Raw genomic sequence first — 112,220 nt, forward strand, 5'->3', positions numbered from 1 at the left:
AAAAAAATTGTAAAATTGGACCTCACTCACTTAACAACCATCTTGCTTAGCAAAATTCTTGACTCAGTTGCCTAATTTCTCCTTTGCTGCCTAGGAGTTGGTACCATTTCAAAAGTAGAGAACAATTCACACTGTAGGAAGGTAAGGTAAAGGTAAAGGTTCCCCTCACACATATGTGCTAGTTCTTCCCGACTGTAGGGGGCAGTGCTCATCTCCATTTCAAAGCTGAAGAGCCAGCGCTGTCTGAAGACGTCTCCATGGTTATGTGGCTGGCATGACTAAACGCCAACGGCGCACGGAACGCTGTTACCTTCCCACCAAAGATGGTCCCCATTTTTCTACTTGCATTTTTTACGTGCTTTCAAACTGCTAAGTTGGCAGAAGCTGGGACAAGTTAACTGGGCTCACCCCTTTACACGGCACTAGGGATTTGAACCACTGAACTGCCGACCTTTCGATCAACAAACTCAGCGTCTTAGTCACTGAGCCACCGTGTCCCTCTTACCTTGCAAAACTCAGGCTTCATTTACACAATGAGCATGAGATCATGTAGTCAGCTATGTACAGTATCTTTGAAGTACAGGTGGGAGGCATTTTAATATTACTCATATGAATAATTAAAGATCAGCAATTCCAATTAACCATTGGAAACAGAAAAAATGGTCTTCTGAGCCCTCTTTCTCTTGCCTTCTGCTGCCTTAGTTTTATATCTAAGGAAGCATTTTAAAAAAATAGTTGTCCCAAATTTTGGAGAATGAAATTATGTTTTTAGCTCCCGAATCAGAATTACCACCTTGTTCTATTCCACGCATAATCCCACTCTTAAAACGAAACAAAAATATAAAAGTAAACTGAGCTTTTCTATATGTTCAATCTGAATAAGCCTTATCTGGCTAATTGTATGTTCATGATTATCATCTTTTTGGCATTCACAGGTGCTTCTGTCTGTTCCTCTTTGGTAGGAAAGGGGGACGATATACAGGTAGTTCTCAATGTAAAATTCATTTAGTGACTCTCTGAAATTACAACAGCACTGAAAAAAGTGAATTATTACCATTTTTCACATGACCGTTGTAGCATTGCCATGGTCACATGATCAAAATTTGGATGCTGGGCAATTGGTTCATATTTATGACAGTTGCAGCATCATGGGGTCATGTAATCATCTTTTTTTTTTTTAATTTGATTTATATGCCGCCCTTCTCCAGAGACTCAGGGCGGCTTACAATGCGTTAAGCAATAGCCTTCATACTTTTGTATATTTATACAAAGTCAGCTTATTGCCCCCACAAACTGGGTCCTCAATTTACCTACCTCAGAAAGGATGGAAGGTTGAGTCAACCTTGAGCCTGGCGGGATTCAATCTTACTTTAATTGCAGACAGCTGGTCTTAAATTACAGAGCTCTGTCTGTTGAGCTATCCAGGCTCCTTTTGCGACATTCTGTCAAGCAAAGTTAGTGGGGAAGCCAGATTCATTTAATGGAGATTTGTTACATCTCAGGAGGCTCCTTAATGACTCAAAACCAGCCAATTAACATTGACTGATCATTGACCTATCAATAGTACATCTATTCTTTTGGTGGAATAGCTAAATAACTTCCCTAAATTACACTGAAGATGTTACTTAGCCTGGCAACGAAACATTTGGAAACCAACCCACAAATCTCAGAGAACAAACCTCCACCCTCGCCCTCCACCCTTGCTACAGATATTCGTCACTATCGCAAATACAGGTAGTCCTCAACTTACGACCACAATTGAGCCCAAAATTTATGCTGCTCAGTGAAACATTTATTGAGTTTTGCCCGAGTTTACGATTTTTCTCACCACATTTGTTAAGTGAATCACCACAGTTGTTAAATTAGTAACACGGTTGCTAAGTGAATCTGGCTTCCCAACTGATTTTGCTTGTCAGAAGGTCGCAGAAGATGATCACATGATCCTGGACGCTGCAACCGTCATGTGACACAGTTGTTAAGCATCCGAATGTAAATCATGTGATCAGTGCAACGATTCTGTAAAAAATGGTCATGTCACTTTTCAGTGCCACTGTAACTTTGAACAGCCACTAAATGAACTTTGTAAGAAGTCGAGGACTACCTGTAAAAAGGTAGAGGTTCCCCTCGCATATATGCGCTACTCGCTCTAGGGGGCGGTGCTCATCTCCATTTCAAAGCCAAAGAGCCAGCCCTGTCTGAAGACGACTCCATGGTCATGTGGCCAGCATGACTAAACATCAAAGGAACACTGTTACCTTCCCACCAAAGGTGGTCCCTATTTTTCTACTTGCATTTTTTACGTGCTTTCAAACTGCTAGGTTGGCAGAAGCTGGGACAAGTAAAGGGAGCTCACCCCATTATGCGGCACTAGGATTTCGAACCACTGAACTGCCGACCTGTCGATCGACAAGCTCAGCGTCTTAGCCACTGAGCCACAGCGTCCTACCTCTACTACCTATAGCTAAAAACTATTTTACATCCAAGTTCAAAGAATCAAACACAACTGTTTATGGATCATTTTTATTTACAAAATAGAAATTTTAAAAAGCCTAATTCTGCCAAGAACAAACCACAGTAAACTGAGAAAGGAGGTGAAAATTATATATGTACCGCATTCCACCTGCATCCTCTTCCTCAAAGTATTTCCCCCTCTATACTTCTGTTTTAAACATCGAAGCTGAATATATAAATACCACAAAAGAAGCAAAAAGAAAGAAAGTTTCTCATCTGCCCTGCACAGGGTTGTAAGTGTGCAAGGCACAACACAAAACCATATCCAATTTTTGGGGTTCAAAGATAAGGTATCCTCTTCGTTTACACCTGCTGGGGCAGTAAAGAGGCACCATTCAAAAATCCACAGAAGTGTTAATGGCTATCTCAATGTATTCCCAGTGCTGATAAGACCTCTTCATTCCAGACCAGGTATATCCTGCTTCTGAACTAGCTAGTGGGGTCATGAGCTCCAAAGGTTTGCGGATTCAGTGCTGTGGAACTTGTCATTCAACATTCCTTACCCAGTGGTAAAGCTGGGACAATTAGGAGCCACCAGTGAACAATATCAGATGGATTTCAGGTTCCTCATGCCTTTTATCCAACAAGAGGAAAAGGCTGGTGATGGAACAGTTTAGTCCAAACATAAGGGAGAAATGCAGCTTAACCGAGCCGTTTTCAACATAGGTTAATTCAACCAAATCAAGACAAGATTGCAGTATAAAAGACTAAATACTAAAGTACATGCCAGGAGTAGCATAAAACATACAACTTTTAGGTTTGGTTATATCTTACATATGGTTGAGAATGCTTGAAGTCTGGCTGAATAGATCATACCTCAATGGTAGCAGAAATGATACAAAAACTCTTGGTCCAATCAGGTGCATCAACACCACTGTTAATTCACAGCCTGAACTGTTGACTAAATAATATGTTGTGAATTTCACTTTTTTAAAAAAGTAAATTTTTTAGCTTTAGGTCTAAAACAGCTGTATCAAAGGATTTGGGGGCATTGTTGAATGTATAATATGTATATGCTTTTAACAAATAATTTTTCCCAGGTTGTATTTGACAGGTCTTAGCAATATAAGTGGTTTATGGTTAAATAGTTCTCCTCATGCAAAAGTAGATCAGGGCTTGTCTGTTAAAATCTGTGCATTCCCAGACAATGCAATATAAAAACATAGAACTCTATCTTATTGTAGGGATTTACTGTAAAGCCAAAAGCCGATACGGCTATAATTTTTGGAGGCCATCTAAGAGCTGAACTATCTTTAGCTAAGTGAAAGTAAAAACCTGTTTCATAGTACTGTGTTTTCTTATTGGTTGCTCTGATTCTTGAAAGTTTCATCTCAAGACTGGATCTATTAGGACAAGAAAGTTAGATACTAAACTTGCTGAACATAACCGCAGTATATACATAACCTACAATATACTGTTTTAAAATCCTGGTTGAATCCCTGAATAAGACACAATGTTCTTCGATGCCGTTTCCCCCAAAAGTTTCTTTGCCTAGGAATAACGAGCAAGCTTGTCATAGTTGGGGCCAATGGTTCTACACAGAAACATCGATACCATCATGAGGAAGAGCTATGGGGAAAAAGAGAGATTTTAGTAAAAGAAACAGCAATCACACATCTATCATAAGAAAAGCTAAACTCCATGTTTGGGATAGTTTGTAAAGCAACTTAAAAATAAGATTAAATAAGATTCTTAATTTGATCCCATGGCTTTCAAAAGTATTGGACTTCAACCTCCAGTATTTCTGCTTAAGATTTCTGGCCACTGGGAATCCAGTGCATTGGGAAGGTGGGATACTGGGATAGCCCCTTCACGACTTGTGGACTTCAATTCCCAGAATTCTTGAGCCAGCCAGAAGCTGAAGTCCACAGGTTGTAAGAAAGCCATCATTGCCCACTCTGCGCCTAGACCTAAGCCCTGAAATTACAACTCATGAATATAGTAGCTATCTCTGAATCCTTATTGAACCCAACCAGGTGTCTTTCATGTGTGCTGAATTACAATCCCCATTATCCTTGAAGCCCTTATCTAGGTGCTCCCCAGATACATGGATCAGCAATGGTCAGGCTGACTGTGGAATTCTTGAAATATAATCCACCATAGGGAAAGTAAATACACAAGATGGAAAGAAGCTACAGAGATCAGAATGGCTCATAGAATGTATCTTTCTGAAAGGAAGAAAGATGACTATCAATGATTAAAAAAGGGTGAATCTGCCCTGTAGCATCTTACAGTTTTGTTTTGTTTTGTTTTGTTTTGTTCTCTGCTATATTTGCCCTCTCCTTATCGGTGCTCAAGCAGCCCCTGTAGTTCTTGGGGCCCTTGGCATGATACTGTATGCTTCATTTTGGCCCTGGGGGAGCCAGCAAAACTTTTTTTGCAACAGCACAAGATGCAAGCAAGACATTAACCTGCAAAGGAGGAATGAGGTGGGGAAAACAAAGCATTGTGGGCATTGACACATTTGTACTAAAGGAACATTCAGGCCTGACAATGCCCTGGAATGAATTACCTTGCCAAAACTCCAGGTAGATCTCTCTGTGCAGCAAGTGTGTGAAATAATTTAAGTGATTATAAAAATGGAAAGAGGTTTGCAATAGTGGTGAATATCTGTAGTTCAGGGATAGGATGAGGGTGAAGGTTCGTTCTCCGAGCTTATGGGAGAACAATCTTAATCTCTACCCACACCGACACCAAACAGTACCAGTTCAATTGGAGCAACACAAAAATCGGCCATGCTACCACCTGCCACGCTCGTGAGTCCATCGAAGCCTGACATTCCACAAGCAATTCCATCAACAGACACATGGACCTACAAAACCTTCAGAATCCAGACCAACCACACAGCCAACCAGAGACAGCACTGACCCTCAACTAACCCATGCAAGCCCCCCCACCTCCAGCACCTCCCAATGACCCTGACCTGATGTAACCTCACCATCACAAGACCCATCAAAAGTCTCTCACTGATGACTCAAACCTAACCCATACAAGACCCTCACTTGACACACCCACACCTGACCCATTACAAGACCTACGCACCACAGAAAGCCCTTGTAAACAGAAGAACACTGACAATGGCATCTCCTAAACTCTGCAGAAGATGTTACCTAGTCTGGTAATGAAACGTTCAGAAACCAACCCACAAGCTTGGAGTACGAACCTTCACCCTCATGGAAAGAGGTTTCAGAAATGAGGAAGAATTAAGGAGTAGCACAAACATAACCCAGGGGCTCATGCATCACTTTGGGAAGCAAATCAACACTTCACCTTTTCAGACATGCCCAGACCTATGCTAAGAATAGGGTGTGTAGGAGTTGAGAAACACGGCAGGCATATCCATATATCAGCATATCAAAAGCACACTGGAACAGCTAGGTGTTTGGGCTGCAACCACAGGCAGGGCTTACCCCAAAAGGCCCCAAAAGCTCTTCTTGGATTGCATTCAATGTGCAGACAGGAGGAATAATGAAAGAAGCAGAATCCATTACGGGGACTTTGAAAAAGAACTGTAAGCATCTCTGATTTCTAAATATAGATCTGCATCAGAAAGTAGATTTAATTTCATGGGCTTTCCAAATCTATGTGATTCTCATTGGGGAATACCAGAAAAACACTTTGTTCCTCTTCTACGTCTTCCTTTAAAATCCAGGCCCTTAGGATATATGCCAATTCATTAAAAACTTTACAGAACAGCACAAACAGCTGTGTTTACTTTTCTTTAAAAAAATGGAAGTAACACAATCATTTGTAATCTTCCAAAGCAAACTACTTTTAACCTACACACACACATACACACAAAATCTATTGTCTTCCAGCCAATTCAGCCAGAAAAACAACAGATTCCCAGAAATGTAATTGCCACATATGCTCATAGAGAAAGCTATTTGTTGCCTCCTCTACTTGTGTTGGACTACATTGGCTATCATCTTCAACAACCATTGTTTGTGCTGGTTTGGGATGATAGGAATTGTTATCTCTTGCATTGTTTGTGCGAGAGTTCAAGGCAGCACCACACAGGGTCTCCTTTTATGTTAACGAATAACCGTTCTCTAAGTTTGGCCCAACATTAGCCAATAAACTACACAGTTGGAATATCTACAGCACCTAAGACTTCTATACTGCTTCATGGTGCTTTACAGCCCTCTCTCAGCAATTTACAGAGTCAACATATTGCCCCCAACAATCTGGGTCCTCATTTTACCAACCTCGGAAGGATAGAAAGGTGACTCATCCTTGAGCCGGTCAGGATCGAACCCTGGCAGTCAGCAGAATTAGCCTGCAATACTACATTCTAACCAGTGCGTCACCACAGCTCCCAAGTCTTTCTGACCTAAATCATACTTCTAAAATTACTACACTATTCTGCATTATAATCCAGCAAATTTGAAGAACGCCAGATGGAAGAAACTGCCTAGGTCAGGGATGTCAAACTGGATTTCTTGGAGGGCCAGATCAGCACTGTAGTTCTCTTCTGTGGACCGGCTTAAGGGGGGGGGGGAGACGGGGCGGACGCCTCCTGCAGCACCCTAACAGCCAAAACATGGCATGGGGGAGGTGTGTGTGTGGAGTCTCCTCCACACCATGTTTTGGCTGCTAGAGGCACAGTGGGCCGATCCTTTGCTATTTTCAGGCCAGATCTGCGGGCCAAATTTAAACACCCCGCAGGCCGGATCCAGTCTTTAGGCCTTGAGTTTGACACCCCTGGCCTAGGTGAATTCACAAGGATTCATATGGGATCTCTCAGTGGCCCAAGTCTTGCTAGCATCTTCCTTGCAAATAGACAAGCATGGCACCATGGCATTTAGGGATGACAGCAACTTTTCTGGCCAATGCTTCCACCCAAGAAAAATCAGCATTCCCTGCACTGCACTCATGAATCACACAGGTCACAGGACATGCACAGAGAAGAAATAACACATCCTTCCCAACACAGGAAGACACAAATAACAAGGCATGGCAGAAAGCTGGAAACATCTATGCACTCCCTTTAGCCACCTGTTAGGGATCTCCTGGGAGCCACCACTATGCAGGTCCTTGTGTTCTAATGCAGTGACCAGCAACATGCACATCAGCTGCAGTAACTACAAGAAAGATCCAGGATGGAGAAATAAAGACCTCAATTTTTTATCACGTAATGCACTCACAATCAAGCACATATAAACATTTCTGTTGTCTACCAGCAATGCCTACTGCTCCAAATGAGTAGACTGGTAGGGACAACACTGGGCAATACATGATTTGAATAATAGCACTGACAGCAGAAATATAATGGCATTTTAGCCGGGCAGAAGCAAACTAGGTTTGGATCATTCCATCATCAAACAGCAAACTAGCTAAGGAGCTATGACCATTGGACACTTTTAAAAAATTAGATCTCAAAATCTAATTGTTTGCAATTGAAGATGGTTTTATGTTTGCTTGTTTAAAAATAAAAAAATCTTTTCAAAAAAAAATTAGATCTCAAAACACTCAAAACTGAATGCAGTATCAAATACTTAAAATATTTAGCTTAATATTCCGGAGGGCTGTATGGGAGTTTCTGTGTACAAGACCCAACTGTACTTCAGTGCTACATGCCTTGATATAATTGGGATTGATTGGAAAAAAGATTGTGATTATTACAAAATGTCTTTGGACAGTCCTGAAAATAAATGCCATGCAAGGTTGGTATAAACTTGAATGATTTTGTAATGATTTTGGGAGGTCTCCAAACCTATCAATATTTGCCCCTCCCTGTATTATTTCAGCACCATTGGTAGAAATGTAGCTATACCCAGTTGTCATTCAGGAGCGCTTACCTCTAGGAGAGCAATCCCAAGGCAGATCCCTACAATACTGATGATGTTGTTGTTCAGCCAGGTTTGGACACTGTCCTTGCAGCCCTAAAAATGGACAAAGGTAGATTAAAAAGGAGCATCAAATGGAATTCCAAGGACAATCCTTGTCACATCAATTATAAGGAACATCTCACTCGCTCCCACATTGCAGCCCATCAGATATAGCCAAAAACTCACTCCAAAAATAAGAAAAGAACCCTCCCCCTTTGTTTTCTGCACTCTGGCCCTACCCTTGCCTTTTCTAGTCCTTTCCTTTTAGAACCTGGTTTACTAATGCTCAGAAACATCCATGGCACCGTCCTTCTCCATATCAGGAAGTGTTGAGTCCCACAAATTACTTTTGCAATGTATGAATACCTATTTCCTTTCATCACTCCCACACCGACTGGCAGTTCATTTTACGGACTCAGCAGAAAGAGGCTGAAATTAATACCTCTATGGCTAAGGGCCTACATATTTAGAAGACCAACTTGCCCCAGTAGTTTGTGTCCATCCAAACAGATTGAGGGGAGATTCACTCCAAGCCCTTTCCCTTAAAGAGGTTGTTTACAAAGTCCAAGATGCAGAGTGCTCTCTGTTGCAGCCATTCTTCTTTGGAATAACCTAACCCCGAGATCTAATTAGCCCTATCCTGTTATGGGTTAGGGGAGCTGTAAGACTTGGCTTTCATTATAAGCTAGAACCCCCATTCTGGGTTGTGTCTAGATGCTTTGTTCTCAGTAGTCTTTTGTTTTTTAAAAAAATAACGTTATTATAATCACGTGCAACTGCCTCTCATTTTATTATACCATTTTTGTAAACAGAAATGCATGCTACTCAGAAATAAATACTTCCATCAAAAGGATATACCAATTGTGGCCCCCAAAATAGTATGTAATCCTCTTCTGTACAATTGCTTTTTGTAAATAGGTTAATGATTGGAAAAAGTAAGACAAGGCACAATGGCACAGTGATGTGGAAATCAATGCATGAAAAAAAGTGGATAGGACAAAAGAAAAAAATCTTTTTTTCCTTCTGAACGTTCCCATTTTATGCTACAATCAAATCAATCACCTGGCCCAATGATAGTGATTTGGCCTTGTATTGTCTAGGGGATGGCTCCTCATACACTACCTCTCAGGTCTCAAAATTTTTTCTAAGAGCCATAACCATTAGAGGAGAGCGCTGTGGTCCCTCTCAGCCGGGGCTTCCGGTGGCCGGCTGTTCGTGATGTTCTTTTCCCTATGTTTTTCTGTAGCTATGCTTGCATTTTGGTCTGTGACCGTAAATAAATTTATTATTATAAATCAATCACCTGCCTAGAAAGTGCCAAATTGGGCAAAAGCTGTTATGATGTTCCAGAAATTACTAAAAACCTGGATGTTCATCAGGGCCTTGGGAGAGGATGGTTGGAAGCATCTTTTAATTATTTAGTTTAGTTTTGTTCTTCTTGCTTGCCATGTTTTCTATGTTTATTTGTAAACAAGTCAGTTGACAAGGAGTTCGGCAATCTCAAAATTGGAATCAATCAATCAATATGAACTCCTCTTTTCTGGTCGAGGGCCCTAGAAGAACTATTACAATTTCCCTCAATTTGGCATCTCCTAAAATGGAATAAGTTGTTCCATATATGCTTTCCTTCCTATGTATTTCTTTTTTTATTTTACAAAAATCTGCCATACCCAATTGTCTCTTAAGTCAGTGGCCCCCAACTTTTTGGGCACCAGGGACCGCTTCCATGGAGAGAGTTTTTTCCATGGACCTGAGAGGTCGTGGTTTCGCATGGTACCTGAATCCCACAGATGGGGCTTCGCTTGTTTGCATGACCCAGTTTCCGGCATGCCATGACCCAGTGCTGGTCCATGGACCAGGGGTTGGGGACCAATGTCTTCTCTTTCCAGAAATTAAACTGGAGAACGAACATGACAAACTTAATATTTTGTGGACCAATTCTCCCTCTTCCCAATGAGCAGGAACTGGCAATCTTTTCAGACACTGTCATACAATCGCTTGTATGCCTCCCTGCCCACTTTTAAACAATTGCCTAAACATTTTGGATACAAATATCGGTGGGCATAGAGAATGCTGGCATTTGACTTTTTTCCCTTGCAGGATTTGGGTCAAGTTTTTAAAAACTGTTTTATGACAACAGAGATATACAACTATCATCAGAAGTACCCAAAGGAGCTGGACTGCACTGTGCACGCACCCCCAGAACAATGTGTGGGCTACTCACTCTATTGTTGATTGGCAACTGTGCCTCTGCTTGGCAAAACAAGGCTGGCTTGGCAGTTGTTCTGTTGCTGGCTGAGTGCAAAGCAGAAGTGTTACGACAGGAGCAGGGGTACTCTTTATCTGAGGCATTTTTGACTCTGCTGTTTTCCATCCAGTCTGCCCAGCCTGTCCAGCCGCAGCATTGGAACTAAGAACAAATGAAGGGATTGAAGACAGTGAGAAAGAGAAGATAGTTGGAGAGACAAAACTTTCCTGTCTGCATATTGGAATCGTCCATTTTAAGAAAGTCATTGCTTTTAATCCTGCAACAGAAAAAAACCACTAGAGGAAAAGATCCAGTACAAATTATCACAACTTCGCTGAAACTAAGCAGGTATGAGCATGATCCATGCCTAAATGGGACACTCCATAAAATCTCTTATCCAATGTTTCCCAACCTTGACAATTTGTGTGGAGTTCAATTCCCAGAACTCTTAAATGATAAGACACGCTCACTGGGGCATTCTGGGAGTTGAAGTCCACAGATCTTTAAGTTGCCAAGGTTGAGAACAACTGCTCTTATCTATGCCAATCTGAGCTCCAATATGGAGGAAAAGCAGGCTGTTTAGCAATAGCACCAGTGGTGGGTTGCCCCCGGTTTGGTCCGGTTCTTGCGAACCGGTAGCAAAACCAGGGGCAGACTCTGCTCATTCACCCAGATGTTGTCATAGACCATCTGCGCATGTGCGGAAGCTTCTGCGATCCCAGTAGTAAAGGTAAGTAGAACCCACCCCTGAATACCTCTTAGACTTATCTACCACTTCACAGTGCTTTACAGCCCTCTCTAAACAGTTTACAAAGTCAGCATATTGCCCCCAAAAGTCTGGGTCCTCATTTTACTGACCTCAGCAATATGTAAGCTGAGTCAACCTTGAACCAGAGGATTGAACTGCAATACTACATTTTAACCATTGTGCCACCACAGCACTGCATATATATGCAATGAATAATAGTAAATATGGCATCATAGCCATACCTGATGAACGAACTAAGTTCAGTTGTTAGGTCAACTCTATGGCTGTACTCATCCAACATGGCTTTAATCATGTCAATCAACCAGAATTTTTAGGATTCATATATCCTGACTTTCAAGCCATAAAACTAGGCCCAACCCATACACTAGGCCAAATCTGAACAAACCATCTTATGGCTTAGCACATTATATGAGCCTCTCTGTGAAATGCCAAATATTCCCCCAAAGAATCGCATCAATGGAACTAAAGGATGTAAAACTACCATTATTGCTAGAATGTCCTAACAAGAAGATAGTTTACCTGCTCCTGCACAAAATCCCAGCTGTCACCTTGATCTGAAAGGGATGAATTCGTTCCATAGCTTGCAATGATGGTTTTTACATGTCCAGCCACTGTTGAACTGATCTGCATGTGAGAGAAATAGCAATCTTAGGTAGGCTCTTTATATTATATAAAAAAACAAAGGTGCGTCTATCACTGACAGATCAGCACCCTGTTTTTCCTGGAGTCCTCCCAGGTGCAGAAGAGGAGACAATTCTTCATTCATAGATAGAGGTTAGTTCAAACCAGGGGTGAAATCCAGCAGGTTCTGACAGGTTCTGGAGAACCGGCAGCGGAAATTTTGAGTAGTTCGGAGAACTGGTAAATACCACCTCTGACTGGCCCAACAGTGAGGAGGGAATGGAGATTTTGCAATATCCTTCCCCCAGTAGTGGAGAGGGAAGGGGATTTTGCAGTATCCTTCCCCTGGAGTGGGGAGGGAATGGAGATTTTGCAGTATCCTTCCCCTGCCACACCCACCAAGCCACACCACGCCCACCAAGCCACACCCACAGAACCAGCAGTAAAAAAAATTGGATTTCACCACTGCTTCAAACACAATAAATCAAGTACCCACTTCTTTGAAAAACCCAATTAGGAATAAAAACTGGATTATATTTACAGGTGGTCTTCAACTTACTATCACATCGGAGCCCAAAATTTCTGTGGCTAAATGAGACATTTATTAAATGAGTTGTGTTCCATTTTACAACTTTTCTTGCCATAGCAGTTAAGTGAATCACTGCAGATGTTAAGTTAGCAACACCGTTGTTAAGTGAATGTAGTTTCCCCATTGACTTTGCTTGTTAGAAGGTCGCAAAAGGGGATCACAGGATCCCGGGACCCTATAACCACCAAAAATATGAGTCAATTGCCAAGTATCTAAATTTTCATCATAAAACCATGGGGGATACTGCAATGGTCATGTGAAAAACAGTCATAAGTCCCTTTGTTCAGTGCTGTTGTAACTTTGAATGGTCACTAAATGAACTGCAGGAAGTTGAGGACTACCTATATTTGGAGTAGAATGGGAGGTTCTGCCCAAACTCTTTGGACAAAAGAGTTCAAACCGAACAGGACGCAAGGTTTATTTTCTTTTCCCAGAGAATCCAGCAGTGGAGAGCAGTGATGACAGCAACTACAAAGCCAAATCTTTTCCACCTTCTCAACAGGCCCTACAGAGTTGCTGATCACCCGGCCCTTCCAGAAAGCGAGCTAGTTCTCTTACTCATTGCATCATGCAAGACTTTAACCCCAAGCCTTAATTATTTTTGTTAAGGCACCAAACCAATTATTAATGGCATCAACGTACAGTATGCATGCCTGTGAAAGGAGTTTAAAGAACCCAAAGCCTGCACAAAGGACGGGAGAGGGATACTGCTAACTTTGGCTAAACTACAGCATACAGCATGGCAAAAAAAAAAAAGTATTCATAATTTTTACAAACATCACACTTACTCCTGGACAAGATCTACATATCTTTTCTCTCATTCTTTTATATAGCCTGCCATACATCTTCTCTTATGTCCCCACCCCTCATCTGTGAGTCACAAGCATTAAGGATAGAGAAATGATGGGTCTAAATTGACTCTTCTATTTCACCAGCCATAATCATTTCTCCCCCACCCCAGGTTGTTGGGGGTTTTTTTTGGTGGGGGGAGTTCTGGGAAGAGGAAGAGAGAAAGAGAAAAATGAAAAATAAAAAGAGAAAGGATTTGGTCTAGATCATGGGTGTCAAACTCATGCCGTCATGTGATGTTTCGCAATTCCCCCCCCCCCCGCTTTGTGGAGCTGGGATGGGCGTGGCCTGTGCGTGACGCATCCAGCCCGCAGGCCACCAGTTTGACACCTCTGGTCTAGATGGTGCAAGATGGTGGAACACAATATTCTGTTTCACATCACATTGCAGGACTATATCATTTTCCCCCCCACAGAAATTAATGGAAAACAAGGATATGTAAGTAGGGAGCTAGACTAGAAATGCCTTTCTCTCCAGATGCTTTTTTACAAATCTCTTCTGCCCAGCAAACCTTGTTTGTTTGTTTGTTTGTTTGTTTGTTTGTTTGTTTGTTTAGTTGGGACTTAACATCTAGAGCAACAGTCCCCAACTTCTCTGGGTTTACAGACCGGTGATTGCGGGGGGGGCATGGGGGAAGAGGGGATGGTTCTGGACACGCACTCACCGCTTACACGACCCCATTTTGAATAGGCCGTAGCCTGGGGATTGGGGACCCCTGATCTAGAGGACATTAGATTCCCTTGCATATGTCGACCATTGTTTATGCCGAGAACCATTCAGAAATCAAGAGGCATACTCTTGGGGAAGGCTGTTACTCAATATGTAAACCAGATCAAAGACTAGCAATAAAATAAAAAAAGAAGGGAATGAGAAGTGGGGGGAAAGTTCTCCAGATAGAAAGAGGCATAGTTCAAACAGGATTATGGTGATCATCTTATGAGAAATCTTCTGATTTATTACACTGCTTACCGTGTTGCTGTGTGTTTGTATCAAGATTGCAATGGTGACTTGACCAAGAAACAGGAGCAGTAGGAAGGCAAAGTACTATTGATGGAGACAGAAAAAGCCAGCAAAATCAGTCAACATCACCATGGCATCATTCCTTCCTTCCTTCCTTCCTTCCTTCCTTCCTTCCTTCCTTCCTTCCTTCCTTCCTTCCTTCCTTCCCTCCTTCCTTCCTTCCTTAGCCATTCATTTCACGTGAACATTTCTTCAAGATTCTTACAAACAAGCATGCTAAATTTATTTTTAATCTGCATTCTTACCTATACTTGGTAAATATTATTAAAATACAGACACATGCTGTATGAGACCTCCAAGTAATCAATATTAAAAAAAGCTACCAGTCATCATTAAAAACTGAGAACCACTGCCATAAACATTGCAGACACCTGCAGCTAAATCATACAATACCAAATATATAACTACAAAGGGAAAATACGACAGAGCATAATTACCTTTCTGCATTTCCCACTACAAAAGTCTCTTGGGAAATTACCACATCATGCACTATACAGGTTCTCCTTCCTTTTTTCTGTTGCATTATTAAAAAGTACACAACCAGATTTCTACCTGTGTCTTGAGGGATCACCTGAGCCATTAATTAACTAGAATGCTGCACCATCATTTTATCAGTATAATATATCAGTGTAATATTAAAGATGAAATATCCACATATAGTGTTCATGAATTCTCTCTGTAATTGAATGGCATGTAAGTGTCATCATAATTATACCTACCCTCCAAATAAATTTATATCAGCTTTTTCAGTTGTTTTATACAATAATGATTCCAATAGAATAGAATTTTTGTAGCTCGGGGTTGAACGTGGGGTCCTGGTTGTTCTCTGATCTTGGTGGTTTTCTTGCAGACCTTTCATTACCAAACTAGGTAACATCATCAGTATTAGTCATTGATGAAGTTACTTCGTTTGGTAATGAAATATTTGTAAGAAAACAACCATGCTCAGAGAGCACCACGGACCCCATAGTAATTATTCTTCTCAATTTTTCAATTGCATGGAATTCTTTACTTTCATGTTGCTACATTGTCTTAGCCTGTAGATCCAATTTCCAGAGAAATCCCAGTTTTCAGAATTGTGCTTTAATCCAGGAGTTGCAACCTTTTCCCACTTAAACTCTGTCCCACACATCTGCATCATATGGTTAAAATATTCTTCTCAAATTGCCCACCCAATTTCTTAGAACTTAAATGTTTCATCCCAAAACATCAGGTTATTGTCTTCCTGAAAAGATCACCAAAATCTTTCAAAACCCGTTCCATTCGGTGAAGTGTTTATAATGCATTAAAAAAAATTTTTTTTAATTTAGGGGAAGAATCATTTTGGATACAGGAGCAACATGATGTTCCCACCTGACTGAACCCAATAAATGTTATTTCCCTTTCTCAGAGAGTAACAGAATCGAGGCCCACTGCTTCTATGTGGCTACTTACCAGTCCTAGCATACACTTGATTTCCTTGAGAGAGCCCAAGCATCCAAGAAATCCTAAAAACATTGTTAGGATGCCCGCACCAGAGAAAACATAAGACCATATCTTGAGAGCATAATATGAGGACCCTGCGAAGGAAGAAACAAACAGATCAGAACAATCAAGAACTGAAATAGTACAAATGATAGAAAAGAAATTCATAATAATAATAAGCAGCCTCTATTCCTCAACTGACAGAAATGTTTGGAAGAACCAAGCCTGATTCACTGGCCTATGTCCAAAGAAGTATAAGTCTTTTGAAAGAGAGCTACGGGTGACTTACAACCATTCATTTAGTAACCGTTCAACACCAAAATGGCACGGAAAATATGATTTATGACTGGTCCTTGCACTTAAAACTGCTGCAGTGTTGCCAGTGTCATGTGATTGGTGCTGGACAACTGGCATGTATTTACTACTGTTGCACCATCCTGCTACTTATGACAAGCAAAGTTAATGGGGAAACTGGCAGGGATGGTCAGAAATGGAGATCACACATCTCACTTAACAAACATGATAGTTAATGGAAAAAGATTTGGAAAAATTTGTTGGAACTTTGATGTTATATATGTTGACAACAGCAAGATTACTTTAGGCACAGAAATGGAAGGGCGCTTTGATCCTCACAATGGATGAATGGCTGCAAAAATCGATGGGAGTTAACAGAGATGGTTAAACTGACTGCTTTCATTAAAGAAAAAAACACAATTATTTTTGTTTCTAGATGGAAACCGCTTCTGGGTTTTGTGCTTGAGGTGGGAAAAAAATGAAAATTTGATTTTGGGTTTTACCAATTAGATAGATTTGTTGTTATAGAAATGGTTGGTTTATATTATTACCATATGTAAAAGTAAAAAGTTGAGGTTTGATGCTAGTAACTTATTTTACTGCACCAAAGGGAGTTAGAAGTCAACACCTTTTCTTTCTTCTTTCCCCTTTCCCCAAACTTTTCCCTTTCCTTCTCCCTCCCCTATTTTACTTCCTTTGTATTTTTGTATTTTGTATGATAAACTAATTTAAAAAAACCCCCCAAGGATGATAATTCGCTTAATGATGATGGCAAAAGAGGTCGTAAAGATGTGGTCACATGACTGCACCACTTAACAATGAGTTTTTCCAGCCCCAATTATGATCCTAAATTCTCTACAGTACTTAGAAAAGGAAGCCCCTCTCTAAGGGAGATGGGACAGTTAAGAAGCATGAAATATAAATAAGTAAATAAAGATGAAGGATTTGACAGTGCAATGTTATTTGGGAAGCAAAGGGTGTGGCCTTTATGAAGGCCTGTTTTCAGCTCCCCCTTAGTCCAAGGCTCTCATAGAGTCTGGAGGGTGGGGTACAATACTAAGTGGAAGAACAGATTTACTGGATGATATATTGTACAAAACCATGTTTTCTTTTGTTTAATTTTGGTTTAGCCCAGGGGTCTGCAACCTGTGGCTCTGGAGACGCATGTGGCTCTTTTATCTCTCTGCTGCGGCTCCCTGTCACTCAAAATATGCGTCACAACCGCCAACGTGTGACACTCGCCGGCACGTGATTTATTGAGCTTTTTGACCCATCTTTTTTTTTTCGGAGTTCAAAATGTTTTTGTTGCATGCAGAAATACAAATTTGTTTTCTCTGTAGCCATTCATTGATTTATTTCATAAATGCAACACATTATCGTTTTTTCATACATAGCATAAAGGTAAAAAACAATATATGGAGTGTTATCTTCATTTAAGATGTCAAAAGGGTTTTATGGCTCCCGGTGTTTTCTTTTCTGGGGGAAACAGGTCCAGATGGCTCTTTGAGTATTTAAGGTTGCCGAGCCCTGGTTTAACCTGATGCATGAATGTAGCCACTATAGTTTGTAAATCTAATAGTTAACTACTTAACTACTTAATAGTTTCTATTAAGTGACAACTAGGCTCTCGTGGTTTGCATAATTTTTAAAAATGGAAAAAGATGTCCTAAGAGCAAAAAAGTTTAGAAACATTAGTTTAGCACGTGGTTCAAATTCAATTATGTAAAGTCGGAATAAGCCCCTGCAACTTACCAAGTGTAAAAGCAAAATTATTTTGATCAAAAAGTATCCATAAGCCAAAGCTGAAGACCAGACTTCCAAGAATCTGAAGAAAGGGAAAAAAGATTTTTGATTTGTTTTGTTTTTTTAAAGTATACATCTATGTACAGTAGCCATTCTTTCCTCTTTTCCCACCTTGCATAAACACAGCTTCATGAACTATCTACAAATAATAATTCTATAGCTGGCTATCCAACTGGCCCCCAGCCATATACTCACAAAAAAGAAAAGGTTGAAGAGAAAGAGGAAGTATTTTGTAACACTGAGACATCCTTTGTGAGACATTATCTTCTTCCTGTTGGAAGGAAAAAAACATGGTGTTTTATTCTACTTCTGCCATTCCCCTTCCAGGCCCCAACTACATCAATATAGGTGATATCCAGACCATCTCCTGAGAGACTTTATTTTTTTAAAAAATGAAATATTCTAAAAATGAAAGCCTAGTCTTTACAGATAGTCCTTGACTTATGACCACAATTGAGCCCAAAATTTATGTTGCTAGGTGAAATAGTTGTTACATTAATTTTGCCCTATTTTACAATCTTTCTTGTCACAGTTAAGTGAATCACTGCAATTTGTTAAGTGAATTTGGCTTCCCCATTGTGTTTGCTTGTCAGTAGGTCACAAAAGGTGATCAGATAACCTCAGGACACTGCAACCGTCATAAATAGGAGTCAGTTGCCAAACAGCTGAATTTTGATCACATGACCATGAGGATGCTGCAAGAGTCATAGTGTGAAAAACAGTCATAAGTCACTTTTTTCAGTGCCATTGTAACTTTGAATGGTCACTAAATGAACTGTTGTAAGTAGGGGACTTCCTCAAAATTTGCAGAATGAGGTCACAGCAATGACCCACTTGGTTCCAGAAAACTAGAAACTATTCCAGGATTCCAGAAATTATTTGAAAAAGGTAGGAAAACATTATTCACTGACAAGGAAGTTTGTTGATAATAACAATGACAGCTGCCAGCTGTTTCCAAATGATTAACAGGCCCCACCCTTAAGTTAAATTTTGAAGTTTTTTTTAAGGAGATATTGCAGCTGTATCTCTGAATACAGCTTAAGGTGCAGCAATAACAGAACATGGCTGTACATGAATATTTTTCAAATTTGGCAACTTTAAGCTGTCTGGACTTTTAACTCCATCTTAAAATTGCCAGATTTAAGAAATACTGAGGTATATCAAATTGCTCCTGCATATGTTGTTTTTCCTTCTTCCAATCACCCCAGTATAGAAGGAGTGCTAGATGGTCAGGAGCATCCAGAGAGTTGGTCAATATCAGCCAAAAGGGTAACAGCAACAGATCAAAACCCACCCCCTTTTTATATATATTGTTCACGTGATAGATATAAAAAAGAGGAAAAGCGATTACTTTTTGACACAAAAACACATTCTGAGGATGACCCTGAAAATTCATCAGAACTGAAACATGAGGCATTGCTCAACATCTGAATAAAGTCATTTCACAGGTATTAAATTATATTTAGAGACATGTCACAGCAATCCCCAACCCGATATCTTCCAAGCTTGTTGAATTTCAACTCTCATAATTTTCCATTTTACAGGGACTCCTCGACTTATGACAATTGAGCCCAAAATTTATGTTGCTAAGTGAAAAATTTGTTAAGTGAGTTTTGCCCCATTTTATGACATTTCTTGTCACAGTTGTTAACTGAATCACTGCAGATGTTAAATTAGGTTGTTAAGTGAATCTGGCTTCCCCATTGATTTTGCTTGTCAAAAAGTTTGCAAAAGGGAATCATGTGACCCTGGAAAACTGCAACTGTCATAAATATGAACCAATTGCCAAGCATTTGAATTTTGATCATGTGACCATGGAGATGCTGCAACAATCATAAGTGTGAAAAATGGTCACAAGTCACATTTTTCAATGCCTTGTAATTTTGAATGGTCACTATAGGAACTGTTGTAAATCGAGGACTACTTGTATTAATTTATTAATAAAGTTTAATCCACTTTTTTTCAAGGCTGAAGATTTTACTTTCTTCTCCACTTTTTCCCTTCTGACATATTAGTATGGTATCCAAGTGATGAAAGCTAGCCTAGAAATGTTCTTGTAATTATACTGTACGGATCTTCCTGTGTTCATCAACAGGATTCTATACAATAAATAACAAAACCAAACTCTTTAATATGTTTGCACATGGATGTGCAAAAGCATAAGGAGGGGAAAATATCAGAAGATTGCAGAACTCCATGGTCTATTCAAATAACAAACCAAAAAAGAAACTAAGCATACTTTATTTTTAAAAAAATTGGGAGAAATAAATACAAACCAAATCAATGAGAACTGAGCATATTGAGAGTCCACAATATGGGGATGATGGGGAGGTAGGAAAAACTGGATGGGGGGTTGCTGAAGTAACATCAGGAGAATGCTATTACTCTCATGCCCAGAATTTAAGCTTTAGAAAACAGGTAGATAAAAACCACATGTAGACAAGATATGGTACTTCAGAAAATCAGGGGGACTTTCATTGTAATTTCCTCATAGATTATATTTTCCTACTACTGAAAAAGTTTCATAAGACATTTCAGAACGAAGCAGAAGAGGAAGTGCTATGTTTCAGAGTTAGTGTGTCACAGATTCTCCGAAAGATAGACTCACTTCCTGGGGTACTGATGTAAGTGATTCTAACCCCCTCCTTCACACAAACTGATGAGGTGCCATTTTAGCTTCCTTGCTGATACACATCTGTCGGATGAGCTAAGTAACAGACTTCATACATTTATTCTCATGCAAGTTGCGCATTTCACAGACTATCCCCATTTTAAGATAGCCAATTACACTATTAAATTGTTATTTCCCTTTTTCCGCACATTTCTCCCAAAAGATATGGAATAGATATATAGTATTCAGTTCTGCTGCAGATCCGCTTATGTCTTTGCATGTGTTCACCACAATTATTTCTGTGTACAGTACTTATACCCTTCATTTTCTAATGTAAAATTGAAGACAACCCATACTTAGATTCATGGACCTGTCTCTTTGAAAACATGAGGTGGTCTTTTGCCCCACTCGTTCACACCCTAATTCACATAAAACATTTCAGATGATGCTGTTCATTATGCATGTGGTGTCTCTGCAGTTGGTGCCACTTACATAACTCCACATAATTATATTAAGTAGCACCAGAGATTGTGTGTGCAAGCTTGCTGTCCTACATGCATGTTTAGAAGCAGCATTTGGACTTTCACACACTAGTTTTCACTTTCTTGCAAGCCAACTTACTCGGTACTATTCAAGGACATTTTTCTCTGGGCTGTCCAAATGCACAAGTACACTAACACAGCTAAGATGCCTTTTTTCCAGTTTTGTGTGGTCTCATATTCTCAATCAGTGGAGCACTTTCTTTCCTGTTCCCATCTTACTCATTCTAAAAACAATTCACACAACCACCTTTAAACCACTCAACAACGGCATTCATCTGCCCACCACTCACCTCCAGTTTCATGTAACCCTCTACAATAGCTTCTCCTCCATGATGCCCAAACATAATAGACTGTGTAATTTAACTAACTGAAAGGTCTTAGGCTTGGAAAGGCAGATTTATTTTATTTAGCTAGTATTAAACCAGCATGAATCTATATCCTGGTCTCAAAGATCTCACTAACTCTCCAGTCCTTAAGCTCAACACTCCAAGGACCCTCTTTCAGCCCTGGCCTACTAAACTCATCACCCACACATATACATTGCATTTCCATCCAAACTCAGACCATGGATATGCATTCCTCATAAGGTGATTCACTCCTTTGTAATCAATAGAGACATATGGAGGGTGGGGTGGGAAATCAGTACTTCCTAGACCAGTTCTCCAACAATCTTCCCCCCATGCCCTTCTCACCTAACCTAGATCATAACAGCTTTCTCCTTCCCTACAACCCTCTCGCTCATTTGAACCTACCTTATCAGCCAAACAGGCTTCGCCTCCCGCTTCTGCTACTACTTGTACTATCAGAGTACAAATCGTCTTTTTTTTCTCCTTTTTGTCTTCTGATGAGCTAGTTCCAAACTTCATCCATCCCTGCCTCCCTCCCCCCAGGGCGCCCCCTCCTTCTCTCGTTTTTCATTGGTTGCGAGTAAAAGCAGGTAGGCGTGGCTCAAACATGAATAATTAATAGACTCCAAAGTTCCATCCGCAGCTTTGTAGTTTCCAGACGGTTTTCTCCGCCCCCGGATTTTTTTTTCCTGTGTAATTGTGAAGGGTTTTCCATTCATTACGGAAACAAAGTTGTTGAATTGGGGGGGGGGGGCAGGGGCCTGGGATGGTTTCATGACGTTCATTTCCTGCGCCTTCCACACCTGTGTTTAAAAAACTCCAAAAGAATATAATACTGTACACGCCCGGCTCCTAATGAGTAGTATGCTTTTAGTAAAGCAATAGAAATAAGATACTCGAGGGGGAATACCAATGAATTCTGTAGAATTTTCTCTCTGAGTGAAACTGATGTAAATATATGCGTCATTGAGAACGTTCGTCTTGATTACACTTCTCCATGGAAACTGCCAGTTTTTTAGCAGGAATCAGAATTTTGCCAGTAGGTTTGATAATTACAGAACAGATAGTCCTTGAGTTATGAGGACTGAGCCCCAAATTTATGTTGCTAAGCGAGGCATTCGTTAAGTGAGTTTTGCCCCATTTTATGACCTTTCTTGTCAGAGTTGTTAAGTGAATCGCTGCAGTTGTTAAGTGAGTAATATGGTTCTTAAGTGATTCTGGCTTCCCCATTGACTTTGCTTGTCAGAAGGTCGCAAAAGGGAATCGCATGACCCTGGGACACTGCAACGGTCATAAATATGAGTCAGTTTCCAACTGTGATTTGATCACATGACCATGGGGACCCTGAAATGGTCATAAGTGTGAAAAATGGTCATAAGTCTGGATTAATCATAAGTCTGGATGGGGAGAAACAGGCTCAAGCTCAACCTGTCCGAGACTGATTGGCTGTGGCTCCTGGCATCCCAATATAGTCAGTTGGTGCCATCTCTGACTATTGGGGGCGAGTCGTTGGCCCCCACGGAGAGGGCTCGCAACTTAGGTGTCCTCCTGGATGCACAGCTGTCCTTAGAAGAACATGTGACGGCCGTGGCCAGGGGGGCTTTTTATCAGGTTTGCCTGATCCGCCAGTTGCGTCCTTTTCTGGATCAGGACTCCCTACGCACAGTCACTCATGCCCTCGTCACTTCCCGCCTGGACTATTTTTTTTTTTTAAAGTTTTATTAACATAAACAAACATAAAACACAAATACATGTAAACACTTATATATTAACAAAGAGTCAATCGACTAACTTCTAGAAAACCTTCGCATCGGTGATTAATGTCCATTTAACCAATTTTCCTTAATCATACTATTTACAAATTCACTTGCTTATACCTTAATATATTCATTGAAGTTCAGCAGTATCTTTCTACAAACATATTAACCATTTATTTATACAATCCTACGGCTCATCTCATGTATCTATTTCTACAATTCTTGAGTTATGTTCTCCTAATGTCCTATGTTGTTGGCCCTATCCTTCTTTCTAACCATGTGTACCATTTTTGCCAAACTAAATAAAAGTCAGTGTTCTCTTTATCTTGGAGCTCTTTTGTGAGCCTATCCATCTCTGCGCATTCATTTATTTTTGTTATTATTTTTTCTTCTGTTGGTATTATCTCGGATTTCCAATTCTGAGCGTACACTATACGTGCCGCTGTCAATATGTGGATGGTAAGATATTTTATCTCCTTGGTACACTGTGGTGTAGTCATTCCAAATAGAAAGAATTCTGGTTTCATTTCTACACTTTGCCTCGTTGTTTCTTCGATTATTCTCTTAATCTCTTGCCAGTAGCGTTGTGCTTTCCTGCAAGACCACCAGAGATGGTAATATGTCCCCATTTGTGTCTTGCACTTCCAACACATTGGTGATGTGTTTGGAAACATTTTAGCCAAACGTGCCGGAGGGAGGTGCCATCTATAAAATATCTTGTATAAATTTTCTTTGTATGGAATCGACAGTGCCGCCTGGACTATTGTAATGCTCTCTACATGGGGCTCTCCTTGAAGAGCACCCGGAGGCTCCAACTGGTCAGAATGCGGCCGCGCGGGTGATTATGGGAACGTCATGGCGTTCCCATATAACACCTCTCCTGCGCGAGCTGCACTGGCTTCCGGTGGTCCTCCGGGTGCGATTCAAGGTATTGGTTACCACCTTCAGAGCACTTCATGGCTTAGGACCTGGGTATTTACAAGACCACCTTTTGCTACCAATAGCCTCCCACCAGCCAATTCGCTCCCACAGAGGGGCTCCTCTGGGTGCCGTTGGCCAAACAATGTCGGCTGGCGACCCCCAGAGGGAGAGCCTTCTCTGTGGGGGCTCCTGCCCTCTGGAACGAATTGCCCCCCGAGATGTGGAGGATTCCCGACTTACGCACCTTCCGCCGGGCCCTCAAGACGCTTTTATTCCAACAAGCCGGGCTGGCCTAATTTTTAAATTTTTAATCGTTAACTTTTAAATGTCCAAAACGAGTAGTTTTATTTTAATTAGATATGGGCCAAATTATTTAATATTTCTTAAATTGTTTTTTAAATTTTATATCTGTGTGTTTTATTTTGGCTGTACACTGACCTGAGTCCTTCTGGGAGAAGGGCGGTATATAAATTAAATTAATAAATTAATTAATAATAAATAAGTCACTTTTTTTCACTCATGTAAATTTGAATGGTTACTAAAGGAGCTTTTGTAAATTGAGGACTGCCTGTTCTTATTTTCAGAGCTAGGAGGCCTGGGATTGGTGGTTGTTGTTATTTGGCTTCTAGGTATAAACAGTAATCTGGGATTAATTGCTTTCTATAGAATTCTGGGAATTAAGGTGCAGACATTTTTAAAATGGCTGAGGATGAGAAACAACAAATTACAAGTAGTCCCCGACTTAAAATAATTCATTTAGTGACCATTCAAAATTAGAACAGCACTGAAAAAAGGACTGACAACCATTTTTCATACTTATGATCATTGCAGCATCCCCATGGTTACACAATCAAAATTTGGGTGCTTAGTAACTGACACATATGGTTGCAGTGACCCCCAGTTTTTTTCTTTCTTTTTATGTACACAGAGCATATGCACCAAAGGCAAATTCCTTGTGTGTCCAATCACACTTGGCCAATAAAAAAGTCTAAGTAATGTGAACCCCTTTTGCGACCCTCTGACAAGCAAAATCACTGGGAAAACCAGATTCACTTAACAACTGTGTTACTAACTTAACAATTTCAGTGATTCACTTAACAACATGGCAAGAAACGAGCCTGGATAGCTCAACAGACAGAAGCACTGTAATTTAACATCAGCTGTCTGCAATTAAAATAAGATCGAATCTCGCCAGGCTCAAGGTTGACTCAGCCTTCCATCCTTTCTAAGGTAGGTAAATTGAGGACCCAGTTGTGGGGGCAATAAGCTGACTTTATATAAATATACAAAAGTATGAAGGCTATTGCTTAACGCACTGTAAGCCGCCCTGAGTCTCCGGAGAAGGGCGGCATATAAATCAAATTAAAAAAAAAAAAGAAAGAAAGATCATAAAATAGGGCAAAATTCACTTAACATCTATCTTGTTTAGCAATAGAAATTTTGGGCTGAATTGTGGTTATAAGTTAAGGACTACCTGTATATTATCTAGCATTGTCTGTTTTCTCTAAACTACAATCCCCCATTGCAGATCGACTTCAAACTTACTTGATTCTTTCATATTTACTACTTCCTGTAACATCTTACATGGAAGCATAACTTGCATAATACACAAATACTGGCAGGAAACACTACAATCAATATAGAATTCACTTTCTTCCATCTTGTTTCTCCTTGCTTATGGAGTTCCCCAAGGTACTAAATTCCAAATAAGTAAACCCCATTTTAATTTGATACGTTGCCGGAATGCAGCCATTTTTCCACCTCCCTGGGGCAAATTTCAAATCATAAAAAAGTTCATCAGGCAGGAAGGATGATGTTCTGAAAACAGTAAAACCACATATCACGTGCGAAGGAAATGGTCTGCAAGACATATAGAGGCAAGAATGCTTACTGTCTGAGTTTATGCAATGTTCTGTGTTAAAATGGGATGGGGGTTTTGTGACAGTTAATTTTACATATGCAGCTCTGTGCAACCATGATATAATTAAGGTTCTGTGCTGTAGAAACCCAGGAAACTGAATTAATTCAGTAAATATATACAGTCTCTTTCATGTTCAATTCCTGGCTAATTTAGTGGAATGCTAGGTAGTTCTCTTGGCCAAGGCAAAGGCCATTTGCCATCTTGTTTCAAGTTGATTTTCTGACTTTTCAGCCAAGCATATAACCCTAGAATTTAATTTAATTTATTTATTTAAAAACAATACCACCTATGGTGGTCTTGTCATAAGGTGAAACATTACTGGCAAAAAATTAAAACACAAATAGAAGAAATTATAAATCAACACATAGAAATAAGGCCAGAAACTTTCTTACTGGGAATAATTTCAGGTCATACGAAAAAGAAGTACGATATTTAATCATTCGCATAATTACAGCAGCACAAATAGTTTACGCCCAGAACTGGAAAAATAACAATAACAATACACCATCAGAAGACAATGTGATCAGAAAAATTATGGAGTGTGCAGAAATGGATAAGCTCACGAAGGAGATACAAGAAAAAGAGGAAACAGAGTATTACCTAGTCTGGGAGAGATGGTAGAAATAGTTGGAGGAAAAGGGAAAAAAGGACAAGGGAAGACTAAATACCGGTTGAATTAGGTGGAGAAATCTAGGAACAAACGGGAAGAAATAAAAATTATGGAAAGGAAATTGTGTACACGTTTATGTCAAATGTAAATAAAACAATTAGAATAATATAATGGTATATATATGATATATTAGAAATATATGTATAAAAGATATACTAAGATAAGAGAGAGAATGTATAAGGATGGATCACCAATGTGAAACTGTTGAAAAGAAGAAAGTGTTAATATCTCTTTTTGTTTTTTTAAAAAAAACTTTAATAAAAATTATTTTTAAAAAAACAACAGAAAACTGAGGGCTGAAAAAGACCCAGTGATCCATCGAGTCTGCCCTTTAAGGTTTATTTTTTTTCGTTTTAATGTATTTATTTCTTTTTAATGATTAAATTTGCATTTTATTTATTTATTGGTTTATTATTTTTATTTAATTATTTTTGCGTGTGTTTATTTTTAATTTTTGTCAGATAACAGACATGTGTTTATCCCAAGTATTGTATAATCCCAAACAGGTTTTTTATTTATTTATTTATTTGTATCCCACCTTTTTTTTTTTTTTTTACAAATATTTCAACTATATAACTCATATCTAACACACTTTTGTCCTATTTCTCCACAACAACAACCATTTTTTCTCCTGGTTTTATATGCAAGAACAAATCTGCATCTGATCTTGAGTAGCATTAGGATAATCAAAAGATAATTAATTGACTAATTGACAATTGACAGGGCTAATTGACAATTATGGTTAAATCATATTTTACGTTGTATAGTAAACTATGGCAAATTCATATTGTGAAGATACAGTCGTTAGTTTATGGCTCTACTAAGCAAGCAATGATCCATTTGCGTGTATTCAAAATTATTTAATTTATATCTATAATATAGAATATAGAATACAATATATATATAATATAACAATATATAATAATTTATAGTATAACTTTGTACCCTTAGAGAAACCAAAGCAGAGGTATGAAAACTAGATCTTGTTCTGTTTTTCATCTAATGTGACACTAAGAGCAGAGTGATTAAAAGTGAAAACAAACATAGACACGGAACTGAATAGATAAGTGTCTAATTGTAATTATAGGTAATCCTTGATTCATTACCACAATTGAGCCCAACATTTCTGTTGCTAAGCAAGAGAGTTATTAAGTGAGTTGTGCTCATTTTACGACCATTCTTAAGTAAATTAAATTAAGTCAGGGGAATCACCACAATGGTCACCAAAGGGATTTTGGGATATCGCAATCATCATAAATACATGCCAGTTGCCAAGCATCCAAACTTTGATCGCATGGCCACTGGAATGCTGCAATGGTCATCTAAGTGTGAAAAACAGTCATACATCATTTTTTTCAGTGCCATTATAACTTAGAATGGCCATTAAACGAATGGTTGTAACTTGAGGTCTACCTGTACCATGTTTGATTGCTTCTCTCTTGGCTGACAGAAGCATAATTTGCTACTGTACATAGAATTCTTTAGAATAGAATTCTGTATTGGCCAAGTGTGATTGGACACACAAGGAATTTGTCTTTGGTGCATATGCTCTCAATGTACATAAAAAAACAAGATACACTTGTCAAGAATCACAAAGCACAACACCCAGTGACAGTCATATGGTACAATAAGCAATCAAATCTAGGAAACTAGGAAACAATATCAATATAAATCGCAAGACTATAAGCAACAAACTGCAAGGCGATCAAACCAGTCAGTCCTAGAGGAGATCAACCCTGACTGCTCTTTAGAAGGCCAAATCCTGAAGATGAAACTCAAATACTTTGGCCATCTAATGAGAAGGAAGGACTCACTGGAGAAGAACCTAATGCTGGGAAACATTGAGGGCAAAAGAAGAAGGGGACAACAGAGAATGAGGTGGATGGATGGAGTCACTGAAGCAGTAGGTGTGAGCTTAAATGGACTCTGGGGGATTGTAGAGGACAGGAAGGCCTGGAGGAACGTTGTCCATGGGATCAGGATGTATATGACACAACTTCCCGACTAACAACAACAAAATAAGCAACAGCTTACGGTCATACAGTCACAAGAGGGAGAAGATGGGTGACAGGAACAATGAGAAGACCAATAGCAATAGTAATGCAGCCTTAGTAAATAGTTTGACAGTTTGAGGGAATTATTTGTTTAGCAGTGATGGTGTTTGGGAAAAAAACTGTTCTTGTGTCTAGTTGTTCTGGCGTGCAGTGCTCTACAGCGTCATTTTGAGGGTAGGAGTTAAAACAGTTTATGTCCAGGATGTGAGGGGTCTGTAAATATTTTCACAGCCCTCTTTTTCACTCGTGCAGTATACAGGTCCTCAGTGGAAGGCAGGTTAATAGTAATTGTTTTTTCTGCAGTTCTAATTATCCTTTGAAGTCTGTGTCTGTCTTGTTGGGTTGCAGAACCGAACCAGACAGTTATAGGGGGTGCAGATGACAGACTCAATAGTTCCTCTGTAGAACTGTATCAGCAGCTCCTTGGGCAGTTTGAGCTTCCTGAGTTGGCGCAGAAAGAACATTATTTGTTGTGCTTTTTTGATAACGTTTTTGATGTTAGGTGTCCATTTTAGGTCTTGAGATATGATAGAACCTAGAAACTTGAAGGTCTCTACTGTTGATACTGTGTTGTCTAGTATTGTAAGAGGTGGTAGTATGGGTTTCTCCTAAAGTCTACCACCATTTCTACGGTTTTGAATGTGTTCAGTTCGATTGTTCCGGTCACACCACAAGGCTAGTTGTTCAACCTCCCGTCTGTATGCGGATTCATCGTTGTCTCGAATGAGACCAATTACTGTTGTATCATCTGCAAACTTCAGTAGTTTAATAGATGGATCGTTTGAGATGCAGTCATTGGTATAAAGAGAGAAGTGGAGAAAGCACACATCCTTGGGGGGGCCCTGTGCTAATTGTACAGGTATCTGATGTGATTCTGCTTAGCTTCACTTGCTGCTTCCTGTCTGATAGGAAGCTTGTGATCCATTTACAAGTGTGTTCAGGTACCACTAGCTGATTTAGTTTAGTTAAAAGAATGTCCAGTATGATGGTACATACAGAATAAAGTAACAGGCAAAATGAGTGAGTGTTGTCACTGGATTCGGAATGGCAAGACTTGGGTTTTCAGTCCATCCTCAATCATTGGGGTGACTTTGGACTCAACATGGCCTACTCATAGGGCTGGATGCAGAATAGAGACCATATGTTGTACATAAAGTTGTCCCCTTAAATTGTTCCCCATGCTAAAAAAGGAATTTTAAAAACTGGAGTTTTCCACATTTCCACATTCCAGGGTCACAAATTCATGCCTCATCTGACCTCTAAGCAAGACAGAAAGAGGAAGTATAGCCTCCCACCTCGGTGAAAGATTGCTCAATCCTATCCTGAATCATAAGGGGATTTGTTTGGTTTACAATGCACTGTAACATTTACAACTTAAACATAAAATGTTTTACTGATTTTATTGTATTTATTGGTACACTCTGAACTTGGTAGGTTTACTGCAGACGTTTCATCACCAAACTAGGTAACATAATCAGTACATCTTCAGTGATTTTATTGTACTTTTTTTGGATTGTTGTGAGCTGCCCAGAATTGTTAAGAGTCAGGTGGCATACAAGTTTAATATTTTTTATTTGATTTATTAGTGTCAAATGGATGTTAGCATTAGTATCTTACAAATTAAAAAAGTTATTTTTTATCTTTGATTCTTATGTGCAACAGCTCAGGAACTGGGCCGCCTATTTTTTAAATAATGGCTTTCAGTTAGCTACAATTGGCTATATTCATTATGATATAGTTCATACTTTATATAATTTTTTTAATCATCAGGTTTTTGCAACACATTAACCTAACTACTGTGTCAGGTACAAGAAATCAAGAACCAAGGTTGTTCAAATGAGTACAGGTTTAATCTGAACTACTAACAGTCAAAGCAAATTGCCAGTAGATAAGAGTCAATGGAATCAAGGAAGGCTGGACATTAATCTCTTGTGGGATTGAAGGGTCTCCAAACTAATGACGCATTTAACCCCTCCCTGTGTCTTAGCCTGATCATTTCTTACATATTGTTAACCCAACTAACTCAGTTGGGTTGTGCATACCTAGCTAACTCAGTTAATTTTATAAATGTGATTCAATTACCAAGAAATTTGCCTCGTAAACCTAATTCTCCTTATAAGGAAATTTGGGAAAAAAATATTTTTTTTTCCGGCTTCCTAATGTTATACTAACAAAATGTATGAATGAAATAATTTTCCTTAATATAGTACCACGATATATACAATGACAGTTGGATTCCATTGTTAGTTTCATACTAGGAAGTGCTGATTTTTCACTTCCACTACTTTCAAAATAGTATATTTCTTTTCCTCTTTTTTTTCTGCTTCCCCTTTCTCATTTTCTTTCATCTATGTTTTAAAAAAAGCCTCTGAGAAAACAGATGCCTGTAGTTGAATGAATCATCTGACTGTGCAGAGGCCATTAATTACAATGGTACCTTAGTACTCAACTGCTTTAAAACTCATCGAATTTGGTACTCAACACATTTAGATGTGAAAATTTTGTCCTGGTTCTCATCTTTTGTTGGTACTCAACGCAGAAGTTAGAACTTCTTGGTGTTCGCTACCTTGTGACTCACTACATCAGGGGTGCCAAACTCAAGGCCCGTGGGCTGGATCCGGCCCACGGGATGCTTAAATGTGGCCCGTGGGGCCAGCCTGGAAATAACAAAGGACAGGCCCACAGTGCCTCTGCTGGCCAAAATGGGCCATGGGGGAGGGGGCATGTGCAGGCCATTTTCGGCCCCTAGAGCAGCCTGACGGCCGAACATAGGTCGCCGGGGGGCGTTTTCAGCCCCATGGGCCACATTTAAGCACCCCGTGGGCCGGATCTAGTGTTTGTCAAGTTGTTTGCAGCCCAGATCTGGTAGCCTTTCATATCCTCTAATCCCGTGATGGCATGCAGGGCCAAGGTGGCACGCAGAGCCATCTTTCCGGGCACACGAACTGTCATCCAACTCACCTGCAGCTGAGCATGCGCGCGCCCCAGCTGGTGTTCAGGCCTCCAGTGTGCATGCTCACAGTTCAGGGGACACAGTTGGTCTTCGGAGCTCTTCTGTGCAGGTGCGCACATTTGCGCCTGCGCATCAATATTTGCATGCAGCACGCATGCATAGATGGCATTCGCACATGTGCATTGCACACGTGAAAACCATGTGCATGCGCAGATGCTGTGCTTTCATGCATGCTCAGATGGTGTGATTGCACACAGTGCATGGGGGAGCTGCACAAAAGCCGTGTGCATGTGCAGATGGTGTGCTTGCATGTGCAGTGCATGGGGGTGCACACAAACGCTGTGCACAGACAGTGTGGTTGCATGCGCAGCACACGGGGAGGAGACGCAGGTTAGCATGAATAGGACACAAAGTACACAAAGTGCGCAAAGCGGCACTGAAGAAAGAGACTTTTGACCATTTTTCATACGTGCAACCATTGCAGCATCCCTATGGTCGCATGATCAAAATTCAGATGCTTGGCAACTGATTCATATATATGGCAGTTGAAATGTCCTGGGATCATTTGATCACCTTTTGCGACCTTCTGAATCAATGAGTCTGAGTCAATGGGGAAGCCAGATTCACATAACTGTGTTATTACTTGAACAACTGCAGTGATTCACTTAACAAGTATGGCAAGAAAAGTCATAAAATAAAGCAAAACTCACTTAACTGTCTCACTTAGCAACAGAAATGTTGGGCTCAATTGTGGTCATAAGTGGAGCACCTTTACACTCTAAACTACAAGCAACATCCACCACTTTATAACAACTTGGTAAGACCACTTTTTGTGTAATAAATAACTCTGGGCTACATGAACATTTTGAAACAGCTCTTCTAAATTCATATGTTTCTTTTTAAAATTAGTTTTCCTTTTTTTCCACTTTGTATACTTTTGATATATTAAAAAGGACAAGAAGACAAAAAGAAATGACAGTTAAATAAATTAGAATCAAGATCACATGAAGTCACATGGAGCCTGTAGTACAATGGACTAAAGCACTGTTATTAACATCTGCTGCTTGCAATTACTGCAAGTTCGAATCTCACCAGGCTCAAGGTTGACTCAGCCTTCCATCCTTTCAAAGGTAGGTGAAATGAGGACCCAGATTGTGGGGGTAATAAGCTGACTTTGTATAAATATACAAAAGTATGAAGGCTATTGCTTAACGCATTGTAAGCTGCCCTGAGTCTCCGGAGAAGGGCAGCATATAAATTAAAGCAAAAAAAAAAAGTGTTAATACCACTTTATAATGCCCTGGTAAGGCCACACTTGGAATACTGAATCCAGTTTTGGTCGCCACGATGTAAAAAAGATGTAGAGACTCTCGAAAGAGTGCAGAGAAGAGCAACAAAGATGATTAGGGGACTGGAGGCTAAAACATAAAAGAACAGTTGCTGGAATTGGGTATGTCTAGTTTAATGAAAAGAGGGGCTAGAGGTGACATAACAGTGTTCCAATATCTTAATGTTTGCCACAAAGAAGAGGGAGTCAAGCTATTCTCCAAAGCACCTGAAGGCAGGACAAGAAGCAATGGACGGAAACTAATCAAGAAGAGAAGCAACCTAGAACTAAGGAGAAATTTCCTGACAGTTAGAACAGTGGAAGGACTTGCCTCCAAAAGTTGTGGATGCTCCAACACTGGAAGTTTTTAAGAAAAGATCAGACAACCATTTGTCTGAGATGGTATTAGGGTTTCCTGTCTGAGCAGGAGGTTGGACTAGAAGTCCTCCAAGTTCCCTTCCAACTCTGTTACTATATTCTTGTAGTGGCAGAAGCTGTTTCTACATCTTTCTGCCCCTTAGCAAACTTCAAATGTAGGACCCGGATCGTCTCCCCCTCCGCCTTTAAAAAACAGGAGCTTCGTTGATATGACTGGAAAGGACGCGCCTCCCCATAGCGCGAGGCAGGAGCGGGGATTGGGCCTGGTTCCGCCTCGCCCCTTCCCGCCCTGAGGGCTGGCTGATGCAACGTGGCCACGCTTGCAAATAGCCCGAGAGCCTGGATTTGGGCTCCTCGTGCCACGGTGAAGCCGATACGTCGGGAATTCACAGGAACGGGTAAGGAGGGCAGAACCGGGGCAAGGTGGGCAAAAGCTCCTCGGAACAGGAGGCTGTGAACGAGGGAGAAGAAACGTGGGGAGAACAAGTTTCCATGCCCGCGGATCACATCGCTGGGTCAGCTGCAGGATTAGAAAGGGAAGGTTTGCAAAGATAAAGCTCCTTGTTTTTTCCCTTTTCCAGCCCATTTATGCACATTATCTCTATTGACGATTGCTTCCCCTATTGGTGTTCGGTCTGCTACCTGTCCAAAATTGCTGATGAGAGCCATAAATAGAATAAAACGAATAACGACCTTTGGGTGCCGAGACAAAGGAGTTCTGAATAGCTCCCAATTTAGGAAAAGAGGCGGAGGGGAGGGGCTCTTATGGCGTAAAATGTGAGGCAGGTAGGGATTGCAATGTATTAAATGGTAGTGTATTGCATAGGCTTTTTATGAGATTTGGAGTTAAAGCATGTTTTATTTATCCAGTTTCAATTCTAGCATTCTGCCCCTGGAACACCTTAACACAGGTACCGAAATTCACCTGTAGAATTCTTAATGTAATAATTAAAGCCACAGCATCCATCTGATCTAGTGCAGAGGTAACCCAGGATGTTATGCTTTCTGAAGGAATACTTAAGAAAGGTATCGCCTTTGCTGAACCTGTTCAACACTTGCAGGTTTGTTACAACATTGGAATTTTGGTGGCTGTAAAATTTGTCAATCAATAAGATGCAAATGTTTTTCCCCCTTCTGAACACATACAGAATAAGATATTGATCTGTTAAATAGTCTTGCCTAAGGTAAAGCCAAGGGTTGGCCTTAGATGGTGAGCATATGGTAGGGAGGTTCTCCAGGTTCGCAAACACTGGTATTCTTCGACATAGGACCACAATTCAGCCAAAAACATCTGTTACTAAGCAAAACAGTTATATTAGTTTTGTGCCATTTTATGATCTTTCTTGCACAGTTGTTGAGTGAATCACTGCAGTTAGTCACACAGTTGTTAAGTGAATCTGACTTCCCCGTCAACATTGCTTGTTAAAATGTCAGAAAAGGTGATCCCAAGGACACTGCAACTGTCATAAATTTGAACCATTTGCTAAGTATCCGAAGTTTGATCACACAACAGTTGTAAGTGTGAAAAACAGTCCATAAGACACATTTTCAGTACTGTTGTAACTTTGGTCACTAAATTTATTTATTTATTGGTTCGACTTATATGCCGCCCTTCTCCGGAGACTCAGGGCGGCTTACAATGTGTTAAGCAATAGCCTTCATACTTTTTGTATATACCTACTTAGTAGGGCTTTCGGCCCCCCCTAAGCGGTGTTCTTTCTATACAAAGTCACCTTATTGCCCCCACAATCCGGGTCCTCATTTTACCTACCTCGGAAGGATGGAAGGCTGAGTCAACCTTGAGCCTGGTAAGATTTGAATTCGCAGTAATTGCAGGCAGCTGGCAGCTAAGTGCTACTTTAACAGCATTTTAGTCCGCTGTGCCACCAACGCTCTTCAAATGAATGGTTATAAGTTGAGGACTACCTGTATGCATTTCGTGAAGTTGAGGTATGATTCTCTCACCAGGACTGAAATGCGTGATTGCTGGTAATAAAGGTAGTATACTGTCCATAGTGCATCCAGGATCAAGAAGAAATGCTTTGTCTAAAGTGAGTTCTATCACAGTTCATCTATAGGGCGAAAAAAAGCTTTGGGTTTGGGTTTTTAGAAATGCTATTTTTTTATGGCCACTTTTAATGCTTGGTCAACACTGAAATAGAATCTTAGTTAGCCTTCTCAAATGACAACTCATAAATCCACTGGACATCATCCACATCTACACACTTAACACTGGAATTGTGCCTTGATACAGGAATTCTCAAATTATGGGTCAGAAACATTTAAGGCTTGTAAAAACATTGGTGGAGGTGGTGGGGAGCAGTTTTTTTTTAATTTTTAAAACCAATTAGGCTTCTGCAGAAAAATGAAAACGTTAACAAAACCTGCTCTAGATTTTGCTCCTGACCCTGCAAGTGTGCAGTTGGCAAAATGTCTGTGGAGATTCTCAGTCATCTAGGTCCGAGTTGTCTCAAATATGCTTTTTTTTTCTAAAAGGAAATTGGACTGTTTTTTCCTTGAGGTAGAAGAAAACATTTCGCTTCTCATCCAAAAAGCTTCATTATTTGTTTAGGAAGAACTGATAAACTTCATCAGGACTGATAAAGCTGCTTGGATGTGAAGAGAAATATTTTCTTCTTCCTCAAGGAAAAACAGTCCAGTTGCCTTTTGAAGAAAAAAAAAAAACATCTTTGAAGTTCTCAATTGGCAATTGTACTGCAAAGATTCAGAACTATGATATATGGATTAAAAAGTATTAAAATCAAGATGTATATTTCTTGGCTGTAACTTTAGAGAAATAATTAATTTTGTACACGAAGATAAACCCATGGTTTGAAAATACCTGTCTTCATGTACCTAAATGTTTTAAATAAAACATGATACAAAAAAAGATGTTGAGACTCTGGAAAGAGTACAGAAAAGAGCAACAAAGATGATTGTGGGGCTGGAGATTGAAACATACAATGAACAGTTGCAGGAACTGAGCATGTTTAGTCTAACAAAAAGAAGGGCTAGGGATAACATGATAGCAGCCCTCCAATATTTGACAGGCAGTCACAAAGAAGAGGGGGGCAATCTATTCTCCAAAGTATTCTCCAAAGCACCTGAGGGCAGGACAAGAAGTATTGGGTGGAAACTTATCAAGGAGAGAGCCAGCCTAGAATTACCTGTTGTTTGTTCCTTATGATTTATATTGATATTGTTTCCCGATTGCTTATTTGTACCCTATGACTGTGTGATTCGTGATGAACGTATCTTTTCTTTTATGTACACTGAGAGCGTATGCACCAAGACAAATTCCTTGTGTGTCTAATCTCATTTGGCCAATAAAATATTCTATTCTGTTCTGTTCTGTTCTGTTCTGTTCTGTTCTGTTCTGTTCTATTCTATTCTATTCTATTCTATTCTATTCTATTCTATTCTATTCTATTCAGGAGAAATTTCCTGACAGAACAATTAGTGGAGCAACTGGCTTTCAGAAGTTGTGGGTGCTCCTTTAAAGCTTTTAAGAAGAGATTGGATAGACATTTCTCAGGAATGGTATAGGGCCATGTTGGCGAACCTATGGCATGCATGCAGGAAGTAGCAGGCAGAGCCATTTTTCTGGGCACACGAGCCGTCGCCAAGCTCACCTGAAACTGCATATGCGCGCGCGCCCCAGCTGGTGTTTAGGCCTCTGGTGCGCATGCGTGCAATTCAGCTGGTCTTTGGAGCTCTCCTACGCATGCGCATGTGTTTGTGCATGCGCGTGAGATTGTGCACGCATGCGCAGACAGCGTTTGTGCATATGCACTGCGCACACAAAAGCTGTGCACATGTGCATATGGTGCAGTTGCATGTGCAGTGTGAGCTAGTGCGCATGCGTAAAACTGCACATGTGCAGATGGTACAGTTGCACGCACAGCATGTGGGGAGAAGCCGCGCATTACCGCGGATGGCACGCAAGCATGGGCGGGGTGCAAAGCACATTCTGGTTTGGCACTCAGTAAGTTAAAGGTTTGCCAGCACTGGTATAGGGTCTCCTGTTTGGACTAGAAGACCTCCATGGTTCCTTCTGATTCTTTTGTATTCTATACATTAATATGTGGTCCAGTACACATACCCTATACATTATTATAACACCTATATGTAGCAGTAGAGCTATGTTTGGAATTGGGTGCAAACAGTGGTGTTTGGGTAGGAGAATCAGAGTCGGTCAGCCCTTATAAAGGCGACAGCAATGCCATGTTTACCACTTGCAGTTTTCAGTCATATGTCACAGATGCCCATAGGTTGAGGGATATGCTGAACCAAACATACAGAGTTTGAAAAATTATCAATAGGTCATGCTAGAAGTACATTAGTCTATGAAATAAAACTGTTTTGTGCAGCTAAGTTTGGATTGTTCCTTTGATGGTAAAGGAATTCATTTCCTGTACAGATTTTCCGTGTCACAAAACTATTATTAACCAATTGTTTAACACTAACAGCTGCCAAATATACGTCCTACCTAAAATATGCTGTTGGGGGTGGGTGAGAATTTGAAATAATTGATTGTGGATTTAGGCAGATGGAGATTTGTGTTTAAGGTTATAACAATTCTTGGTTAGCTTTAACTTTAGGAAAATGAATGAATAAAAAAATTGATTCAATTGATCATAGGGACATGTGTTGTGCAAATACAGCCTGAATTAGAATGTTAGTATGTGTGCTTGTGCGAGGGGAAAAGTCTGGGAAATAAATGTATGAGGGTAAAGGCAGAGATATGTTTCCCATGGACTCAACAGTATTTAGACACAAGCAATTGTGGTGTGTGGCTTGGGGTTGAGGGTGGAGTAGTTTTTATTCCAAAGGAGTAACAGATGTGCCCATGATAGTGATAAGAGTTTAGGAGGATTTTTTTTTCCATAGTGAAAAAGAGAACTGGTTTGGAGGCACTTCCATTGAAAGCCCTGGCAAGAGGGACTCATTCCAGAAGTGGTGTATGCAGTAATAAAATTCAAGCCCAATCAGGAATTCCCTTGCAGCATCTGTTTCAACAGCATTAACTATTATAGTTATACTCTTACGACATTCTTATTCATGATGAACACCTGTCTTTTCTGGTAGTGTTAGACCCTGGAGATGAACTCTCAGTGACTGCCTTTGCATAACATAATTTAATTTCACATTAAAACATAAATCAAACACATTGGTTGGGTTCGCACAACAGCCTGGTGATTGAATATATTCAATACTGCCTTTTCTATAGGAAATATGTCCATATATATGACCAAACAAGGAGAATATTCCACTGCAAAGAAGATAGAAAGGAGAGAGGAGTAGAGGGTAGGAAGAGGAGAGGGAGGGAGAGGAATGGAAGAAAGGGAAAAGGAGAGGAAGGAAGGGTAGGGGATAAGAGAAGGAGAGAAGGTGAGTAGGGGGAAAAGAAGAGAGGAGTGGGGGAAAGGAAGGGGAAGTAGGATGAGGTAGGAGAGGAGGGAAGAAAAAGGAGGAGAGGAGGGAGGGAAGGGAAAAAGGAGAAGAAGAAGAAGGGTTGTTGCGAAATGAGGGAAGAAAGGATAGAAGAGCAACTCCGAATGTAATTAAAATGCCTTACTTTAATGCTTTCTTTAAGGAAAACATGTATATGTAGGATTAATTATGTATAAGAAAATGTACATTTTATATTAGGTGTATAAGAAATAAAACTGAAAAACTTTTCCAAAAAAAAAAGAAGGAAATATGTACAAGCACATAGTGCTACTTCCTCCTGTCTTTCTTCATAACTCTGTGAGAAAGGCTGGGTTTATTCATTTTTTTCAGAAAAGTGACCACATTATGTTTGCTAATCTTAAGTAAATACACTTGGGTAGGAATGCGATCAGTATTAAACAACACAGAGTTAGATTAGGTTTAAAAAATGGCTGGCATAAAGTGATTCAGTAACAAAATATCTAAAAGAAGATCAAAATAACTCAGTTGTTATGAATTGACTAAACAAAGTTTTTAGGTGTAAATTTTTTCCTTTGCCAAATAATTGCATTTTTTAAAATATTGATGGGATTTTATATACATGTCCTTGTTTAAACGGACCACTAATTTATTAATTATTGCCTACACTGGACCACAAAGAGATTAATAGCCATATTTTAGATGTGTGTTGTGGGGACCTTGATTGTGAGGTTAGTTCATATATGGGTAAATTATAAAAAATAAGTTGAGTAAAGTATATTTCAGTTAACCCTGGCAAAATATTATATTCTTCTTCTTGTGCCATATCTGTCATCGGACGTTGGCGATCATGTTGGCAATCCTATTTTTGTTAACAGCCGTATGAAGTGCTGCTGAGTTTTGTCCAAACCAGTCCCTAAAGTTTTGAAGCCATGATCTTCTTCTGCTTGGACCTTGTTTTCCTTCAATCTTTCCCTGGAGGATTAAGTGAAGGATGCCGTATTTTTCTGGGTGTCGCATCCCATGTCCACAAAGTATTCTAACTTTAGCTTTTTAATGGCTTTGATTATTTCTCTTAAAATACTATATAACATACAAATACAGCCCAAAACTGTTTTTTCAATGTTGGCAATATGTTGAGAATGCAAGTGCCCTGTATTCTATAATAATTCAATCAATTGTTGTTTAACTTACATGTGGGTTAGCATACTCTCTCAAGACAGACTGATTTGCTAATGAGTCCCCATACATGTGTCTATGATTTCATAATATGGAAATGATTTCCCATGGACTTCTTAGGCTTTCTTTTTCCTTCCCTAACACTGAGAATTCTGGATAGCATTTCATCCATGTTCTGGTCCTTAGTTTTTCCAGGCTCACCCAAGACCACCTGCTATGGCACAGACTAAGAGATTTGGTCAAAAGTAATCAGACAGTAACAAACTTGAAGATAATTGCCTGTAATGTTAATTTATTTATTTATTTATTTATTTTATTTCTATACCGCCCTTCTCCCGAAGTACTCAGGGCGGTGTACAGCCTAATTAAAAACACAAAGACAGACAATATTTAAAAATAATTAAAATTATTAAATAGTAGGCCCAATTTATAAAACCCCGAATTTAAAAACCCAATTTAAAACCAATTAAAATCTTTATATTGATAGCCCAGCCTGGCGGAACAACATGGTTAAGCTAAGTTTACAATTAGCTAGTAAAGGAAATAGTCCTCAATTTACAACCGTTTGTTTAGTGACTGTTCAAAGTTACAGCTGCACTGAAAAATGTGATTTATGACTAGTCCTCACATTTGCAACTGTTGCAACATCTCCCAGTCATGTGATCAAAATTCAGGTGCTTGGCAACCGTCACATATTTCCAAAGGTTACAACATCCCAGGGTTATGCGATCACCGTCTGTGATCTTCCCAGACAAGCAAAGTCTGACAAGCAAAGTCAATGGGAGAAGCCGAATTCGCTTAAGGAGTGACCACATTTATAGAACCAGGAGGAAAACAAAACTGATTATGAGAAAGGCCAATCTAAATTAAAAGTATTCAAATTTAAAATACTTGTTTTGTGCCTTTTATAATGTTCATGTTTTTAATATTAACAATATTAAAATGAATTCATATGTTTGGTTTTTAACTTGCTGTAGGCTACCAAGAGTCATTGGATTGTGAGATGGGCAGCTATATAAATATGATGAATAAATACGTTTAGAAGGGGAATAGGAGCAAGGGTAGAGCAATCTTAATTTCTAATAGTCTAAGAGAAGGTTAAGTGGCAGGTTGATGGCTTGTGTCACTTTTTTAGCGAACGCTTCTAAAGTGACTTAGGATTTCAGTGCCAAGGCTTGTAGGTCACATTGTAACATGATGCTAAACTGGGCACAAGAAGGTGGGTGGTACAGAGATTTTGAAACTGGCTCTGGGACTAGGACTTTGTGCCACTTCGGATTAGAGAACCGTGGACATAGTTTGCTGCAGAAATTTATGGGCTTCAGTACATTGAATTCCAAAATCTTAGGCTGGCTGCATGCAGCACCCTGTAACAGGCTGCCAAGGCATTAACTAGTACTTCAAAAAGTTATGGCAACCCACCTGCTATCTTTGCATTAAGATTTTACATGGTTGTTTTGTTTCAGCATTACATCTGAATATGCAAAGCCATATGTAGGCCGTTCTGTCTGTGCTGAGTCAATATGAATGGAGAGGACTATTCCTTCACTGCAAATGTATAACAGGTAGTCCTCAATTTACAACCATTAGTTTAACAAATATTTGAAATTAAACCAGTGCTGAAAAAAGTGACTTATGACTGGTCCTCACAATTATGACCATCATAGTCCCTACGGTTGCATAATCAAAATTTGGGCACTTGGCACTGACATGTATGTATGATGGTAGAGGCATTCTGAGATTGCATGATTGTCAAAGTCAGTAGGAGAAGTCAGGTTTGCTTAATAACAGTATGATTTACTTAATGACTGCAGTAAAAGAGGTCATAAAATTGGAGGTGATTCAGTTAACAACCGCTTCATTTAGCAATGGATGTTTTGGTCCCAGTTGTGGTTGTAAGTCAAGGATATTTGTACTATGTTAATTAAAGCCGCCTATGAAATTTTGAGGATGCTTTTTCCAAGTGACCAAAATGTATGGATATCACACGTGATGAGGAACCTGGCCTTGGATGATATTAACTGCTGCCAATTTCAATACTCTGGCAAATATTTTTCCATCTTCTGAGGACATAAATACAGTCATATGCAGGTATGTTCAATTTAAGAACGTATCGCTAAAGCATGAAATGAATAGGGGATTTGAGGTTGGTAGATGGGCAAAGATTGGAATCTGTATTTAAATATTTAAATATTATGTTATTATTATGGGAAACTCAATCCTGGGAGAGCTAGAATAGGCTGAAAGAGGGACTGGTTCCCACAACCATCAAGGGCAGATCATGTTTGCTTCTTGTTAACTTAGTATGTTCCGTAAGTACATCTATTGTGGCTTCAAGCCACAACTTAGTGTGATATGTGCACCAAACCTCTCCCAGGCCTGCTCTGATGTTCTAACCACCATAACATGCTGCCTCTTGCTAAGCGGTCATACATTACAAAATAAAATGAGTCTAATACCAGCATGCCCTTAGCATTTCTGTAGCTGACTTCAGATCACCAAAAACCAGTTCAAGAGGAACCTGACTGCTTGAGGCTATAAACAGATGGAATTCTCTCTTTTTAAAAAAAAAAAAGGGGGGGGGAAATTCAATTATGTGTTGGTTCCTTCTTCTGGAAAACATTTGGGAATAAAGACGAGACGGAGGAATATCTTTTCCTGCTACGATATATTAACATAATTAATTTTGTTTCTACTTGAAAACCACTTTAGGACTGCTTGAAGTGAAAAGAAAAATGAAACTGATTTTAGGTTTTGCTGATTAGATAGATTTGTTCTTATGGAAGCGGCTAGTATATATTATTATATAAAAGTAAAAAGTTGAGGTGTCATATGTTATTATCTTTTTCTATTGCACCAAAAGGAGTCAGAAGTCAGTGCTTTTTTTTTCTTTTCCCCTTCTGTCCTACACTTTTCTCTCTTTTTGTTTCTCTTCCTTATTTTACCACTATTTTCATTTTTCTTTGTATTTCTGTATTTTATATTTTGATAAATTAATAACATTTAAAAGTAGGATTTCAAAATGTATTGAATTGATATTATCAGAGACAAGCAAACTCCTCTGCCCAGTAGGACCAGAACATCCCCTCAGGACCACATCTAGTGTCTCCTTGAATATAATGTGCTGTGAGGGCCCCCTTCGGCTTTTTGTCTCCTCTTAATTCCTCTCCTTTCCTGTCAATTCTCAGCATTCCATATCTGGGCTGCAAAAATCCAGATGATCATTAGAAGGCACTAAAGGGATACTTTTGCTGCCTCTACAGGTCATCTGGAGTTTTGCAGTCCAGATATGATGTGCCTAACTTGATCTAGATCAGTTTCCATTGCAGTCCCAGAGGAGAATTTTGAGCCAACAACTCCATTGCTTGTTCATCCGTATGTTTTCTTTGGAGAAAGCAAGCAAGGAAGTAAGTGCCAAGGTGCTGAGAGGACTATAGCAGCCAGCAGTGCATCATCGATTGTGTCATCTTTCTGTACATGACTGGATTTGCGTGGAAAAACTCAGCCACAAGCTGATCACACTGGTTCACTATCATGCGAACCCAGAACATTGAGCAATAGGGTTGTGAAGCTCTTGCGATTTGGTAGAAAGGCAGTTATTTGAAGCAACCAGGGGCCCACGGGTTATACCTGCCTACCTCTCTTTAAAATAGAGGTACAGTCTTTAAAGTAGATGTAGGGACCATCTCCTAGAATATCCTAGGCTGCTAGGCAGCATTACTAGTTGGGGTATTCTAGGAGTTGAAGTTCATATGTCTTAAAATGGCTAAAGTCGGAAAACATTGCTTTAAAGGATTGGCCACACAATGTGGGGCAAAAATGCAGCTGCTTTGAGGGGTTGGGCAGAAGTATAAATCTGTGTGATTGGTTGCCTGCCTTCTCAACTGGATTAAAAAGAGATAGTTGGCAGCTCAGGGAAGGAGGAAGTCAACCTACTGAGGGAAACCCTATTTTCATGAGAATAGACAAAGAGAAGATGTGGGCACACACAACCCATTTAAGTTAAAAATGAATAAACCATGTCATTATGGATCACCATAATAGAGATGTAATTTTAACAGGGATATCCTTGATATTGGCACCTTCATAAATAATATATTAATCTGTTTAAAATATTTGAGTGGAATCAAATTAAAAATTTATCTTGCCATGATTTACTTAAATTATATGAAATAATATCCCCCAAATCTGGAATATTTCAAATTTATAAAAATCATTGGATATATTGAACTTGAACATTGGATATCACATATTCCTGAAAAAGTTATATGCCAGACATTAAAAATTGTCTTAATGAAATTGGTCATCTCTTCTTTAAATTAGTTTTATATTTAAAGACAGGCAAAAGTAGACACTACAGTTTCATTGTCCAGGTACAATTTACTATCAAAAAATTGAATCACAATGTAATTTCATTTTATATGTATTTCTAGGGGGAAGAACACATCCACTGAGTTATTTCCAAAGTTTTTCTGCTTATGCTGGAAATCTTTGCACTACTAAAATACAAGGGCCACTGCATCCACTAACATGCTATTAGTTATCTCACTCAACTGCTTCAGATGTTTGTTTACAACTTAAAGCATTCATTTAGTGACTGTTCAAAGTTACAACGACATTGAAAAAAGTGACTTGCTACCATTTTTCACACTTACAGCTATTGCAACATCCCTGTGGTCACATGATTAAAATTTTGATGCTTGACAACTGCCATCTATTTATGATGGCTGCAGTGTCCTTGGGTCATATGATCACCTTTTGTGATTTGATGAGCAAAGTCAATGGGAAAGCCAGATTCATTTAACAATCATGTTACTAACTAAACAACTGTGGCAAGAAAGGTCATAAAATGAGGCAAAACCTAACAACTGTCTTGTTTAGCAATGAAAACTTTGGGCTTAGTGATGGTTTTAAGTTATTAAATTAAATAAGTTAAATTCACCAGAAAAAAGACAGTCTTTTGGAGGTGGTAGGGTATATTTGAAGTGTTGGCCATAGCGTTGGCTCTCTCACCAATTCTCTGCCATGGAAGGTGGTTTTCGGTTAGAAAATGGCTCCAAAGCATCCATTTATGGTACTAAAATCCCGTGCCTAACCTAGTTCACCACCATAGCATCCATACTGCACCATTCCAGATGTGGCTAAGTGTAAAAGAAGAAGGGCTGATAATCATTCTCCATGTTTGTACAAATCACTATAGCTGTGGCCTCAGCAGTTCAGGGCTTCAGACAGGTCCTAAAATTATTTAATTTCCAATGGCTTTTTCCCAAAAGTTTTTGTGGAGTTCTTCCTGGAATGAAATTGCTTTAAAACACTTTAGGTAATCTATAATTATATGTTGTTCCTTGGCATTTAGCTTTTTATTTTTTACTAATAAATATCTTAAGATTTTAATTAAGGTTAATAATATAATGAAAAAAGAAGCAGCAGAGGTATAGAAAAAGCAAGTTGTACATAAAAAGGTTTAGAAACACAATGAAAGTAACAACATATTAAATTAAAATGGCATTAATATAAATATAAATACTAAAATATACTTTTGAAAGTTGGAATTAGTGTTAAAGTAAATCAAATTACAATTAAATCATTGTAGAGTAATTCGCAGCCTTGACCAGTATAAGTGGATTTATAAATTACTGTACCACTCAAAGAAAAATAACAAGATCTGTAGTTTTGGAAAAATGTAACAATTTAGTAAATCACCAAAAATTAATGTTTATAGATTAGATGCTATATTCTTATGTTAAAAAGAACCTTGAAACTCAGTTAAATTCAATAGCAAATTTATTTTCTAAATATAAAGTTGTTTTGACATTGTTACGTAATTCCACAATTTAATTTTTCTATAGAAGGAACTATTCATCCTTTCAGTAAGGACAGAATAGTCTAGCAGATGTTCCCATCTATTGTACTATACAAACTCAGTTCAGTATATTTTGTATGAACATAAATTTTAGTATTAATTTATAAAAAGATAATAGAAAAGAAAAATCCATCTTTAATTTCTGATTCATTCTCTTATAAATCCTTTTCCAGAATTGTGGAATTGCCTTACATACAACATTGTTACCAAAAGTGGAAGAATGATCCAGCCTGACTTGCATTTCCAGCACTTTTTAGAAAATAAATTTTAATATTAATAACAAAAGTTCTATTTGATATTCCCATTGTTGGGTATCAATTGTTCTGTTAAAATTCTGCATTCAATTGATCATACAGTCTAAACTTGTTCATTTTCTGAACCATATTTCAGCAGTATAACATATAAAATGATCTGAGTGATAGATTTCATATTATATGTTTTCATGTTATATGTCAAATCTTATTTTGGAATTTCTTTGGGATTATTTTACGTATTAAAGCCAGTGTGTTGTCTGTTACCATTCTGAGAGAAAATCTCAAAAGACTTCATCTTTGTTTTATTAATAATTTTTGAAGTCTGTATTAATTCTCTCCCCATTATTCAAATGTCTTTGTTCAATTCTCCAGAAAATTAAATATTTAATATCAAAAGAAGTAATGATAAATCTGGATTTTTCAGCTGTATTCATTCCATATTTTTAGCATGCTATCTAATCCCTTATAGCTATATTTTGTTTTATTGGCATCAGATCAAACATACTTATTCAACCCATGGTCAGATTGTATCATTTTAAAATGGTTGTTTCATTGAAATTGGAGAAATTGTGTAATTTTATGTCGCTTGTAAGGTTTTAGGCTTTTTAATAGCAAATATACAAATAAATGAATTTTTGAATGAACAATATTAATTTAAGGCTGTTACCCTGTTTCAGAGACTGCTGCACCACAGAAATTTCATTTCTGTGAAATGAATCCAGTGAAATCCAGAATCCAGTGAGCTTCTGTGAAAAAATCCAGAAGCTGCAAAAACGGAGGAAGGTGGGCACACTGCCCTGAAACACATTTGCCCACTGCATTCTTGTGTGATCCTATGAAAAGCCTACTTCATAGGTAAGTTCACAGACCCTGTATCCTCTTGAGTAAATGGGATTTAATTGGAACCAGGATTATCTTTGTCCCTTTTTATCATAAGCGAAACAGAATCAAACTATATTAGGCAAACCAAGATTGTTTGTTCTTACTGCTAAGGACTATTTTAGGCAAAGATAATTATTTCCACAGTCCTTTTAACAGGACTTGTTTGAACAGAACAGTCAGAACTAAGCCTGAAATTTGGGCTTTGCAAAATACAAGATTATAGAGCTGTGTTAGAGCATCTATGTTGCACACAAAAGTTCCCAGATTCCATTCTTGACATTTTTGATAGAAATATCAGGAGTCAAATATAGAAGCTAATTAGAAATACCTCTGTGCCATTCATAGGTTGGTCGGCTTTTATTAAAAATAAATGATAAGGAGACTTGGACTAATACACCACCTGACATTCATCTACAGTTTCCTCTCATTCCAGATGTTTTCTCTATTCTGATAAAGTTCTGAAGACAGGTTAAAGCCTGGAGTGATCTGCAAAATATTATAAATTCAATTCTTCGGTTCAGCATTGAACTATTGTCTCTCCCTAGCCTTATCTATTAGAGGCAATTAAATGTACCCTGAACACTTTTGCTTAGGAAACCAACTGCCATATCATGTGAAAGCTCTTTTGTAATTGACCCACAAACACCCATAAACACACTGGTCTTGCTTCATAATTTGGTGTAAGATAACTGCCTTGAAGAACCGTCATTTGTGTGTAATTTGCACAGCTAAAGATAGAAAGGTCTCTCCCAATTTGTGGTAGATTAAGATTAGCAAACAAAGCCATGGAGTATTTGCAGAGGACAACTGGCACTTATAATCTTGTTCCAGTACTACTCCCTTTTTTTAATTCCCTCTCCCTTGGTGGCTGGCACCCATTGCTGCCTTTCATATCTAACCTTGGCTTCCCTTATTCCATGAAGGTTAGATCAACCTCAGTTTCTCATTATGAGGAATAATTTTTTGCATAGACGGTGGAACTGGAAAAAAAAGAGAGAGAGCAGAGAACAAAGGATCACCACTGGCACAAAGCCAGTCTTATTGTTGGAATTAACTTTCCTAATGAAGATTGCTCTCTCTCTCTCACACACACACACAGTTTTGTTGTTCAGTCTGACTTTATGGACCATAGCATGCCAGGCCCACTTCCTCCTCTGTTTCCCGGAGTTTTTCCAAAATTCATGTTCATTTCACCAATGATACTATCTCACCATCTCATTCTCTGCTGTCCCCTTCTCCTTTTGCCTTCAATCTTTCCCAAAATCAGGTTCTTTTCGAATGAGCCCTCTCTTCTCATTAGGTGGCCAAAGTATTTGAGCTTCAGCTTCAGCATCTGTCCTTCCAAAGAACGATCAGGGTTGATTTCCTTCAGGATTGACCGATAATGCTTAATTAAATAATCCTGATTTTTAGATCTTTACAGACTAATGTCAGCATCATCACTTGGGCTCCAGAAAGCAATTTCAGTTTTGGTATTGTATGGTCCTATATTCCATTTACCAATGGAGTAGTTGCATGCTGCACCATCTGGAATTTCTCTGTCCTAAAAAGAACATTCCTATAGACTATATGACAACAATCCTGTTGTGAGATGATTAGGCCCAGGCTATGTGTATGCTCTTTTAGCACAGGGATCTCCAAACTTGGCAATTTTAAGACTTGTGCATGGCTGGCTGAGGAATTCTGGAAGTCCACCGGTCTTAAAGTTGCCAAGTTTGGAGACTCTTGCTTTAGCAGGAATGACATTTCATTCAGATCAGGCTACCTTCCTTATTCTTAAGCTGAAGAATCATCTGTCCAGAGCAGTGGTGGGTTCTAACCGGTGTTACCACCGGTTCGCTTTGCGCATGTGCTTTGCACATGTGCGCTACATGCAAGTGCATTCAATTAAAATACAGCTGAGGCATGGCAATTCGCTCTGCCGTGCCTTGCAGCTGGGCAAAAAACAAAGGAATAAAGGTAGATATACCGTGGGGAGCGGGGCGGGGGAGGGCCCAGCTGATGGGCAGGGCGAACCAGTTCGCTCTCACATCAAGATTTCCTCTACCGGCTCTCCTGAACCAGGAAGAACCAGTAGCAACCCACCACTAGTCCGGAGCCCCCATATGTTTCAGGCAGTAAGTACCCAGTTAAGAATGTCCAAGTTACAGACAAAATAGGGGGAGGAAGTAGTATTATGTATGTTTGCTGCCTTGAATTATTTATAAAGTAATAAACACAGTAATTATTTATTTAAAGCAATTGTTTATAAAGTATCAAACACGGGATAAATAAACTTGGTACTTATGAATGGACTGCCTGTTACTAAAAACGGTGGAGGGTATTCTTTGTCAAGATGATAAACCATTGAAGCTGTGCAGTGTTTTCATGAAGTGTTGAAGCCATGCGTTTTTAATATACAGTTTGTCAGCTCAAGGGAAGAGAACACTTTCCATCATTTTTAGTAACAGTCCATTCATAAATACCACTTACATACAAATTCAAAAAAAGATTTAGGGATGGAACTTGTTCTTAAACCGGAGACAGTCTGTACTAAGATTCAGCTTTATTTTATTAGCCCTCATTCACTTCAGACAATTGTCAGACACCTGGTTAGCCCTTCCTGTTTGAAGGGAAAGTATGTGGAGGAAGTTGATTACCATCTGCACACGGATGACGTCACACTTCACATGTCTAGATGACCATCCCTTGTGGGTTATTGCAGAGGAGCAAATTAGAACTAAAGCAGGGGTGTGAAACTCGCAATGACACGTTGTCACGTGATGTATTGCTATTTTTTCCCCCTTCACTAAAATGGGGGTGGGGTACCCAGCGCATGACGCATCTGGCCCACAGGCCGTGAGTTTGACACCCCTGAAATAAAGGCTCCCACAGTGCAACCACGCTGAGGATGGAGTAACTTTCCACTACCACTATAACTTAAAAATTCCAGCTCCAGCTCCTCATTCACAGAGCTACTACTCCACTGATATTCCATGATCAGTAATGTCAAAAGATCCACATGAATCTGCATAGTAGCACTTTCTGAGGATCATTATTCATAGCAACCAAACTATTTCAGTGCTCCACTCAGATCTGAAACCAAACTTTAACTCAGAATATGCAGAAGTGAAAAGAAGTAGGGAAGTTTGCCTAGGATTATAAAGGAGAACAAGAAAGGAGCGAGAAGTAGCTATGTAAATCTCATTGTCAGATTGGCGAGTTTGATCTCCTTTAATGAGGTTTACATAGCTACTGCTTTTTTCTTTTGTATTCTCCTTTATATTATAAAAGACTTAAGCGGAAATAGATTTGAATAATTTATTTTTGTTAATGTTTTTAGTTCTTATAACTAAAAGAAATAACTGAAGTGTTTCTGACAGTTAATAGTCTGTAGAAAAAAATGAATGAATATCTTTATTCAACATGGTAAATCCAGGTTTTTCCTCAAGATAAATCTACTACCCCTCCCCCGACAAATGGAGAATTTCCTCACGTTTTCTCTTTCCATCTCCGGCTATTTCATGAGAGCTTGCTTTTCTTTCTCAGCCACAAACAGCCATTCTGTTTGTTTAGAGAGAGAGAAAAAAAAGAAAGTTTCAAATTTACCAGGACATTTTGTAAAGCATCTAAATTATATGTGCTTATGTCAATTTGAATAATTCTAGAAACCACCATTAGGACAAGAAGAATGCACACTTTGAAGCAGTTTGAATCTCCCTGACCAAGTTGGAGACATGTCCAAAAAAGAGGGTTGAAAAGCATGTTGTTCTGGGGAACATTTGGCTCTAAAGAAGCATTTTTTTTCACTTAATGAAAGTGAATGCTTATTAAGTTTCTGAATATGGGACCAAAAACAGTTCCAGAACAGGCAAGGGCTTGATTTATCTCCCCTGTTACTTTCCCTTCAATTTCAGGCAAAAAAATGTGTATTACTATGTCTCCTTCTCCTTCTCCTTCTCCTTCTCCTCCTCCTCCTCCTCCTCCTCCTCCTCCTCCTCCTCCTCCTCCTCCTCCTCCTCCTCCTCCTCCTCCTCCTCCTCCTCCTCCTTCCCTTTCCCCTTCCCCACCCCTTTCCCTTCTCTTCCTCTTCTTCTTCGCCTTCCCCACCCCCTTCGCCCCCACATCCTCCTCTTCTCCTTCTCCTCCTCCTTCCACCTCCTTCTCCCCTCTCTCTTACACATTCACATCAGAATTCAGAAATGCAGTGCTCCACAGAATTTACTTTGGTATAGCAATTAAAATTGGGCATGGGCCCTATCCTCAAGGTTATCAGCCAAAAGTTTACACGCACAAAAGAAGGGAAGGGAGATCAGTTTGATATTGCCAAAACAAACTGGTAAGCTCTTCACAGAACATTCTATCCCGATGTGGCCAGTCTGAATTTTTAAAAAGATTTTCCTCTTCAGACGTAATTGCTGAGGCAATTATTGGTGCCTTTTAGTCCTTTCTCCAGTACTATATCAGTGGTACTTTTCCCTTGTTTTACTTTTGGATCCTGAAAGCAGGTTCCCTTTGTGGCCAGTGACTAGGTTGTTTTTATGTTTGCTGTACCAATTCACTGGGAAGGTGGCCCAATTTTCATTCTTCATCCTGCAAGCTACATGCAAACTGAGCTGAGGACATTATCCTTAAACTTCTAACCTGGTTGAACCTACATTTTGAATTAAATTTCATTTCCTGGTTTGGAGGCACCTTTCGTTTGTCCAGGCCAGAAAAAGGAACGAACATACATACATACATACATACATACATGACAAACATTGATCTATTAGAGTAACACTGGTGTGTGTAGAAGATAGATAGATAGATGGATGGATGGATGGATGGATGGATGGATGGATGGGAGAGGGAGAGAGCAGTGTTTCTCAAATTTAGCAACTTTAAGATGTGTGGACTTCAACTCCCAGAATTCCCCAATGGCTTGGAATTCTGGGAGGTGAAGTCAAAAGTTGCCAAGGTTGAGAAACACTAATACAAAGGAAGGAATCATCTGGCAGTTCTCTGAATTTGAGGGACGTTTCTGTTTTTTCCAAACTGGTGTTTTAGAGCCAGGATTGTGGCTCCTTAATTAATCTTAACATTTCAACTAATTGTTTTGGGTAGGTTGTCCATTTGTTCAACCTTTCTGTTGCTGTTCTTTTTCTAGATTTGCTTCTTGAAGAACATCCTCCAGCATGCGTATATAAATAAATCATATTACATGTGCAGTTCATTAAGCCAAATAAAGTATTTTTTCTCATTTAAAATTCTGCTATTCATGCACACAGTGACCCAAAACAAATTTGATAGGTTATGACTAAAGACAGATAAGTTCATTGAAATACGTGCTGAACATATCATCAAAAACTTCTTGTATTGTATTAATACTATACATGCACACATAACACACATACACATTTTATCTTTTCAGATATACTTAGGACATGCTAGTGCCTCTGTAGTTGCATGACAGTGTGAGGGCAAAAAGCTGTTTTCAGATACTAAATACCTGACGTATGCGCATACATTTCCTATCAAATAAGGGATCTATTGTCAATGTGCAAAGATTCCATACACTTAGAAGAGTGTAGTTAAGCTTTTTCTAGTGCTACACTTGAAGAAGAAGAAGATCAGGGAAGAGGGAAAACTGCTGTGTACACTTCTAAGCTGCTGTGTACACTTCTAATCAAGCAGAGACTAGTATTTAGGTGTGTCAAAGGAACATAAGTTCTACATTCACAGTGTGTATCCACATATTCATTGGTGTGTTTGGTTGCACACACTCTCCCTTGATGGAGAAATCCAAAGCAGACCTAGAAGTAGCTGGAGATCCTGAGGGTGAATCCCATCAAGATCTTTTGTCTGAGGAACCAGATGCCCGCCCTACCTGGGGATCAAAAGCTCAGTATATTCTCGCCCAGGTTGGCTTTTCTGTTGGACTTGGCAACGTCTGGCGTTTCCCCTACCTGTGTCATCAAAATGGTGGAGGTAAGTTGACTTGGGCAGTTCTGCCAAATTTGGGACTTGGATTCTATTGCAAGATTCTCTCCTTATTTCTAAGAAATTATGACTTCTCAGAAATGACTCTGAAGTAGCATCTTATAAAGCTCTTGTTATAATTTTGGTATCTTCATCCTTTTACTATTCTGTATGTATGTAATATCTATTAGTTCCCTGTAAATGGAAAAGGACTGATTTTCTGAGTTGAAGTGCAAATTTGAGAAATAGCAAATAGACCACTTTAGCAGTTTGGCCAAAAGCAGACAGACAACCGAAGTGGTGGATTTGTTACAGAATACATTCTCTACCATTTAAATACTGTGGTGTGAGAATTGGATACTCTGGATTTTCACAATTTTAGTTATCTAGTTGTCCAGAACAAGCTTCCAAAGATCACCCACACACTCAGTTTCTAAACAGTGTTGTGTCAAATTGATGCTTTTTACAATAAAGAAAATTATCCCCCTTTCTAAAACATTTGGAAACAGTATTTTTAAACAATCATCTTTTAATTGTAACAATAAATCTATCATACATGTGATCCATTTCATCAGCTTTAAAAGGGTTCAAAACTTTAAGGTAGTGGTCACCAGTCTTTCCAGCTTGGTGGCGTGGTGGGGAGAGAGAAGATGTTCTGGGTGAGTGGCAGATGCATGTGTACACAGCCCACTGCTCACACAAATGGAGCTTTGTACGCGAGTGTGTGTGCCCACTGCTCGCAAAAGTGGAGCTTCATGTGCAAGGACCACTTGCACAACCTGTTTCTGAACAGGCCGTGGCCTGACTGGCCCAGGGGTTGGGGACCCGTGCTTTATATATGGATATAAATCGGGGTGAAATGCTCCCAGTTTGGACCGGATCGCCCGATCCGGTAGTGATGGAGGTGGGTGGTTCGGAGAACCGGTAGCAAAAATACCTGCCTCCCCCTCTCTCTCTCCCATGTCCAGCTGAGCCACACAGTCATCAGAGGCTATTTTTTTACTTTTAAAAGCATTTTTTCTACAACCTCTTCGGGCACAAGGGCCTGGTGGCTCAGCAGACTGATAGCATTGTGATTAACACCAGCTGTCTGCAATTACTGTAAGTTTGAATCTCACCAGGCTCAAGGTTGACTCAGCCTTCCATCCTTTCTAAGGTAGGTAAATTGAGGACCCAGTTTGTGGGGGCAATAAGCTAACTATGTATAAATATACAAAAGTATGAAGGCTATTGCTTAACGCATTGTAAGCTGCCCTGAGTCTCCGGAGAAGGGCGGCATATAAATCAAATTTTTTTAAAAAGTGCTTTTAAAAGTAAAAAAAAAAGCCTCTGATGATCGCGCAGCTCAGCTGGGATCGTCAAAGGCTTTTAAAAGAAAAAAACCCTTTTTTTCTTTTAACTGCCTCTGACAATCCAAGCTGAGTTGCCTGATTGGCAGAGGCTTTTTTAAAAAGCCTCTGACGATCAGGCAACTCAGCTGGGATCCTCAGAGCCTTTTGAAACCATTTTTTTACAACCTCTTCAGCGAAGAGGTTGTAGAAAAAAATGGTTTTAAAAGTTAAAAAAAAAATGGCCATGCCCACTCAGTCACATTACACCCCCAGCCCCCCACCAAGCCACGCCCACAGAACCGGTAGTAACAAATTTTAGATTTCACCACTGATATAAATGTCTGGTTAAATAGGTGCTTAAGGGGGGAAAAAAAGCACAGAAAGAGGACAGAGGCATAAATGCAAGAGACATTCAGAATTTTGATCCACAAACTATATTAGTTTAGTTTAGTTTAGTTTAGTTTATTTGATTTATACACCGCCCTACTCCCAAAGGACTCAGGGCGGTGAACAGCCACAAGATAAAAACACATAAATACAAAATTTAAAAACAGAATAAAACCGAATTAAACAATTTGGCCGAAGACAGATTTAAAACACCCCAATAAATTAAAAACAAATTAAAATTTGCGTTTTAAAAAGGGAAAAAATTAGGCCAGGCCAGCCTGATGGAATAAAAAGGTCTTGAGAGCGTGGCGGAAGGTGCGTATATCCGGGATCCTCCGTATCTGCTTAATCTGTTTACAGCCAGTTTGGTGTAGTGATTAAGGCACTAAGCTAGGAACCAGGAGACCCTGAGTGCTAGTCTCACCGTAGGCACAAGGCCAGTTGGGTGACTTGGGCTGATCACTCTCTGCCAGCCCTAGGAAGAAACCGATGGCAAATCACTTCTGAAATCTTGCCAAGAAAATTGCAAGGACTTGTCCAGGCAGTCACCAGAAGTCACAAAATGACTTAAAGGAACACATTAAAACAACAAAAAAGCTCTACTAGTTTACTGGTGCATCACCTTTCCCCTTAGTTTAGCCTGATTCAGGAGACTGTTATTTGTGGAATAATTGCCAGAACGACTGGAATCCATAAAATGTTGCCTCTTGTTGGACAGGTTCCTTTCTGCTTTTATACCTGCTGCTCCTCTTCATCATTGGAATCCCTCTCTTCTTCCTGGAGCTGGCTGCTGGGCAGATTATCCGACAAGGCAGCATTGGCGTCTGGAAACATATCAGCCCTCGCCTAGTAGGCATCGGCTTTGCAAGCTGTGTGGTGAGTGCCATGTCACCATTCTTCCAAGTCTGACATTTATTTGTATGTCTTGGGGGGAAAAAAAAAAGCCCTTCAAAATAAACCTACCGGTGAGAAAAATACAACTGGTTAACCTTTCTAGTAATCAAAAGGAACTTTTTTATTTTTTAACTTACATACTTCCTTACTATTTGTTTGTTTGCTGCCTGTCTTGCCACCAGGCAATCCTTGGCAGATTACAGCCTATATATTTTCCCTATTCCCCATCACCCGTTTTTCTTTGTTAGCTTCTGTGAGGAGGCTTCGCACCATCCGAAGCAGAAAAACTAGATTCTATAATAGCTTTATACCAGATAGTATCAACCTTGTTAAATCTCAAGACTCTTTTTTTATCCATTATGTATTCTAAATCAGGGGTCCCCACTAATGGGCTGTGAGGGGTTTGCAGCTGGACCATGGAAATGGCCAGCACGCATATGTTCATCTTCACTTGAGCGAGCAGTGGGCAGGCACATACGCACATGCTCCATTTGTGTGAGTGGCAGGCAGGCAGACATACTGCATGTACAAATGGAGCTGCGCACACACTTATCGGCCGCTTATGCAAACCTCCCCACCCCCTGCTGGTTTGCAAAGCTGAAAATGTTGGGGAACTCGTGTTCTAAATGGTCTGTGATTGTGTGTGTTTGCGTATACATGCAGATACATACATTGTGTGTGTGTGTGTATATACACACAAACACATACATGCATGCATATAAATACATACTTGTGGGCATCAGGATTTCATTGTTTTAATGTATGTCAATGTGTTCATAGAAAATAGTGACAATAAAGGTTATCTATTGGGTGGAAATGTTTACCCCAGTGGTGAAATGTAAAATTTGTTACTACCGGTTCTATGGGAGTAGCTTGGTGTGTGTGGGGGTAATATGACTTAGTGGGCGTGGCCAACTTTTTTTTTTTTACTTTTAAAACCATTTTTTCTACAACCTCTTTGGCTGAAGAGGTTGTAAAAAAAATGCTTTTAAAGCCTCTGGCGATCCCAGCTGACTTGCTTGATCGGCAAAGGCTTTTTTTCCCTTTAAAAACATTTTTTCTATAACCTCTTCGGCCGAAGAGGCTCTTTTAAAAGCCTCTGATGATCCCGCTGAACCGCGCGATCATCAGAGGCTGTTTTTTAAACTTTAAAAGCATTTTTTCGGCCAAAGACGTGGTAGAAAAAATGCTTTTAAAAATAAAAAAAAAGCCTCTGATGATTGCACAGCTAACTGGGCAATGGGGTGGGGCAGGGATTTTTGCTACCGGTTCTCCGAACCACCCGCCTCCATCGGTACCGGTTCGGGCGATCCGGTCCAAACCGGGAACATTTCACCCCTGGTTTACCCTCTGCTACCTACAAGCATACTCTTATGGTCTAAAAAAAGATAAACCGGTTGTTTTGCAACAGTTCAAAATTATACCAATAGCCTCCCACCGACCAGTCCGTTCCCACAGAGAGGGTCTCCTCAGGGTGCCATCAGCCAAGTTATGTCGGCTGGCGACACCCAGGGGGTGGGCCTTCTCTTTGGGAGCCCCAGCCCTGTGGAATGAACTGCCCCTAGAAATACGTAAGATCTCCGACCTCCGGGTGTTTCGCTGCACACTGAAGACCCTGTTGTTCCGCCAGGCAGGGCTATCAACATAATAATTTTAAATTGGGGTATTTTAATTTTTGGGGTTTTAAATCGGCCAAATCTATTTAATTATTTTAATTTTTAATCATTGTTTTGTCCTGTGTTTTAAATTGGCTGTACACCGCCCTGAGTCCTTCGGGAGAAGGGCGGTATAGAAATAAAATTATTATTATTAAAAAATTATTATTATACTGGCTACCCAACTTAGTTCTGAGGTTCCAATAGCCAGGAAGGCTCCCTGTGGTCATCTGAACACATTTTGGATGCTCAGCAGTGAGCCTGTATGAGCCTGTATTTGCAGCCGTTTGCAGTGTCCCACAATCACATGAGCACAATCTGCAAAGTTGAAATCTGATGTTTTTTCTAGTTTTTAATAAAAAAAAACTCATAGCAAACAATGGGTTTGTTTAGCAACCGCTGCGTCTTCAAATGTTTTTAGATTGTGTTTGCTTGTGATGTGATAGAAGGAAAAGAACACATGACTGGAGAACTATCTTATTAAAAATATTTAATTTGAATTAATGAAATCATAGATGAAACCAAACCTAATTTAGTTTTATTTTGGCCTGCTCCCTACTGTTTAGAGTGTAATCCTCAACCTGGAAAAGCTTGGAATGGCTAGTCCATAGGTCTGAAAAAAATGCATATCTCTGTTTTGGAAAATAGGAATATTTCAGAAGTTTAGCATGTTCTAAACACATTCCTTTTCAAACGTTTTTGACATAATCTGTAGTTTGTCTGCAAATGGTCCCTCTTCATCAAAATAAGTATCCATGTTCAGGGATAATGTGGAACGCTGACTCCTTTTGCCTTTCCTTTTAGGTGTGTTCTTTTGTTGCCCTATATTATAATGTCATCATGGCATGGAGTCTTTTCTACTTGGGTAATTCTTTCCAGTTTCCCCTTCCGTGGAGTGATTGCCCAGGAGCAGAAAACGAAACAGCTGCAGGTAAGTGGAAACACAGGAAACAACAGCCATTCATGGCCTTTTCGGTTTTTTGTGGCATCTCTGTATCACAAAATTATGCTGCTTTTAACAAGGATTCCTCCACACCGTTTCCAACCTTGAGAAGTGGGGTGGAACAGTGGTTTAATCAGCTCTTCCCCTCCTAACTAAGTTTCAGCCTCTAAGACTGTTCAGAATACTGATATTGAAATATCAGGAGTTGGTTGAGTAGATCAGTCCCAACTGTGGTTTGACAATTACAGGTAGCCCTCAATTTACAACCACAAAATTTAAGCCCAAAATTTCTGTTGTTAAGTGAGACATTTGCTAACTTAATTTTGCCCCATTTTACAACTTTCTTGCCACAGTTATTCATTGGATCGCTGCAGTTGATAAATTAGTAACCCGGTTGTTAAGTGAATCTGGTTTCCCCGTTGATTTTGCTGATCAGAAGTCATAAGTATGAATCAGTTGTCAAGCCCATGAATTTTGAACACATGATCATCAGGATGCTGCAAAGGTTGTAACTGAAAAACGGTCTTACGTCATATTTTTCAGTGCCATTGTAACTTTGAATGGTCGCTAAACGAACTGTTGCAAGTCGAGGACTACCTGTATAGGTTGGCTCTAACTCAGGTGTGTCTAGTCCAGGGGTCTGCAACCTTAAACACTCAAAGAGCCACTTGGGCCAGTTTCCCACAAAAAACAACACCGGGAGCCACAAAATCTGGGTGGGCATGGCCAACTCACATCACTCACTCCTACCCAGTCACATGACACCCCCCCAGACATTCCTATCCAGGTTCTGTGGCTCCAGGTATTTTCTTTTAAACAGCTCTCTCCCCCCCCTCTTTCTCCCTCTCCCTTTCTCATCTCTTTCTCCCTCCCTCTATCTATCTCCCTCTCTCTCTCCCTCCCTCTCTCATCTTTCTACCTCTTTCTTTCTACCTCACTCTTTCTCATCTTTCTCCCTCTCTCTTTCTCATCTTTCTCCCTCTCTCTCCATTTCTTCTTTCTCCCTCTCTCTCTTTCTTCCTCTCTCATCTCTCCCTCTCTTTCTCATCTTTCTCCCTCTCTCTCCATTTCTTCTTTCTCCCTCTCTCTCTTTCTTCCTCTCTCATCTCTCCCTCTCTTTCTCATCTTTCTCCCTCCCTCCCTTTTTCTCATCTTTCTCCCCATCTCTCTTTCTCCCTCTCTCTCTCATTTTTCTCCCTCTCTCTCTCTCTCTCTCTCTCTCTCTCTTTCTCTCTCTCTCTCTCTCATCTTTCTCCCTCCCTTTCCCTCTTCTCATCTTTCTCCCCCATCTCTTTTTCTTTCCCAGATAAAAGAAGCTCTTTCATCCCCCTGCTATGGCTCCCTGACGGCTGGCTGGGCCTCCCGCTCCTCACCCTCCCCTCCTCCTCACTCCTTGCCTGCCCTGAGAAAGGCAGTGAAGGCGAATGGAGACTTTCTTCGTGTTTCAGAGGGGAAACGAAATGCCCCTCTGTTTGCCTCTTTTTCTGGCAAACAACCTTGTTGGGAGACGCGCAACTTTCTCCACCCCAAGACACCAACTGGGCCGCCCCAGCCGATGCTCTGTATCGTAATGGGCTCCAGAAGGAGCAGGAGGGGATGCCGTCTCCTCCTCTGTGCAGCTTGCTAAGGAATAAGGAACATGGGGAGATGTGCAACTTTCTCCGCCCTGAGACACTGGTTGGGGCGCGTTTCCTCACATTCCTCTCTCTGCCTCTGTGGCTGCTTGCTGCTCTTGCACTTAAACTTAGCGCGCTGCACAATGGGGGAGACGGTGTCCCCTCCTCCTCCTCCTCCTGGAGCCCATTACAACACGCAGCATCGGCTGCAGCCGGGTGGCCCAGCCAGTGTTTTGGCGCAGAGCAAAGTCACGCATCTCCCCCAGTGGCCAAAGCGTGCACAGCACCAACAAGGGCCGGAAAAAGAGGCAAGTAGAGAAGCGCTTCACTCCCACTCTGGAATATAGAGGAAGTCTCCATCCGCTGCAGTTGCCCTTCTCTTCTCAGGGCAGGCGAGGAGTGAGGAGGAGGGGAGGGGCCACCCAGTGGTGGGATCATCTGACAGGGAGCTGCAGGAGAGGGCCCAAAGAGCCGCATGCAGCTCTAGAGCTGCAGGTTGCCGACCCCCGGTCTAGTCCATTGGCCACATGTGGCCCTGGACAGCTACTAATGCTTTCCCAAAAGATTGTAAACTTTTACGATTATTGTGTGATTTATATACATTAACTATATTACATACTTTATATGTGGTCCAAGACAATTTCTCTTTACTCAATGTGTGGAGCCAAAAGGCTGGACACCATGCTTTAACTCAAAGGGAAAGCATATGATTTTGATGCAAAATTTCTAAATAGGCCTGAGAAAAACACTTTTGAATCGCAGACAGTTGCTGTTAGTCAGGGTGGACAAAAAAGGGACAGACTCCTGATCTGCTTTGAAGTAGGCATATACAGTTGTTGTTGTGTTGTTGTTGTTAGTTGCGAAGTCATGTCCGACCTATCACGACCTCATGGACAACGTTCCTCCAGGCCTTCCTGTCGTTTGCCATCCCACGGAGACCATTTAAGCTCACACCTACTGCTTCAGTGACTCCATCCAGCCACCTCATTCTTTGTCATCCCTTTCTTCTTTTACCCTCAATCGTTCCCAGCATTAGGCTCTTCTTCAGTGAGTCCTTCCTTCTCTTTAGGTGGCCAAAATATTTGATTTTCGGGATCTGGCCTTCTAAAGAGCAGTCAGGGTTGATCTCCTCTAGGACTGACCAGTTTGATCACCTTGCAGTCCAAGGGATTCGCAAGAGTCTTCTCTAGCACCAGAGTTCAAAGGCCTCAATTCTTTGGTGCTCAGCCTTCCTTATGCTCCAACTTTCACAGCTATACATTACAACTGGGAAAACCATAGCCTTGACTATTCACACTTTTGTTGGCAGGGTGATGTCTCTGCTTTTTAGCATGCTGTCTCGATTTACCATAGCTTTCCTCCCCAAGAGCAAGCGTCTTTTAATTTCTTGGCTGTAGTCCCCATCTGGGGTGATCTTGGAGCCCAGGAAAATAAAATCTGTCACTACCTCCATTTCTTCCCCATCTATTTGCCAGGAATTGAGAGGGCCGGATGCCATGACATTAGTTTTCTTAATGTTGAGTTTCAAGCTAACTTTTGCACTCTCCTCCTTCACCCGCATTAAGAGGCTCTTTAGTTCCTCTTCACTTTCTGCCATTAGAGTGGTATCATCTGCATATCTGAGGTTGTTGATATTTCTCCCAGCAATCTTAATTCCATTTATTTATTTATTTATTGGTTCGATTTATATGCCTTTCTCTGGAGACTCAGGGCGGCTTACAATGCTTTTAAGCAATAGCCTTCATACTTTTGTATATACCTGCTTAGTAGGGCTTTTGGCCCCCCCCCTAAGCGGTGTTCTTTTTTATACAAAGTCAGCTTATTGCCCCCACAATCCAGGTCCTCATTTTACCTACCTCGGAAGGATGGAAGGCTGAGTCAACCTTGAACCTGGTGAGATTTGAACTCGCAGTAATTGCAGGCAGCTGGCAGCTAAGTGCTACTTAACAGCACTTTAATCCGCTGCGCCACCAAGGCTCCTTCATCTAGCCCCGCCTTTCTCATGATAGAATAGAATAGAATTCTTTATTGGCCACGTGTGATTGGACACACAAGGAATTTGTCTTTGATGCATATGCTCTCAGTGTACATAAAAAGACAAGATACATTCATCAAGAATCATAGGTACAACACTTAATGATAGTTGTAGGGTACAAATAAGCAATCAAATCATACTAGGAAACAATCAATATCAATATAAATCATAAGGATACAAGCAACAAAGTTACATGATGTGCTCTGCATATAAGTTAAATAGGCAGGGTGACAGTATACAAGTATACAGTATACAAGTATCCTTGCCGGACTCCTTTCTCAATTTTTAACCAATTAGTGGTTCCGTGTCCAGTTCTCACTGTTACTTCTTGATCTGCATTTAGCTTTCTCAAGAGACAAATAAAATGGTCTGGTACTCCCTTTCTTTAAGAACTTGTCACAATTTGTTGTGTGATCCACACAATCAAAGGCTTTAGTATAGTCAATGAAGCAGAAGTGGAATTCCCTAGCTTTCTTCAGGATCCAGCATATGTTGGCAATTTGATCTCTAGTTCCTCTGCCTCTTCAAAATCCTGCCTGTACTTCTGGTAGTTCTCGGTCCACATACTGCTGAAACCTAGCTTGTAGGATTTTGAGCATAACTTTGCTAGCATATGAAATGAGTGCAATGGTGCGATAGTTTGAACATTCTTTGGCATTGCCTTTCTTTGGAATTGGAATGTAAACTGACCTTTTCCAATCCTGTGGCCACTGTTGAGTTTTCCAAATTTGCTGGCAAATTGAGTGTACCACTTTTACTGCATCGTCTTTTAAGATTTTGAATAGCTCAGCTGGAATACTGTCACCTCCACTAGCTTTGTTGTTGCTCAGACTTCCTAAGGCCCATTTGACTTCACATTCCAGGATGTCTGGCTCAAGGTCAGTGACCACACCATTGTAGTTATCAGGGACGTTAAACTCGTTCTTGTACAGTTCTTCTGTGTAGTTTTGCCACCTTAATATTTTCTGCCTCTGATAGGTCCCTGCCATTTTGATCCTTCATCACGCCCATCTTTGCATGAAACATTCCCTTCATATCTCCAATTTTCTTGAAGAGATCTCTGATGCTCCCTATTCTGTTGTTTTCTTCTATTTCTTTGCACTGTTCATTTAAGAATACATTCTTATCTCTTCTATCTCTTATCTCTTCTAGCTATTCTCTGGAATTCTGCATTCAACTGCATTCTTTCTCCCTTGCCTTTCGCTTCCCTTCTTTCCTCAGCTATTTGTAATGCTTCCTCAGACAACCATTTAGCTTTCTTGCATTTCTTTTTCTTTGGGATGGTTTTAGTTGCTACCTCTTGTACAATGTTGTGAACCTCTGTCCATAGTTCTTCAGGCACTCTGTGTATCAGATCTAATTCCTTAAATCTATTTGTCACCTCTACTGTATATTCATCAGGGATATGATTTAGTTTATACCTGAGTGGCCTAGTGCTTTTCCCTACTTTCTTCAATTTAAGTCTAAATTTTGCAACGAGAAGCTCATGATCGGAGCCACAGTCAGCTCCTGGTCTTGTTTTTACTGACTATATAGAGCTTCTCCATCTTTGGCTGCAGAGCACATAGTCAATCTGATTTCTGTGTTGACCGTCTGGTCATGTGGTCTGGTCATGTCCATGTGTAGAGTCGTCTCTTGGGTTGTTGGAAAAAAGTGTTTGCTCTGACCATCATATTCTCTTGACAAAATATCAGTCTGTGCCCTGCTTCATTTTGTACTCCAAGGCCAACGTTGCCTGTTATTCTGGTTATCTTTTGGCTTCTTACTTTAACATTCCAATCCCCCATGATGATAAGGACATAATTTTTTGGTGTTAATTCTGTAAGGTGCTGTAGGGCTTCATAGAACCGGTCAGTTTCATCCTCTTCAGCACCAGTGGTTGGGGCATAGACTTGGATAACTGCGATATTGAATGGTTTGCCTTGGATTCGAACTGAGATCATTCTGTCATTTTGGGGATTGCATCCCAGTATTGCTTTTCCTACTCTTTTATTGATTATGAAGGCTACTCCATTTCTTCTAAGGGATTCTTGCCTGCAATAGTATACCTGATGGTCATCTGAATTAAATTCACCCATTCCTGTCCAGTTTAGTTTGCTGATTCCTAAGATGTCGATGTTCAGTCTTTTCATCTCTTGTTTGACCACCTCCAGCTTGCCTTGATTCATGGAGCTTAAGTTCCAGGTTCCTATGGAGAATAGATCTTTACAGCATCGGACTTTCCTTTCACCATCAGATGCATCCACAGCTGAGCGACCTTTCGGCTTTGGCCCAGTCGCATCACTCTTTCTGGTGCTACTAGTATTAGCCCTCTGCTCTTCCCCAGCAGCATATTGGACACCTTCCGGCCTGAGGGGCTCATTTTCCAGCGTCATATCTTTTTGCCTTTTGGTACTGTCCATGGAGTTTTCATGGCAAAGATACTGGAGTGGGTTGCCATTTCCTTCTCCAGTGGGTCACGTTTTGTCAGAACTCTCTGCTATGACCTGTCTGTCTTGGTGGCCCTGCACGGCATAGTTCATAGCTTCATTGAGCTACGCGAGCCCCTTCGCCACGACAAGGCAGTTGATCCATGAAGGGGGGCATATACAGTATAATCTTGCTAATCCACCATGAAAGAATATAGGGATAGAAGATTATAAATAAACCAGAAGGTTGAGTTGGAACACAGCAATCTTTTGAGTTCTTGACAGATAACCAGGAATTAAACTTGATCTCTTAAAAAAAGTCTTCCCCCCCCCCGCCCCAGTGCCATGAAATGTCATATCCTGGATACAGAAGGAGCTAAATAATAGTTTCTACATTATATATCCTTTAGAAATTGTCTAAGTAAATTAACAGTGATTCCCCACTGTTAAGTCCGTACTTGGACTGCAAAAATCTAGGCAACTATTAAAATAATATTTCTCAACCATGGCAACTTTAAAAATGAAAGGATTTCAACTCCCAAAATATTCTCACCAACATGCTGGCTAGAGAATTCTGGGAAATGAAATCCATGCGCTTGTCAATATTGGAAAACTATTGCAGTATTAAAGAAAATGAAAATGATACAGAAACAACTGCTGCCATCTAGTGGTCATGCAGATCTTTGTCATTTAGATAGTACAGTAAACCTTGCTATATTAGTCAGCAGTCTTTTCCATGGACTAAACTCTTTCTACAGTATTTAGTCATAAGCAAGTTCTATTTAAAAAAAGATCTCTTGCTATGTTATTTATGGCTTTCTCTTTTATTGTTGTTACGATTTTATTATTGTTAAGCCTTATCATCTTAAGGTAGCCAAACTATTATTCTGTAATAACATTGTAGACTCCTGGCTTCCAATGTACAACCCCATATGCTAAATAAATAAAATAAATTGTCTGTTTTAGGTACTTTGGAAATGAGAGGAAATTTCTTTGATTGGGTGTTACCTAGCTGGCCGCTGCTGGAAAAGGAAGAAGACTTTACAATATTCCTTATAACATTTTCTCTGTCTTTCTTTATAACAAAGTATTTCTTTTGAAATACATAAAAGTAGAAACTTTGAAATTTACAGGCATTTGTAGCTCAGAACTGAAGCTGAGGAATTTTAATGATAAATTGCTCTTTATTCTGAAAAGAAGTAGTAACGAGCAGACATTGGAAGATATTTTTTTTAAATTATAGTTGATTACCTTTGTGAAAAGGCTCAACATATTTTATCTGTTCACCCTGGAAAATTGGCACAGCATTTGAATTGTTTAGGAAAATTGCAAGAACTTGAGACACATTGGAAGCTACCTTAATCCAAATAGGCAATTGGTCCATCCAGTGTCTTACACCTAAATAGTATCAGTGTCGAGCCCAGTCTCCTGCTCGACAATGCATATGGGAGGTGAAGAGGAGGCCATGGGAACGCAAACTCAAGCTATCTGGAAGCTGAAATGGGGAAGCTCTTCACAGCGGTTGGTGATGGTGACACCGGGTGTTAGGTGATCAGACGTGTCGAGGAAAGGATCGGCAGCGAATGGAGGCAGTGGAGGATCACAGGCGAATGGAGGCGACAGCAGTGTTTAATGACATCACGGGCCGACGCAGGGATAATTGGCAGCCCATTTGAATGCCTCGATCAGCTGAGACTAGCTCAGCTGTTCATTATGTATGTGGGACGGGTGGAGCCTGTGCGGACATATAAAAAGCACAGAGAGGCGACTGCTCTCAGCGCCAACTTTAAACTAATGTAATTTAGTGTTGCCTCGGAGCTACCTTGCAGCTGAAATAAACCATTTGCCAACTCCGTTTTCAGCGTGGATTGTTTGGGGCTGTCAAGGTTTGTTTAGGAATGCTGAGAATCAGTCTTTGCAGATTCCCAGAGAAGAATCTTTCCCAACCCTGCTTAGGTGTCAAAAAATAGATTATAATTTGAAATTGAGACTTTCTGCATGCCGAAAAGCACGCCATAGCTGCAGTCTGGGAAAATACATTTGAATGCATCAAATTACCGAACATTTCAAGTGCAAACAATGCAGGAACTGAAGACTAAAGGATACAAGCCTCAAAATGGAAAAACCCTCACTGCCTTTTCTGAAAATACTTCTGCATTTATATATTTGGCTGGCTAGTGAAAGAAAAACTGCAAATAAATCTGCCCTTTGCTCATATTTTCTGTACTTGCTAAAGTCAGTTTTGTAATCTTTACAGTTCTAAAATAACATGGAATTGCCATGAAATGAGAAAAAGAAACATCCATTTGGGATAGATTTCCAGAGGCATCCTGGAAATCAATATATTTAAATGTACTAGACACGCATGAACTTTATCCACAATATTCCAAAATAAATGTCCTGTTTTCTTTATTACAACATCATTGGAAAAGGAAAAGCTGGTCATTTATCCTTAACCCTAACAGACTCTCTATTTCTTTTTCTTTTCCTCTCCCTCTCGCTCTCTTTTCAGTCACAGAATCTGAATGCACGGACAGTTCTCCCACTATCTATTTCTGGAACCGAAAGGCCTTGCACATTACCAACTCCATAGAGGAGAGTGGGGGTCTTGACCCAGCCCTTACTGGCTGCCTCTTTGCTGCTTGGATGCTGGTTTGTCTCGCCATGATCAAAGGCATTAAATCATCAGGCAAGGTGGGTTGTGTCCATTCTTCTGTCTTAACACAAAATATTCGCTCAGAAACTTCATACAGGTACAGCGGTGAAATCTGGCGGGATCTACCCAGCTCACGCGAGCCAGTAGGGCTGGCGGCGGGAGACTCTGCCCACCCACCGGGATGTCATTACATCCCATTTTTGACCCTCTGTGCATGCACAGAAGAGATGCACGCGCTCACATTTCCAACCGGTAGTGAAGGTAAGTTCATTTCACCACTGTACAGGTAGTCCTCGACTTACATCTGTAACTGAGCTCTAAATTATGGCCATAAACCATTTCAGTCATTAAGCGGAACACCACTTTATGATCTGATTTGCAGCAGTTAAGGGTTCATTGAGTCATTAAGTAAATCCATTGTTCGCAATGGACGTTTTTTTTTTTTTGCTGCAAACTGGAAGTAAATGCTGGTTTCCAGCAAAAAAGTTGTAAATCATGGTGACATGATTTCAGGACACTGAAAACTGTTGCAAATGTAGATTGCTTGCTGAACGTCCACTATATGATCACTTGATTGGGGGGTGGGTGGGGAGGGGGCACCAGAACTTCAAATCCAGGCTATGTAGCCCTAGGGAGGTCTGTTGTAACTTCAAAAAGTTTCTAAATGATGGGTCGTAAGTTGAGGACTACCTGTAATAGACATCCCAACCATTACCTTGCATATAGTTGTCTTCTCTTCCTCAACCTAGATACTGTGGACCACATTTTCATCTTCACTAGCTGATCTTATAGCTGAGGAAATTTGCATTTACTTTGGGATTTCAGGGAGGAAGGGAATTGGGAAGGAAGGGGAAGAAGAGGCATAAGAAGGGGAACCAAATAATTTGGATTATAGACTGAATGAAGAGAACTGTGAATTTTTAAGTGTGGATTTTTAATGTTGTAGACTGCCCAGAGTCGCTGTGTATGAGATGGGCAGCTATACCTATAGTCCTTCGTTCATTTAGTGACCGTTTAAAGTTACAACAGCACCGATAAAAGTGACTTTATGACCAGTTTTCACACTTAACGACCATTGCAGCCCCTTTTACAACCTTCTGTCAAGCAAAGTCAATGGGGAAGCCAGATTCACTTAACAACAGTGAATCTAATTTGACTAATTTAACAACTGCAGTGATTCACTTAACTGTGGCAAGAAAGGCCATAAAATGGGGCAAGCTCACTTAACAACTGTTTTACTTAGCAACAGAAATTTTGGGCTCAAATGTGGTCGTAAGTTAAGGACTGCCTGTATAAGTTTAATAAAACATACATACATACATACATACATACATACATACATACATACATACATACATTTGTAGAAAAGAAGCTACAGAAACATGAAAACAAAATGTTACCCTTGTGCGCCGTCGGCCAGCATGATTCTCGCCACACCTTGATTTTTACATTGATTATGTAAATTATTGACATTGATTATGTAAATTATTGATTATTGATTATGTAAATTATTTCTCTCCATCCCAGGTTCTGTATTTCAGTTCTCTGTTCCCTTACTTGGTTCTCTTGTGCTTCCTAGTACGTGCTTTGCTGTTAGAAGGGGCAGTTGATGGAATCAAGATCATGTTCACCCCTACGGTAAGAGATTCCAGCCTTGGGCGCCATCCTGGTTTTGAAGTATGGGTAGTCCTCGGGTTATATTCACAATTGGGAGCAGAATTTCTGTTGCTTAGCAAAGTGGTTATTAAGTGAGTCGCCTCCATTTTACATTTTTTATTGTCACAGCTGTTAAGGGAATTATTGCAGTTATTAAGGGAATCATGCAATCCTTAAACTGATCGGCTTCCCCATTGATATTGCTTGTCAGAAGTCAGCTGATAGCGATCACATGACTTCTGGAACTGCTGTAAATACATACTGGTTGCAAAGTGCCCTAATTTTAATGATGTAACCATGGGAATGCTGCAGCCAAGATGTCTTCACACCATTAAAATTAGGCACTTTTTTCAGCGCTTTTGCTGTACAGAAAAATGACTTATGTCAACCAAAAGGAAGTCCAGAGAAAATTAAGATCAATTGAATAAGAAAACATCCCACTAGGGGCCCAACATCTGTTCTAATCTAAGACCTGAGAACTGAGTCAGGTTTTAAAGGCTCATTTAAACAATCCTGCAGTGAGGACAGGAGTCAAATAAACCTAGGTTGGGATGGTGTTCTATAATATAGATCTCATGTCAGAGATGAGTCCCATCAGATGACATTGTTTAATTGACGGGACTTGGAGTTTGCTAGCTCTGCCAGGCAGAAATAGGCAATCCCTCAAAATCCAATTCTTATCCCATATAGCAGTGTTTCTCAACCTTGACACCTTGAAGATGTGTGGACTTCAATTCCCAGAATTCCCCAGGCAACATAGCTGGCTGGGGAATTCTGGGAGTTGAAATCCACACATCTTCAAAGTGCCAAGGTTGAGAAACACTGCCAAATAGGATTTTATAGATGATAACCAACACCTTGAATTGCATTCGGAGGCCTGCTGGCCTGCAGTGCAACTCATGAAGCAGGGGTATTACATGGGCTTGTCCATAACTGTCCATATTGCCACATTCTGGACTATCTGTAGCCTCCAGATAGTCTTCAAGGGCAATCCTGTGTGTAATGCATGGTATAGTCCAGTCATGAGATGACCAAAACATCTTGAGGTTTTTTTTATGCCTTTCAGCACATGAGAAAAGGGCCAGAGGTGCAGAAATACGAAATGATGCCTTTTGTCCCTTCCTCACAATATCTTACCTTTCCCCACTCTCCAAGCTGTCCATTTGGGGAGATATGCAGGTCTGGCGTCAGGCAGCCACCCAGGTGTTCTTTGCTCTGGGCCTGGGCTTCGGCACCATCATTGCTTACTCCAGCTACAATCCTCAGCATAACAACTGCCACATCGATGGGTTGCTTGTGTCTGGCATCAATTTCCTTACCTCGGTGTTGGCCACACTGGTGGTTTTTGCCGTGCTGGGTTTCCGAGCCAATGTATTGGCACACAACTGTGTTGTAAGGTTAGTGTCCACCTAACTGTGGGTTAAAGGAGGATAAATGCAATTAAGAGCTTTGGTGACGCAGTGGTCAGAATGTAGTATTGCAGGTGAACTGAGCTCACTGCCAGGAGTTCGATCCTAATTGGCTCAAGGTTGACTCAGCCTTCCATCCTTCCGAGGTGGGTAAAATGGTGACCCAGATTGTTGGGGGCAATATGCTGACTCTGTAAACCGCTTAGAGAGGGCTGTAAAGCACTGTGAAGCGGTATATAAGTCTAAGTGCTATGATCAGTCCTGCAAGAAAGGATTGAGTGGGGATATGATACCCCTTTTCAAGTACTGAAGGGGAGGTGTAATAGCAGAAGGTAGGTCCTAAGTTGGCTGGGCTATTTGGCTCCACGTGTATCAGATATAAGTGGGACAAGTCTTATTTACTCCCAGAAAAATGGGCATCTTTCAGCCATCCCTCCTTCTTGTGGCATATTGGATTTATAGTACCCATTGCTGTTACCTATCTTGCAGTTAAAATGGCTTGACTGACTTTGTCGCCTTCATGCTAATTATGAGAAAGGCAGGGCATTTCACAGCTTGAGATAGTATTAGGTATTATTCCCAGTTATGCCTGGAAATAACTGGATATTGTTATGGTTCATTGCACAGTCAACCAGATGTTTAGACTACATTTGGCATTTTAATCTACCTATCAAGTCCTTCCCAAGGATTTGGGATGGGCCAATGTTGTTGGATGGTTTTAAAAGGTATTGTTGCAGGATGTAAGCCAGTGATAGCGAACCTTTTAGAGACGAGTGTCCAAACTGCAACCCAAAACCCATTTATTTATCGCAAAGTGCCAACACGGTAATTTAACCTGAATACTGAAGTTTTACTACCTAAAATAATGATAAACAATGCAGAGTTCAGCTAATTGTTCTGAGAAAAATGTGATAAATGCACTTTTAGGCCCCTTCAGGTTTTTTTTCTTCTGCTTTTGAAATACGTTTAGCAACAGCTAAAAAGAAAAACTTTTGTAATATCATTTCTTGGTTTTTAATCTTCATTTTCTTATCCCAAAACAAGAAAGTGGGGAGGGCAAAGCTATTGGTACATGGCCTGTATCTTGCAGGAAAAGACAACATTAGGAATGCTTTGAATCCACTGTATGGAGACCAGATAGCTTTTTTTCTTCTGCTTCTTTGTCTGATGAGTGGTTCCAATAAAGAAATATGCTTATTCCCCCACTCCCCCCAAATACCTTTCTCCCAAGGATTGCAAATCCTAGGATTGTCTTGGGCTGAAAAGTACATGTACAATTTATACCCTTTGTTTCTCTGTCCTACGCTCCGCCACCACCGTGGCTGCTACTTGTTTAGCGGGGCTGGCCTTGACTATAGTGGGCAGCTTCGTTGTATTTTTGTCCATCACGATCCGTGAGGGAAAGAAAGGCAGAGGAAAGGCCACGCACGGCTGGGCGTGCTTGGCGGCAGGAGGAGACGCAGCACGATAGGGCTGTTTCGTTTGCTGCTGATGGAGCCACCGACCAACCCCGATCGAAGCTGAGCCCAATGCAGGGGACACTGCGGGGTTATTTTGGTCAGGCAAATTATTTCCCCCCCCCCCATCTAAGTGGATCCTGAGCGCTGCACTGTAATGTAGAAATGAGAAATGGAGCAGCCAACATGAGGGAAGGAGGAGGAGCGGGGAGAAGAGAGGGCCACTCCGTTGCCTGTTTTGCCATTGCAGCACCATGCCTCAGAGCTTGCCCCACCCACCACCGCCCAGGCCAGCTTGCCCCACCTACCACTGCCCAGGCTCTCACTTGCCCCAAGCATTTCTTTGCTTATCTGATTTCCAGCTCCGTCACGTTTCTCTATCATGCTTCTCACCACCCTGTGCAGGAAAACATGTTTGTGGGACTAAAAAAAAAAGTTCACACAATCAATTCCAACTTTGTGAGATCTTTTTCTTTCATGAGAAATTGGAATTGATTGAGTGAACTTTTTTTCAGTTTGACACCTCTGCCTTATTGGACATTCCTTATTAGAGTTAATGGCCAGTCCATAAAACATATTTATATATATTGATTGTTTGTTGTATGTAAGCATGTGATCATAAAAATAGCAACAGCACTTGGACTTATATACCACTCCATAGTGCTTAACAGCACTTTCTGAATGCTTTACAAATGTCAACATATTAACCCCAACAATTTGGGTCTTCATTTTACTGACCTCAGAAGGATGGATGACTGAGTGAACCTTGAGCCAGTCAAACTCCTGGCTGTGGGCAGAGTTAGTCTACAATACTGCATCCTAACCACTATACCACCAATTAGCTTGCAACAGTTAAAACTCTACCTGGAACCCTCCAGATCAGGGGTGGGTTTCACTTACCTTTGCTACCAGTTCGCTCGTGCGCATGTGCTGGTTTCGTTTGCGTGTGCACCACTTCTGCGCAGATCGTATTTAATGATGTCCGGGTGTGTGGGTGGAGCCTCCCGCCACTGCTGCTACCACTTCGCCCAAACTGGAGTGAACCGGTAGCAATCCACCATTGCTCCAGATGTGTTGGACATCAAATTCCAGTGTTGTCCCCCAACTTATTCTTGAAATTCCAATATTGCCTCCAAGCCTTGGTTGCCCAAACTTTGTCTAATGTCTTCCGGATCACTGAGTTTGGGTTTTTATGTTCTGTTTGGAGGTCCATGTGTTTTCTAGCCTTTCTACTGTATGTTTATTTGTTTGGCAGAAATGCAGATCTTTTGACAGAGCTGGTGAATAATGGCTCCCTCTCGGCATTGCTTCCTGCAAATCTGTCTGAATTTTCACCTGCTCAATACAGCAATTGGTATCAGGATCAATGGAATGATACAAAGAAGCAATTGCAGGAGTGGAAACTTGGTGACTGTCGTGTAGAAGATGAAATGAATAAGGTGAATAGGTAGACAAGGGATGGACTCACAAATGTGGCTAACTATAGATCATTCAAGAGCATGCTGCTAAACCATTAACCAGGATCTATAAATCTGAGTGGCTGAGTTCAGCAAAACCAAAATAGCAAAATTATGGATTAGAATGACGTGTGTGGACCCAGTCATGGCTGGGCTGAAATTCACCCTAAGAAGCAAAGAGCTGCATTTAGGATAAAAAGAAGTCAAACTATTGGCCCTGCATATATTATGACTTGACAGTCAAAACATAACTTTCCAGTTTAGCACAGTGTTTCTCAACCTTAGCAATTTTAAGATCTGCAGAATTCAACTCCCAGAATTGTCCCAGACACCCTATTTGGTGTCTTCTGGATGTGTAACTAGGGAAATGCTGGCTGGGGAAATCTTAAAAGTTGAAATCCTCACATCTGGAAAAAAATCCAGATTGGGCAAGACTCTATTAAGTTTTCCATTTGCTTTAAATTTGACATTTGCTACAGTTCCTATTGTCCATATTTCTCTCTCTTTCTCCCTCAGGGTGTGGAAGGGACAGGCCTGGCCTTCATCACCTTCACAGAAGCTATGACCTTGTTTCCAACAGCCCCCTTCTGGTCTATGCTGTTCTTCTTTATGTTGCTCAATTTAGGGCTGAGCACCATGTTAGGTAACATGCAAGGAATCATCACTCCTTTATTGGACAACTTCCAAAGCCTCCAGCGTCGGCGGACACTCTTCACAGGTACTGCAAAGGGGCAGTCAGTCTCTGGGGCAAGACCAAAATTCATGGGTGTGTTATATACCACAAGGGCTGAGATTTTAGGTTGCGGTACTTTGGACTCTACAGCAGGGCCCTAGAGAGGATTATTAAGTGCTGGGACAAGACTGATATGGGCCCCCTCATATAGTACTCTCATCCCTAACATTCAGTTGTCTCTCTAAATCTTTAAATTGAGATCTGATGTTTCTTGAAAATCCAAACTGGCCTCATGTGATTCTGACCTTTGTTTCAGTTCTGCACTTGTCTCACATTGTTCTGAATTTAAAGTTTCATTTTGATTAGTTTCGCTTGTTTTGCATTTAACGCCAAATTGAAAAAGTGTTTGTCGCCCCTTTTTATTAATCTCATCATGTCTCTGTTCTTCCTTGCGTTCTTGAGCTCCAGATTTTTGAGATGACATTTCATAACCATTCATAAACTGAAATGAAATATAAAGACGGTAACGTCTGGGTTGGGTTTGAGCCTGTTTCGATGGATGAAGTGGACAGGATTATGGGTCGACCAGGTGCCTCCACGTGTTTATTGGACCCTTGTCTCTCCTGGCTTGTTTCTTCAGCCACAGAGGTGACCGGAGGCTGGATTCAAGCAGTTGTCAACGCTTCTTTAAGGGAAGGGGTCTTCCTCGTCACACTTAAAGAGGCGGTTGGTTCGACCCCTCCTTAAGAAGCCCACCCTTGATCCAGACTCCCTTAACAACTACCGTCCAGTCTCCAACCTTCGCTTCATAGTGAAGGTTGTTGAGTCCATGATGGCACAGCAGCTCCCGCAGTTCCTGGAGGAAACTGACTACCTGGACCTGGACCAATCAGGTTTCAGGCGCGGCTACAGCACGGAAACGGCATTGGTCGCCCTAGTGAATTATCTCTGGCAGGCCCGGGACGAGGTTGCTCCTCCATCCTGGTCCTTCTTGACCTCTCAGCGGCTTTTGATACCATTGACCATGGTATCCTACTGCAGCGACTCGGGGGGTTGGGGGTAGGAGGCACCGTTTTACGGTGGTTCTCCTACCTCTTGGGCCGCTCGCATTTTGTATGGACGGGGGGAGAGAGATCCACCCCGAGGTCCCTCACATGTGGGATGCCGCAGGAGTCGGTTCTCTCCCCCCTGCTCTTTAACATCTATATGAAGCCGCCGGGTGAGATCATTCGTGGTTTCGGGGTGAAGTACCATCAATATACTGATGATACTCAGCTTTATATCTCCACCCGGACCACCCTGGGGATGCCCTTTCTGTGATGTCCCGCTGCCTGGAAACGGTACGCGCCTGGATGGGAAGAAACAGACTCAGACTCAACCCCATCCAAGACTGAGTGGCTGTGGATACTGGCATCTCGTGATCTAGTGGTCCTGTCACTTGTGATAGGAGGGGAGGTTCTTACTCCCTCAGAAAGGGTCCGCAATCTGTGTGTCCTCCTGGATTCACGGCTATCTTTAGAAGATCATTTGACAGCCGTGACCAGGGGGGCCTTCGCACAAGTATGCCTGGTGCGCCAGTTGCGCCCTTTCCTAGACCGGGATGCCCTTGCCACGGTCACTCACACCCTTGTTACATCTCAGTTGGACTACTGTAACACCCTCTACATGGGGTTGCCCTTGAGATGCACCCGGAGGCTATGGCTAGGCCAGAATGCGGCTGCGCGGGTTGTTACAGGAGCTTCTCGTTACTCCCGTGTGACACCTCTCCTGCGTGAGCTGCACTGGTTGCCAATGGTCCTTTGGGTCTGTTTCAATGTGCTGGTGCTCACCTATAAAGCCCTACATGGCTTAGGCCCGGGGTACTTGCAGGATCATCTCCTGCCATCCTCCCATAGTCCTGTGTGCTCTCATAGAGCGGGCCTCCTCAAGGTGCCGTCAGCCAGACAATGTCAGCTGGCGGCCCCTAGGGGGAGAACGTTCTCTGTGGGAGCACCGACCCTCTGGAATGGGCTGCCCACTGGCCTTAGGACAGCCCCTGATCTCCTCTCCTTCCGCCGCGAATTGAAGACGTGGCTCTTTCATCAAATGGGCTGATTCGCAGGGGTGATTTTAAATAATTTTAATCAATTTTTAATTGGATTTTTAATGTTTATGTAATTTTTGTTCCGTTCTTTGTAAGCCGCCCTGAGTCCTTCGGGAGAAGGGCGGCATATAAATTACATAAATAAATAAAATATATTCATAAATGAAATGAAACTAAACTTGCAAACTTAAATAAACAAGTAATGAAATTCAATTCAATAAATTACATAAATAACTGTTCACTGAGTTTCAGATTAATAAAGGTTATGTCAAACAAGACTGCAAGGCGGTTTTGCTATACACACAAAGTATAGAGTATGAACTATATATCCAATATTGTTTTTCTTTTTAAAAAATTGGTTTTGTAAAATAATTTTTAAAATTTCCCCTTCATGGGCCCCCTTTGAGCTCCATGGGCCACGGAACAATTCGAGTTAATGTCAGTGTTCCAGAAAAACCCCAACTCCAATTAAAAACTCTGAAGAAAGCATTTTCTCAAAGTTCCATTTATTAGAGTAGGTATACTGGCACATCTTGGGAAAACCTGAATCTGAGAGTTCCGGGTTTTCCTTCAGTAAATCAAAACCCCCAAAACCATCCCCTCACTCATCAGTCAATCACATGCTCCAATCACCATCCGTCCCATCTCGAGACATCACTCCAACCATTCCTCCAGAGGCAGGATCCTCCTGACCTTGACCGAAAGGAAGAATGCTATTTTGTCTAAATACAATCACTCTACTAAATCCCCCCCTCCTACTTTCCCACACATGAGATGGTGGCAGTGTGGAAGCCTCCGGCCTCATATGGTTTCCAAAGCTGACAGTACCAGCTGCACCTCCCTCTCCTCAAGCCTGCTCTACAGAATATAGGCGGCTAAGCAGGTGATAGGATTTAAAATATTCTGCAAGATGAGGTGATAGGATTTTAGATTCCAGAAGAATGAGTTGCATTTAAAATGGGATGCTAGTAATGTTGATTGTTGATGGTGTTACTTCAGATGGCTGGGTCAGAATTTGGGTGCTACTATTTCCCTATTTTAGAGTGCCAGAGGACAATGAATGCATTTTAAAATAAAATCATCTTTAAATCAATCTGGTACTATGCAGGACACTGGGAAGGAAGGAACAAAAGATGATATGCAAATTCCATATTTCTTATGTCACAATGAAGCAAAAAAACCAGGCATTCCTTTACAGCAAATGCTCCAACTACAATTCATTTTAAATCCATGCAATCGGAATTTTCCCTCTAAAGTATTTCATGAGAAAAAACATCATTTTGGGCTTTTACCTCTGTTAACATGCAGATAATCCTCAATTTATGATTACAATTGGCACCAGAATTTCTGTTGCTAAGCAAAGCAGTCATTAAGTCAGTCATGCCCAATTTTATGATTTGTTTTGTTGTTAAGCAAATCATCACAGTTGTTAAGTGAATCGTGCGGTTCTTAAGAAAATCCACCTTTCCCTATTGACTTTGCCTGTAGGAAGACAGGTATGAGTGATTGTGGTTATCATGTGACCGTGGACGCAGCAACCATTATAAATACATAATGCATATTGGTTGCCAAGTGCCCAAATTTGATCATATGACTGGGGATGCCGCGATGAGCATAAGTGCAAGAACCTGTCGTAAAACATTCTATTTCAAAGCTGTTGTAACTTCAAACGGTTGCTAAATAAATGCTTGTATATTGAAGATGATTGGTATATAACAGGGGTGAAATGCTCCTGGTTCGGACCGGATCGCCCAATCGGCTAGTGATGGTGGCGGGTGGTTCAGAGAACCGGTAGCAAAAATCCCTGCGCCCGCCTCCCCCCCCACATGCTCAGCTGAGTCGCATGATCATCAGAGGCTTTTTTTTTTTTTACTTTTAAAAGCATTTTTTCTACAACATCTTCCGATGAAAAAATGCTTTGAAAAGTAAAAAAAAAAAAAAAGCCTCTGATGATCGCATGGCTCAGCTGGGATCCTCAGAGGCTTTTCAAAGCATTTTTTTCTGCAACCTCTTGGCCGAAGAGGTGGTAAAAAAAATGCTTTGAAAAGTCTTTGATGATCCCAGCTGAGTTGCCTGATCGGCAGAGAGGCTTTTCAAAGAATTTTTTAAAAAGCCTCTCTGACGATCCCAGCTGAGTTGCCTGATCGCCAGAGGCTTTTCAAAGCATTAGAAAAAATGCTTTGAAAAGTTAAAAAAAAAAAAAAAAGAGTTGGCCACGCCCACCCAGTCACATTACCCCCCACCCCCCACCCCCGCACCAAGCCACGCCCACAGAACCGGTAGTAACACATTTTACATTTCACCCCTGGTACATAATCCTAGTCTGGCCTCCAGTTCTATATTTTCCTTTGGGCTGGTACCATGTTTTCTGAATCTTGGGCAAGAGATCTGATAGTATCTTCTCCATCCCAGCTTATATAACCAGCAGGCATCCCAAACCTGGGCTTAAAAAAACCAAGCAGCTGGTTGTTGTCCCCAGATGTCAATCTCTTCCAGGTCCCACAGCTCTTTTGTACTCTTGCTCCTCTTCTGTCATGCTGTAACTTCTGTGGGAAGACTGCAGCAAAGTAGTTGGGCTCAGCCACCTTGCATTTTGCTCACAACTCTGTTTGACATAGGCTCTCTGATGGAGATATCTACTGGCTGTAGATATCTGATGACGATAGGCCATTAAAATAATGGTTACATGCCTACGTTACCCTTAGCTGTGATCCAGATAGCATCTCCTATTTTAAAAAATGCTGCCACGTGTATGTTATGCTGCTTATGACTCTCTGATCATGCCTGTGATGCTAAATAAAAATAGCAATGGCATCTCTCTTTTGTCTGTACTGATCCAGACATTCTGACAGGTACCTGTTCATGCCAATATTTTTTTATGTTTTTTCTCCCTACAGTCCTGTGCTGCATGATTGGATTCTTGCTGGGCTTGATTTTTGTTCAAGGCTCAGGCAACTATTTTGTGACTATGTTTGATGACTATTCAGCCACTCTGCCCCTGCTTATTGTTGTAGCCGGCGAAGCTTTTGCCATAGGCTGGGTCTATGGAGCTGACAGGTAATTCTCTTACCTTTCCTCCGATCCCTGCATGTTTCCAATTTGTTTGTGTGGTGGGAAGTTGGAGAAAGAAAGGTGGGGTTTAATCCAGTGGTGAAATCTTCCCCGGTTTGCCGCCAGTTCACTGCCCGCACATGCACGGTGCATGCCAAATGCATGCTGTGCACACATGCACACTGTACACAAATGCACACTGCGTGCATGCGTAGTATGCATTAAACACACGCTTTGCGTGGAAAAAGGAGGCTTGGGAAGGTAAATAGAACAGCGAGGGAGGGGAACAGCTGTGTCGCACCATTTAGATTCACTAGAAAGCATGATTTCTTGCTTTCTAGCGATTTTAAATTGCGCAGCACAACTGATCATCGAAAATACCTGTTTGAAGGAACTGGTAGCTTTTTTTTAAACTACCGGTTCGCGTGAACCAGTAGCATTTCACTGCTGGTTTAATCGGCAAAATTGCGCAAACAATCTTGTTCAGCTCTCTGCTACTTTTGCCTGTATGTCTCTCTTTCTGTAGGTTCTTGGATGACATAGAAAACATGCTGGGCTGGCGGCCGTGGAAAATCTACAGCTACATGTGGCGCTTTGTGAGTCTGGCAGCAATGTTGTGCCTGTTGCTAGCGAGTTTGGTGTACCTGGTCATGAAACGCCCCACCTACACCGCCTGGAACCGAGAAAAGGTAAGAAATTTTATCTCCTCTTGTGTTTCATGCGTTGCACTTGGCCTGCTTGTCTTCTGTTTGAAAACAAACAAAAATAAAATGAAATCTAGGGACTGTTTAAAGTAGTCGTCTCCAGTCTTTCCGGCTTTACAGACTGGCAGGTGTGGGAGGGAAGGGATGGTTCCTTGTGAGCAGCAGGCAAATGCATGCGTGCATGCAGCTCCATTTGCGCAAGTGGTGGGCATGCATGCCTGCTGCTTGTACAAATTGAGCTGCAGGCACACACTCACCTGTCACTTCCACGTCCCTGTTCCAAACAGGCCACAGCCTGGTACTGGGCTCAGGCCCCAGGGTTGGGGACCTCTGATTTAAAGTGTGGGTTCACATAATATGTTTAGCCTTAACCTTCAGTTAGAATTAAAAAAAAACAACAAACACACAGTTCAGATTGTTATGAAATATAGTAATACAATTCAACATTTTTCGGTTCCATGGTGTTAATATATAAATACATGTTATTTACATATTATTTACATAGTATTGCATCTTTGCTTAGATATAATTTGAAAAATATTACAAATAGTAATGCACAATTCTTTTTTTTTTTAATTGAAAAGTTTTACAAAAAAGAAAAAAAATCAAATATTTCCCCTCCCCCCTCCACCCCCCACCCCCCGGACTTCCCAGAACAAAATACAGGGTAAAACAATTAACAATCATATGCTAAGCTAAGTTACTAACTACACAGATTCTTATCTCCCCCTTGACACTTTAACTCGCCTTTTACTTAACTAAATATACATACTCTTAACTTTTCTATTCATTCATAAGCTATTTGATACTTTTTAGTTCGATATTTGTTTTGAATATAATCAATCCATCTTCTCCATTCTGATATATATCTTTCTTGTGAATGATCTTTCAAATATGCTGAAATTTTCGCCATTTCTGCCAAATTTGCCACTTTTAATGTCCATTCTTCAACAGTAAGCAATTCTTCCTTCTTCCAGTATTGCGCCACCAAAAGTCTAGCTGCAGTTATTAAATTTAAAATCAATTTAGTCTCTATAACCATACAATCTGTGATTATACCCAACAAAAACAATTGTGGAGTAAACTTTATCTTCTTTTTAAGAATATTTTGGATAATCCACCATATTTTGATCCAAAATGCTTTAACTTTTTTACAAGTCCACCATATGTGATAATAAGTAGCATCATCACAATCACATCTCCAACACTTAGATTGCAAATTCGGATACATACAAGCCAACTTTTTAGGATCCAAATGCCATCCGTAAAACATTTTATAAAAATTTTCTCTTAAATTTTGTGCGTTAAATTTTACATTTCTAACCCATATTTTTTCCAAGTTTCCATCATCATTGGTTCCTGAATGTTTTGTGCCCATTTTATCATGCAGTTCTTAACTAATTCCGTTTCTGAGTCTATTTCTATCAGTATATTATATAATCTTTTTATATGCATTTGACCTTGATCTCTAATTTGTTTTACCAAATTTTCCTCCTTCTGCATGATACGAATTCTCTAGTCTTCTTTCCATCTAGCTTGCAACTGTCCATACTGAAACCAAGTTTGAATTATTTTTTCTTCTTTTAATGCCTTAATAGATTTTAACTGCAATATACCCCCTTCCATTTTAAGAAGCTCTTTATAGGTAATCACCTCTTGCTTTTGTTCTACACTTATATTCTCTGTCGCATGTCTGGGTATTGCCCATATAGGTATCTTATAATTTAACTTATATTGATACTTCTTCCAAACTCGTAACAAGGCATTCCTTAGTATATGGCTTTTAAAGGTCTTATCCATCTTTTTGTCATATAATAAGTAAGCATGCCAGCCATATAACAAATCATATCCTTCAATATTCAATATTCTTTCTTCTGTTGAATTAATCCAGTCACTAATTATTGTTAGGACAGCTGCTTCATAGTATAATCTTAGATTAGGCATTTTAAGACCTCCTCTTTCACGTATATCTTGCATTATTTTTAACTTTATTCAATGTCTTTTCCCTGCCCAAACAAATTTATTAATACCCTTCTGCCATTCCCTCAAATTATCATCTTTCTTAAGTATTGGTATCATTTGAAACAAAAATAAAAACCTAGGTAAAACATTCATTTTTATTGCTGCTATTCTCTCCAACAAAGATAATTGTAATTTCCCCCAATTTTCCATCTCTTTCTGTATTCTTTACCATAGCAATTCATAATTATTTTTATATAATTTTACATTTGAGGCTGTAATATAGACCCCTAAATATTTAACCTTTTTTACTATTTCAAATCCTGTTAGTCTTTCCAGTTCTTCTTTTTTGCTTTACCGTCATATTTTTAGCTGTTATCTTTGTTTTTTGTTTATTTATTTTAAATCCAGACATTTGACCATATTGGATAATTATATCAAGTAAGCCTGTAACTGATTGTACTGGTTGAGTTAAAGTAACAACCAAGTCATCCGCAAATGCTCTTAATCTATAATCATGATGTCTAATTTTAATTCCCTTCATTTTATTTGACCCTCGTATTTTATTCAGTAATGGTTCCAAAGTTAAAATAAACAATAATAGTGATAAAGGGCATCCCTGCCTTGTTCCTTTTTCAATTTTAAAAGTTTCTGTTAAACCACCATTAATTATTATTTGTGCTGTTTGTCTCTGATATATTGCCCTAATAGATTGTGTAAAGTATTCTCCAAAATGCATCTTTTCTATTATTTTCAATAAAAATTGCCAATTCAATCTATCAAATGCCTTCTCCGCATCCAAAAAGATAAGCGCTGCAGGGACTTGGTTGTTCCTTTACAGATATTCCAATAAGTTTACAATTTGTCTTACATTACCTTTCATTTGTCTCCCACTTATAAATCCAGATTGGTCATTATGAATCATTTGTTGCATAATTACCATTAACCTATTTGCTAGTATTTTAGCAAAAATCTTATAATCAGTATTAATAAATCTTCTTCAATAAGCGAGGTCTCTCCTGCAGCTTGTGGCTGTTTACTTTCCTTCTGTCCCTGTATTGCCAGTTCTTCCTTTCTTCTCCTCATTTCCTGAGATGGTGCACATCCAGCCTTTAATACATTAGTATAAAAATCTCTTGCCTTCCAAATTGTGTTAAGGCGATACCTTTCTCCCATATAATTCGCCACCAGTCCAGCTGGAACATCCCATCTAAACTGAATCTGTCGATTTCTAAGTTCATCCACCAAGAAAGCAAACTCCTTTCTGCTTCTCAACATTTTGGGGGGAATTTCTTTTAGCACTAAAACCTCTTGTCCTGCAATTTGAAGTTTATTTTTATAGAAAGCTTGTAAAATTTCATTTTGGGTCCTCCTCGTTGTAAAGTAAATCACAATGTCTCTTAGCAATTGATTCTGTCTGGCAAACCAGGAATTAATACGATATATTTTGTCAATTTGCAATGAGAGATCTGCTTGTTGCTCCCCAGTTATCTTTGCAAAAACCTCTGCAAAGATCTCTCTCAAGTTCTCTCGATTGTGTTCTCTCAAACCTCTTACTCTCAGAGCAAATTCCATCGCTCTATACTGTAACATCACCACTTCATCATCTGCCCTATCCACCTTAGTCTGAACTTTATCCATTTTATTTTCCAAATTCAAATTGGACTGATTAATTTCTTTTACTCTTTCATCCAACAATTCAATGTGTTTTGCCAGACCCTGAAATGCCATTACTATGTCTTCTCTTATTTCTTTATTCCGAATTCGTATAACTTCTTTAATTTCAGCCATTTCTTCAGACACTCCCTTAATTTTCCCCTCTAAAAAAGAAGTTTGTTGCTTCAAAGCGTCCTGCAGTGATTCCTGTAGAACTTCCAAAGTCAATATTTGTGGATTTGAAGTAGACAAAGATTGTAATTTTGGTGGTTGTGCTGGCGATCCTCCAGCACTTTTAAAGCCAGATTTTATTTGCTTAGAAGCCATTTTTAGCTTTCAATTTATACTTCCTACAGCAACCAAATCAATAAGTCCAAATGTTTTTAAATCTTTTGTAAGTATTATAGTTTATTTAAAGTCCAAACTGTAGTCTTTCCACTTTAAATCTTTCTTTCTTTGGTGTAGAATCCAATAATCTTAAACAGCCTTAGAAGCGCTAACGATGTTAACTATCACTTTCACTATAACTTTCACTTTCACGCCGTTACAGTTCAGGCACCATTTTTGCTTTCGTTTTAAAAGTCTTAGAAGGAAGAAGTATAGACACAGAGTTGAAGTTCAGTACTTGCAGTTGCTAGGACTCCTGTTTTTGTTCTGCCTGCTTCAAGCTTATTTTGAATCTGAATGTTGATTGCAGGGGTGGTCGCGGCGTCTTGTTCTGCTTGAAGCAGAAAAGCCTCGGATTCGGAGCTCAGTCGAACTACCAGGGAGCTCTCACCCTCCAAGCCCCAGAATTACTCCTAGGGCTTTTGGGGAGCTCTACCTTAGTCGGCTGCTCGCCTTCCTCTCTTCTCCCGAGGGGAAGGTTTCCAAGCCGCCAGACAGCTGATTTGCGTTGTCTTGGCAGTTTTAACGAAATCGCGGGGCTGATGGTCCAAGAGGAGCGTCTGTCAGAGCCTGCGGTGCCACCAGAAGCAATGCACAATTCTTAATGATCATATATACAGTTCAGATTGTTAAGCCCAAACAAATGCATCATATTATGGCTTACTTATGGAGCAGCATGCGGAGAAGATCTTTTTCCACTGAATTCTCTTGTTGACACAATCAGGGAATGTACAGAAGAGGCCTGATGTAAAAGGGAGATAATGCATCTAAAATTTACTCTCTCCCTTCCCATTTCAGGCAGAGGAGGAACAGCTGGAATACCCACCATGGGCCTTGGGCCTTCTCATTAGTCTGATCATTGTGGCTGCTCTACCCATTCCAATCATGTTTCTTAGGCAGCTCTTGCTGGATCGGTTTGCCCAACACAGCCACAACTCTGGCCAGATACCTGTTCCCACCGAAGAAGAAGATGGGGTGCAAGAAAAGGAAAGTCCAGCTGATCTTGATTACCCAGGCAATGGTTACTTGCTTGTGCCTGCAGAAGAAAGGCAGGAATAGAATGGGTGATGTACAGGTAGTCCTCGACTTACAACCACAGTGGAGCCCAGAATTTTGGTCATAAGTCATTGCTGTCATAAATTGAGGCATCACATGACCGAACTTGATTTTATGACCATTTTACAACAATCATAAAGTGGGTCAATCACAGTTATTAAGTGAACCGGGGTCATAAAACAAATCTAGCATATATCGGATGGGCGTTTTTTGCCATTTTTTTGCTAGAAAATGGCAAAAAACCATGGCAGATTGTGGTCACATGACCGAAAGCCGCTGCAACCGGTTATACAAGCGAGTCAGTTGCCAAGCACTCAAAATGCAATCATGTGACTCTAGCAGAGTGCGGCAGTCATAACTTGGAGGAGGGTCATAAATAGCTTTTCTGAAGTCCATCATAACTTTCAGCAGTCATTAAGCAGCTATTTTGAAATGCATCGTAACTTTGAAAGGTTATTGAGCGGCAATTGTTAAGCGAGAACTACCTGTATAGAATGTTCAATTTTCAGCACTCTCAGAGTCATGCTCGTCCACACCTATTCCATTCATAATGGTGGAATGGAACCTGAGTGGCTATTGGTAGGGAGAGAATTCCAAGCAAAGCATTTAAAAACAAAATCAAGTATTTAATGCTAAGCGCTTATTCGTTAAAGCCTGATTACCCATTCCTAAAAGTTGAATGTATATGATCTATGTGATCACAGTGTACAGTATATTTTTTAAGGTTAAGATGGGAGTGAGAGGGGGAAAATAATTTAAAATGGAAATTAGACTTCTTTAACCAAGTAGCAAAGTGTGAGGAAAGGGTTTCCAGAAGTCTTTTTTTAGCCCTTAATGATAGTCCTATTGTGGGTCATGTGATTAAGAGGAAACAAAGCTTAGATCAGTGGGCAACATTCCAAGCTTCTGTCCCAACTATATCTCCCAAAGAGATACACAGGGGATTTTTCTGACAGTTTTTTTTTTTAATGCTGGCCTGATCTGGATCACTTTACATTTGACCTTTCTTTTATGGACGACTTCTCCCACACCAAATTTGGTCTTATTCTGCTGATGAACAGGCAGATAAAGTCCCAAGTCCCTTTACATAGTATCTTTGCAGTATTTCACTGGGTTGGAAAGAATCAAAAAGTTAACAGTAACACAATTGGTGTGTTTAAAAAATTAATAGGGCACTATAAACAGTTGTAACTTTAAACATTTTTTAAAAATACAAAAGAAGACAATTGTTAAGGATATCTATAAAAGTGAAGATTGCACTATTATTCCATTCTTTTAAAAAATCTGCCCTTCATATGATCTTTGTGAGGACAGAAAAAACATTTGGAAAACGTAACCAGCTTCCAAATGGATAGTTTGTCATATGAGCCCCCTTTTTCAATAAATGTGAATGAACAACACACAACAATTCCATATCATCATCTTGGAAGACACATGACTTGTGCTGGAAGACAGTAAAAATGAAAAATGGAACGATAAAGGACCTGTAAATAAAATATATTTAAGTGGACTCTCTTCACTTTGGTGAACCACCTTACAGTTTGAACGACTGTCAAAAGAGTGTTCTGTTCCCCATGAAGGCATCTTTAAAAATTATTGGTTGGACAAACTCTGACTGGAAAATTACAGTTACTGGATTTCAAGGCACTATGCTCTCCAGTGATCAGTGGTAAAAGGAAATGAGGCCATTAAAAAATATCATGGCTAGACACCATGATATAAAGTTCACACCAGCAAGAGCATAGAACAAGAAAGAAACCATACAAAACAGGAAAATGCAGAGACCACTGGGAATTCCTGAGAATTGGACATGATTGAACAGATAGCAGCATCATGTTCTGCCAAGAAAATGAAAGATCCAGGAAGAAAAGGCCTGATGTCCAGGTGCATTTGATGCTAAAGCATCTATGTCTCACACTGGTATGTGTTCCTCCCTATTTCCCAAAATTCATTTTAGATTGTAAGCTCCTCAAGAGCAATGTCCCACCTGATATCTGATGACACTACATCCTTTCATGTTCTAAAGCAGTATTCTCAACCTTGGCAGTGTTAAGATATGTGAACTGCAGCTCCCAGAATTCTCCAGCCAGCCATGCTGATTGGCGACTTCTGGGACTAGAAGTCCACATCTCTTAAAAGTTGCTGAGATTGAGAAACATTGTTTTAAACTAATTTAGACTAATCGTTACCACTGGTGACTTGGAAGAAGCTCTGGGTTGGGACCTCTTAGGAGGGTTGTTACAAATATTTTTTTTAAAATTGGAAGAGCAAAGTGGTCAAAACATATTGCCAGCTATGCTCCTTGTTTTAGATGCACAAGCTGCTGTAAGCAGTTATGGTGGTGCAGTTTGAGAACTCTCAGTTACTACTAGTGGTGTATTTATTCCTTGCATAACCAAATCATAGCCTTACTTCTGTATGATTCTACTTCAGTGGGAAATAAAGGGGAGGATGGACTTTTCCAGTACTCTGTCAGAGATTATAGCTCAAAGAGCTAAAAGCTTTGGAGAAGTAGTCAACAGACTGCTTGTTTTATAATATTCTCTATGGGGAATTACTGAACTTTTCAATAGTTCAATAAATGAACTGTATGTTGGGGTTTAAATTTTGTTTTGAGGACTTCCCTAATGCAGGAAAGAACAAAGCAAGTAATTAAAACTCCACTGTTCTGACGACAGGTGTCAATTTCTTATGCGGGAACAGAACCTGAGGTCAACAAATGAGCCTTAAAGAAGAAAACATATTTAATTGTTTCCCCCTTTCTCTTCAATAAAAGCTGTTTAGCACAAACAATTGCATTGTATTAAATTCCTGGGATGGGAAAATGTGTCTGATTTCTATCTTGGTTGATTTAAACTTCTTTATCATACATTAAAGAACTGCAGTGGCAATAAAGAATTAGGGAAGTTTTCCTTGTTCAAATTAGGGCACTTAAAAACATAGATATAGCTGTCACAATTTATTTCATTTTAATTGGGCAACCTAAGGACATCTCAGTCACTCTTTGTGCTATAAAAGTTCCAAAATGTGGAACTGGTTGTTTCAGGGATTTCGGAATTCCCCATTCAGAATCAGATTTCATGAAATGGTGTACCCCAAATGGTTCAAAATATAATATTTTCCCTATTGTGTCTGTTGCCTTGAAACTCAGGCACCAGAGTTTGATGTGGAGCTAATAAGAACTTGATCCCTGAATTTGAGAGACACTTTTACCTTTGCAAAAGGGCTTCTTTGCCCACCTGAAAATATGAATCATCAAAAGTACAAATCACCAAGTAATTCAGGCAAAGCAAAAAAGCATTTATTAAATGATGGTCAAGTCCTTTTATGGGGTACAGAAACAAATGACAATTTATTGTTATATGTTATAAACATTTATTGTTATATGTTATAAACAATAAAAGACTTACACTTGCAAGTTTTAAGACAGGTACAAACCCAGCTGGATTTATGGGTTATGTTACTCTTTCTCAGCTGGATTTCTATCTTATAACAATTGTATGTGAGACTCGAATAGAAAATTCTAGACAACTAGATACCAAAAGTGGCAAATTTATGGGTTGCACTTCAGCTGAGTTTGTATCTTTCTTAAAACTTGTGGGTATATTCAAGAACTTTCAGAATATCCTGTCTTGTTTAGCAGCAAAAACACAAATTCCTGAATATCAAAGATGGTTTTGGCCAAAAATAGAAATAAAGTGTTTTTCTGAAGTTAAAAAAAAGGCCTAAACTGCCATGTTAAAAGTGCTAGTATCGCCTTTTTAAAAATGCTGAAGCCCAAAATTTCAGGTACCACATATATGATCCATGTCGTTAAACTTACATCACTTTTGAGTATTTCAAAATGGTCAAAATAAAATGGCAATGCCGTACAGGAGCTGATGTGACTACATTTTCAGATTTTTTTTAAAAAAAATGATTTTAAAATAACCAGCTGCCTATTCCAATTGTATAAACTCATAATGCATGAAGGAAGTACAAAAACTGCATTTGATTTAATGTAATTGAAATTAAAACATAGTTGATATGTACCGATAGAAGAGAATATTTGTAGCTCTGGGCAGAACTCTGGAGACTTCACTGTTCTCGGAGCTTGGTTTTCTTGCAGACATTTCATTACCAAACTAGGTAACATCATCAGTGCTAAAAGAGAGGAGTTTGCACCGGTGTTGCTATACCCAGTTCAGTAATAAAACATCTACAAACAAACCACCAAGCTCAGAGAGCACCAAGGACCCCATAGTTGAAATGCCTCCATATTTTATTTGTAGTATTTGGAGAACTCTGCAAGTTAATAATCATTTAAATCCCTAAAACTTTAGGTTGTATACCTTTGATATACTTGATATCCTAGTAAGGGTAACAAATTATTCAACTTTAGGGCATCTAAAACTGAAAAATCAGAATCTATGTTTTTATTTGATCCAGGAAGGAGAAACTTTTGAGTATCTTTTCTTTCTGATGGAGAAAAGTTATTTATGTAGTTGCTAAGTGTTGGCACCAACTTGATAGCACATCTATTTCCTTCCAAACACCAGATAATTCTAAGCAATTTGACTGCTGTTTGTTTGTTTATTATTAAATTCGTATGCAACCCATTTCATTGTCCTGAGTAACTCTGGAATGCTTACAATAGAATAAAAGCATAAATTATAAAAACTTTTAAAGCATTAAGATTAAAATTAGCAACAATTAAGTAAAAGTTTAAAATCAAGAGCATAGGGTTTTTTACAAGTTAAAAGAAAATATCCCAAGTTGAATTCAATTCTTGATGATATAACATGTTCGTAAGTAGTTTCATTGGCAACAATATGGACATTTTTTGGTGGTTTGCATATCCAGTCAGTGTAGTGATTAAGGCGCTGGCCTAGAAACCAGGAGACTGTGAGTTCTAGTCTTGCCTTGGACATGGAAGCCGGCTGGGTGACTTTGGGCCAGTGCTTCTCTCTGAGCCCAACCCACCTCATAGGGTGGTTGTGGGAAAAATAAGAGGAAGGCGAATTTATGTTTTAATAATACACGCGACATAAAAATCTAATAAATAGTTGCGATTCCTGCATTTCAAAGTATATCTAGTTTTTCACTTTGACTAAAGAGGTTTTTCCCTGCCTTGCCTTTCTATTTTAGCTCATTGAAGAATTCTTAAAACTGTTCACTTCAACACAACCATGATTAAGCTACTAGCCAACTGTATTTTGATGGGGTGTACAATACAGTTAGTCCTCAACATACAACCACAATTGGGCCCCAAATTTAGGTTGTTAAGTGAGAAATTCATTGTGGGTTTAGCACCATTTTACAATTTCTTGCCACATTTATTAAATGAACCACTGAGGAGGTTAAATTACTAACACTGTTGTTAAGTGGATCCAGTTTCCTCATTGACTTTGCTTGTCTGAAGGTTGCAAAAGGTGATGGCATAACCCCAAGACACTGCAACCGTCATAAATGTAAGACACTTGTGAAGCATCCAAATGTAAATCACACGACCACAGGGATGCTGCAACGATCATCAGTGTGAAAAATGGTCATAAGCAGGGGTAAAATCCAGCGGGTTCTGACAGGTTCTGGAGAACCGGTAGCGGAAATTTTGATTAGTTCGGAGAACCGGCAAATACCACCTCTGGCTGGCCCCAGAGTGGGATGGGAATGGAGATTTTGCAATATCCTTACCCCAGGAGTGGGGAGGGAATGGGGATTTTGCAGTATCCTTCCCCTGCCACACCCAGAGAACCGGTAGTAAAAAAAACACTTGGATTTCACCACTGGTCATAAATCACTTTTTTCATTGCCATTGTAACTTCGAAGTCACTAAGTGAACTGCTGTAATCTGAGGACTAACTATTGTGCGAATTCAATCCCGCCTGGTTAGTTTTTAGCCATTTTAGTCCAACCTTGGACGTTTACCCAAGAAGCAAATCTAACATTTTTAAAATTGAAGTTCATTTTGCTGCCCCCTATCGGCAGTGCCGGGGGATTAAAAAGTCTTTCTTCGAACGGGGCGGGGCCTCCTCCGCCTCGCACAATCCCTTACTTCGCATCGCACGATCGCTTTACTTTCGCCCCCTTCTTTTAGAAAGGAACGACGGCACCGGGGTCACGTGACCCGCAAAGTCGTGGACTGGGTGGGTGGAGATTATGCCCTTACATGCATTTGCTACGAAAACAGTTTTGCGCATGAGCTGACGGAACTTTCCGCGGTGGCATTTACCCGCCCAGCCTCCCTCCCCCCCCCCACACTTTCCCTCCTCTGCTCTTCAAGCCGGCAACCAGAGAAGAGGATGTCATGGCTTCAGCCCGCCTCTCCCTCTCTCGGGTGCCGCTGCATCGTCACGTGACCGGCAATGACCCTCTCCCATTCTCCGCGCTGCTTTTCTTCCCCCCCCTCTCCTCTCTCTCACTTTTTTTTTTTTATTATTATTATTCCTCCTGTCCCCCTGCCGGCCGCTGGATCACGTGACTCTATAAAGCGGGTTGCCGCCTTGAGTCGGGCACAGCTGAGTAGAGTGGAGCGATGGCGGCGGCAGCGGCGGGTCCCGGGAGGGAGCGGGAGCTCCCGCCTCGCATGGAGGGTGAGCGTGCCGGGGCTCCGGGAGCAGGGAAGGCGGGGCGCGGCTGCCGGGGCAGCCTGTCGGAGGCTGAACGCCAAAACACGCGCGAGCTGCCTCTCCGAAGACGAGGGCATGCCCGGGCATGAAGATTTCCATGGCTCCCTTCGCCCTTTAGCCTGAGCGCCTTGATGCTGCTCCTCTCCAGCCTAGCGCCTTCCTAAGGAGACCGACTCCCGACAGTCGCCGTCTCCACCCAGCGAGTCCCCCCATTGCCTCTGCTTGTCGGAGGGTTGTAGAAGGGCAGGGCCGTGGGCATGTTTTGTTTGTGTCCGTGCGACAACCCTGCCAGGTAGGTTCAAGTGGCGGGCAAAACAAAAAACAAAAACCCTCGGCTGCCTTTGGGCTTCTGCTGCTTCCTCCTCGGGGTGCTTTTCATCTATGGGAGGCTTTATTCTTGCTTGAGGGTGACTAAATCAGAATTAAGGATTTTTGAAACGACAATAGGGGAAACCTAGCTAGCAGGAGAGTTTTATTTAGCGCTCCAAAGATGCTGAGCCCGGATTCCGATGAGGATCTGCTTATTGATGATTTAGATTTCTAGAGCCACCCCACTCGAGAGCAACTTTGAATTCAAATTAAAAACAAAGCCACAATGCATTAACAATTCCGATGAGAATCTGTCAATTGACTATTTAGATTCCTAAAGCCACCCGACTGGAAAGCAACTCTGATTCAAATTGAAAACAAAATCACAGTACATCAATACACACACCTCCACCCCATGGAGGAGAAGGAGGAAGATATAGAAATAGATGTATTACCAAGAATAAATCCAAATTATTGCAAGATTTGGGGAAAAGCCCGTTTCAAAGACAGCAGAGTTGTCAGTATTCAAACCTCTGGGTGGGAGTGGGCGATGCCAGGGCAGATTTCAGGTGCTGCAACCGAGTTGGAAGTGTTTGAAAAGGTTCTTTGCACGGTCTTTTCTTGTTAAAATTGTTATAGTCACTATATTTCAAGTGGCTGGTGCACAAAGGAGCACAATAAGTTCCCGAAAATCAAAGCCACAACAGAACATTGAAACGTGAGATGGCGATGGATGCTAGCATAGCATCAAAGTAGAAACTGAAAATCTATATAAGGGCAGTGTCTTCAGGAAGTTAATTAAAATGTCACAAAATCGGCACGGAAACTTTTGAATTCTTAACAAATGAAATGAGGGAAAGCAAAAAAATGGTATTGTAGTGAAGCTATATTTCAGGTGTTTCTAGATGAGGATTTTATTGGGCTAAGCTTTCCGTTTCTTAAGTTGAATGTGCAAGTGCTCCAAATTTATTCCAACTGTAATACATCCATTTTTTAAAACTGTTATTTATGTCCCTCCCTCCCTCTCTCACACACAACACATACACAAATAATATCCAGTAATAAAGAGAAAGATGGAATAGCTGTGCAATGCTTTTTAATAGTAATGGGACTTTGCTCTTGATAAGTGTCCATCTCATAACCATAAGTTACAAATGTTCAGCTTCGGTTTTGCTTTTCACATAGATCTTTTGGAGTGAAGATTTAATATGTTTAAAGGATGATAGATTTGATTTAAAACACTAGTTTAAGAATAATTACTTTCTTGTACTTTGATATAGAAATATATTTTTCAGTACTTTGGTACTTTTTGATTCAGTTTCTGAAAAATAGAATTACTTTGGCATTTGATACACATGGTTGCCTTATCTGGAGATTCAAAAATTATTCTCAAGTGACTCTGGTGTGCTGTCTCAATAGGATTTAATTCCTACATTTTCTCCAGCAGAACTCAGAAATTTATTTTAAGAAACTGTACGCCCACCACCCCTTCTTCCTCTTGTCCAAGTCTCTTCCATTTCCCCTCCCTCCATCTTTGTCTTCTCAGTTTTACAAAGAGACATAAGAAAATGGTGTGTCTTGTCAAACAAGGTCAATTAATTGGTTACCATTAACCAATATGCTGATAAAATATAATTCAAAGTTCAAATGAATATTCATATTGATGTGTTTGAATTAAATAAGATCTCAATAACATTTTAAAATGTGATTTAACTAAGATCCTCATTTTTAAGAAAAACAGTTAATCCATCTTGATTGCCTGTTAAGATGATTTGATAATATACTTTGGTGGTAGTTCTGTTAATTTAGATCTTATAGTTTAGTACTTGACCTGTATTTGTTTATTTCTGCCTATGTTTCCAAATTTGAGAAAATAAAGAGAAAAAATATTCTCCATTTTTAGGCAAAACAACAGGGATCCTTTGGTAGGCAGAAATCAAAACCAGCAAAAATGATATTGAACTAAATTTTAGAAATGTATCAAATAATTTGCCACTGTATTTTTTTTACAATAAAATTCATTTCACCAAAACTGATATATGAATTGGGTTTGTTTTTCCCTAGCCATTGAGATGGGTGTTGTAGTTCTTGCTGTGGCCCTTTGTGTTTTTTATTTATTTTTTGTTATAACCTATATTGAATTTTTTTTTGTTACGGGTTTGTTTCTTTTGACTTTTAATTCTGTTAGCTGCCCAGAATCTCTGTTGAGAGATGGGCAGCCATGTAAATAAATGAATGGTCTTTACTATAGGTATTGGTGCTAACATGTATTAAATACCTAATTAATTCTTTAAAGGCCATGCTTAATCAGATTAAATAATAGTATTTCTAATTCATTTTTTATTTTTTTTGGCCACAGGAAAATAAAACAGAAATCTAAAAACTACTTAGGAGCCAGAGGATGTTGCTTAGGGAATTCTGGGAGTTGAAGTCCACACATCTTAAAAGTTGTCAAAATTCACAAACACTGCTAGATTATTGTTCAGAGGAATATTGCCTCTGGAAGTAGTTCTTTTTGGCTCTCTGGTTGATAATCATCTTATCAGATGTGCCTTTCGTAAATCTGTCTCATTACTTTATCAAAATCAAGTTAGTGATCATTACGTAAAGGACAAGTCTCTGCTTGTTAGCAACTTACAATCTAAATTTAGATCAGGAGGGTTGAAAAAGGCACAAGGTATAAATGTGAAAAAAAAACAGGAAGACATAACCTGCAGCATGTTTTATGAGGATCCAGGCACTAGAGATTGTATTGAAATTTCAGAAAAATTCAGTTTTACTCCGGTGTAAAACATACATTTTTAATTGGCGCATTTTTGCGGGGTGAATGGGAGGCAAGGATGTATTACTCTGTCAGGCAAAGATTCTTTCTAGATCAGATTCTTTGCTGATCATGGGGAAGTGTTGACAGAATAGAAAACATGGGAGGTAGGAACATGTATGTGCAAAGACTCAAGAATACAAACAAATGTTAAGGGAAAAAATGGCTAAGTAAGTTCTGAACTTTTTGTGAACCTGGCATCACTGCTAACTTATATATCTACTTTAGCCATGCGGAGCATATTTTAAAAACAGGTTTTGGTTTCACGTTGCTCTAACAACAAAGGCATTTTCTCATACAAATTAATAATAAATATATGTACAAGTAGGCCTCAACTTAACAATTGGCCGCTTAGTGACTGTTCTGAATTATGATGGACCTCCCTGGGGCTACTTACAATTCAAAATTCCAATGGCCATCTCTCCCCCCCTCCCCCAGCATGGTCATGTAATCATATTTTGAGTGCTCAGTAACTGGCCCTCATCAACATCCATTTGCAGTGTCCCGTGGTCACATGACTACGATTTAATGTGTTTTTTTGACAGAAACCACCATTTACTTTCAATTTTCCAGACTCACGTAACAATCATGGTAATTCACTTAATGATTGGTGCAAAAAAGGTTGTAAAATTGGCCATGGTCACCAGCAAACAGCATGATTTGCAACCATAATTCCAGGCTAAATCAAGGATAAAGCTCTGCATAAAGCTCTAAGAAACTCTTAAGTCAAACCATTTTTACATTATGGCTGGAAGGCAGCTTTGCCGTCTTCCGGTCACCCTGACATCTGTGTGAGCCAGGTAGAAGAATGTTGAAGTTAGAGATGAATTATTTCTGGCTGAGTGTTTTAGATCCTTGGTCTCTTTATTAGTTCTATGGAGAGACCAAAAATAATGAACTGATACTTGAAACGATCACATGGAATATGCTGCTAGGTAAATAATTAGTCATGATGAGACTGTCTTGAAAGGAAATGGGTGGCACGTCAAAGAAATGAAAAAGGAAATTGGCTTATTTGTTAGAACTGATGAAGGAAGAATTTGATTTTCTTTATCAACTTTTATTGACATTTGCAACGGGTAAATTTCGGGCTGTGGTAAAGGGGTTTCTCGATTAAAAGATGAGTCAACCATGTTGACATGAGTAAGAGTGTACAAAGGTTCACATGCTACTCCGTAAGTTTGTTTTTTAGTTTCTGTTCATCATTCCCTTAGTTTCGATTCATCAGTCATCAGTTCCATCCCCTTGGACACTGCAAGATCCACTACCCCATGTCCGGTAGATGAAAACCACCAGGGAAGATTAAGAAACCACTCTATGTAATGCATAACCTGTTCCATTGACCAGAAGCTCTTACTCTCAGGTTCTTCCTAATGTCTAATCTGTATCTACATCCCTGGAAGATTCATCCCATTAGCTTTGCTTTACCCTCCAGAGCAAGGGAGAATCGTCCTAACCCTAACCCTCTACAACAGGAGTGTCAAACTCAAGGCCTGTGGGCCAGATCCCGCCCACAGGGTATTTAGATCTGGCCCGTGGGGCCACCCTAGAAACAGCAAAGACCGGCCTGTGGTGCCTCTTCCAGCGAAAACAGAGCTTGGGTGGGTTATGCTCCAATTTCTGCTGGCAGAGCGCTCGGGCCACCACAGGCACTCCCAACACGAGTTGACGTTGAGCTGGCCACCCCCCCTGGCCACACAACCCCAGCCCCCCCGCCCCCGAAGATCAAACACAACCCTGATGTGGCCCTCAATGAAATTGAGTTTGACACCCCTGCTCTACAACAACCCTTCGGTCATTTTGGAAAGGTATGACAACCCTTCAGATATTTAAAGATGGCTATCATGCCCGTTCTCAATCTTTTCTTCTCCAACCTAAACATGCTTAGTTCTTTTAACCATTCCTCATAGGATTAATTTGTTTTCCAGATCTTTCATCATCCTGATAGTTCTTCTCTAGACTTGTTTCTGTTTATCAAGTGTAGCACTCAGCACAATACTCTGAGGCCTGACCAAGGCAGAGCAGAAAGGACAATTACTTCCTGTGATCTGGACTCTACGCTCCTCTTGAAGCTCTTCAAGAGATTGTTGAAGCTCTTCAAGAGATTGTTGGCCTTCTTTTCAGTTGCATTACCCTATTGCAGGGGTGGGCAATTATGGCCCCTTTACGACTTGTGGACTTCATTTCCCAGAATTCCTGAGCCAACCATGCTGGCACAGGAATTCTGGGAAATGAAGTCCACAAGTCGTAAAGGGGCCATCATTGTCCACCCCTGCCCTATTGGAATAGGTTGAGCTTGTGATTCATTAGTACATCTAAGTACTTCTTACAAGTGCCGCTTCTGAACCAGATTTATCCTATCTTGTACACACGTCTCTCGTTTTCCTTACCTAGTTACCTTTCCCCCTATAGGTAGACCATGGCTTACTACAGTTCATTTAGTGACCGTCCAAAGGGCACTGAAAAAGTGACTTATGACTCTTTTTCATACTTACGACCATTGCAGCATCCCCATGGTCACATGATCACAATTCAGATGCTTAGCAATTGGCTCGTATTTATGATGGTTGCAATGTCCTAGAGTCATGAAATCTCTTTTTGTGACCTTCTGACAAGCAAAGTCAATGGGGAAGCCAGATTCATTTAATAACTGTGTTAACTAACTTAACAATTGTACTGATTCACTTAATAACTGTCGTAACAACTGTCTCACTTAGCAAGATATGTTTTGGGCTCAAATGTTCGTAAGTCGAGGACTACCTGTACTTATTTTTAATCTACTTGTTCTTGCCTGCTATTCTAGCCTAAGTCTTTTTGAATTTTTCCCCGGTCCTCCCTAATATTAGGTTTGTTTTGGCTTATCTTGTTAAACAACTCAAGCTGTTGCCATTTATTAGGCATGTCATAACAAAACATATAAACATATAATAACGGCACGTGGCCCATAGTGCAGTCAATTGATTTCTGCCATTTGCTGAGCAAGATGTGATGACAGACCGTAATAGGGATTAGATGAGTCATAGAGAATGGAAATTCTTTATATCCTGGGAGTGGGATTCCGGTACAAGGAGTCCTCAACCGCAGTTGAGCCCAGAATTTCCATTATTAAATGAGGCAGTTGTTAAGTGAGTTATGTTTCATTTTATGACCTTTTTGTTGTGGTTGTTAAGCAAATCATTATAGTTGTTAAGTGAATTGGGCAGTCATTAAGTGAATGTGACTTCCCCCATTGACTTTGCTTGTCTGAAGCTGCCTAGGAAGCACATGACAATCCCAGGACCCTGCAACCATCTTAAATGTACACCGGTTCCCAAGCACCTGAAGTTTGATCGTGTGATTGTGGGGAGGCTGCAACGGTCATAAGTCTGAGAACTGGTCACAAGTCACTTTTTTATCGTTCCATTCTGATTTTGAATAGTCATTAAACAAAAATAATTGTAAATCAAGAACTACCTGTAGTTCAATGATGTGAAGCAGGATGTTGAGCTGGGCAGAGCTTAGATCTTAATTAACTTGACTCTTTTGATCCTAGAGACCTTTTCTTCTCCTCATAGCTCATGTGCTTTTGTCCCTTTCAGGCACAAGTTCAGATCAAATCCTTCAGACAGGAACCATTCTTCTCAAAAGGTGAGTTCTATATCTTCAGCAAATATCTAGACCAGGGTTCCTCAGCCTTGATGAGATTAAAGAGCTGTGGAATTCTGGGAGTTGATGTTGCTAAGGTTGAGAAGCTAAGATTGAGAGGTACTACCGTGTTTCCCTGAAAATAAGACGTGTCCTGAAAATAAGGCCAATCGGACTTTTCAGGACATGTGATAATATATGCCACCCCCACAAAATAAGTCCCCCCATCACCAACTACGTGCCCCACTCGCCCCGCGGGGCATGACGGGACTCCTGCCCCTTGCTTAGCAACCCGCCCCCTTTAGGGTGCAATTTGGGGGTGGTAGCTGAGGTGGGCAAGAAGTGTCTCGCTTCTCCCCCATCTCACCTGCCAGAAACGAGCCTTTGTGATACTCGTCGCGCCGCCGCTGCCGCCTCGTAGAGCAGGACTCTGCAAGGCTTGTGCCGTTGCATGCAGGAACTGCAGTACAGCCGCGAGGTTTGACATACTGGCACAGCCGCAAGCAGCAGAACACCAGCTGTGCCGGTATGATGAAGCTCGTGGCAGTGCTGCAGTTCATGCATGCAACGGCACAAGCCTTGCAGAGTCCTGCTCCACGAGGAAGCAGCGGTGGCGGAACACGTCAGGGCAGTGGCCAATGCGAAGAATGGGGAGGGGAGGCGACGACAGCAACAGGACATCCAGTCCCACGCTTACTGCCTCCTGCACCCCCAAAATAATAAGGAACACCTCCCCCCCCCCGATAATAAGGCCAAGTCCTTATTTGGGGGGGTCAAAAGAAAATAAGACCCTGTCTTATTTTCGGGGAAACACGGTATTCTAGAGGCATATAGTTCAGGGGTGAAATCCAGCAGGTTCTGACAGGTTCTGGAGAACTGGTAGCGGAAATTTTGAGCAGTTCGGAGAACTGGCAAATACCACCTCTAGCTGGCCCCAGAGTAGGGTAGGAATGGAGATTTTGCAGTATCCTTCCCCCAGGAGTGGGGTGGGAATGGAGATTTTGCAGTATCCTCCCAGGAGTGGGGTGGGATTGGAGATTTTGCAGTATCCTTCCCCTGCCACGTCCACCAAGCCACGCCATGCCCGTCAAGCCACGCCCACAGAACCAGTAGTAAAAAAGTTTGGATTTTGCCACTAATATAGTTCCCCTCTTGGACGAACTAAGCCAAAACTTTGAGCTGTTGATTCTTCTGCAAAGACCTGCCGTGACAGAGCTGGTTGAGATCTCGGGCTGAAAATTCTCGTATGATTTATTTTATCTTATTGGGATCCTGTTTCAGCTTTATCAGGGATCGGGTACAGTGCTGTGGAGATTCGGAACGCATTGAGGTGACCATGGCAGAGCTTAACAATCCAGAGGCTCAGGCTTGTAACTCCAATACCAAATCACTAAGTGACTGCCTGCGCCGGATTGGAGATGAGCTGGATGGAAACACGGAGCTGCAGAGGTAACGTGATCAAATTTCAGTGTTTGTTGCACCACCACTATAGCCATTATTTCTTTTTTAGAAGATCTAAATTGTTATTTGCAGTCCCATTATTCATGAACACTTCTAAACAATAACAGTTGGTTGTGGGGGAGAGAGAACTTTTTTTTTTTTTAATTTGATTTATATGCCGCCCTTCTCCGGAGACTCAGGGCGGCTTACAATGCGTTAAGCAATAGCCTTCTTACTTTTGTATATTTATACAAAGTCAGCTTATTGCCCCCACAATCTGGGTCCTCATTTAACCTACCTTAGAAAGGATGGAAGGCTGAGTCAACCTTGAGCCTGGCGAGATTCGAACCTGCAGTAATTGCAGGCAGCTGGTGTTAATCACAATGCTTTTAGTCTGCTGAGCCACCAGGCTCTTTGACTTTGACTTACAATGCAGTAGAGCCCCAGAATTTCCATTGTACATCATAAATTGAGGCACCCATCTGGCCGACCCAATTTTATGATATATTTTGTAGTAGTAGTAGCAGCCCATTGTCCATTTTTTAAAATTATTAGATACATTATCCATAATGGGCAGATTTTGCCAGAAACTGGAAGTAAAATATTGGAGGTGGTTACCTTTTGAGAACTGTATGCAACAAAATTTCATTTTAATGTATGCCGATTAGTATACATTGAAAGTGACAATAAAGTTATATTGTCTCTCTCTCTCCCTCTCCCTCCCTCTCCAGCAAAATGCACATGTGCGCGCCGCACACACAGAGTAAATCATGGTCACATGACCATAGGAAGCTGCAAATAGTCATAAATGTGAGCCAGTTACCAAGCGCCCAAAATATAATCATATGGCTCCTGGGTGTGTCTGTGCTGCCATTGGAACTTTGAAATCCAGGTCATAAGTACCTTTTGGAGGACAGTATAGCTTCGAACAGTTGCTAAGTCATAAGTCAAGGAATACCTGTCGTATAAAATCCCCAAAGTTCAGATATATAGCTGCTATTAGTCTTCTGCCTAATAGAAGTAAGCTTTGCATTCATATAGTTATTGCTTTTCTGTCTGCTGTTAATCCGTTTGACACCTCTGTGTAATCCTGAACTGATTAAATCAATCAATCAGTTTTATTTATATTTAAGTACTGCAGTTTGCAGAGCATTACACAGTAAAAATTAAATACTATATAATTGGCTATATCAGTTGTTCAAATGCTATGTAAATTGTTTTTTTTTTAATTGAAAAGTTTTACAGAAAAAAAAATAATTTTCCCCCCCATGTTCCCCCCACCCTTTCCCTCCCCTCATCCCACCCTCCCCCCCAGACTTCCCAGAGCAAAATACAAGGTATTTCATTTAACAATCATAAACTAGATTAACCTACTTATCCTTAGACTATTAACTCCCCCCCTGAAACCTTAACTCCACTATAGATAACATAATACTTCTAATACTTAACGTTCATTCATAAGCTATTTGATATTTTCTTTTCTGATACTTATTTCGAATATAATCAATCCATCTTCTCCATTCCGATATGTCTCTTTCTTGTGTATAGTCCTTCAGGTATGCTGAGATTTTCGCCATTTCTGCTAAGTTCGTTACTTTCAGTATCCACTCTTCAATAGTAGGCAAAGAGTCCTTCTTCCAATATTGCACTACCAACAGCCTAGCTGCTGATATTAAGTTCAAAATCAAATTAGTCTCTGATACTGTACAATCCGTCGTTATACCCAACAGGAACAATTGAGGAGTAAATTTCAACCTTCTTTTCAGAATATTCTACATCACCCACCAAATTTTTATCCAAAATGCCTTGATTTTCTTACAGGTCCACCATATATGATAATACATTACATTCACATCTCCAGCATAGCTTGCAAATTCGAGTACATACATGATAATTTTTTAGGATCTAAGTGCCATCTATAAAACATTTTATAAAAATTCTCTCTCAAATTTTGTGCTTGCGTAAATTTAACATTTCTGACCCAAATCTTTTCCCATGTTTCCATCATCACTGGTTCCTGAAAATTTTGTGCCCATTTTATCATACAATCCTTAACCAATTCCGTTTCGGAATCTATTTCCAATAATGCATTATACAACCTTTTAATATGCATCTGACTTTGATCTCTAATCTGTTTCACCAGATTTTCCTAATTTTGCATAACACCATTTTTTTGATCTTCCCTCCATCTAGCTTGAAGCTGACCATACTGAAACCAAGTATAAATTATCCCTTCTTCTTTTAATTCATCTAAAGATTTCAGTTGCAACTTACCCCTTTCCAAAAGAAGAAGCTCTTTATAAGTAATCACCTCTATTTTTTGCTCTATACTTATATTTTCTATTGCATGTCTGGGGTTCTTGAAGTTTATAAGTTGATCGGGTCAGTCGTTGTGCTTTCGGCTCTCCCTTCTTAGGTGGTTCCAAGGTTGGGGTAAACCCCCAAGATCCAAATCTTCTTCCATGATAATTCCTCCAGCTGCAACCTCCGCATAAGTTTGTATCTCCTTTCCATCGTTTTCTTGTTGTATCATCTCCATTTTCTTCCTTCCCCCACCTGGTGAGGGTGGGTATCCAGCCTTTAAAACATTTACATAAAAATCTTTCGCCTTCCAGACTGTGTTTAACCGGTATCTTTCTCCATTATAAGTCACTCTTAGACCAGTTGGAACGTCCCATCTGAATGCCACTTGTTGATTTCTCAGCTCATTTATCAAAAAGCCAAAGTCTTTTCTACTTCTCAGCATCTTTGGAGGAATCTCTTTCAAAACTACCACCTCTTGCCCAGCCACCTGAACTTTATTCTTGTAGGAAGCTTGTAAAATATCATTTCTGATCCTCCTGGTTGTAAAATAAATCACCACATCTCTTGGCAGCTGTCTTTGTCTTGCCAGCCAGGAGTTAACCCTGTAAATTTTATCAATTTGGCTTGCCACATCTTCTGGTCTTTCTTTAATTATCTCTGCAATAGCATCGGCACAAATATCTTTTAAATTTTCTTTGCTGTTTTCTTTCAGGCCTCTCAATCTCAAAGCAAATTCCATGGATCGGTATTGTAAGATTACCAGTTCATCATCCAATTTCTCTGTTTTGGTCATTACATCTCCCATTTTGCTATCCAAATTTAAATTGGCTTCATTAATTCCTTCCACTTTCCCATCAAACTGGATAACAAGTTTTGACAATCCTGATAACAGCATAAACAATATCATCTCTTATTTCATCGTGTTTTTCTGCAACCACTTCTTTAATTGATCTTATATCCTCCACAACTTTCTTTAATTTCCCTTCCACAAGTACTGTTAAATTATTCATTGCTGTGGCTTGATTATTCATAGCTTCTTTTATTGCTGTTGCTTGATTATTCATGGCTTCTTTCATAAACTCTTTAAAATCATTGAGAGCAGCCTCCTGACTCTGTGAATCAGCCGGAAGTTGTGCTTTCTGTGTCACCACTGACACAACTGGAGAACCTCCCCCTCCTTTAACAACTCCTGGTTTCACTTGTTTAGAAGCCTTTCCCCCCCCCCCTTTTAAAAAGATATTTTTTTCTCTTTTTTTTCCCCAAAGCGACAAAGTCCCTTAAAAAACTATAAAATGTTTGTAATTTATAGTCTCTAATTTATCAGGCAAGATAGTTTTTTTTTCTCCACAAGCTCTCACTTTCCAGCAGTTAATAAGCAGCTAATCCACTCTCCCAGTGCAAAGTTCTCAATAAGCACTTTCGTTTCTGGCTTTCACTTTCAAAACCATAACAAAGACGCCATCTTCAGCCTCCAGCTCAATGAAATTCAGTTTGAAACAAAGTAACTCCGGAGTTAAGTTCTGTACTTTTAAAGCTTGTTCTCCTGTTTCCGCTCTGCCTGTGCTCGTAATCAGTCACTCACTCAGGATCGGATCGCGGCTTCTCGCTCTGCTTTCGCAGGTCATCCCGGCTTCGGAGCTTCTTGGCGGACTGACTGGGGAGCTCTCACCCTCCAAGCCCCTGGAAATATTCCAGAGGACTTTTGGGGAGCTCTAATCTCACCCACCGGCTCTCCTCTCCTTCTTTTCCCGAAGGGGAGGTTTTTCAGCCGCCAGACAGCCAATTTACGCTGTCAAAGCGGCTTTTACGAAGACACAGGGCTGGCGGTCTGAGGAAACCGTCCACGAAGCCTGCGGTGCCAACCGGAAGTCTCTAAATGCTGTGTAAATTGTTACAGAACATTGTAGTCTGAACAAATCCTATACAGAGTACAGATATGCTTGGACAATTTTTAAAATAATTATATTAATAATTTTTGGTAGGAGCCCCCAAGCCAAAACTAATGCCATGTGAATTGCTCTGGATTGAGTGTTGCAAGGCAGAGGTACCAGAACTAGGAATAGTATGTATCTATTTAATATTGCCAATTTGATGCTAAGTGAGCCTGGGAGTTCCTTAGAGGAAATTTGACTTAATTGGATAATGCAATTTGTAATCTACCTGATTCTTCACATACAGAGCTTTTATTGGAAGTGAATTGTAGTCCCAGTACTTTAGGAAGGTGTCTGGGTGGCAAAAGCGAGATGGCAAAAGAGAGCCAGTTTGGTCTAGTGGCTAAGGCACCAGGTTAGAAAGCAGGAAACTATGAATTCAAGTTCCGTCTTAGCCATGAAAGCCGGCTGGGTGACTTTGGCCCAGTCACTCTCTCTTAGCCCAACCCACAGCACAGGGTTCATGTGGGGAAAATAAGAGGAGGATGGTGTTTTGGATATGTTCACTGCTTTGAGTTATTTGTGAAAATAATGAAGGCAGGTTACAAATAAATGAATAAATAAATAAAAGCTGCCTATTTCTGTTCAGCTTGACAACTCTCTCACTCTGCTTCCAGATCTAGTGAATTTTTTACAAATGACTTCAAAGAGCTTAGCTTTAGAGGTGGCCAAAATTTAACTCTGCATGGATCATTTTAAAAAACTGCATTGTATTAGGTTCACTGAGCTTATCCCAATATTTGACTGTCTCTAATTTAGACTGTTGGGGTTTTTTTTTTTGCTGCACCCTACAGGATGATAGAACAAGTTCAGATGTATCCCCCCAAGGAAGTTTTCTTTCGAGTGGCTGCTGAGATGTTCTCGGACGGTGCTTTTAACTGGGGCCGTGTGGTGGCATTGTTTTATTTTGCATGCAAGTTGGTCCTAAAAGTAAGTATGTCATTTCTAGTCTTCCCCTTTTTCATACACCCTTCCCAGTTGCTGTTCATTTCTGGCTTCCTTTTTCATGGACATCTCCCCATCTTGGCTGTTTTTAATAACTAACTTTTTTTTCTTTCTCGGTTTTGTCATTTTTCAACAGGTAGTGTGCAGTAAATTACCAGAGCTCCTAAGGACTGTCATCAGCTGGACTATGGAATATATCCAGGAACATGTCCTGTCCTGGATCCAAGCCCAGGGAGGATGGGTGAGTTTACTTACTAGATTTTTTTTATCCCAGCTTTATTACTTTATAAGTAACTCAAGGTGGCAAATATACATAATACTACTTCCTCCTCCTATTTTCCCCACAACAACCTTTTGAGATGGGTTGGGCTGAGAGAAAGTGATTGCACAAATTCACCGAGTCAGCTTTCATGCCTAAAACAGGACTAGAACTCACAGTCTCCTGGTGGCTGGCCCAAAGTCACCCAGCCAACTTTCCTGCCTAAGGTGGGACTAGAACTCAGAGACTCCTGGTTTCTAGGCCAGCACCTTAAACCCTATACCAAGCTGGCTCTCATTTACAGTGTAAATGTCATTTAAAGTCATTTAGAGTTTACAGGGACTTTACATTGACTTCCTTCAGATTAGAAAACCTTTATCAAAGATGTAAGCAGATTTCAGTTTTTTAATACCAAAATTCCAGGGCCCACAAACTAAAGCTTTGTGCAGTATAGTTAATTCTGAGCACAAGCATATATTGAGATGAGTTTGCTTGGCCCATTAAAACTCTATGTTTTAGTAATCCACAGTTCTGAGTGTGTACAGTACACTAAACCATATACTATGGCTTTAAAAATGATTGAATTAGCAATAGCATTTAGCCTTATATACCGCTTCATAGTGCTTTTACAGCCCTCTCTAAGCAGTTTACAGAGTCATCATATTGCCCCCAACAATCTGGGTCCTGAATTCCTACAGACTAAGTTAAAACCAGACAAATCACATGGTGGTTTAGTATGTGGTGAGAACTGGTCATATTGATCTTAGTAGTTCACTCAGGGACAGAGGCTGTCAAGTAATTAAATTCCTTTTTATATTTAACAATAACAAAAAAAGAGGAAAAATGTGAAGTGAGAAGTATTCTTAAAGCTCCTCTCTTCTTACTACCTCCTTTATGTGTTTTCTCCCAGCTGAACAATTCCTGAACATTTCTTGAGTTTACGCCATCCCAAAATTTTCAGCCGTCATGGATTTTTGTTTAAAAACTTTCTTTCCCCATAACCATACAGTAGCTGGGAAACAAAGAGAGCCTGTGTGGTTCAGGGGTTGGGTTGATTCTGACAGGGGTGGGGGCAGTGGTGAAATGTAAAATTTGTTATTACCGGTTTTGTGGGCATGTCTTGGTGGGGGGAGTGTAATATGACTGCGTGGGCATGGCCAACTTTTTTCTTTTTTTTTACTTTTAAAACCATTTTTTCTACAACCTCTTCATCTGAAGAGGTTGTAAAAAAAATGCTTTTAAAGCCTCTGACGATCCCAGCTGACTTGCCTGATCGGCAGAGGCTTTTTTTCCTTTTAAAAACATTTTTTCTATAACCTCTTCGGTGGAAGAGGTTGTTGAAAAAATGCTTTTAAAAGCTCTGATGATCCCAGCTGAGCTGTGCGATCATCAGAGGCTTTTCTTTTTTTTTTTACTTTTAAAAGCATTTTTTTGGCCAAAGAGGTTGTAGTAAAAATGCTTTTTTTAAAAAAAAAAAAAGCCTCTGATGATTGCGCGGCTCAGCTGAGCAATGGAGGGGGCAGGGATTTTTGCTACCGGTTCTCTGAACTACCCACCTCCATCGCTATCGGATCGGGTGATCTGGTCCGAACCGGGAGCATTTCACCCCTGGCTGGTGGGGGGGTCTTGACAAATGAAGACCACTATTGCTGGATGTTTTGGAGGTGCTCTGTCTCAGCCCAGTCTCCTCCACAAAACCACTGTGAAGATAGAAACGCAGTGATGTGGGCTTTCATGGGGCAACTGTAAACATGATGTTTTTATCTTGATGCTTGTACAGGTAATCCTCAATTTATGAATGTAATGGAGCCTGACCCTAAAAAGGCCAATCCAATTTTCAGCCTTTTTTCATTTGCGCAGTCATTAAGTGAATACCACAGTCATCAAATGAACCGATAGTTTGCTATGGGGCCTTTTTGCCCAAAAGTGGAAGTAAATGAGAATTTTCAGCCTTGCGGTCACATACCTGTAGGAACACTTCAAATGGCCATCAAAGTGATCCGGTTGCCTGAAATGCAGTCGCATGACTTGTGGCTGTCAGAACTTCGAAACCAGGTTGTCAGTACGTTTTTGAAGGTCCATCATAAGCCACAGGTCATAAGATGAGGATTATCTGTATTGCTGTAATGTTTCACCATAAGATGTCTTTCTGTTCTCGCTCCCTTTGTTGTTTGTCCCTTCCAGGAAGGCCTCCTCTCCTTTTTTGGCACCCCCACTTGGCAAACCATTGCTGTCTTTGCTGCAGGGGTCTTGACTGCCTCACTGACCTTCTGGAAGATGTCTTAATCCTCAGCCTCCTCCTCCTCAAAGAGGACCTTTTCCTTACAAGAACAAGTGGAGGAGGGGCAGGTTCCCCCCCCCCACCATTTCCTAACCAAGAAAGAAAACGTTTTAGGATTCCTTTTCAGACCTGTGATTTTTAAAACAAATGCTGTTGCTCATATTTGGTGCCTTTTTTTCAAAAAAGGTACACACTTTTTTGTTTTGATGAGTGTGTACTTCTTGCTTGCTTTTTCCAATCAATCAGCCTCTTGGACTTAGAGGTCCGAAGACATTAAGATTCTACAGTTTTGAAACAATGACGGGGAACAAGGTTAAAGGATGGCAGTGATTTGTTCTCTCTGCCAACAACTTGCAAATGACTGCTAAATGTTTATACTGATTTTTGGAAGATTAATCCCAGATTTCTTCTGCCAGCAGTCAGAGCAGTGCATTTGTCCAGCATCCTCAGATTAGATGTTTTCTAAGGGATCCGTGCAAACAAGTTTTGATACTTTATGTTTTCCTTTCCTCGAACAGAAACTGAATTTTGGCAATATCCTGAGAGAAAACCAAGTTCTCTCCTTATTAAACTTCGAATAAATTACATTTCTGCTGGTAAATCTTTTTTTTAAAAAAAAAAAAACCAACAACAACAGGTCACTGATCTGGTCACAATCAAAGTAGAGGAAACATTTGCAACTATTGATGTGTACAGGACTTTTTGAGCTGACTTTTTACACAGGAACTGTATTGCTGGAAAATGAGAATTTGGAAGCCATCCTTCGTTCTGCCAGATCTGTGTTTTTCTGTAGAAATGCTCTGAGGGACACTAAATAGAAACATGTTCTAATCTAAATGGGTCTGTCCCCAGTCCAAACAAACAGAAGGTGAGAAAAATGCTTTATAAAAGCAACATGTCTCCAGGTGGAACACAGAAGGCATCACAAGATTGAGACGAAATGACTGGAAGATTCCCTTCCCTTTACTGCTTCATTCTGTCCTCATAGAAAATAACTTTTCACTTGCCTTGGAGATCTGAGTCAAGAAATGGAGAAGAGAGAATGCAAAGGGCTTCTGATCTATTTATTCTACAAGAATTTTTTTTCATTGCTCGCTTCTTCTCCGTTTCTATATTTTACCTCAGCCTTCCCCAATCTTGTGATCTCCGGAGGTTTCTCAAATAATATTCTGGTTGGGAATTCTGGAAGTTGCATTCTTAATCGATTTAGAAGGGGCCAAGTTAAGGAAACCTGTTGACTCGAATCACCCTTGGGGTTTCTTTAGTCTTTAGACTCGGCCAAATAAAAAAGAAATCTCCAGGAAATCCAGCAAATCATACTCTCTTCTACCATGTCCTAGTACTTTGTATCTCATTATAGCTGTGATAACGGTTGAGACATTTGGCTGCATGTGACTATTGTGGGGTTGTTTGCTTTTTTGGCTACATTACTTCTTTATTTTCATGTGTGCAATGATAAACATTGTGACTGCAGATCTATGTGCAAAAGATGGAGTGTCTGCATATATGCCCACAAAGTATGCCCACATATTGATATCCATCTTGAATTATGGATTTCACGTTGATATTTATTGATGTGCAGGAAATATTTATCATTCTCAGATCAGGAATAGAAACGTGATCCTCCAGATCAATGGTTAAATGCCTATGGAGAGTCTCAGTCATCCATGTCATAGTTTGCCCAACGATGGGACAACTGTGGGACTCCAGGTCAATGTTTCTCAATCTCGGCAATTTAAAGACATGTGGACTTCAGCTTCCAGAATTCCCCAACCAGAATTCTGGGAATTGAAGTCTACACTTCTTCAAGTTGCCACAGTTGAGAAACACTGCTCAAGATGCTGCTGAATTAAAAATCCCAACTGCCTCAGCCTCCATGGGTGTTGTTGGGAAATTGTGCTTCAGCAGCCTCTAATGAGGAGGCCACATATTCCCACCCCTGCTTTGAACTTTTCCCAAAAGTGTTTACACTCACTTTTATCTTCCAGTTGATCAATGGATAATCAAAATGTGTCTTTACACTTCTGTACAATGTTTGCCTTCCAAATGAATCTTTTCAAGCTATATTGAACCAGGGGTGTGGGTGGGCCAAATAATATATTGTTGAACTATTTGACCAAGAGTTAGGGTACTGAAATTGTTGTGGTGTATCAAGCGAAGTGAGAAACGCCAAAAAAAAAAAATAATAATAATCAGCAATCCCAGTTCTATTGTTTATTCGGTGACTTGGTCATCAGTTTTCCCTGTTGCTGTCACGACATCTTTGTTGTTTTAGCTTTCAGGAATGAAAGATGGCATACCTAGCTCTGGTATCCTACATTGGGTTAGACCAGTGATGGGGAACTATGGCATTTTTATGACTGGTGGACTCCAGAATTCTGATTGTTAAAATCCACAAGTCATAAAGGAGCCATAATTCCCCACCTCGGCCTTAGACTATTGGTGTCTTTCGCACAACTTAGTCCTAGCCCTGTTTGTATGATGCCCTGAGCAAGTAATCTCTGCTAGTGAGGGAGCACGTGTGCCAATTTGCACCCCCTAAAAAAAAAACCAGCTCACTATGTTCTTCACTCACCATAAATTGTCTGGTGCTGTACTTTCAAATCGTGGACTTCCTGGTCAAAGAAAGCCAAGGTATAACCATTGAGAACTTCCAGATGGTTCCATCCATCAGAGATCTGAGGTTTTTTTTTTGGTTTGTTTTTTTTTTAAAAAAAAAAAGCTGGCACATGGGGTTTAAACTGCCCCCCTCCCCCACTGCCACTTGTGGCTTACTTTTCAGCATGTTTTGTGAACAAAGCCAACATAAGCTATCATATGATAGTGCTAGGACCGCCAAATCTGTCAGACATTGATAGGTGGCAACCCTCAAGTAGGAGTCAGGGAATTCTTCCAGATCATTCTTAGTTGCAAAGAAATGGTTGTTGCAAATGTGGTAGAGGATTTTTAAGGAGGTGGTTATCCAGTTCTAGAAACCTGGTTTTTCTCCATCCTCTTGCCAATTCTAAGTGGGGTATCCCTGTCAGACTTCCTGATACAGTTGTACATTCTTCTCTCTGTTGTTGTGCTCAGTTTATACAGTATAATGGCAGCGCATCAAGCTAGGCTAACATCTGAGATCTATTTAGTTATCTTTTGTAGATTTAGCCAGCGAATGACCCTTCTATTCATCCAAGCACATTGGTTCAGCTGGATGCTACAAGTTGCGGCTGGAGAAATGAAATGAGAGATAAGGTTTAGGGGCAATGAATGCAGTGGAGGCAGGAGTGGGTCAATATGAATTAATTGTACTTGAATAATTATATTGGGGAGGGATTTTGTTACCTCAGGGGGTTGGGTTAGGGAGGGAATGAATTGCCATTAAGGGTTGGGTTTAGGTAGACTGGACAAATTCCATTTTTCTCAGAAGGGCCAGAAGCAGAACAATACATAAAAAAACATGGGTTTGTGAACGCTGAGGCTTCTGTTGTAATTCTTTAAAGTATTTTGGGGTGCTGTGGATTTTCATAATATAATAATTTTGGAATTGTGAAGTAAAAGAGTCCAGGAGTGTGAATTTACTGGACTAGGGGTGGGTTGGATTGGGTTTATCTAGGTCTTTGGCTTACTTTTTGTAGTGCTTTGATATTTCAAGCTGTGAGGGTTTTTTTCTTTTAAGATCTCTGGCTCTTTGAGGAGGTGTGGCTTATAGATAGCATGGCTGTGTTTTATGGCATTAGTTTGGGATTAGCAGCAACAATGCTGTGGGAATTTTGGCCAGTTGGCTATTAATTGTCAATTGAGGTTCAGTTATGCCTAAATCTGTGCTGTGTCACCCTGGATTTGTACCTTCATATGGATGATGCTTTGTTTTTGTTCAGATGCTTATTTTGTATCATGCTTCCCTTCCCCAAATATATGGGGGGCCCTTGTCATTGCATCAGCATGTTCAATTTTTCTTTTGCCACCCAGTGGTAAAAATACACGCATCTTGCACATGGGCAAGTAGCCAATATGAAGCAAGTAGCAGCTACCAATAATCCTGGGTGGATTGCCTCTGGGCGTCCACCTTTCTTAGACAACAGTCTTCATGGATGGGCAAGTTCCAGAGGAACTGTTCATAGGACGCCCTCCTGCTCCATATCCCCTCAACTCAGCACAGGGCCCCTGTGCTACATCAATAGACTGCTGAGATGAAGAGTAAGTCTTGGCCAAAAGTTCCTGTTCCAAAGCTCTAAGGTTAGCCAGAGGTAGTGTTGATGGTTGCTCAGCCAGCTTAAGTTTTTCATCCTTTCCATCGGATTCAGATCATTTATTTGTTCAGAAGGCAATGAAGGAAGGAAACAATATTTGAAACTGTCAGCCGTGTGGGCAATTTAGACAGAATATTATTCTCTTAGCTGGCCTCAGTCTGGTATCTTTGCCTGCTTAATCATATATCCTAACAAACTGTCATGTTTTTAATCAGGAATTAAATTCTTGAATTATGCATATTTCTGGGGTTTGACATAAACCGCAAGAGGTCTGCAGGCCTGAGACACAGTGGCTGACATGGGAGTAGCTGTGCCTCTTAAGGGTGGAATCCAGTCACATCTGATTGTAAAGCCAACGTTAACATGCACCCAGGTTAGCTGTTCTACTGTTCAAGTTTATTCATGTCTGTATTTTCTATGCAATTGACCCTTCCCTTACTTAGGCAATAGTTTCTACACTTTTTTTAACAAAAAAGTTTTTTTGAAAACTACCTTACCATTTTATAATTTTTTTAAAAAATGTTTGATTCATCTCTAATCTGTCAATTGAAGTTACAATGGATTTTTTTTTGTTAGTGTGGAAATTAAAAATGAAAAAAAAAAATCTAACATGCATGTTCCAGAGTTGTCTGTATAGAAATGATGGCCTAAGAAACTACAACTGATAACATCACTTCAGTAGATTTCAGAAAATGTGATTTTTGTGTCTTCAGTGATGTAAATGTTGTTCAGCACATCATGTACGTCAGTTTTTTAGGACTAAAAACTTAGTTATACTGTACGTCTCTAGGTCTATTGTTGCAAAGCTAGTTGGAAGAAATACCCAGTGAGTCTCATCCATACCTTCCTTATGTTCACCAAGAGAGGCTACACATCCAATATTGGTGTATTCAGTAAAGCACTGCTGACTGGGGGATTTTGGGAATTGAAATATATAAATACCACTTTATAACACCTTGGTAAGACCACACTTGGAATAGAAA

The 112,220-nt window shown here is 40.3% G+C and overlaps 3 protein-coding genes across 6 annotated transcripts; 2 read left to right on the top strand and 1 right to left on the bottom strand.

The window, feature by feature from the left end:
* Positions 1 to 2,506: 2,506 nt before the first annotated feature.
* CD37 (CD37 molecule) lies at positions 2,507 to 22,440 on the bottom strand. 2 transcript variants are annotated; one of them, XM_034423296.3, is made up of 9 exons: positions 21,905 to 22,440; positions 18,195 to 18,270; positions 17,949 to 18,021; positions 15,873 to 15,997; positions 14,388 to 14,462; positions 11,879 to 11,983; positions 10,567 to 10,752; positions 8,313 to 8,396; positions 2,507 to 4,080 (listed from the first exon to the last, which is right to left on the bottom strand). In XM_034423296.3, exons 2-9 carry the CDS (start codon positions 18,258 to 18,260, stop codon positions 4,003 to 4,005), a joined length of 792 nt encoding a protein of 263 aa, XP_034279187.1. In that variant the 5' UTR covers positions 18,261 to 18,270; positions 21,905 to 22,440; the 3' UTR covers positions 2,507 to 4,002. The 2 variants fall into 2 exon arrangements, with proteins under 2 accessions (XP_034279187.1, XP_034279186.1); XM_034423295.3 differs by lacking the exon at positions 2,507 to 4,080 and adding an exon at positions 7,287 to 7,595 and having other exon boundaries at positions 21,905 to 22,438.
* An 11,083-nt stretch (positions 22,441 to 33,523) lies between these two features.
* Positions 33,524 to 87,273, top strand: SLC6A16 (solute carrier family 6 member 16). 2 transcript variants are annotated; one of them, XM_034423297.3, is made up of 13 exons: positions 33,524 to 33,878; positions 46,866 to 47,043; positions 52,199 to 53,019; positions 55,447 to 55,604; positions 58,082 to 58,208; positions 66,792 to 66,973; positions 68,463 to 68,573; positions 69,747 to 69,988; positions 72,713 to 72,896; positions 73,431 to 73,632; positions 78,568 to 78,727; positions 79,248 to 79,410; positions 84,226 to 87,273. In XM_034423297.3, exons 3-13 carry the CDS (start codon positions 52,824 to 52,826, stop codon positions 84,484 to 84,486), a joined length of 1,986 nt encoding a protein of 661 aa, XP_034279188.2. In that variant the 5' UTR covers positions 33,524 to 33,878; positions 46,866 to 47,043; positions 52,199 to 52,823; the 3' UTR covers positions 84,487 to 87,273. The 2 variants fall into 2 exon arrangements, with proteins under 2 accessions (XP_034279188.2, XP_087748006.1); XM_087891880.1 differs by lacking the exon at positions 33,524 to 33,878 and adding an exon at positions 34,350 to 34,541.
* Positions 87,274 to 90,719: 3,446 nt separating this feature from the next.
* On the top strand, positions 90,720 to 111,846 carry LOC117669122 (apoptosis regulator BAX-like). 2 transcript variants are annotated; one of them, XM_034423298.3, is made up of 6 exons: positions 90,720 to 91,055; positions 97,800 to 97,848; positions 99,127 to 99,294; positions 104,315 to 104,450; positions 104,602 to 104,706; positions 106,909 to 111,846. In XM_034423298.3, exons 1-6 carry the CDS (start codon positions 90,998 to 91,000, stop codon positions 107,008 to 107,010), a joined length of 618 nt encoding a protein of 205 aa, XP_034279189.1. In that variant the 5' UTR covers positions 90,720 to 90,997; the 3' UTR covers positions 107,011 to 111,846. The 2 variants fall into 2 exon arrangements, with proteins under 2 accessions (XP_034279189.1, XP_034279190.1); XM_034423299.3 differs by having other exon boundaries at positions 90,761 to 91,383.
* Positions 111,847 to 112,220: the final 374 nt, after the last annotated feature.

Source organism: Pantherophis guttatus, chromosome 4, assembly GCF_059756535.1.
Source record: "Pantherophis guttatus breed Tessera chromosome 4, ASM5975653v1, whole genome shotgun sequence".
In the NCBI taxonomy this organism is placed as follows: domain Eukaryota; kingdom Metazoa; phylum Chordata; class Lepidosauria; order Squamata; family Colubridae; genus Pantherophis; species Pantherophis guttatus.

Excerpts from the sequence above, each read along its gene's own strand:
- CD37 (XM_034423295.3), bottom strand. The coding sequence starts at position 18,260 with ATGTCTCACAAAGGATGTCTCAGTGTTACAAAATACTTCCTCTTTCTC. Across the intron at positions 11,984-14,387 it reads TACAAACACACAGCAACACG|ATCAGTTCAACAGTGGCTGG; the intron begins GTAAGCAGTGTA and ends TCTCACATGCAG. Across the intron at positions 8,397-10,566 it reads AGTTGCCAATCAACAATAGA|GGCTGCAAGGACAGTGTCCA; the intron begins GTGAGTAGCCCA and ends GTCCATTTTTAG.
- SLC6A16 (XM_034423297.3), top strand. The coding sequence starts at position 52,824 with ATGGAGAAATCCAAAGCAGACCTAGAAGTAGCTGGAGATCCTGAGGGT. Across the intron at positions 68,574-69,746 it reads AGATCATGTTCACCCCTACG|CTGTCCATTTGGGGAGATAT; the intron begins GTAAGAGATTCC and ends CCACTCTCCAAG. Across the intron at positions 69,989-72,712 it reads GCACACAACTGTGTTGTAAG|AAATGCAGATCTTTTGACAG; the intron begins GTTAGTGTCCAC and ends TTTGTTTGGCAG.
- LOC117669122 (XM_034423298.3), top strand. The coding sequence starts at position 90,998 with ATGGCGGCGGCAGCGGCGGGTCCCGGGAGGGAGCGGGAGCTCCCGCCT. Across the intron at positions 99,295-104,314 it reads GGAAACACGGAGCTGCAGAG|GATGATAGAACAAGTTCAGA; the intron begins GTAACGTGATCA and ends TGCACCCTACAG. Across the intron at positions 104,451-104,601 it reads CATGCAAGTTGGTCCTAAAA|GTAGTGTGCAGTAAATTACC; the intron begins GTAAGTATGTCA and ends ATTTTTCAACAG.